The 134,716-nt window shown below is 67.3% G+C and overlaps 6 protein-coding genes across 7 annotated transcripts; 2 read left to right on the forward strand and 4 right to left on the reverse strand.

Annotated features, from left to right (window-relative positions):
• Window positions 1-5,032: 5,032 nt before the first annotated feature.
• Window positions 5,033-29,901, reverse strand: WDR27 (WD repeat domain 27). The gene is made up of 24 exons (XM_054698166.1): window positions 29,731-29,901; window positions 28,083-28,224; window positions 27,595-27,719; window positions 26,301-26,414; window positions 25,536-25,587; window positions 24,915-24,985; window positions 24,665-24,826; window positions 24,173-24,300; window positions 23,331-23,493; window positions 22,428-22,546; window positions 21,601-21,683; window positions 20,564-20,642; window positions 20,190-20,291; window positions 19,835-19,980; window positions 19,581-19,715; window positions 18,364-18,453; window positions 16,845-16,966; window positions 16,289-16,422; window positions 15,919-16,010; window positions 15,281-15,402; window positions 14,882-14,979; window positions 14,070-14,172; window positions 11,059-11,157; window positions 5,033-5,102 (listed from the first exon to the last, which is right to left on the reverse strand). Exons 1-24 carry the CDS (start codon window positions 29,899-29,901, stop codon window positions 5,052-5,054), a joined length of 2,703 nt encoding a protein of 900 aa, XP_054554141.1. The 3' UTR covers window positions 5,033-5,051.
• Window positions 29,902-32,724: 2,823 nt separating this feature from the next.
• On the forward strand, window positions 32,725-33,534 carry CUNH6orf120 (chromosome unknown C6orf120 homolog). The gene is made up of 2 exons (XM_037518808.1): window positions 32,725-32,862; window positions 33,045-33,534. Exons 1-2 carry the CDS (start codon window positions 32,725-32,727, stop codon window positions 33,513-33,515), a joined length of 609 nt encoding a protein of 202 aa, XP_037374705.1. The 3' UTR covers window positions 33,516-33,534.
• A 294-nt stretch (window positions 33,535-33,828) lies between these two features.
• PHF10 (PHD finger protein 10) lies at window positions 33,829-48,257 on the reverse strand. 2 transcript variants are annotated; one of them, XM_037520718.2, is made up of 12 exons: window positions 48,171-48,257; window positions 44,568-44,674; window positions 42,921-43,051; window positions 42,481-42,558; window positions 41,316-41,449; window positions 41,084-41,233; window positions 40,544-40,653; window positions 39,566-39,719; window positions 38,652-38,807; window positions 35,370-35,478; window positions 34,930-35,118; window positions 33,829-34,024 (listed from the first exon to the last, which is right to left on the reverse strand). In XM_037520718.2, exons 1-12 carry the CDS (start codon window positions 48,255-48,257, stop codon window positions 33,939-33,941), a joined length of 1,491 nt encoding a protein of 496 aa, XP_037376615.1. In that variant the 3' UTR covers window positions 33,829-33,938. The 2 variants fall into 2 exon arrangements, with proteins under 2 accessions (XP_037376615.1, XP_037376614.1); XM_037520717.2 differs by having other exon boundaries at window positions 42,481-42,564.
• A 5,637-nt stretch (window positions 48,258-53,894) lies between these two features.
• On the reverse strand, window positions 53,895-64,226 carry DYNLT2 (dynein light chain Tctex-type 2). The gene is made up of 4 exons (XM_037520719.2): window positions 64,104-64,226; window positions 58,728-58,934; window positions 55,869-56,027; window positions 53,895-54,169 (listed from the first exon to the last, which is right to left on the reverse strand). The coding sequence occupies exons 1-4, from the start codon at window positions 64,209-64,211 to the stop codon at window positions 54,059-54,061; spliced, it is 585 nt and encodes a 194-aa protein (XP_037376616.1). The 5' UTR covers window positions 64,212-64,226; the 3' UTR covers window positions 53,895-54,058.
• LOC119253160 (elongation factor Ts, mitochondrial-like) lies at window positions 60,506-63,786 on the reverse strand. The gene is made up of 2 exons (XM_037520800.2): window positions 63,733-63,786; window positions 60,506-63,246 (listed from the first exon to the last, which is right to left on the reverse strand). The coding sequence occupies exons 1-2, from the start codon at window positions 63,784-63,786 to the stop codon at window positions 62,329-62,331; spliced, it is 972 nt and encodes a 323-aa protein (XP_037376697.1). The 3' UTR covers window positions 60,506-62,328.
• Window positions 64,227-64,436: 210 nt separating the features above from the next.
• ERMARD (ER membrane associated RNA degradation) lies at window positions 64,437-81,863 on the forward strand. The gene is made up of 19 exons (XM_037518809.1): window positions 64,437-64,512; window positions 66,864-67,029; window positions 68,150-68,289; window positions 69,029-69,130; window positions 69,357-69,446; window positions 70,846-70,943; window positions 71,154-71,290; window positions 72,000-72,114; window positions 72,645-72,747; window positions 73,386-73,415; window positions 74,796-74,864; window positions 75,649-75,801; window positions 76,004-76,024; window positions 77,287-77,370; window positions 78,203-78,279; window positions 78,587-78,712; window positions 78,842-79,060; window positions 79,475-79,588; window positions 80,568-81,863. Exons 1-19 carry the CDS (start codon window positions 64,507-64,509, stop codon window positions 80,749-80,751), a joined length of 2,034 nt encoding a protein of 677 aa, XP_037374706.1. The 5' UTR covers window positions 64,437-64,506; the 3' UTR covers window positions 80,752-81,863.
• Window positions 81,864-134,716: the final 52,853 nt, after the last annotated feature.

Below are 134,716 nucleotides of genomic sequence, written 5' to 3' on the forward strand. Positions count from 1 at the left end.
CCCAAAGTATCGGCCTTTCCACCTGGACGCCCAACGAGGAGTAACAGGAGACCCAGAGGCACCTCGTCCCCCTCCACTGAGCGCCCGGTGCCCGCAGGGGGGTCTTCCTGGGAGCCGGGACACCAGGCAGGGCAGAGGGGGAGGGGCAGGCCCGAGCACCAGCTGTATGTGCCGGAGCAAATGTCTTTTGGGGGTGCAGGCCAAAAACCCTGTACCCACACACCCGGATTCCCCTGCAGAGTCTTAAACGAGCTTCTGGAAATCCACATCCCAAGGGCGGTGAGCGCCGCGCCCGGCTCTGGAACAGCAGAGGCTGTAAATGCCACACGCGCCGAGTCCCTGGCGCGCGGCCAGCCCCACGCCACGCGGCCACCCCAGCTGCCGTCTCAGCCGCCTGGGCAGCACGGGCCGGGGCCGCGTGGCCGGCACCGCGTGGGCTCCGGGGACGCTGGAAGGCGTCTGGGCCCCGCTGCTCAGAGACCCGGCAAGGCCGGCCGTGCCCTGGGGTCGCGCGCAGCTGGGCAGGTGGCCCTGCCCGGAACCGCCTTCCCCGGCCCCCGAGAGTCAGCCAAGGACGAGCCTGGTCCCTCGCGCGTCCCCCACAGCCCCTGGGAGCCCAGGGCTGCCCGGCGGGGACGCCCACACGACAGCGCCTCTCAGAATGACACCCGGGACGCGCCAAGACTCCGTCCAGCCGACACCCAGCGCCTCTCACAGGCCCAGAGAAGACCCGGTTTTGTGGGTTTTTCCCAGTTTTTCAGAGAAAGATGGACAGATGACGCGAGTACCCCCGGAGCGGGGTAAGGGGTGCCCCGTGTCAGGACAGCAGGCAGGGGCTTGCAGGCGCGGGCTCTGAGCCCCACTGAGGGACGACGGGCACCGGAACGTCCATGCCGGCCCGGCCACCCCCGCGGCCTCCACGGCCCGAGGCCTCCAACGCTGCCAACAGTGACGCCGACGCCAGTGCTGACGCTGCCAAGGCCGACGCGGACGCAGACTCAGGCCCCCCAACAGCCCCCACATCTCCGTGCAGCACGTGGCAGGCAGCGCTGTGGGCGGAATGGGGGGCCACCAGGCGCCTGGGTAGGAGCCCCCCACCCCGGCCTGGGCCACGGGCGCATCCTGGGCCCGCAGCTCACGGCCCCTGGGGGCCACCGACCCCCTCAGCCTGCCCCGCCGGCGCCTCAGGGGCACCCGGTCACATGACTCCAACACCCCCTTCTGCGAGCTCGGACTGCGGCACCAGGGCGCCAAGGCTGCGCCTGCTGGGCCTCCTGGGAGCATCCCAGCCCCTGCCTGGGTCCTGCCCGGTGGGCGCCACCCTGGATGATGGAGCCCGGCAGTGGAGGCACCGTCCGGGGCCGCACAGGAGCCTCTTTCCTGCCCCGGAGTCGGGGACCGAGGGGCGAGTGGGGTGGGAGTGGGCGGCCATAGGGCAGACCCCCTGCTCAGCCTGCAAGACCGCGGGGCCAAATCTCTGGTCTCCTGGCCAGTCCTCAGCACCGTCCACCACCTGCAGGAAAGACCGTCCACCCACTGCTGCCCCCAGGCGGAGGCCACAGGAGGAGGCCCCGCAAGGAGGCCTGAGCTGGACCTCAGGGACTCAGGCCTTGGCGGGGGCCGCGCCGAGAGGTGCCCCCATGCCTGTCCCTCCCGGCAGCAGACAGCGGCACGGAGGGCTGGGGTGGCGGGAGTCCGCCCACACGTCCATGCGCCCGCCTGTCACCCCCACCCAGGCACCTCAGGCACCCACCGAGCCTGGCTGAGCCCGTGGCACCGGAGCGCAGCCCCGGGGCCTGTGGAAAGGGGCGCCCCTCCCTCAGCTCGGCAGCCGGTCCTGACTCCCCTTTTCTTTCAGGGCTGGCGGCGCCCTCGGCCGTCCCTAGCCCGTGCCTGGGGGGCCGTCCTTCCTGCCCTGGGCTGAGCGGGGTGTCCCCCCCGAACCGGACCGTCGGCCTCCAGGCGCAGGGTGGGGGCCGCGTGGGCTTGTAGCATGTGCAGGAAGCAGGTTTCGCTCAAGAAAAAGCCCAAACCTCACGCTGGTTCAGAGTCTTCTCATTCACGCAGATCCCGGGGGGGCTCGAGTGCTCCCCGAGAGCAGTCTCCCCTCTGGATACGGTGCTTGTCGCCTCGTCTGGATCCTGGGACGCGCGCGGTTGGCACAGCGTGTCCCGAGAGTGCGACCGCACACGCCCAGCGCCCTGTTGGGGTGGCTGCGGCACTCGAGTTGTTTTTGGTCAACTCTTCCGCGTTTCGAGGCCATGGGCTGATTTCTAGCGGATCTCAGCACCCGGGGGTTTTCATTCAAGCGTCCGTGTAAGTTCAGGGGGTCTAAAATAGGAGGACAAAGCTGTCAGCTGCCCAGTCGTGGCCAAGAATGGACTTGGACGCCCATTTCGGTGACCCCCGACAGCTGCGTCTGGAGGGCCAGCCTCCCCCGCCCGCCCCGTCGTCAGCCCCGCGGAGGCTCCACCCCCGTCCTGTCTGACGGCTCAAATTCGCGGCTCCAGGATCCTGGTCAGGGAGAATACTCTGGAAATTTGTCTTCCGTGTCCACACGGACCCCCATTTCTTGGCGGGCTGGGCCTGGGCCAACGATGCGGCTGTTCCCGTCGGGTCTGGCGCCCGCGGGGGGGCCGGAGGGGGCGCTGTTCTCCGTCAGCACGTCGCGGGGACACCTGGCACCTCGCGTCCCTCCGCCGCGTGTGCTGCTGCGGGTGGCCTTTCCGTGCCGCCAGGCTCCCTCGCCCCGGCCAGCCCTGCGCGCCACCCACGGGCCCTTCGCCGTCCTCCCCTGCTGCCACGCGCGGCCCCATGCCCAGCCCCGCGGCGTCTGCCCTGGATGTGCCACGCGAAGCTCCGAGGCTGCGGGCGGGTGGAGGGCGCGTGGGGGCAGCATCTCCACCGGGGCCCGCTGGCCGCGCTCGGTCTAGGAAACCAAGCCACAAACCAAAGCAGAGAGCGCCCCGAGACCTGCGCGAAGAGCTGAGGCGGGGGGGGGGCGGCCGCGGGAGGGTGGGCCGAGGGGCACTGAGGGGGGCCTGTACCCCCGAACAGTGTCACAGGCCGGCCTTTCCTCCACAAAGAAGCAGTGAGCCGGGCCTCCCCGGGGGCGCAGCCCGTGGAGCTGCCCGCGGCCTCTGCAGCGCGGGTTCCATCCCGGCCGGCCGCGGAGCTGCCCACAGGCGCAGCAGACCCCGCCTGTCCCCCGCTGCTCCCCTCAGCAGGGGTTTCAGTGGATCCGCCTGTTCTGCTCCCCGCTCTGTCTCTGGGGAGTCCTCTCACCGCCGCATCTCTGGCCTGCACCCCAGCTCGTGTGCATAAATAATTCAAAAAATAAATAAAATTTTTTTAAAAAGCGGGGCGAGCCCAGGCCCGCAGGGACAGTCCCGGCGAGCGGGTGCCGGGGACGCCACGGGTCTGCGCCGAGGCGACGAGGCGCGCACCGCGCGGACACGAAGAGCGATGCAGAAACAGTTGTAAGAAGTGAGACCTCGTGTTTGCGTGCACAGAACCGCACGCGCGTCGCGCACGAGATGAACACTGTGGGGCTCTGCCCCGCGCCCCCGACCCCGGCGCGCCCCACGGGCCCCACGGGCGGCCTCCGCGGAGAAAGCCGCCACCGTCTGTCCGGGAAACGTGGTTCTGTCTGGAGACCGGCCCCGGGGCGCGGCAGGACCCCGCGGGCGGCGGTGTGGGGCGCGGCGCCCCAGCGGGCCTTCTCCACGCGGCCGGCCCCCGCCCCTGGGCAGAGCAAGGTTTGGTGCAGCAGGGCCTGTTTCTGCTGCCTGGACCCCGCGGCGCCGGCGGGGCGAGCTCTGAAGCCGCGCGGGGGGCCGTGCTCTGGGCGCCGCGGCTCCTGCCTGCACCCGCCATTGTGCCCGGAAGGTCCGGGCTTTTATTAGAAGCCGGAGCCAGGAAAGAAGCCACGGCCTCTGCCGTCTGAGCCCAGCTGGGCGCCCCATGCCGCCCTGACCCCGACCCCAACGCCAGGGCCCTGGGCCACCCCCCCGCACCCCCCACACCCCCACACCCCCGTCGAGCCAAACACCGCGGCCCAAGCCCTGCCAGGGTCGGTGTCTCCGCTCTATCGCAACTGGTTCCCAGACACTTGGAGCCGCTGCTCAGGGAAGTCCCGGCCCAGGGCCCCCCGGGCGACACCGACCCGTGACCCCGACTACTGACCCAACCCGTGACCCCAGCGGGGGATCCCGACCGGTGAGGCGACCCCAACTGGCGACCCAGCGGGCGAGCAGCCAACTCTGAGGCGGCACCGGCAGCTGCCACTCGGCGCGTGGGACCAGCAGCGACGCCCCTGACGTCGACCCGCCTCTCGGCCTTTCAAGGAATCACTTTATTTGCCCAGGAGCTGCCCGCGCCGCTGACTGCCTCGGGCCGTGGCCGTTGGCGCCCACGAGGCTGGAGTCAGAGCGGGAGCCCGAGGCGTGGCCCGCGTGGCCTGCTTACGTGGCCGGCGGCGCCCAGGGAGCAGCAGGGACTTGCCAGCCGGGCCCACGACGGCTTTGCAGGAGACGAGCCTCTGGCCAGCGACTTCCGGGGCGCCCCGAGCGGGCCAGGCGAGCGCGGGGACTGGGCCTCTCGGTCCGGCCCGGCGTCCTCCGTGGCACCAGCGGGCTGCCCGGGCCCAGCAGCCGGGGCCGGGGTGGGGAGGGGGACAGCACAGGGCCGGGGCGGGCGGGAGCCGGGCCAGCAGGAGTGGCGGGGCCGCCCTGGCCTGTCCTCCTCTCGTCCCCGAAGGCCAAGGGCGAGGGAGGGGCCGCAGCGGGCGCTCACCTGCCACAGGGGCGTGGCGGGACGGCGCCCTGAAAGAGGGGCGGCACGGCCACCGATGCCCCAAGGGGCTGGCACCCCACGCCGTCTGCATCTCTAGCCCGAGGGCCGAGGAGGAACGTTCCAGAAGCGCCGAGTCCTCGCCATGCTGAGCCGCGGCCGACCGGGCAGGGGTGCGTGTGGAGGGGCTTCCGAGGCGGCGGCCGCCAGAGTGTCCACGGGAAAGCGCTGACGGCCGAGCAGCCCGGGCGGGGCCGTGGTCACTCGGTGGTGAAGAGCTGCAGCATCCCGTCCAGGGTGGCGGTGACCAGCTGCGGGACAGAGAGGCCCCTGCGCCCCGGCCCCGCCAAGGGGAGGGCGCCCGGCCCTGACCCTCCCCCGCGGCCGGGCGCCCTCAGAGCCGTCCTCACGGGCCGGCCCTCCTCCCCGGCCGCGGACCCCGACCCACCGGCCCTGGCACCCCCAGCCCGGCCCGGCCACGTGTCACCCTGGATGCCACTGGGGACCCAGTGACAGCGAGCGACCCGGGTCCCCGGAGGCGAGGACGGGCCGGAACCTCAGACACACGGGGTCAGGCCCAAGCCCGGCAGCGTGGGGGCCCTGGGGAAGCTGCCGGCCCCCCCACCAGTCTCCACAGACACCACACACACCACACACCACACACACCACACACACCACACACACACCACACACACCACACACACCATACACACACCACACACACCCCACACACACACACACACACCACACACACACCACACACCACACACCACACACACACCACACACCCCACACACCCCACACACCCACACCACACACACCACACACACACACACCCCACACACACACACACACCCACACCACACACACACACCACACACCCCACACACACACACACACCACACACACACCACACACCACACACACACACACACCACACACACCCCACACACACCCCACACACACACCACACACCACACACACACCCCACACACACCCCACACACACCCCACACACACACCACACACACCACACACACCCACACACACACCACACACACCCCACACACGCTGCCGGGAGGACACCGGCCGGGGAGAAGCACTTGTTTCCCCAGCGGAAGCTCCGCCTGCTGCTGCCACAGAATCCCAGAATGTCTCCCGCGGAGGAAAGTGGCCGTGCGGGGCCTGACGCGTCCTGGGCACGAGGGGTCAGCGCGGCCTCGGCTGGGGACCGTCCCGGGGGAGGCGGCGTCTCCGCGGGTGTCCTGCCCGAGCGCAGGCGCTGCGGCCTCTGCCGCGCGGGGCCCCCCGGCGGTGCCTTCGTCCCTGGGCCCTGGCCCTGCCCCGCGGCGGCCCGGTCTGCACGGGGAGGCGGTGAGCGCGCGCGTCGCGGGCTGCGAGCCTCTCCCGGCCGGCACAGAAGCACCTCTGGCCGCAGCAGGCGCGTCCAGGCGCCCACGCGCCCGCTGCCCGGCCCCCCGCGGCCACCGCTCCTCACTGGCGAGCTCGCGGGAGAGCGGACGGCGCAGGGAGGAGACGCGGAGGTGCGGGCGCCTCGGTGCCCCAGACGCGCTCCTGCCTCAGCCTCTGCCGCGGTCCCGCAGGCCCGGGCTCCCCCGCGGCCCGGAGCCGCTGTCCCTTCGCTGGGGACCGGCCCCCCCCGCCGCGCCCCGCCGCCGCGCAGAGCCAGGGAACCAGGTCCGCGGGGCTGGACGAGCAGGCCGGGCCACGCGCAGGGGACTCGGCCCCGCGGGGAGCAAGCCTGGCTCCGGGAGCCGGGCTGGGGCAGCAGCAGCAGCAGCAGCAGGCGCGCGCCGGTGGCTGGGGGAAGGCGGGCGGGAGGGCCCGGGACGGCGCGCGGGGCTGGCGAGACAGGACACGGCTGCCCGGACCACCCACCCGCGCCGCCCGGCCCGGCGGCCGCCGCCCGGCCCGCACTCGCACCCGGGACCCCGCGGGGGCTCTGACAGCGCTGACCCCGCGTCCCGCCCGCCCTCCCCGCAGCCACTGCAGCGCGGGCCTGGGCCCGCGGGAGCCACAGGCGCCGGGAGGACGCGGACGGCGCGGGGCCGCGGCGCCACCTGCCGGCGAAGGGAACCATCAGCGGTTCAAGTCCCGGCGGCCGCCGAAGAGAAACCCAGGCCCTCGGGACTCACGGGCGCAGAACGGGGGACCGGCCCACGCGCGCCGAGGGGGGACCTTCGGAGGAGATGAGCCCTCGGGAAGAGAAAGGCTCCAGGACTCGACCTCACAGACCTGGCCGGCGAGCCTCCCGGTCAGACAGAAAATCCAGAAGGCCCGCGTGGAAGACGCCGGGAGGCGGAAGCACACTCCGAGGAGCAAGGCACAGCCACGCACAAAAGCTCATCAAAGGGCGGCGCCAAAGCTCGGGGGGACGAAGAAACGCACTCGGAAACAAGAGGAGCCAGAGGGAGAAACAGAAGCTTTGAATAATCACGAACAAGACCGGCCTCCCGAGGAACACCCAGCGAGCGGCCTCGAGGAAAACCGCCCACCGCGACGACACCCTCGGGCGCCAACTGTGGCCTTTCCACAAGCGGCAAACTCGCAGCCCCCAGGGCCGGCTGGCGTGAGCGTTTCAAAGCCCGAACCCAATGCCCACGGCTCCAAGCGCCGCTCGCGCTGCGAAGACAAACAGGCTGACGGCAAGGGGAGGAAACCGGTGCTCAGAGTCGAGGAAAATTCTGAACGCGGGAAGCAGCAGGTGGATAAACAGACGTCCCTCGGGACGGACAGCGGGAGGCAAAGGCCCGGGAAGGGCTGCGTGCACCTGACACAGCCACAGCGGGCATCGCGGCGTCCACACGTCAGACCCAGGGCCCTGCGGGGAGACGCCGACGGCAACACAATAATGGGGGCACCAGCACCCCGTCGGCAGCGACGGACAGGCCAGCAGACAGACGGGAAGGAGGCGGCGAGCTGCAGCGACGCGGCGTCCGCCGCAGGCAGCAGAACACACGGCCGGCCCGGGAGGTCACAGAACGTTCTCAAGAACAAACGCGTTGGGGACAAAACAAGTCTCAGTAAAGGTATGAAAAATGACATCACGCGAGGCGTCTCTTTGGCGCTAGAAATCAGCCGGGAGAAAAGGGTTTTCCCCGCAAATGTACGGAAAGCACCCGACGCGCACCTGAACCACCGTGAGTCGGGAGGGAGATGAAGGAGGCTGGACAGTGAGCGGAAGCGGAGACGTGGGTTGTCGGACTCGGGCGCAGCGGGAAGAGGAGCTCAGAGGCAGCTGAGAGCAGCACCGGCCACACGCCCGGGAAAGAAGTGACCAGCGAGCACAAGTCCCAGGCGGCCCCAAAGGGAGCCAGAAGGAGGGGAAGCAGCTGAGAGTCAGCCCAAGCGGAGGAGTAATTATTAGAGAAGAAATAAAATTTAAAAATCAATAAGCCAGTATTTTAAAAACATGAACAGAACACACAAGCCTGAAGCAGGCTCTCGACGAGGAGGGAAAACAAAACGAGACGTGAAGGAGAAGCCGCAGCAGCACCGCACGGACGCGCAGGGGGACAGCACTGCGGGCCACGGACTGGACAGTCGGAAGAAATGGGCAGACTCGGACACGGACAACACCCCACAGCAGGCGGAGGACAGAAAACCCGACCAGATGGATTCTGAGAAAGGACCTGAAGCCGCGAGAGCCCCCCGAGGGACGGCGGGGTCCCCGGGGCTGGGAAAGCAGAGCGCACCTGGCGAGGTGCCGCCGAGCGCACCCGGTGAGGCCGACACCACCCTCGTCCCGAGACCACCGGGGGCGTCACGGTGAAAAACATCTCCCGCCGGAGGAAGAAAATCAAATTTGCCCAAAATGGAGTAAAAACCCGAATGTAAGACCTGAAGCCACAAAAGGCAGATGAAACGCGAAGGGGTGGCCAGGACGGCGCTCGGCCACGCGGCCCGGACAACAAGGGGTACGGAGAAGCTAAGGGGACGGCGGCGCCGCCCGAGACCACAGTGCACCCCGCTTCCACGGCCAGACACGGCAGAGAACCCGCGGCTGACGGACGCCCTGATGGCACAGCGGGCGCTCCCCGGGCTCAAGGGGCGGCTCGTGCTGTCTGGACCGCGTGGGCCTGGGGTTCCTGCCGCGGTAACAGACGAGACAGGGCGCCTCGGGCCGCAAGGAGATCAAGCTACTTGCTGTGGGGTGACCTGCGCACTGAGCCCAGGACTGCACGCAGAGGACCGCCAGCTGGCGACCCGCTCGGCCAGGCCGGAGGGCGCGGCAGCTGCCACCTGGCACCAGCAGGTGCTTGCAATCAGGAAGGCCATTCGAGTGACCGGCCCCCCAAAGAGCAAAGCACCCAGGAGTCAGTCCACGAAAGATGCGCGTGGCTCGAGCCATGGAACCCACGGAGCACCCCGGCGGAGGCCGAGCGAGAGCCCAGCGCCGGGCAGAAGTCAGGGAGACGCCCCAGGGGAAGACGTCTGCGGGGAGGCGTCCGTCCTGGTGGGACGGGACGCTGGGCCTGGCCCTGGCGGCAGCAACGCCACACCTAACGCCACGCGCGTGCACGGCCCACGGAGACATTTTAAGTAAAATGCGCATCCCCGGGCGCCGGCGAGGCGAGGGGCAGCATTGGCAAACGTGGATGACGCTGGGGACACTCCTGGGGACTCGCCTACGTCTGTGACAGAAGCGGGTCTCAGGACCACCCTGTAGAAGCCACACGCGGCGGCGGGACCGACACGGGGAGGGGCTGCCGCTGAAGGGAAAGCGAGGAGCCCCAACAAATGCCCGATTCAGGGCGTTAATAGACGATCCACCACCAGCACCCCAGGCACCGAGACCCGGCTCCCTCCGGCTCAGCCCGGCCCGGCGGGAGTCCCAGGACAGGGCCAGCGCGCAGGCCAGGCCCGGCCGCGCCCAACCCCGCGCACGGGCTCCGCTTTTGTCGGAAAAAAGCTGGCATTTACCAAAAACGGGCTGAGTGAGGATTCTGACTCAGCGATCACACTTCTGGAAATAAGCCCGGGACAGTGAGGGCGCAGAGAGCGGCTCACAGGGGTCCCCGGGAGGGCAGGTGGCAGCTGCTGCCCACCGCGGACGGCCCGCCACGCCCGCTCCCTCCCTGGCTCCAAGCCCGCGCCCACTCTGCACCTCCAGGGTGGACTCCGGCCCCGCCCCCCGGTGGGTGCTCCTGCCCCCCTGCTCTGTGGGGCCCGCGGACCTGGATCTGTTCTTGCTCCCCCAATAGACCTAACTTGGAGGGCGGCTCCCCGGCGGCCACCCCACAGCTGCCCTTGGCCCAGCCGGTCGCCTCTGAGAGCTGGAGCTCCAGGGTTTCCTCCGCGGGCGTGTCCACCGATGTGACCCCGTGTCGGGTGGACGGAGGAAACACGTCCTTTTTGCCACTGATTAAGGAAACCAGGAATCCTGAGCAGTGACCTGCCCCTGACCGGCGGAGCTGAGCACAGGGCTAGCCGCTGGGGCCCAGGGCTCGGGCACATTAAGTGGACTCAGCACAACCGGGGGCACTGGACACAGAGGCCAGAGCTGGGGGGACCACACGCCCCGGAGACGGACAGGTGGGTCTCGAAGGACAAGGCCGGCTGGAGGCCAGCAGGGGAATGGCCGCCCCGCCCAGTCAGTCGCCGGCTCTTCCCTCCCGAAGGCCCTCGGACACACCCGGGAGTGCGGCTGCTACGGGGTCCCCACAGCTCCCTGCTCCCGAGGCCTCGCTGAGCAGCTCCATGTCTCAAGGGGACGTCCAGGCTGAAACAGGACCCCGGGAGATCCCCAGTGGCCCTCGGCCTCGGACACAGGAGGAGAGGCTGTAAATTGGATCACGACCCCCAGCCGAGATGCGCGCGCAAGAGTCTGGAAGGGTCTCTAGTCACCACAGGCCTGAAGGACACAGATGGAGAAAGTGGCCGACGTGGGCCCCCGGTGAAGGCAGCGGTCACACTGGGCGCCCCCGGGAGGCCGCCAGGGCTGACCAGGGAGCTCAGGGAAAGGGGCGCCGCCCCTCCAGGCCGCGTCCACCAGGCGGCAGGTGAGCACAGGTGAGGACGGGGAGGGGTGCAGGCTGCGCCCCAACCTGCTGGAGAGGCGTGGGCAGTGCGCCGGGCATCCCTGAAGCCAGAACAGGCCCCCAAACAGTCACGTTTCTACCCCCCAAGGTTCGACCCAGGTGGCCGCACACGGGGCTGGTGGACGAACCCCGGAAAATCTCATCCAGCGAGTCTGATGGGCGTTGCATGGTGGGGGCGGGGCCAGGGCACCCCAGGAGGGCCATACCTGGGGGGCCGAGGGGCTGAAGGCCACGTCCATGACAGTGTCCGTGTGTCCCGCCAGCCTGTGAGCAAAGGTGCTGCACCCCACTTCATACACGTACGCCTGGAAGACAGAGGGGGCGGGTGTGCGTCCCCAGAGCCTGGCCCCGGAGCCCCGGCAGGCGGGCTCGGCCGTTGGTCGGGGGAGGCGGTAGGAGCCGCGGCTGCTCAGGGCTCGCCGGGGCGCGGCGCCGCGGAGGCCGCAGGCAGACGGCAGGGGTGGGCAGCAGGCGCGGCGGCCGGAGGCCTGCGGGGCCAGCGGGGAACAGGAGGGACCCAAGGGGGCTCGGGCCAGGGCCCAGGGGAGAGGGCTCTGCCCGCGCGCCCCAAGGTGCGCGGCGGCCCCGAGGCCGGACCCTTGTCCGGCTGCCCGAAGGGGCTTCCCGGCCGGAAAGGGCCGCGCTGGGCACGCCGACAGCCTCGAGCGGGCCGGGCCGGGGACGCCCCTCCGCTGCCGCGGGGGCTCGCGCTCCGGAGAGCCTGGGGGCACCGCTCGGCCGTCGCCCACGCCGCGAGGCTCTCGCCGCCCGTCGCCAGGGGCCCTGCGGCAGGCCCGCGGGCGGGCGCGTCTTCAGGGATCAGGACCGGGGAACGGGTCAGACACCGAGAACACGCGCGCGTGCGATTCGCCCCGAGCTCCAGGCAAAGCGGGCGTCGTCTCCTCCGGAGGAGGCTGGTCTCCGGGGGGCGGGGGCGGGGGCGGGGCGGGCCCGAGGGTGGACACGGGGGCGGTGCGGGCCGCGAGGAGGAGCCCGAGAGCGGCCAGAGAGCGCCTGGGGGAAGGACGTCCCGAGGCCGGGCCCTGTGGCCCGTGGCCCGAGCTGTGGGGTGACCCCCAGGACGCCGAGGTTCTCTTCAGGCTGCCGAGCCCACGGGAGCCTGCCCGGCGGAGCCCGCCTGCAGGTCGGCCGTCCCCGCGGCAAGACGCAGCAGGAGGACGGGGGGCGCCCGAGGAGGCCCGGGCGGCTGCCGGGACCAGCGCCGGTCCCAGGGCGCCGGGCTGCGCCCCTCGGGCTCCCCAGCCACAGCGGGGGGCAGGCCGCGCACCCCACACTGTTCAAAGGGGACCGCGAAGGACGAAGCCGCGTGAAACTGAGGCGTCAAGACACGGCGGGGACGGCCAGGCCGCGGCCCAGGAAGGCCGAGGCAGCCCCACCCCGCAGCCCCTCGTGGCGGGGGTCCCAGGGCCTGGGGCGCCTCCCCGTGGCCACCTGGGGCGCCAACACCTCCCGGCGCAGGAGGTCACCCGAGGAAGCGGCGGGAGGAGACCCGCGCTGCCCGCCCGACCACGCCAGGGTCTCGCGGCCCCTCCTGCAGGGCAGTAGCAGGGGGGCCCAGCGACCGCCCGGGGGGGGACCCCATCCTCCTCACCCCTCCGCTGCGAGCAGTCACCTCCCGGCCCCCGGGCGGGCGTCTCCTGGACTCACACCCTCGGGAGGGGGGCGCAGGGTCCGGCTGCGGGAGCCCCTGTCTCCTCACCAGGCAGAAAAGCAACAGCAGCGGGTACCCGGGGGCGCGCAGCGGGCGGTGGCACGGCCTGACCCTCTCCATCCCGAAGCCGCTGCGAGGGCTGTCAGCTGCCCGCGTGGAGTCTGTGCGCCCCACTGAGTCTGTGCCCCCGAGTCTGTGCCCCCCGCCGAGTCTGTGCCCCCCGAGTCTGTGCCCCCCACCAAGTCTGTGCCCCCGAGTCTGTGACCCCCGAGTCTGTGCCCCCCGAGTCTATGGCCGCACCTTGCCCTGAGCCGGCACAGAGTCCCTGTCTGCCCAGGCCCCCAGGCGCCCCGTCCCGGGCTGGCATCTGCTTTCCGCAGAGACGCCACGACGCGGCCACAGGCCGGGCTCCAGCTCGAAGCCACCTCAGCAGGCTGGGCTGGGTGGGAGCAAGGGGAGCTGCCCGCCAAGTACGGGGCTCAGCGACGCACGCAGGGGTGTCCTTGAGTCCCCAGAAGTTCCTTCGTGTCTGTTCCAGGGACCCCCGGCCGACAGAGACTGGGCCGCGACCCCTCCGGGGCCAGGCCCCCCCATTCCTTCCCCCGCCCCGTGCCCCCCTCTCTGCCCGGGGTCCCCGGATGCGGGAGGTAAGGACGAGAGGGCGATGCCCCGGGCCTGGGGAAGACGTCGGGGGCCACGCGGCCTCGGGAGGACACGGGGCAGGACACGGGGCGGGACACGCGGGCGGGACACAGGGCGGGACATGGGGCGGGACACGGGGCGGGACACGCGGGCGGGACACAGGGCGGGACATGGGGCGGGACACGGGGCGCGCCCGGCGGCAGGTGCCTGGGGCCGAGGAGGACCCGGCCTGCAGCCGCGTGGCCCAGCCCGGCGAGGCGAGCGCGGGAGGTGGCCCTGCCCCTCGCGGCTTCCTCAGCGACAGCGAGGGCCGGCCCGTCCTCCCGCGGCCCCGAGGCACCGCCGGACAAGCCCTGCCCGAGGCCCTGACCGCCAGGGAGGCTGTGCCTCAGCCTGGACCCGGCTCCAAGAGCGCTCGGCCGCCGCCCGGCTGGAGAGACCTGGCGGGTCCGGCCAGGCCCGCACCTGACCCCGCGCGCCCGTGCGCCCCGTCCCGCGTGTCCACCCCCCCGCGCCCGCGTGTCCCCCCGCACCCACGTGTCCCCCCCGCGCGCGTCCCCCCCCGCGCCCGCGTGTCCCCCCGCGCCCGCATGTTCCCCCGCGCCCGCGTGTCCCCCCCGCGCCTGCGTGTCCCCCCGCACCCGCGTGTCCATCCTCCACGCCCCGCGTGTCCCCCCGCACCCACGTGTCCCCCCCGCGCCCGCGTGTCCCCCCCCCGCGCCCGCGTGTCCCCCCGCACCCGCGTGTCCATCCTCCACGCCCCGCGTGTCCCCCCTACCCCCCGCACCCACGTGTCCCCCCCGCGCCCGCGTGTCCCCCCGCGCCCGCGTGTCCCCCCCGGCACCCGCGTGTCCCCCCCGCACCCGCGTGTCCCCCCGCGCCCGCGTGTCCCCCCGCACCCACGTGTCCGTCCTCCGCGCCGCAGGCCACGTAGCGTCCGCAGGGGCTGAAGGCGAGTCCGCACGGGCGGCCGCGGCTCGGGGGGGCCTCGAAGCGGCGCTCGCACCTGCGCACACGCGGCGGAGGGAGGACGCGGCCCACGCAGGGGCCGGCCCGGCCCGCGGCCCGGTTCCGAGAAAGGGGCAGCGCGTCCAGGACGCCCGCCCGGCTCGGCGCAGGCCCGGGGCGGGGCCAGGGGCGGACCCGGCGGGGTGGGCGGGGCCGGGGCCGGGGTGGGCGGGCCCAGGGGGCGGACCCGGCGGGGCGGGCGGGCGGGGCCAGGGTGGGCGGGCCCAGGGGGCGGACCCGGCGGGGCGGGCGGGGCGGGCGGGCGGGGCCCAGGGGTGGACCCGGCGGGGTGGGCCGGGCGGGGCGGGCGGGGCGGGGCCGGGGCCGGGGCCGGGGTGGGCGGGCCCAGGGGGCGGACCCGGCGGGGCGGGCGGGGCGGGGCCGGGGTGGGTGGGCGGGGCCTGGAGTGGTGGGGCGGGGCCTGGAGGGGCGGGGCCAAGAGGGTGGGGCCTGTGGGGCCGGGGTGCATCTCAGGCCACGCCCGGCCCACCCGGGCCTCCTTGCAGAGCTGCGGGTCCCCACTGGGGCCCCTGGCCAGTCCACCTGGGGTGCCGCGTCCCCTCGCGGGGGGCAGCACCCGTCACCCCCGGGCCGACCCTCACCTGCCCCCCCTGGCCCGGCCCCCAGCCCCAGCCCCCCGGCCCCCTGACCCTGGGACACGTGGTGTCCTCGCTTGGCCCCGCGGGCGCCGGCGGCGGGGGGCCTACCTCAGGGTCCTCAGGTCCCACAGCCGCACCGCGTCCCCCACGGCGGCCGTGGCGAAGAGGTTGTAGGCCTGGGCCTGCTGGCTGGTGAAGGCCGAGCCCTGGGGGCGGCGGAGCGGGCCGTGCTGGCTCTCGGGGAGGCTTCGCCCCGCAGACAGGCCCAGCTCCCGCGGGGCGAGCCCCGGCAGAGGCTGCCGCCCCCCGCCCCGATGCCCCCCAGCCCGCCGACAACAGGCCCAGGAAGTCACCAGAGGCGCAGGCACGACACCAGCCCTCGCGCGACACGGGGCGTCTGCGGTCGCCGTCCAGACTCGGCCTCCCAGGGGGGCCGACGCAAGGTCACCCTGGACTGGGCGGCCGGCGGGCGGGCTCGCTGGCCCGGCCTCCCCGGCGGACACTCACCCGGTTCTGACAGATCTGGTGCACCGGCCGCGAGTGGGCCTCGGCGATGACCGCGGCGCTGCGGCCCGCGGCCAGGTCCACCACCTCCAGGGTCCTGTTCCTGCCGGCGGTCAGCACCACGTCTGGGGCTCGTTAGGGAGAGGACAGCGTTCCCTGTCCACACCGCAGCGGGAGACGCCCCGCCCCGCCCCAGCCCACAGGCGGCGCAGATTTGGGGGAGGCCAGGAGCTCCTCATGCAGGTGAGAAGGCTCGAGGCGGGAATGCCCAGGTCAGGGGCGGGCGGGCAGCGGGGAGAGGACAGCCCACGAGCTGCGGCCTAAGGAGGCTCAGCCTGGGGAGCGCCGGCAGACCCCACCCCAGAACAGGCTGGCACCTCCCAGCTCCTCGCGTCAGCTCTTTGGGCACTTCTACGAGCCCTTCGGTGGTCACGAGAGCTTTGACTAAAGCACAAGTTTACGGAGGCGCCTCCTGGCCCTGAAAGATTCGCTCCCGGGAAGAGGCGCCCAAGGCCTTCCGGCTGGGAGGGAGCGTCGGCGCGAGGCTGGGGTCCGGCCTGCTCCGCCCCCCGCGCAGGGCGCCCGACCGCGGTGACCAGCGGGGCCGCTCTGGGGCCCGAGGGGCGCGCGAGGAAGGATACGGGAGTAGAAGTCGTTGACGGCCGCCAGGCTGGTGATCTCGGCCGACAGCGGGAGCCGGAACACGCGCCGGCAGCGGCTCCTCTGCTTGTGCCTGAGGACACAACAGGCCTGGCGTCTGGCCCGCGGCCAGTGTGGCCAGTGTTGAAGGACCGGACGCCAGAAGTGTCCACACCACGAGGAGACCCCGTCTGATGGCAAGAGTGGCTCACCGGACCCCCTCAGAGATGCCAGCTCCCCCCGCAGAAAGTAGGGCCACATGTCCCCGACGACCCTCGGGTCAGGGGGCGACGCCCACCGGTGGCCACAGCCCCAGCCTCAGCTCGCAGCAGCCCAGAGAGAGGAGCCGCGCTCGGCCTGCCGGCCACGTACCGCCTCAGCTCGCCCTTGCCGGGCTCCACGCGGTGCTGGAGGAGCTGGAGCTCGGGGCCGGAGGACAGCAGGATGAAGGCGTCCATGTAGTAGAACTGGGCAGCCCCCGGGGGCGCGGGGAACAAGCCTTCACCCTGGGGCCGCCAGAGAGACACGGTCGGCCTCGCCCATGCCCAGGGCGTGTGTCCACTCGGGGTGTGGACACGCTGTGCGCCAGCCAGAGAGCGGCCCCCCACGTCCGCCACCCCTCCCGTCTCTCGGACAGTGCGGATCTGACCCGGATGCAAACTCTGAGTCCTGGTTGTTGGAAAACTTAAAAATGAAAGAAAACCAAAGGCTGCGAGGAGCATCCACGGGGGCGCGGGGGTGGATCAAACTCCCAGTGTGGAGGCTCCCCCGGGACGCCCGCTCTGACCTCGCCCCGCACAGCCCCCGGCGGGGGCTCGGCCCTGACCTCCCGGGCCCAGCCCCGGCCCCAACCGCCCCCGGCCCTGACTGCCCCCAAGACCACCTGGCCCTCCGCGGGCACAGCGGGGCCGTGGACACGCGGCCTTACCAGGACCAAGGCGAGCTCCGTCCTGCGCGCCGACCACAGCCGCAGCGTCCTGTCGCGGGAGGTGGACAGCAGCCACCTGCCGTCGTGGCTCCAGCTCAGGCCGCTCACGGCCCCATCGTGACCTGGGGACGGCGGGGGCGTGGGGGGTGTCCCGGGCGGGCTCTGCGCGGGGCCCTGGGCTTCGTCTAGGGAAGGCGCCCCCCCCCCCGCAGGTCGGTGTGGCGTGGAGCCCGGGGTGCGCACGTGGAGACCCGCGTCCCCTCAGCACGAAGGAGAGGCAGGAAAACCCAGCGACGTCCCCGCACAGACTCCGGGGGTTCCTGTGCGCGACGGACAAGCTCTCCGAGTACTGGCAGCTTTAGACACGGCCCCGCGGGGGTGTGCAGGCTGCGCCTCAGTGGGCTGGGACGGGGACACTGGGGGCTCGGGGATGCTGGGGGCCTCTGGCGCAGGGACACGTGGACGCTGGGGGTTGTCACTGACCAGCCCTCCCAGCGACGAGCAGTCGCTCTGGGCCCTGGGGCTCGGGCTGGGCCTGGAACGCAGGCTGACCCCTGGAACTCAGGGGTGAGCCCTGAGGAGGCCCATGAGGGGCCGGGACAGCGGGGCGCGGGGCTGTGCCTGCCGAGGCGGGTGAGGGACTCGCCCACGTGTCTGTCCAGCGGCCAGTGCCTCTGGGGACGGGAGCCCGCTCGGCCCTCACACTGAGCTGGGCCGGGGCTCAGGGCCTGGAGACCCGCACTGAGGCCTGGCGTGGGGGGCAGGGGAGCCAGTGTGGGGCGCTCAGAACACTGGACCCGCAGGAAGCCAGGCAGGGCCCCCTTCTCAGGCCCCACGGGGGAGGCCCCCAGGCGCCTGGGTGGGGCTCTGCCGCCCTCTGGTGTCCACACGGCCAAGGACACGTGCTCAGCGGCACAGGCCGAGCCAGCAAGGAGCCCCACTTCACTGCCGGCTCCCAGGTGGGGTGCCCAGTGCTGGGAGGGTGAGGGTGAGCTGCGTGCCCAGTGGGCGAGGCCGACGGAGCTCCCCACACAGAAGCAGCGCCGGCTTCAGGGCGAGGCCGGGAGCGGGCGCTGCGGGGGGCCGGGCCCGGCTCCGCTAACTAGGCGTCACCCAGGACAGAAACCACGGCCCCTGCAGAAAGCCGGGGTCACCCTCCAGCCGGGTGGACCCCCCTCCCGTGTGCCCCCTCCGGCTCACACAAGCACAAAGCGGGTGAAGGACCCTGGTGTGTCCTGCGTTTGTTGGTAAATACCTACTGAGCCGAAGCCTGAGGCCGGCAGCCCGGGGTCCCCTGCAGTGGGGGGCCTGGGGTCTCGGGACACTGGCCCCGGACACGGCCCCCTCCAGCCCTGGCCTCCATGTGCAGGCGCCGCTCCCCAGAGCCCGGCCCTCAGCGCTGCCCGTGCCCGCTGCCCCCACCCGCCTACCCTGGTCCCACCCGCCGGCCTGGGGAGCCGAACAGCCGGCCACAACCGCCGGGACGCCCTCGCCCATGAGCCCCGGACACGGCTCCTACCGGAACACGCAGCGGGCGTCCCCGTGAGGTCGGCCCTGAAGACCAGGGCCAGGTGGCTCGCCAGGCCGCAGGCCAGCCGCTGGCCGTCTCCTGCGTGGACAGAGCGGCTCTCACAAAACCAGCAGGTGAAACACACAACTCGTACCTAACAGGACACCTGCCTGGGGTGAGAATCTGCTCCCCGCCCGCCGGCCCCCAGGGCCCAGAGCCCCGGCTGCACCCACGGGGCCTGGGGCCAGGAGCTGCCACCGGGGGCCCAGCCCTGGGTGTCCTCCCCGGCAGGCGGCCCACGGGGCATGGAGCCAGGCCCGCCGGCACCGCCGCGCTCGGCACACGAGCCCCCGCAGCTTGGCAGGCTCGCTGGGAAGCCCTCGCTGCCTGCAGGTCGGCGCCCCCTATCCCCATGCCCCTGCGGGCCCCCCCGACCCCCGCCAACCCCCCCACCCCCGCCAGCCCCCCGCACTGGCAGGCCCCCACCCCCTCCCCCGTGCCCTCCCCTGCGCCCCTGCACCCAGCAGGCAGGTGTGGGGGCCAAACAGGTCGCTATGGGGCCGGCCCAGACGGACCACTCTGACCCTGAACAGGACAGCAGAGCCAGGCCTGTGCTGTGTCCAAGGCGGTGCCCACGACCAGCCCTGGTGCTGACCGGCCCAAACCACTGCCTGCCAGGGAGCCTTGAAGACGGGCTCCAGCAGGAGCCCCGACTCCTCCCTGGGCAGCCCCCGGGGTTCTTCTCAGCAGGGGGTTCGGCAGAACCCGGGGCTCTCGGCCCCACCCCGATCTCCCCACAACACGGATTTCCCCAAATTATTCAAGACCTCGTTTGGCTACAGTTACACGAACAGCGGGATTTGGCAGGGATGGCCCCGGGACCCACAGAACACCTGGTGGAGTGGGGGCCGAGGGGCCGGGAAGCCTCCCCAGACGGCGCTCGGGGGCCGCAGAGGGGCCTGCGGATGGGCCGGACACCCTGCCGTGCACGCGGGGACCCAGGAGGACGGCACCAGGCCCAGGACCCGGGTCCCCCCGCTTGCTGCCAGGCCTGCGCTGGAGACGGCCACAGGCCTGGCGGGTGACCCTCCGGACACCCTAGCCACGGCCACAGGGGCCGGCCGCCCCCGGACCAGACCCCCGCGGGGCACATGACCTCAGGTGCCTGTGCCTTCGGGTCCAGCTACGGGACGGCCAAGAAGCGGACCCGGCGGGGCCGGCAGTACCTGAGTACTGGACGCAGCACACGGCTGCGCGGCTGCTTGCGGCGGGGCGCTGCTGGCGGAGCCTGGTGGGCAGGCCGCTGTCCGGAGGCCAGTCTGGGCTTCGAGGAAGACCAGAGAGAGTGAACGCGGAGGCTGCTAAATGAGGCGGGGGGCGAGACGGCAGGCGTAGGGGGGTCTCGCCTCCTGCGCCCATCGGGCACTCCCTGAGCCAAGGACCACCACAGACCGAGGGCCCGGTGCGGCCGGGACGTCACCCAGCGGCAAACGTGCTCGTTCCCGCGACCCGATGGCCGTGCACGCCGCCCGAGGGAGCCGCTGCCCGCCCCGCCCCTCGGGCTGCACACCGTGAGCCTCGATGGGGAGACGACCGCCCTGCAGGCTCCCGGACAGCACCGGGAAGCTGGGCCGGGCGGCGTGTGGGCCCCACCTCCGCGCAGATGCAGGGCGGCTCCCCCAACACCCAGGCTGAGCGAGCCCCACGCAGGCGGCCCCATGGCTGTGCTGAGAGTGTGGGCTGAACCAGAGTGGCTGAGCAACGTGCACCCCTGGGCACGCACCTGTGCACAACCGCCCACACGCCTGCGCGCACCTGGAGGCCCGGCGACCCACCTCACATCCAGACGCGCAGTGCTCCGCGGGCGACTGCCCCTGGGCCTGGGGGGCCCCGCGCCTCCGCTCCTGGGGTTGGTCCTGGGCGTGAACAGCGCTGCCCTGCGGGCCCCAGGAGGAGGCCAGGCCACGCGGGTGGGACACGGGCTCCAGAAGGACCAGCTCTCGGGGCCCCGCCCCCCATTCACCAGCCCCCGTCCTGACCCTCTGCACCACCCAGTACCGCCCTGAAGGGCCCTCGGGGCTGAGCCGCACGGCCGCCCCCACGGCCCTCAACCCAGGGCCCTTCCTGAGGTCGGCAGAGCCAAGGCCGAGCAGAGGGCCCCGCTGCTCCCGCCCCCGCCCCGCTGCTGCCCCCACCAGCCAGTACTCACGGGGGGGCCGCCGCATACCCCGAGGAGCGGACCTGGCTGTGGAAGACCAGCGGCTGGTCCTGCACACCCCTCCAGACGGCTGCGAAAAGCGGTGACAGAAGGTAATGGACGGGGCGGGGCCCCTTGGCCGAAGCACAGAAAAACCCACTGGAGAACGTGGGCCCCATGCCAGGGCCGCCTGCCGCTGGGGCTGCCCCCGGTGCCCGGCCTCGCTGCAGGGACCCAGCCCCTCCCACCAGCGAACCTACAGGACAGTGTGGCTGAGGCTCAGAGGACGGACGCTGCTTCGAGTAAGCCACGGGAGGGAGCCCTGGGGGGCGGCGGGCGGGCCGGGGGGCGGCCTCGCCGGCGCGGGAGCGCACAGGGCAAAGCGCCGGATGCCTGAGCGCGGCTGAGAATCCTTTCTCAAAGGCAGCCAGGCCCCGAGCTCTGCCGGAGGCGGAGGCCGGCCCGGCCCTCAGTGACCTGCGGCCGGCGGCGCCGCGGACATTTGCATGAGGAGCAGCTGCTGAGCGCGCGCCAGGAGCCGCCGGAGCCGCCCGCGTTCTCAGATGCTGGGGAACGACGCGCCACGCGAGCAAAGCCGCGGCCCACCCCAGAGAGGCGTGGGGCCCCGTGAGCGGGCAGGGCCAGTGGGGCTGACCGGGCCTCCGTGGCCGTCCCTGCGGCCTTGAAGGTGTGGACGCCGGGGCGCCGGCCCGACAGCGGACCCCGAGGTGGCGCGGGCACGCCTGGCCTGCAGGCGGCTGGACGGGCAGCGACGGGAGGACGAGCGGGCAGAAGAGGCAGGATATGGGGTCACGCGGGGTCACGCGGGGTAGCGCCCAGGGGAAGAACAAAGACACCCTCGCCTGCCCCCCGCCCCCCGCTCACCCCTGTGCCCGCCCCGAGCGCATCAAGGCCTGGAAAACCCAGCGAGGCTCCGGGACCCCCTTATCCACCTGCCCGAACAGCTAGCGACCCCGCCACGGCCCGCTGCCCACACTGGCCAGAGCCCCCAGCCCCCGGGGCCAGGCGCCCAGCACACTTGGACCCACCTGGGGGCTTCCGGCCGGCCGGCTGGGGCCTCCGCCCCCGGGCTGTTCCGGAATACAGCGGGGAGGTGGCGGGCACAGCCGAGCTGGAACAGACGCAGAGACGGCCGTGAGGGCCGGGGCCGCCGCAGACGCCGTCCCGCGGGTCCCTGCCCCAAGGAGGGGAGCCGGCAGCGGGGGGAGGCGGCGGGAGCGGGAGGCGGCAGGAGCAGCCGCGCGGGCCTCTGGGCCCTGGGCCTGCGCGGGGGACGAGGGGCCCGGAAGGGACGCGCGGCAGAGACGGACGCGGCGAGAGCCCGAGGGGAGGCTGGCAAGGGCGGCCTTGGCCGTGCCTGGGGTTGGATTCCGCGCCGGCCCCCGGGCCCGCCCGCCCTGCCCCGTCGGGGGTCCCCAGCAGGGGCCTCAGGCCGGGCGGCTGTGGGGCCTCGGCGTCCTGCCCGGGGCCGACCCGCCCGGCCGCAGGGGACGGCGACTCTGGGGGTCGCGGACACTCCCCCGACCCCGCTCTCTCTCGCCTCCTCCGGCGTCCCCGCTGCCGACGCAGCCCCAGAGCCGCCTGTCCCCGGCGGGCGCAGGGCCCCGAGGGCGGCAGGTTTGGGGGCCGGGTCCCCTCCCACCCCAACACCTCAGAGTTTATTCCACCGCGGGCAGGGGTGGGGTGCGCAGGCCGCGCCGGCCCACGACGGACCACCCCACACCGACCACGCCCGGCTCGGGGCAGCCGCGCCTTCCTGCGCCGGGGCCGGCGACTCCCTCCCCAAGTCTGACTCTACTTCTTGGCTCAGCAGCACCCCGAGGCCCCAGCCCTGCGCCCGCCCCGGAGGCCGTACCTCGCCAGCACACACAGCGGCCCCGGCGCGCCGGCTCTCGGGTGGGCCCCCGCAGCCGCCAGGCGGACCTCGAGCAGGCGCACGTCGGGCCCGAGCAGACCACTGAGCAGGCAGAGGGCCTGGAGGGGGCGTGGGTGGGCGGGCAGGCAGCGGGGCTGGGGGGGGGGCGTAGGTGGGGGCAAAGCGGGGCGGGTGGGGGGGAGCGGGGGGAGGGCAGCCGCTCGCCCACCACCCTCCACCCCAGCCCCCCGCCGCTCTCCTCCCGCCGCGGCCGCCGCGCAGGGCCGGGCCGGGACTACCTCGCCAGGCCTGCCCTCGCCGGTCACGGCACACGATCCGGCGACTGGGATGCCGAGGCCCCTGGAGTCTGCGTTTTCGGCAGAGGCCAGCGCCAGGGTCAGGGCACTCACGGCGGCGCCCGCCACATGCCCGGGCGCCCACCACACACCCACTGTCGCCCGCCTGGCCCTCATGGGGGAGGCGCAGGCTTCCACCCCGGCCAGCGGGGACCAGCCGGCCAGCAAGGGGCAGGGGAGGGGTGGCGGAGGGCAGCAGCTGAGAAAGGTCCGCCCAGCTTCCCAGGTCAGCGGGGGGGTGGAGGGAGCCCCTCCTTCCTGGCAGGGGTGGCCAGCACCTCCAGCCTTGGGAGGACAGAAGCAGGAGCAGGAAACCAGGCCTGGCGAGGGTGTCCGGGCAGGGCGCGCCCGAGCGCCCCACACGCCGTGGGTAGAGGACACGGCGGGCGCCGGCCGTCCCAGCAGCACAGGGGACCCGAGCGTGCGGGACCAGAGGCAGACAGGCCGGGAGGCCAGCGGCCCTGGGAAGCCCCCCGGGGTCAGGCAGCTGGGACAGTGTCCTGGGGCCCAGCGGCTCCTGGCCAGGGGTGTCCGCCCTCAAACTGACCCCCCCACACACACACAGCGGCCCCCCGGCCGGCAGCGAAGGCGCCGCCCGCAAACCCTCACCCGTGTAAGGGAGGACCGCCTCCAGCTCGAAGTTCGCCAGGTTGAGCAGGAACACGGCCGTGGCGCTGCCGACCCACGCGCAGCTGGCGCTCCAGGAAGGGCTGCGTGGGGGGGAGCCGCTGGCCGCACCCCAAGACAGGCACAGGGGCCCGTGCGCTGGGACTGCGGCCTCCCGCCTGCCCGACGCCCGCGGGGTCCCTCCCTCCCCCCGACGTGGCCGCGTGGCCCCTCTGGCCCTCGGGTCGCCAAGAGCTGCCCAGGCTGGGGGAGCGGGGATTGAGATGATCTTGTTTCCTTGATTAATAGATGTGAGGGCAACTGGCCCCCCTCGCCCTGCGCAGGCTGGCGTCAAACACAGCAGGGACCCAGAGCATCTGAGGCGTCCTGGGAAAAGAACCTGCCGGGAGACTGGGCGCCGCGCGGTGGGCTCACCTGGCCGCAGCACACCTGGGTGGCCCACCTGGAGGGTGGGGGCACTGCACCTGTGGGGGCCACCTGGGGGGAGTAAGGGGGTGCTGCACCTGGTGGGAAGCACACCTGTGGGGGCCCACCTGGGGGTGCACCTGGGGGCCTACCTGGGTGGAGGTGGCATGAAGGGTGCCAGGCTCAGCACCGGATACGTGGCCTCCACGCGCCCCCCCCTTCTCCGGCGGGGCTGCAGAGGGACACCGACCCCCTGCCAGGGAACAGAATCGTCCATAGTCTGAGAAGCAACGTTGAAATGATCCGCCCAGTCCGGTGACAACCATGGAGGGCGGATGCTGGGGGACCCTGCGTCACCAGGAGAACTCCGGGACCGCCCGGGTCAGGCTTCGCTGCGCCCCTGCCAGCGCCTCGGGATGAGGGGGCCCCGGCCAAAGGGTCTCGCTGTCTCCCGGGAGGGTCCACTCCAGCGCCAGGGGCGAGGACTGCCAGGGGCCCGGGGGAAAACCAGGCCCTGGAAGGGCGGCTCCTGACCCGCCTGACGAGCAGGAGCTTGAGCCGCCCTTAGGAAAACAAACCAGCTGAAGGCAAAGCTCCCAGCCGGGGGCGGGCCGGAGCGGGCTGCATGGCCTGCAGGAGGGTCCCGGCAGGGGAGGGCAAGCTGCCAGGGCCCAGTCTGGGAGGGCCTCTGGGGAGGGGCGGCCGGGGGCCGGGGCTGTGATGGGTCGAGGCCTGCCTGCTCAGCACCCCAAGCCCCGCCGCTGATCACCCCAAGGCCAAGCCGCGGGGAGCACGGGTGCGCCCCCACCCCCCCAAGCCCCACCGCGCCGGCCGCCCACCCCACCTCACCTCGGGGGTGGCCCCGGGCAGCCGCGGGGGCGGGGTCGCCGGGCCAGCAGGGCCCGGCCTGGCCAGCGCGCTCCTGGCAAGGAACCGCGTGCGCTCCGTGGGCAGGTCCACGCGCGCCACGCGGCGGTAGCGCCTTCCCTCCGCCAGGCTGAAGACCCAGAGCTGGGCAGAGCGCACCGGCAGGCCTCAGGGGGGGCCGGGAGGAGGCCGCAGGGAGGCCCCCCCCCGCAGGCTGGAGGGACGCGCTCACCTGGCCCTCGGTGCTGCCCACGACCAGCTGCTCGGACCCCGCGTCGGCCAGGGCGCTCAGCAGGGGGTGTGCTGCGGGGGCGCGTCCAGCCTCAGCCCCGCCCTGGGGGTGCCGCCGCAGAGCCGTGGGGGCGCGACTTGGGGGCCCTGACCCCGCTCCCCGCCGGGACCCAGCCGTGCTCGGGGCGACCCGGGCCCAGAGGGGCAGCCGCGGGCCGCCTCCTGCTCGGAACCGCAACTTCACGGGCCGCGCTGCCCAGCTGGGGCGCTGAGCCCAGCCTTGAGGAGCCGACAGCGGAAGATGGGGGGCGTAGGGGGTCTTGGGGGCACAGCATCGGCCACGGCCCATTGTGCGCTTACCCAGGCCGGCGCCCCGTCCCCCAGCGCCCGCGGAGGCCCAGCCGGCCCGGAGCAGCCTCCCCGGACTGCTCCGCCTTGGGCTCGGGCTGGGCGGCCTCACCGGGCGGCCTGGGCCCGGGCACTCCCCTTCCCGTCACCCACACCGCCCGTTGGGGGGACCCTGTGGGGCAGCCCCCCTTAGCGCCGCCCACTCCGCAGGCCTGAGCCGCCCCTGACCCGGCGCGCCGGGGCAGCAAAGCCGAGCTTCGTGACGCCCACTCACCCGTGAGCACCGGGGAGCTGTACAGCAGCGCCCCCGCGCCGAGGTCCCACACCTGCGGGCGACAGCGGCCTCAGAGGAGGGGCCCGGCCCAGCCTGGCAGCGGGAGCCCCTAGGGAGCCCTAGGGGGGCCAGTGGTGCTCGCCGCCGACAGCCACAGGCTGGGGACGCCGGTGCAGGACGAGGGTCGTGTGGAAAGAACCGGCAAGGGGTATTGCAGGCCACCAGGGTGCGACCCCACAGCCGGGGGGCACCCATGATGGGCAAAGCGGGCTCAGCGGGGCGCTAGGCTCTGGGGCGGGGCAGGGCGGGGGGCCGGGGCCACCCGGGGCCACTGGGGGGCCTGGGGCTCGGAGGGGGGGGATGGGCCCAGGGCGGGGACAGGGGCCGACAGCAGCCACCAGCAGTCGGCCGGGGCGTCTGCACCACAAGGGACCTGTTGCCACGTCTGTGGACGTGGGTGAGGCCGCCGCCGTCCTCCCTGCTCCCGCCCACACCCCTCGCCCGCAGGACCCGCCATCGCACTGGCCACTGGGGCCGGGGGCAGAGCGAGTTGCATTTTAATTGATTTTCTCCTTCAGCCCGATGTTGCTCTGACCCAACCCTCTGGTACTGGACACGGTTCTTCTGCTCTGGGCCCCAGGGCAACCGGGACATTAGTCAGTGCCTTCGGGCCTAGATGGACACTTGCTGTGCCCACCGCTGACCCCACAGGCCAGCAGGGGCCTGGGCCGACCCCTGTGCCAGGCTAGGACCCAGCGCCCTCACCTTGAAGGTCCTGTCCTCAGACACTGAGATGACCACACCGGCCTGCCAAGGACAGAACTCAGCTGCGGTCACTGGGCCCAGGTGGCCCTCCAGCTCCAGCGGTGCCGACTGCCCCTAGGGGATCCGGGACGGCGCCAGTGACCATGTGTTCTGGCTGACGCGGCAGACCCAGCACCGCGGCCCGTCAGCATGAGCCCAGGCTGGGCCCCTCGGACGCCTCAAGCTAAGTCCAGAGGTCCGGCGGCCTGGGCAGTCCAGGCACCTGCAGGGCTCAGCAGAGCCCAGAGTCCCTCCCCCCAACTGCTGCCCCGCTTCCTGGCCTCTGCTGCCTGGACCCCGTGTGGTCTGCTGACCCTAACCAGCCTGCCCGACCACCGTTTCTGCCCCCTGTGCTCTGCGTTCCTGCGCAGGCTCAGAACTGCCCGGCCAGTCACAGGCGCCCACCCTGCAGGTGCTTTTCAAAATCGATCAGGAGCCGAAAGCCGGGGCGCCCAGGAAGGTGGGCCTCACCAGGTGTGGCCAGGGGGGGGAGGGGGCATTGCCCAATGGAAGACAAGGGGCCGCAGCAGCTGATCAGGGGACGCCTTGATAAGACTGAACCACGGCCGGGGCTGGGGCTGATTTCCGTCTCGACGCCGAGTCATCCGCGGAGAAGGGCCTGGAGGGGACTCGGGCCCTGAGACCGCAGCTGGCAGAGCAGTTCTGGTGTCCGTCCCCGGCACAGGCCAGGGCCGCGCTGGCTCAGCAGCGTCCTGCACTGTGGGCTGCTGCACGCCCGCGTCCTCACCCGAGGGTGCTGCCGGCGCAACACGGGACAGGGCCCAGGTCCGCGGCCACGGCCACCTCCACCCACCCACGCCCTGCGGCCCCACCCCCCACCCCGCCACCCACTGGGGTGCTGCCCCCGGGGTCCTGCCCAGCTGGTCCCAGGCCCTTGGGGCCCAGGCCCCGGAGGACAGTGCCCGGCCTGAGGCCCGGAGGGCGCCCGTGTCGCCTTCACCCAACAGCCTTCAAGCCCCACGCGAGAAAGGCGCAGGGAGCGTGACCCCGGCCCTCAGTCCTCTGGCAAACTCGACTGGATGCAGCTGTCAGGCGTGAGTCGACACCAGAGGGCCGGTGACACCAGGCCCAGGCCACACCACACGCGCCCGCCTCCGTCCCCAGGAGGCACAGCGCCACTGACCGCTCCCGACAGCCGCCTGGCCCCGGCCCTCGCCTCAGCCGGAAAGCTCCTCCCCCCACAGCGCCCCTCCGTGCAGCGCTCCCCCGGCCCCCGGCCGCAGTGTCCACTCACCCGCAGGTCCAGCACGAGCACCCGGGCCCCTGTGCACACGGCAAGGGCACGGTCGTCAGGGCTGCAGCTCAGGAAGCGCACGTGTCCCACAAGCGAGCCCTGGACTGTCCCCTGCGGAGCCAGCCCTGTGAAGTGGCGGCCGTCAGCGGCCGTCCGCCCGGCCGGGCAGGAGTGGGGTCAGGAGACACTGCCCAGCCACCCCCCGGGTGAGCGCTGCAGGGCTCTCAACCCCCGACGTTTGGCCGTGGGAGGCGGCCTGTGCTGGGGCGGACAGACCGCGGGTGCCACCCTCCTCCGGGCCTGCAAGGGGCCGTGGGCACGTCCGAGCCTCGGCGCGACCCCCAGGACACACACACACACACACACACACACACACACACGCACGGCTCCCGCAGCCCCAGCTCCAGGTTAGCGGGTCAGGACGGGCCCAGAACCCTGCCCCGTGGGCCGAGCGGCCGCTGCCCGCCCGCGGACGTGGCCCACCGCACCTTGCCGCGCCTGCTCCCGGCAGCCGTCCAGGTCCCACGTCAGCACCCGGTCCCGGGAGGCGGAGCAGAGGAGCGGCGGGGTGGCCACGTTCCCGAAGGCCAGGGCGGTGACGGGCTGGTGGTGGCCGCTCAGGATCAGAGGCTGAAAACCAAGCCGGCACGGCAGCTGTCAGGCGGCGCTGAGGGGCAGCAGCTGTGCCCGCGTGGGCCAGTCCATGTGCCTCGCCCTGCTGTGCTGCGAGGCCTCCCCCTGGCGGCCGTCAGTGCCCACAGCCGCGCCGGGCACCCTGGGACACGGGGTCTCCCTGCTGGCGGGGGCCGCTGTGCTGGGCGTCCAGCGACCGGAGAGGGCGAGGTGCTGGCCTGCGGCTGGCCGCCCTGGGGTCCAGGGCCAGCGGGAAAAGGACCAGGGGCCGTGGGCCGCGATGGCATCTCAGCAGCACCGGGGCGCAGGATGGGGTGGGGTGGGGCGACCACAGGGAGGCAGCAGCACCTCAGGCACCCGAGGCCAGCGCAGGTGGGAGGTGGAGGGGCAGGCCGGTGGACCACCCAGGGGACGGGGCAGCAGGAGAGGTGGTGTGGGGGAGGAGCCGCAGGCCTGGCAGGAGCGGGGACGCGGGGCGTGGGCTCCGGCCGGGCGTGTGGCAGGAGAAGGGAGATCGGGGCCGAGGTGGGCAGCGGGCAGCGACATGGGGCATCTTCCAGAGGGGCAGCGAGCCCGGCTGGCCAGGCGCCTGCCCCGAACGGCCCGGGGAGACTGTGGCCAGACACGCGTCGCCAGAGCGTGAGAAAGACAGAAGGCCAAGGAGAGAAGACGCAGGGAAGGCCCCCAGCAGGCCCCGCTGGACGTCAGGGCTGGGCCCAGCTGAGCCACTCGCGCTGCCCAGGCACTCCACGGGGCGGGGCGCCGTCACCCCACGAGGCGCATCTGCTTGTCTTCAAAACAGGACGGTTGGGTTTCTCCAGGCTGGGCTGCGACAGGCGGACACCCGCTGGGCCGCGGGGCTGAGCCGGGAGCGGGCAGGAGGCGAAGCCCTGAGCCCGCGCCACCCGCGAGGAACCCGGGGCACGAGGCCTGCGCTCAGCCCGGGAGAAATGCAGGCCGCGAGCCCCGCGGTGCCCAGGGCCGCGCCGCCCCCGGGACCGGCCGAGCGCCCGCAGGCAGCAGCGCCGGCGAGTGAGGCGCACCCGGCCTGACTGACTGCGGGAGCAGCGGCCGGGGGGTGAGGAGGCCTGGACAGCCCCGTGGGACCGAGAAGCGGAAGGCAGCGCCGACGACGGGCAGCGCCGAGCACCGCGGGCGAGACCCGGGCTCCTGCAGGTGATTTACCGGAGAATCCAGAAAAGTACCAACTTTTCCTGCTCATGTCTTTAGTGGTGAAAAAATTTTATTTTATTTATTTACTTACTTGTTTTGTGGCACAGAGAAACGGGGGTGAGGCCAGAGGGGCGGGGGCGAGAGGACTCGCCGGGGACAGTGGGGAGCAAACAGGCAGAAAAAAAGAAGAAAAAACAGATTCCCGAAACGTCGTTCTCCAGAACCTGAGCTGAAAGGAACACGTGATTCGCTCCCGCCCCCCCCCCACCCCCGAGCTGGGGCTGGCTCCGGCGGGCGCGGGGCGGCGGGGCGGACGGCCGGGCTCCTTACCTGGCAGGCGGGGCCCCCGGTGCTGCGGACACAGAGCTGGTTCCCGGCCAGCGGGAAGGCGCAGAGGCGCGGGCCGCAGGCCAGCTGCACATGGGGCGCGGGCACCCCGGGGGAGGCCGCCCAGCGCTGCCGCACCCGGTCCTCGCAGGCCGCCGGCGGGGCTCCCTCCATCTTTGAAGCAAAAACACAGAGGGGCGGGATGGGGGCTCAGACGAGGCGGCCCCTCCCTGCCGCTCCTGGGGTGACTGGGGCGGGGCTCCTCGCAAGGCCTACGGCGCCCCGCTTCCAACAGAACAGCCCTGGGCCAAGGTCCCCAAGCGGAGCCTCGGCCACGGAGCCGGCCTGGCAGGCCCGGCAGGACGCGGGGCAGACGCACTCCCACGGCAGCGCACCTCCCCGGCTCGGACGCCTGGGCCACCGCCTGACAACAGGAAACCGAGACTGCCACGGACCCCGGCTGGCAGAGAGCGCGGCGGAGGCCGGAGACAATCGCAGGCACGTGCCACGCCCGGCGGCCCTGCGCCCCGCCTTCCTGGCTCCACGGTCTCCGGCCCGGGCGCGGGGCAGCTCCGAATCACCCCCTCAGTGCGCTTCTCTCTCACGGAAGTTATTCAGTTAATGTAATTCACGGCACGACCATTCTCTGAGCTTCCAGGGGCAAAAGTTAAAGTGTCAAGAAACCAAAACAGGCCAAAGGCAGTCGCTCTCGCGCCATCCGAAGGCCGGGGCAGGTGGAACCGGCTCCGGCCTCTCCCAACCACGGTCTTTGTTTTCAAAATGCAAACGCTGACTGTCCCCCACGGCCAGGACACAGGGCCGCGATACCAACGACTGATCAAGAAAGTTCTCGCCATCCGGTATTTTTCTTCTTCTTTCTGGCGGCTTTTATCGGCCCCACAGCTGCACCAAGGCGGGGCGGCCAGGATGAGCTGTCCCCTGGTGACAGCCCCGCGAGGGCCTCGGCTGCTGGGACCCCGCTTCACCCGGCCCTCGCAGCAGCACCGGGACTGTCCCTCAGACGCCCCCAGGCGTCCTGCAGCAGATGAGACCGGACAAGGGCAGGCGCGGCCCTTGCTGTCCCCCGGGGGGGGGACGGACCTCACGTGCGGCAATCGCCCAAAACCAGAAGATCCACATGAGAAGAAACCAGAATTATCCTCCGTGGAAGGAGACCAGTTTGGAGCCTGCGCATCTGCGCGGGCTTTCCCCCGTGGGAGAGTGTGTGTGTGAATGCGCGAGTGTGAGTGTGTACATGTGCATATGAGTGTGTATTTTTAGAAAGAATCTTTTCCTTCTGATGAGAAGTCAGAGCTTTCTCTTGAATATTCTTGAGCTGGGACCGTGACACACTCAGGGAGCGCGCTCCCTTAGGAAAGCGACCAACGGCCATGGTTGCACATCACTGATGGCGAACAGAAGTGGTGGCAGAAGAGCCGCGTGCGCGACGGCGGAACAGGAGAGCTTCCTGGTCCCGTGGTCCTGAGCGCGGGGCCGGCACAGGCCGGGCCGCGGCTGACCCGGGGTGGAGACAGCCCCTGCACTGGGCCTTCTGTGTCTTCAGGTCTCTCCCAGACCACTACATCCTCTAAAAAAGTATTTAGCAGCTTTAATTAAAAACAAAGCCAAAACCAAAATCTATACCCTCTGTCCCTGGCTGAGAAAAGCTGGACTGCACAGACTTTAGTTGTCAAACCACGGACTCCACACTCTGCCCCCGTGACTGCAGGTAAACACAAATCGCTGACGTCTGACAGCCGCCGTGGCGCTGACATCTTGAGGCCACTTGCTTTCCCATGGACTGAAAACAGAAGCGTGAGTGTCCACGTCCCTCCACATAAAGAACACGGGCTCCTATCAGGCTGCTCTGCTTCTGCGGGGAGACAAATGGGCAACGCCAGTCCGAGACGGCCCGGGCGGGGCGTCGCACAGGTAAGCAGACACTTCTTGCAGGAGATGCTGAGGTGGCTTTGCCGGCCCCACCCTGGCCAGGGCCCTGAACAGCAGGATCCAGCCTCTCCAGGCTCAGCTAATCCAACCCAAGAAAACTACGGACCTCAAACGAGCCGGGCGGGAGACGCTGCCTGCAGCCGGGCAGCGCCGCCTTCGGGTTCCGGGCAGCCCGGATTGCAGGCCTGGCAGCGCTCGGGCACAGAGAAAGGGGCACGAGGCCGGGCTCTGGTTTCAGTGTTTCCACCCTACCCATTTCCACGAGGGGGTGTTTCCAGAGTGAAACACGTCCTCGGTGTAAAGACGGCCTGTGCGGGCGCGTCCCCAGCGCTCCTATGCACCGGTGACCATGCCCAGCCCGGGACGGCCGCCCCTCCCTGGGCCTGAGGGACCTGTGGCGGCCGGCGCCCCGCTCAGGCCAGGTGCACCCCGGAGGGTGAGGGCAGGACGGGGCGGGCAGGGCCAGTGAGTTTGGGCCGGGTGCACTCCGGGGGTTGGGGTGAGGACAGGACGGGGCGGGCAGGGCCAGTGAGGTTGGGGCGGGGTGAGGACAGGACGGGGCGGGCAGCGCCGGCACCCCTGGGCCGGGTGCACCCCGGGGGGCGGGTGAGGGCAGGACGGGGCGGGCAGGGCCGGTGAGTTTGGGCCGGGTGCGCCCCAGGGGGCGGTTAGGGCAGGACGGGGCGGGCAGGGCCGGGGCGGGCAGGGCCGGCACCCCAGGCCGGGTGCGCCCCAGGGGGCGGGTGAGGGCAGGACAGGGCGGGCAGGGCCGGTGAGTTTGGGCCGGGTGCGCCCCAGGGGGCAGGTGAGGGCAGGACGGGGCGGGCAGGGCCGGCACCCCTGGGCCGGGTGCGCCCCGGGGGTTGGGGTGAGGGCAGGGAGGGGCGGGCAGGGCCGGGCAGGCGGGAGCGGGGCGGGTGCGACGCGCCGCCCCCTCTCACCTGGGCGCTGGGCCGGCTCGGGACGCAGGACGGCGAGCGGCCGCCTCCCCCCGCCCCCCCGGGCCCGCGTCTCCCGAGCGCCCGGTCGAGCCCCGCCCCGGTCGCCATGGTGACCAACCGCCGCCGCTCAGCCCCGCCCCCTCGACGTCTCGCGAGAGCTGGAGCCCCGCCCCGGGACGCGCCCTGCTTCCGCCACGTCACGCCCGCGCCGCCCGACTTCCGGCTCCCCCGGCGCAGCCGCCCGGCCCGGCCCGGACGCCCCGGCGCGGCGCCGGAGCGAGCGCCTCGAGAGCGGGGGGCGGCCCGCCCGCGCGAGCCCCGCGAGCCGCCGCGCCCGCCGCCATGGCCGCGCCCCGGCCGCTGCTGCTGCTGCTCGCGCTGCTGTGGGCGCGCGGCCCGGGCGCCGCCGCCGGCGCGGACGACGAGGACGAGGCCCCGGCCGAGTGGGCGCTGCTGCACGTGGTGCAGGGCCGCGTGGGCGCGGGCAACTACAGCTACCTGCGCCTGAGCCACGAGGGCCGCGTGGTGCTGCGCATGCGCAGCCTGCGCGGCGACGCCGACCTGTACGTGTCCGACAGCACGCTGCACCCCAGCTTCGACGACTACGCGCTGCAGTCGGCCACCTGCGGCCCCGACGCCGTGGCCATCCCCGGCCACTTCCGCCGGCCCGTGGGCATCGGCGTCTACGGGCACCCGTCGCACCAGGAGAGCGAGTTCGAGATGCGCGTCTACCACGACCGCAGCCCCGAGCCGCACGCGCCCGCCGCGCCCGCGCCGCCCGCCGGCGCCCCCGGCCCGCCCGCCCGCGCGCCCGAGGAGGCGGCGCCCGAGGAGGAGTCGGTGCTCTGGGCCGTGCTCATCGGCCTGCTGAAGCTGGTGCTGGAGATCCTCTTCTGAGGCGGCCCCGGGGCCTCCGGCGGCGCCGTCGAGGCGGGCGCGGGCGGGACTTCGGCCTCCGGCCCCGGCCCACGGCCCCCGCGACAGAGCGTCTGGGGCTGCAGACTCAGCGAGCGGCGCTTCCAGCCCCGGACGCCGGAGCCCCACGCGCAGGAGACCACAGCGCTGCCGAGCCCGCGGCGGCCGCCGAGGGGACAGGCGCCTCTTTCCAATCCAGGGGCCGGACGTTTCCAGGGGCTTCTGCAGCGCCCGGCCTGGGCTCCGGGGAAGGGGAGCTTGTAACAAATAAATCAACTTGCAGCTTTTCGGCACACAGTTAATTTCAAAAATTCTTTATTGCATAAAAATGAGAATGTTGTAAATAAACTGGCACCAAATATTTCATTTAAATGCGTATTACAATATTGGGATCAGAAAACTATTTTATCCCTCTTTGCTGTTTTTCCCCCTTCTGCCCACTTTCCTGGGTGTTGGGGGGGCTCGCTGACAACAGTCACAAATCCAGCGACCTAGGAGAAAAATCGCTAGTTAATACAGAACGACACTTGGTTTTATCAGGACTGAATTCTTAAACCCATTTATCTCCTTGCTCAGTTCTCACAATGCTCCTCTCTGGAGTGACACTGGTGGGCTCCTGGACAAGGAGAAATAAATTCCCGCGAGTCACTGTGGAATCCCTGAAGTGCAGTGCGAGGGGGGCCGGGGCAGAGGTGCCGCGTTAGTTAGACTCGGGCCTTGTGGAAAGCGACTCTAACCCTTTGTGAAACTGAGCCACGTCAGAGCAGCTTTTCCCCCCGCTGCTCGCTGGAGCTGCGTCCAGGGCGCCCGCCAGCGCCACGCAGACCTGCACTCAGGCGAGGCGCTACAGAACTTCTATCACTGAAGCTGCTGCTTAATGATTACCAGAAGCTCTAGGCATTATTTATAGACTATTTCGCAGTGTTAACTATGCAAGAAGTCCTAAAATTACACAATTTTCTGTGTAATGTTATAGTCCTACTACGGTGACTGACTCAGTTACGTTTATTCTGAAGTTATCTAGAATCCTCGTTGGCCTCGAATACTGAAATCCGATTTACTATGTATAAAGGCAGAGCAGTCGTTTTGTTAAGTTTCTACACTGATGTATTGAAATAAAATTCAGGCTTTGAAACAAGTTGATGCTGTTGCTGCTTGAGTAGAAAACACTGGCCTGTCTGGACAGTGAGTTCTGCCTCCACAGCTGACTGGACACTCTGACACCCCATCTGTCCTGTGGTTGGGCTGATGATCTGTGAGCGCAGCTGTGGCCACTTCCGTGACCACGAGGGACCTACTGGCCCTTGGGTCATTACGTTGTTTCTGCAGCCTTAAAAAAAGTGCTGGTACAGTCCCATCACTCAGAGATAATGTCCCTCCTCCTTTTAATCTTTACCTGACGGAAGAGCACCAAGGCCCACACAAAAAGTATGATAACCTCTGTCACACACATCACAGAACATCATCTCCTCTTCGTGGTGGGGCTGTCCACATATAATGCAAGTCTTACACTCCATACACTGCCATGGGTAGGTCTTAATCATGGACACCAGCTCCATGGTCATGTCCAGGCAAGAAGGGTGGCCTAAATCAAAACCAGTGTTAGTACTTCACACAACGTTTGGCTTAACAGGGCATAATAGAGTGCTAGCTCGCTTCAGCGTTCCTCAAGAGTGGCCGCCTGCCTGGGGGCCAGAGAGAAACGAAGGTGCAGCGTAGACGCGCACGCGGCCGCCCGGGCCTCGCGAGCCACGCTGTGGGCGTGCGGCTTGGGTTCAGGTCTGGGTAAAACCCCAGTGCTCGAAGCGACAGAGGGCGGGGAGAAGCCGTACTCACCGCTGTTGTCACACTGGGAGCAGTGTATAAGGGGCTCAGCCTTTCCTTTCTTGTTGGACTCCTTACCCTTCAGACAAATTCCACATATAGCATTTGGAATGGCCTTTGGCTGGAAGGGTAGAAGAGGGCTATAAAATCATGCCAGAAGAACTTACTGTGGGTTCAAAAGGAATTCTGACACTGCACGGCCCAGCAACTTGCGATCGCTTACAGGAGGACCTTTTGGAAAGACAGCCCATGAGGCTGCCTTCGACATGACAGGGGCTACTGACTAGGGCCTGGGGCTTCCCTTCACAATTCCGAGGGCGGCCTCAGGAGAGGGTCAAAGGCAGTGGGCCTCCCCCACAACAGGGCCCTGGGATGGGCCGGAGGGGCCCCTCGGCCTGGAGAGGGAGCGCCAAGGCCGCCGCCTGGAGCCAGGCTTATTATGAAAGACTCGGTTTTAAACACCGTGCCCACTGGTTTTGTTTAAAAACTGGTGTTTCTCCAAAGTGGTAAAACCAAATCTATAAAACCTAAGTAAAAAAAACACCAGGCAACATCTGTAAAGCGGATTCCTGCACGAAGGCAGTGCGGTGCCCGCTGCACGCCGCAGAGCAAGGGAAGCCCGCCCGAGAGCAGCGGCCGCCGGGAGATGCCAGCCGCGGGAGTGGGATCTCAGACAAGGGAGAAGCGCCCGCTTGAAACACGCCGCATCCTACCCGCCAAGCACCGTTCACGGTTCCGATTAAAAACGCACCACCCAGCCAAGGTATCTGGGCCTTAAAAAATACGTAGCGGCACACAGAAAAGGACGAAGGAAGAGAGGGCCACTGCACCCAAGGCCGGCGGGAGGAAGGACGCGCGGGCGTCCGTGCGCACAGCCCCGAGCGTGTGGGGCGGTCGCTCGGGCCCGGCCCCTCGGCCCCACTCAGCGGGTGCCCAGAGGGAGCGCCGGCAGCCAGGGGGCGGCCGGGGTGCACACGCATCGGCACCGGGACCATTTATTTTGAATAGATGGATGACATTTTTCTATTTTATTCCAACCCAGCAAAGGCACCTGCCGCTTCCCTCGCCTGAGCGACTGAACCGGAAACCGACCCAAGTCCGACGCGGCACATCGAGTCCCAGCCCCGAAACGTCTTGCTGCCACCTGCGTGACCGTCAGGCCTAAGCAATTTGTTCTGAATTCCTTAAGGCTTTTATTTTTGAAGTATCTTTCTTTGCAAAAGATGACAGAGGCGTTCAAAAATAATTTTTGGCTTATTTATTTAAAAAAGTCAACCTTATACATAAATATAATAAAAACAGTAACTCTAAACAATCACAAATGTCTCTACAAAATAATAAATATCACGGAGGTTAAACATACAGAAGGAACTCCGCCGGGAGCTAGTCTACGTGCGCTCGCGGGCGCCCCTGCCCCGCCCCTGCCCCCGCGGCCGCTGGGCCCAGCGCGCCTGTGACCCGAGCCCCAGCCGCTGGCGCCGCGGCCCCGCTCAGGCCCTGGCAGGAAGCGCCTCGGCCCGCCCGCGTGTCCCACCGCACAGCAGCGCTGGCGCCCGAGGACCCAGGGCGGCGGACCTGCGGGAGGTCCCCGTGGGCCCTGACAGAAGTCAAGAGGAGCAGAACAAGGTGAAGGGTCACGCTCTGGAGTGTCCACGTCCTACGACGGCCGCAGCGCACGTCGAGCACATGATGGGGGCGCCAAGAGGCCTCAGGGGGCACTAAGCTCAACACCGCACAGTCCTCCGAGACCACTCAGAGGCCTCCTCACCCTCTTCATGAAAAGAGGGACGGACAGGCAGGGGCGGGGCCTGCACGGAGTCCTGGGGCGCACCGCGGGCACCCAGGACCGTGGCCCAGAGCAGCGTGAGGGCCGGTCGCCCCCGACGGCCACCGGGCAGAGCCCACGCTTGACCTACAGCTCGAGGAGCGCAGCGAGGGCAGCCCTGACCCGAAGGCTACCACCTCACCCTCGCGGTCCTCTCAGCGTTCAAACAACGGCTCACCCCGCACTCGCTCTCCTGCTGGGACAGACACGGAGCTCGGGAGACCTGGCGCTGACCAAGCCCTGGCTCACCCCGAGCCGCGCCAGGCAGGGCCCAAGCGCAGGTTAATGTAACCCAAGAGACGGTCCTGCCAGCGGAAGGCAAGTCCGTGGGCCCGCGCCTGTCCCCGCCCACAGCAGGGGCACGGGGGCCGCGCCCCATGCCAGGGACGCCAGGGAAGGCTGACTGCGCAGACATGCCCCCACCGTGCTGGGACGTCCACAAGCCGGCGGCTCCCGACCTGAGCTGCCGAGGCCCCGGGCGCCACCCGCCTCGGCTGAGCACCACGGCCGCCTGTCCACTCACTCCCTGTGGTCTCCTGGCGCTGAGCCAGCGATCGCGGCACGAGCTCCTTGTCCTCAGACTCCCCAAAACCCTGCCCCGGCGCCCTGGCCAGCGTTCCAAACCCTGGCCTGGGGCCGCTGCTGTCAGCTCAACCGCGCGAATGTCAACCTCCAGCCTAAAAGCGCCCGCTCGGCCACTCACGGGCCTAGCATAGGGGCCGGCACCGCAGCAGACTGGGCTGGCGGCATCTCTGGCTCCCCAGGGGCTGCCCCTGGTGCCACATGGCCTCCTGCCGTCGTCGGGGGAAGATGGTGGAGCCCCAGCCAGGCGTGTGGACGGCCGGGCACTCGCAGACCCCCCGTCTCCTGACCCAGATGTTCCTCCCAACACCTGCACAAGCACAACGAAAAGTAGGTTCTGCAACACTCAGCCCTACGAAGGAGCCTTCTCACCACGTCTAGACCCACTGCCAGCGACTGCTCCTCCCTCCCGGTGCAGGAGCCGGCCCCAGAGGCGGCCATGGGGCTGTCCAGCCACAGGCCCGACGCCGGGAGTAACAGGCCAACGTGCTGACCAAAGGGCTCCAGGCCAGCGCCTCACCGCGCTTGGGGCCCCAGGCTCTGAGCCCCGGGGTCGGCTGCCAACAGCCCCCAGACTAACCCCCGATGAAAGGCACTGCACGCACAGCCCTGCAGGCCAGCTCAACCCCAGCACTTCACTGTCAGCCAAGTCTGGCCTCTCCTGAGCCTGAGAGATCATTCTAGAAACCCATACTTGCCTGCAACCACTTGAAAGCAGAAAAGATTCTCTTAAAAATTGTGCAAATACAGAAAACAAAAGCCAGCCCAGAGCCAGAGAGACAGAAAGCCGCCCAGGAGAGGGAGCGGGCGGCGGCCGCGGAGACGGGAGCAGGCGCTCGGGGAGGCTGGGTGGGAGGGAAGCCGAGTCAGGGGCTTTTTTCTTCTACCTTGTACCCGGGCACTGACTTGGACAGTACAGAACGCTTGGCAGCGTCTTTCCTTGGCGTTGCGGCCTTATCCTTGGGCCTCTGTCGTCCCTGGAAGGGCTCCTCCTGGCCGTCCGGAAGGCCGTCCCCCTCGGACACGCTGCCAGCGGAGCTGCCCTGCGGGGGGGGAGCACGGAGGGCCTTGGGGTCACGTGGGCTAGGGGTGGGTTTTGAGCACCTCAAGGAATGTTCAAAATGTCCCAAAGTCCTACCAACTTCTAATTAAAGACAATCTAACAAAGTGTCTTCCAAGGGCAGCGAAAGCTGCCAGAAGGGAGCCGGCCCCACAGGGGGGCGCGCTGGCCACACAGGGAACCTCTAAGCATGACCCCCCCCATCCCCTGGTCAGGGCCCCCGCTGGGCCCGACATGCTTTCCTGCCCGCGTCAGCCCACTGACACTCAGCACGTCATTGCACTTAAAACCTGATCAGAGTAAAACCCCGTGTTCGCGTAAATGCTGACAACCACAGGAGCCGGCCGGCCCTCCTGGTGAGCGGCCCGGGCCACCCAGACTCGCGCCCTTGTCCCGAGACAGCGTCCTGGAGCAGCTGTGAGGTCGCCCCGGTGCTGCGCCTCCCTGGACTCGAGGGCGCCTGGCGAGCGCGGCCTGGCCATCGTCCGGGGATCCGGGCATCCAGGCATCCGGGCTGCCCAGCCCTGGCTGGGGCCTCACTCCACACAACACGTCCCGACAGCAGCCGCCCAGCCTCAGGGCCCGGACGGCACAGACGAGGCCACGACTGGCCAGCAGCTGGGACGCGGCGGCACCAAGCCCATCGCCAGCGCGGCCCGCTCCTCCCCGCTCCTCCCGCGGAGCCCGACGGAGCCCCCACCGCAGGCCGGGGCGACACTCCCAGGGGCGAGCCCGTCTCACCGAAGCGCCCTTGCTCTTCCGCTTCTCGTCGCCGCGCCCATCCTCAGCATCGTCCGAGTCGCCGTCGCTGTCCAGAGCGGGGAGCTCAGGGTCCAGGGGGGGCTCGTAGAGCGCCGTGTTCAGCGGCAAGTAGCGCAGCTCGTCCGGCGAATACCTGGGGTGGGGCCGGGGTCACCCGCTGCCTGGCCGCAGCCCGCCGTCTCCGCCTCTGACACTCCCCAAGGGGAGAGGCGAGAAAGCATGCGCGCCTCGGCCCAGGCGGCGAGTGGAAAGGGAAAGCCTCGACTTTTCTCACAGCACCAGTCACAGGAAACGCACGCTCGATGCCCATCAAGGGGGCGTTTCTGCCGCTGACCGACAACCCAGAGGGAGGACTAGACACCAGGGGACGAGGGCTGTGGCCACCAGAGAAGGGGCACGGCGTCTGGCCCCGGCGCAGCCAAGCAGCAAAGCGCCCATCTCACTTTGAGGGTTGTGGCCCTGCCGGGCACCCGGCGGGCAGCGCTGGGGCCTCCTTGCACAGAGCCTGGCCCGCCTGGCACATGGCTAGCACCAGGCACCCTCCCTAAAGGAGCAGCTGCCGCCAGCCCCTCCTTCACCGAGACACCCGCGTCCACTTCCAGTCCTCTCTGGCCCGAAAATAAGAGACGAGAATTTCTGATCCCTGATGGGAGCCGCGCATCAGAGCCGCCCAAGCCCGGTCTGCTCTCAGCAGAACCAGCAGAGGCCCCGCCAACCGCAGCGCGTCCTGCCCAGGCTCGGCCTGGGGACCGGCCGAGACTGTGGCACAGGGAGCTGCACCCCGCACAGGCCAGCAGGGTGCCCCCACCCTCCGACTGCAGGTGCCCAGCACCATCCACTGCAAGGGGCAGCAGGCAGGGCCTAGCCCCGGCATGGTGACCCTGAAGGGGCCCAGAGGTGGTGGCTGGGACAGCAGACGCCCCCTCCCCTGCCCAAGCCCACGTGAGCCCCGCGCACCTTTTGTAGTACTCCTGGAACTGGCCGGGGATGAGCGCCACGGGGTACGAGCTGACCTTGGTGCGCCCTGTGGGCAGAACCCTGAACCGGCCCCGCGGCACCTGGATGACCTGGTGGGACAAGGACAAGCGGCCGGTTCCAGACGGTTCCAGGGACAGGCCCCACCCACGGCCTGGAGCCACAGCAGGGAGACCCTGGACCAGCAGGTGCCCTCCAGGCTGGGCCCCGCCCCCGCTGCCCCCCACACACACACCAGCTGCGCATCTACTCAGAGCACCCAGCCAGGGCCACCATGGCACCCCCCGGACGCAGCACGGGGAGGCCAGGCCCTGCCTCCCGGGTGGACCGCAGAGCGTGCAGGCTTACACGATGCTTCCAGCAAGCCAGGGTCAGCGGGTGCCGGGGCTCATGGAAGCTGCCGAGAACGTGCGCGTCAGCCAGGGCCCCCACCCCCCCACCCCCAGCATGATCAGTCGTGTCATCCCAGGTTCCAGGGCAGAAGGGACACGTGGCGGGACAGAGGGACGGGCGTGGGCCTACGTGTGTCTGCAGGTCGAAATAGGCCCGGCGCTCCTCCATGCGCTCCCGGTTCAGGTTGCTGTTGAATTCCGCTGCCTTCTTGGCCGCTTTCTTGATGTACTCGGGCACTTTGCTGGCCTCGACTTTCTGGGTGTTCTGCTGCTGCATTTGCTGAAATAGAAACGCCACAGGCGCAGCCACGTCAAGCAGGACGTGGCACCTTCCCCCAGGGGTAGGCTGGGCCTCCGCGCACCGAGTACTCCTTGTAGTGGTCGGTGATGCGCTGGCGCTCCCGCTCTTGCAGGATGGCTGAGTACTCGGCGTGCTTGGCGGGGTACTCCTTGATCATCAGGTCAATCACCTCATCGCTGCGCAGCGCCGTCAGGCCTGTCAGAGCACGGGGGAAGCGCAGAGGCCCTCTGAAGGCCAAATGAACAAAACTGCTTCTCAACATTGTTTTTTCCTTCCAACTACCCTTCACTTAAAATGTTTTCCAACAGTCAACAAATGATCAAAAAATAATATTTCCAGCATAAATTCAAGCAATTGAAAACAGGTCACCAAAGTTGCAAAGAAATCAATTTTTCAGCAAAATGTCTTCCAAGACTCTGGGCAGCACACACAGGCCGCCCTGCGCACGCTGCCTGAGGACAACCACCAGGGGGTGCAGGCAAGAAAGGAGGGCCCTCCCCCCCATCTTGTTCATCACCGATTTATAAAACCACCAGGCTTGGGTGCCACAGGCTGGGCAGGTCACGAAGCCAGTTCAAGCCTGACAGAGCGCCTGCGCCCAGACCGCGCACCCACGAAGCATCGCAAGCCAAGCGTGAGGCTAACTACAGCCAGAAACTGAGCAAAACCTGACTTTTCAGAGACAAGGACCAACACATTTCAAAAAGCATAAATTCCCGGCCTCCCTGGGGCTCAAGAGTCCGTCTCAGTCTGTCACTGCCGCGGCCTGAGTCCATTCCCGGCCAGGGAATGACCCACAGGGCACAGCAGACCTCTCCTGTCTCCCCGCTGCTCCCCTCAGCGGTGGATCTCAGTGGATTCTCCTGTTCTGTTCCCCACTCTGTCTCTGGGGAGTCCTCTCACCCCCACACCTCTGGCCTGCACCCCAGCCCTTGTAGCATAAATAAATAAAAAGTATGTAAATTCCGACAAACACACACAACATTTCTGTGGACGATGCAAGATGATAGTGGCATAAAATATCACGTTCCCTTCTATCTCAACCACACACAAGAATTAAATAAACAATTTACACTTAAAGAATTAACCTATCTGCATTAATTTCATAAGCTATCTTAGGAAAGAAAACACTCCGCCAACGTCACCTCATAAACGTCCATTTATGGATATTTATGGACATCCCCCCGGCCCCTCCCACCGCCCAGTGCCCCCCGCCACCAGCCCACCTAGGGTGCACTGAGTCTCGGTGATGACGTTCAGCTCTCTCAGGTAGAGTTTCTCCTTATGAGACAAATCGCGTCGCTCTAAATCTCCAAACAAAAGGACAGAAAAACTATTACAAAGAGTAAACCGCTACATACTTGTAAGACTTTGAAACGCTTACAAAAACGGCCTCAAAGTTTTAAAAAGTCAAAATCTTCACGACTGCGATGTCTTTCACGGTGTTAGGGAAATGACGCTCGAGTCTCACAAAGGAGACTTGAAAGAATCAAAGTCAGAAACAAAACTGGAAACGGCCGGCGAGCCAAGGCGGGCCCCGGCCCCCGCCCACCGGCCCCCGCCCGACGCCGCCCGGCCCCGACCCGCCGGCGTTGACAATGTTCCCCGGGAAGCTCCTCGGCCCGCCTGGCTTCTACACAGCCCCGGGCCGCCCCGTGGCGGATACCTGGGTACTTGCGCTTGAAGGAGGTCACGCCCAGGTACTCGCTGACCTGCTCCTGCAGCATGTAGTACTCGCCGGACTCGTCGGGCGGCCACTTGTACTCAATGAGGTTCTCCGCCGGGTAGTAGCTGAAGCTGCGGAGACGCGCGCCGTCGGCGGGGCAGGACTTTAGTCGTCTTAGTTTTTAAGGCTATTTAAAGATTCACTTTCGAGTCTATTTCTTCCTAAGGACTTGGGAAGCTATTTTATTCCCACCCTGTCTGTCTTTAACTCGGCGACACAGAGAAGCGCCCATCTTTCAACTGCATCAAATAAAATTACAAAGTAGAGGGAAAAGAAACACCTTCCAGAAAATCCAACAAAAAAGTGAAATGGACACAACTCGCCCTCCGACAGGCCGCAGCACGCCGGCCCTCCCACCGCGGGTGAGAAGCTGCCCCGGCCACGGAGGCCCTCAGAGGCTCCTGGCACAGCTCCCGAGCCCGGTCCAGCCCAAGCCAGTCACCGACTGGTTCCCAGTCCACGGTGAGCCACCAGCGGCCAAGGAAGCCCCGAGTGCCTGTTTCTCGGTGTCACAAAGGACGCGCCGGGACTGCTCTCCGCCCGCAGAGTGGGAGCCGCGCCCTCCGGTCAGCCCCAGTACTGGGCCTGGCCTGGCCCAGCCTCTCACATCCCCAGCGGCAGGGACGCGGCACGGCTCCCCACGCATCCGAGCACGCACAGAACACAAGGGCGCGCTTGCCCCAAAGGCAGCTCTGGACCCCACACGAGCGCCAGGGGCTGGCGCTACCTCCCGCCATGCGCACAATTAAAATCTGGGTGAGGGACCTGAGCGTGCGGAATAAAACTCCAAAACCCCGAGGAGGAAACAGGAGCATTTCCTCGGGACCCGGCGCCTACTGATGGGTCCCCGCGGACACCAGAGACCCTCACAACTAAGGCCTGGACTGGGCAAAATGAGCGGCCTTGGGCCCTGGGGAGGCTCGGCGTAGGGGGCGCCTCAAGAGACAGCGCGACGCCACCTCACGCCGCTCAGGGCCTGTGCTTTAAACACAGAAAAGAGCAATCCCGTGAGGATGTGAAGAAACTGGGGCCGTGACTGCTGGCGGGAGGCAAGCGAGCCACGGCCAGTCCAGCTGCTTCTTGGAAACCAACCGTGGAGCTGCCCCATGGCCTGGACTCCCGGGCCTGGACACACGAGGGCCCTGGACGTGGGAACAGCAGTCCCGGACAGAGCCCAAGCGCCGAGGTGCGGCGTGCCAGCGTCCACCGCAGACCACAGCCGGGCAAGGGTGGCACGGTGGGGCGTGGGGCCCAGCTCCGAAGAGCTGAGGCCCGCCCGCCAGCTGCCGCTGCTGTGCAGGGATGAGACGGCCCTGAGACAGGCGCCGTGTGCTGCCCTCACGGGGGCCCGGGAGCAGGGAGACCGCCCGCAGCGGCGCCCCACTGCTCCGTGGCCGTGATGCCTCTGTGGAGGCAGCAAAGCTCGGGCAATGCTGGTGGCCACGGTGGCAAGACACGTGGAGTCCGCCCGAGGCAGCGAAGGGAGCTTGGTGAGCGACACAGCAAACCCAGCCCGAGCCACGTCCACAGGGAATCAATGACCGCCTTGGCTGGTGGGGGGGTGGGGGGGGGGAACAGAGGCCATACCCCAGGTCCTGGCTGGCCGCCTCACAGCTCCGGGAGCTGTCGCCCGAGCCCATCCGCCGCCTCTTGGGGGGCTGCGCGCCGTCGCTGGAGTGGTCTTCATTGTCGTCCTGCGCCGGGGCCAGACAACAGCCAGTCAGAGAACAAAGACCCGCCATCGCCTTCCCAACTCGCCACGAGGACCAACTGGCCCCAAACGTTACCCTGTTGTAATTAAAAGCAGCCAAGAGTTTGGCAAGACCTGGACAAAACCAAAACCCGCCTTCAGTGCTTCGCTCCCCTGCGGCCAACAGGCTGCGAGAGGCCGGGCGCTGACCCAGGTCGCCCGGCCTGACCCGCTCCCAGGGCTGGCCGGGCCGTGGTGGCTCCGTGGACCCCGCCAGGGCAGTGAGTGCGAGGACTGGCCAGTTATCAGCCCTGTGAATTTTTTTATTGCCGACATTCAGCAGAAATAAACCCTCGGGTCATCTGGCAACCCGCGGCCCAGGAGAGGCTGCAGAGCCTGAGCCTCCTTGTCCAGGCGGCAGCGCGGGGCGGCCGGGGGCCCCAGGGGATGGCAGCAGGTGCGGCCAGGGCCTCTCACACCACCGCGGCGCTTCCACTCCAGGTCCTGCGCTGTCCGGTCAGCGAGGCTGAGGCTGGGTGCTGCGGCCACGCCGGGCCCTCTGGGACGGGGAAAGGGAGGCGCCCTGCGGCCACACGGCGGAGATGGGCCGGGCCGGGCCTGCACCAACAGTCCAGGACTTACCAGACTCATTCCCAGCGTGGACGCTCCTGCCCAGGGGAGCGCAGGCCGGGGGCGGGGGCTACATGTGTCCCCCAAACCCGCGCTTCACAGCCACCCTCCAATCACAACATTTTACACTTCAGGTTTAACTCCCTGTAAGAATGCAAGAAACCTGCCGCTGTTCGCCTGCTTCTGAGCATGTGGCGGATTTTTAAGTCCGTTTGTTTAAGGGCCTAAAGAAGGTCAAGGCCCTTGGTCAGAAACTGAGGCTCCCCAACAGGGATACGCCAGCAGCGCAGTCTGCCAGCAGGCGTGGACGGCTGTTTGTGGCGGCGGCACCCGCTCAGGGGCGCCCCAGGGCCCTGCCCCACGGACACCATGAGCCCCCTCACGGCGTGCAGGTCCCCTCCGTCAGAGGCGCCCCCCACGCGAATGCTGACTCCCCGGGGCGCCCCCTGCACAGCTGGGCAGTGGGGGGTGGGCGTCCAGCCCCGCAGCAGAGGGCCCAGGTGGGCTGGGCTCACTCCCGGCTGTCTGCGGCCAGGGTGGTGCTGACCGGAGGGAGTCCTCCTTCCACAGCCCTCACCCCACCTTCTGCCACCAGCTGTCAGCCCCTGCCCCAGTCGCAGGCAGACAGCTGGGTTCAGCCTGACTGTGCGCCCCACACCAGGCACCGAACCTCTTGGCCTAGAAGAGCAGGGGCAGGGCCTCCAGCGGAGCAAACCGAGGAGTGGGGCCCGGGGCGCCAAGCCGGGGCCCACGGTGGGGGACACCAGGGTAAAGGGGGCCCAGTGCCCAGGGGACCACTGTCCAGGGAGTATGGGGGCCTACGGGCAGATGCTGTGCCTGGGGACTATGGGGCTTGCTGGGGGGAGGGCGGTGGGGTTGGGGGCTTGCTATCCTGTGGTCCCAGCTGGGGACTCACTGTCCCAGGGGGCTCGATTTGGAGTGGGACCATGCCTGGGGGGCTCAAGGGGGGCTCACTGTGGGGGGTTCACTGTGAGGGGGCTCACTATGGGGGCGCTCAGCTCACTGTGAGGGGGGTTCACTGTGAGGGGGCTCACGGTGGGGGAGCTGAGGAGCACTCACTGTGGAGGGACTCTGTGAGGGGGACTGTGAGAGGGGCCCACTGTGGGGGGTTCACTGTGGTAGGGGTGCTCACTGTGAGGGGGCTCACTGAGGGGGACTCACTGTGGGGGACATTGTGGGGGAGCTGAGAGGGATTCACTGTGGGGGGCTCACTGTGGAGGGACTCTGTGAGGGGGACTGTGAGGGGAGCTCACTGTGGGGGCACTCACTGTGAGGGGGCTCACTGTGGAAGGCTCACTGTGAGGGGCTCACTAGGTGGGATCACTGAGGGGGACTCACTGTAGGGGCTCACTGTGGAGGAACTGTGAGGGGAGCTCACTGTGGGGGCACTCACTGTGAGGGGGCTCACTGTGGAGGGACTCTGTGAGGGGGCTCACTGAGGGGGGATCACTGAGGGGGACTCACTGTGGGGGGCTCACTGTGGAGTAACTCTGTGAGGGGGACTCACTGTGAGAGGCTCACTGAGGGGGATCACTGAGGGGGGGACTCACTGTGGGGGGCTCACTGAGGGGGGCTCACTGGGGGGGCTCACTGGGGGGGGACTCTAAGGGGAGCTCCTGTGAGAGGAGCTCACTGTGAGGGGTTCACTGAGGGGGGATCACTGAGGGGGACTCACTGTGGGGGGCTCACTGTGGAGGGACTCTGTGAGGGGCTCACTGAGGGGGATCACTGAGGGGGGCTCACTGTGGAGGGACCCTGTGAGGGGGACTCACTGTGGGGTGCTCACTGTGGAGGGACTCTGTGAGGAGCTCACTGTGAGGGGGGCTCACTGAGGGGGGATCACTGAGGGGGGCTCACTGTGGAGGGACTCTGTGAGGGGGCTCACTGTGAGGGGCTCACTGAGGGGGATCTCTGAGGGGGGCTCACTGTGGAGGAGCCCTGTGAGGGGGACTCACTGTGGGGTGCTCACTGTGGACTGGGACTCTCACTGAGGGGGAGCTCACTGAGGGGGATGAGGGGGGCTCACTGTGGAGGAGCCCTGTGAGGGGGACTCACTGTGGGGTGCTCACTGTGGAGGGACTCTGAGAGGAGCTCACTGTGAGGGGGGCTCACTGAGGGGGATCACTGGAGGGACTCTGTGAGGGGCTCACTGAGGGGGATCACTGAGGGGGGCTCACTGTGGAGGGACCCTGTGAGGGGGACTCACTGTGGGGTGCTCACTGTGGAGGGACTCTGTGAGGAGCTCACTGTGAGGGGGCTCACTGTGGAGGGACTCCTGTGAGGGGGACTCTGACTCACTGTGGAGGGACTCTGCTCACTGTGGAGGGACTCTGTGAGGAGCTCACTGTGAGGGGGGCTCACTGAGGGGGGATCACTGAGGGGGGCTCACTGTGGAGGGACTCTGTGAGGGGGCTCACTGTGAGGGGCTCACTGAGGGGGATCTCTGAGGGGGGCTCACTGTGGAGGGGCCCTGTGAGGGGGACTCACTGCGAGGGCCTCACTGAGGGGGGCCGTGTCCAGGGAAGTCACTCTCCGGGGACTTGGCTGTCGGGGGGCCCTCGCGGTCCGGGGGGCGCGTCCGGAGGCTCGCTGTCCCGCGAGTGGGGTCCGGGCCCGCGGCCGCGTGGGGCTGGGGCGCGGGCCCAAGTGGCCCGGAAGTTCCGGCCCGGCCTCTGGGCGCGCCCGCTCGCGGGGGCGCCTCACAGTTGGGCTCCCCGGCCGGGCCCCGCAGCTTCCGGGCCTCGGGCGGCCCGGGCCGGCTCCCGCGCGCGCCCCGCGCGGGCCTAGGGGGAGCCCGCCCGCCCCGCCCCGCCCCGGGGCGCCGTCGGCCGGGCCCGGAAGCCGCTCACCTGGGGGGACGGCGCTCCGGGGGTGGCCGGGTCGCTGTCGCCGGGGCGCGGGGACAGGGAGGCCCCGGGCCCGGCCGCCGCCGCCATCAGCCCGAGCGCCCCGCGCCGCCGCCGCCGCCGCCGCCGCCGCCTCGTCCCGGCCGCCGCCGCCGCCGCCGCCGCCGCCGTCGCCGCGCGGGCCGCCCGCCGCCCCGGCCCCGCCCCCTCCGCCCGCCCGCCGCCCGGGGGCCGGCCCCGGCCTCCCCCGCGCGCCCCGCGGCCCGCCAGCGCCAGCGCCACCGCCATGGCCGCCAGCGCGGGACGCCGGCCGCCGGCCGCGGGGGGAAGGGCGGGCGGGCGCGCGGCGGGCGCGGCGCCGCCGGGAGGCCGCGGACGGGAGCGGCGGGAAGCCGCGGAGGAGACGAGCGCGCCGCGCCCCGAGCCCCGAGCCCGCACCGCCGCCCGCGACGCCGCCCGCGCCCCGGCCCCGGCCCGCCCGCGCGCAGCCTCCGCGCCCGCCCGCCCCGCGGGGGTCCCGCCCCGCCCCCACCGCCCCGCCCGCCCGCCCGCCCGCCGCGCCGCCCTCGCCCCGCCCCGGGCCCCGCGCCCCCGCCCGCCCCCCGCCCGCCCCCCGCCTTTGTCCCGGCGCGCGCCCGGCCCCCCGCCTCCCCGCGCGCGCCTCAGGCTCCCGAAGGCGCCGGGAACGCGGGGCCGCCTCGCCCGGCGGGAGGCGTCGTCGGCCGCGGGGCTTCCCGGGCGCCCCCGAAGGAGCCGCCGGGCTCGCGCCCGCGGGCGCCCCTGGAGGGCCGGGGTCCGCGGCGGAACGGGGCGCGCGGCCGAGGGGGGGCCGCGCCCGACCCCCGCCTTCCAAGCCGCCCCCTGCGCCTCCCCGCGGGCCCCGCCCCCCCCGCCTGCCCGGCGCCCGCGAGGCGCCGCGTCTCCCCCGCAGCCTGTCCCGGGCGGCGGGCGCGCGGCGCGGCGCGGTCAGGGCCAGCGAGGGGCGTCGCGGAGCTGGACGCCGAGACACGCGTGTCCGCGCCCGCCCCCGCGCCGGCCGCCGCGGGCGAGGCGGGAAGCCGGGGCTCCGCCTGCGGGGCGAAACCGCTGCCCACCTGAGCCCCCGCGGGGTGCGCGCCTGGGGCAGAGCATCCCTAAGTTGGGGCGGGAACGAAGCGGGCTGCCCGGGCCGCCCTAGGGCTCCCCAAACCTGAGCCCAGGCCGTGCGGGCCTCGCGGCCCCTCCTGTGCGGCCGCAGCCGAGGAGGCCAGGCCCGCAGGACGCTCGCAGGAAAATTTATTTTGCTCAATGATGTAAAAAAGAAAAACAAAGACGGGCCACCCCAAGTACGGGCACCAACCGACCAGACCCAGCGGCTGCAGAGGGCTGGGCGGGGAGCGCGGGCGCAGAGAAGAAAGGCCCCCACCGGGCTAGGCCCTCAGGGCTGAAATCCAACTGGTCACCCCTGGACAAACTGCCCCCCAGCAGACTGCCCTGCAGAAAACCGAGTTTGCTGGCAGTGGCCTGAGCGCCGCACCTTTTGCTACAGGAGTCGCTCCCCAGAGTCCCCAGTTCTGAGCCCAAACCTTCACTGCAACAAACTGCGCCTCAAGCCTGCACAGGCCGCTGCTGCCGGGAACCCCGCAGAGCTCAGGGTCGGGAGCCACACCCCAAGTCTCCCAGGTTCCGGCCTTTCTCCCCCGACACCCAACCTGGCACCCACCACAAATGCACACACAGCGTGGTGCCGCCTCCTGGGCTGCAGGAGCCGAGCCGAGCCCTCTTCACGTGTCAAGTGTCCTAAACCAAAGAGAATTCCAGAAGGGTGAAGTGTGTCCCTTGGGAAGTCCACACTAAGCAGCAACCTGGGGTGGCCGGAGCCTGGACACCAGCCTGGCTCGTGAGGCAGCAGCTTCAGACCAAACCAGGCAATCCAGGAGGGGGAAGTCGGATTGTGCAGCAGCACCTGGACTTTGTTGTCAAGAGTAATGGGGGTTCCCTGTGGCCGGGGTCAGTCCCAGGGGGTCACCGCTGGGCCTGAGTCCATCCCCAGCCCAGGTGCTGACCCACAGGGCGCAGCAGACCCTCTGTTTCCCCGCTGCCCCCTAGCCTGCTCTGCTCCCCACTCTGTCTCTTGGGAGTCCTCTCACCCCCTCACCTGGGGCCTGCACACCAGCTCTTCTCCGCAAAAACCAAGATTAAAAAAAGAGTGACGTGGCAGAGACAGAGGCAAGGCTTTCCAGCGCAGCACCAGGAGGCGGCGATGGCGCGGCTGCCAGAGGGGCGGCTGGGGGGCGCAGAGCTCCAGGGCTGCTCCCGGCCCCTCACTTCCGTGGCAACGCGCAACCCTGTCAGCCCAGGGGATCACAGGCCAGGGCTCGGCTGGAGGGAGGGTGCAGGGGGCTCGGGGCCAGGGAAACCGGCGCGTCCTCGGCGCAGTCCACGGAGTGTGGCCACTTGAACTCAGCCCCGATGAGTGGGCGCGAGGTCTGGTCAGCAAGGTGGGCGAGGAGGCGAGTGTGTGTAGGAAGTGGCCGCGGCCACGCAGCTGGACGAGGCAAGGGCTCCGCAATGGCGACAGCCAGAGCCCAAGACTGCAGGGCATGGGTAGCGCTGCCCTGCCTGGGGGTGGCGACCAGGCCGGGGGCAGGGACCGCTTTAGAATAAGCTGCTGGAAGCAGGGGTGTCAGCCACGTTGACGCGCAGGCTCGGCTTGGTGCCGCTGCCCGGGAGCTGGCGGACGCGGCCCCAGCTCTGCCCAGACCACCTCAGACGGGCACCGGGGAGAGGAGCAACCACAGCTGCCCCAGGACTGAAACACTGGCACTCGCTGCCGGTACATGCATGGGAATTTTTTATTGTAATGCTAATATTTATTTGATTTACTGTGAGTTAAAGCTTAATGTTGAGAATCGGTGTTTTCTCGGTAATCACCCTGCCAAGACTCGCCGAGCCTCTGTCTTCCTCTCCCCCTGCAGCTTCTTAGCTGTCTTGATAAACTGCCACAGCCTGAAGTTGGTATTGACTTCCAACACTTCATCTTTTGCATTTTAAGTATTCTTAAATATGGCCAAGAGCTTCTTTGATGCAAAGCTTATGCTGAGTTCACCTCCTGGGGCCCTTCCTGCCTCACCTGCCCGCTAAGGCGGGGAACCGGCTGTGTGTTTCACATTAACACCCTGATCTGGGCCAGCAGCTGCCACCGAGGCGCAACACTGACCAGCCGGTCAGTTTCTGGAAGGGTGGACCAGACCGTGAGCCCTGTAAAGTAGGGCCAGAGAAACCACAATAGAAAAACCACTTGTTTTCCTTGCTTGAATTGGACCAAAACGCTTGGAAGTGGGTCAGAAAGAGATTGTTTCAGGAGCTGTTATTCGAGGATTCGGCAGAGAATGGATCATCGGGTCGCAGGGACAGGGGATTGACTGACGTTTTCCAACAGAAAAAAAATTCAGCAGCCAATTATGTAGAACCGAGGGCAGCTTGAGCTTTTCGCCACTAACTTTTCCTTTGACCACTTACTTTATCTTCCTTTTTTCTTCCCAGAAAAAATCCCCCAACTTTTATCCCTCCTTGGAGCATATTTTAGGCTCCATCTAAATCTTTATACCCTGAACTGCAATTCTTTCATCCCAAATATTTAAAAGTTTTTTTGAAAATAACACAATGACCAGAAATTTAGCCAATTTTGAAACTGATATTCAGAGCCTGGTGAAAAAAATGTGTCATACAAATCATTATGAGTCCAGAAATGCAGCTCTAAAGCAGCTGACTTAGCTAAAAGGCCATGTCGTCAAAGATAACATGGGATAGAATCCAGACACGTGAACTTACGCCACCTGGGAGTGTTCACCAAATACATTCACACTATCTCTGTCACAAAACTCATCAGTGAGAAAATCACTTTTATAGATGTAAGATTTAAACAGGTATAAATGGATAAAAGTTTTTAGTGAACTTTCCAGCAGCAATTCTGTATAAGGTGATGTCTCTGATTATTTATACTCAGAGTTTCATTAAGTTAAATGATGGAAATCACTTATTTTTGTATTCTTTTTTAAAAAAGATTTATTTATGTGTGCATACCAGGACTGGGGTACAGGCCAGAGGTGTGGGGGGTGAGAGGATTCACCAGAGACTGAGTGGGGAGCAGAACAGACAGACTGGCTGAAATCCACCGCTGAGGGTGAGCAGCGGGGAGACAGGAGAGGTCTGCTGTGCCCTGTGATTTGCTCCCTGGCTGGAGATTGAACTCGTGTTGCAGAGGCTGCGGACAGCTTCATAGTGCTGAGATTTAACCCCTTGTGCCACAAGGGAGGCCCCTATTTTTGTATTCTTTAGCTATTTGAGGTCTTTTTTGGCCCCAGGTGGATTTTGGTAATGTTCATTCTATTTCTATAAAAAATGCTATTGAGATTTTAATAGGGGCTGCACAAAACCTGTGCAACCTGTAATCCCTACATTGGTGGGAATGTCGAGTGGCCCAGCCCCGTGGAAAACAGTATGGAAGTTTCTCCAAATGTTAAAATAGATCCACCATATGACCCAGCAATTCTACTCCTAGGTATCTAGCAAAACACACAAATACATTAATCTGAAGGGAAACTTGCAGTCCCGTGTTCATTGCAGGACTGTTTACATTAGTCTAACTGTGGAAACAAACTTAAGAGCCCCAAAACAGATGAGCAGATCAAGAAAATGTGTTTTATGTACACAGTGGAATACTACTCGGTTATCAAAAATGACAAATTCATGCCGTTTGTGGTAACATGGATGGAGCTGGAAGGCATGATGCTCAGTGAAACAAATCAGAAGTACAAAGACAAGCACCAGATGGTGTCACTTGTATGTGGAATAGGGAGAAGCCAAACACAGGGTCAGGTGAAGCCAAACTCGCTCGCCCTTAAAAACAGATTATAGAGGGCCTCCCCGGTGGCACAGTGGGTGAGCGCTGGGTTGCGAAGCTGCCTGCAGCCTCTGCAGCACCGGTTCGATCCCCGGCCGCCGGGTGAGGGTCCCACATGGTGCGCAGACCTCTCCTGTCACCCGCTGTTCCCCCAGCAGTGTACCTCGGTCCTTCTGCCTGCTCTGCTCTCCCCTCTGACTCTGGTGAGTTCTCTCACCCTCCCGCGCTTCTGACTGTACCCAGTGCTTAAATAAACAAATAAATAAATCTTTAAAAAAAATTAATGGTATACTTGTAACAACAATTTATGACAGAAGATTTTGCTTTGCGATTTAAATAACTTGTGTAATAGTAAATATATTTGTGTGAGATGTAAATTAAAAATATGGGTCATTATTTTTAACTGATAACTCACTGGATAATATCAGAATTACCCAATAGCTCCTACAGGATGCCATATTGTTTTTGAATAATAAAAGCTCTGATCAGTTATTTATACTAATGTTTCTGATTTTGCTGTTAAAAGCTGCAGATCACACATTTTTAAAGACATAATTTTAACCCACCTAATTCGCTTGTTGATAGGACAGGAAGGATATTAGGGAAGTGTTAATATAGTAATCCTTTCAAAAAACCACAAAGTTGTACATCCAAACCATGTCTGTGTTTAGAGCTTTTCAAAATTCTGTCTTAACATTTACTTAATTTAAAATTTTACAAGGTACATCACAATTTCCTGTAGCAAATTCTAATTTTCTTAAATCTAGTAAGAATAAGAAATAATTTCCCCATATTCTCATCCCCTATAAGTAGCCCAATGAGCCGAGGTAACAGGATGTTAATAAACACGACTAGAAAGCGTGAAGGTAAAAACCTGGCTTTTACTTGTTTAAAGAAAACAATTTAGAGACTTCAGCTGGAGATAAAACTATCACTCATTGAAAGTGCCATGCAGATCACGGACTCAAACTTCAAGAGTCTCTCACCAGAGGCTGCCAGACGCTCCCTATTCACAGTAAAGCGCGAACACCAGGACCAAGGCCACGTAGCTCTCGGTCTCGTGTTTGGCTTGTACCCAGCTGTCCCACGCCACGTCCCAGATCCACCTGCTGGCCACCTGGGGAGAAAGTTTTGAAAAACCAACTTCAGAGCAAACATGTCAAGATGCAGCTTTAAAATCTCTAGTTTGTGTGTGTTTTAACAAAGATGCACGTGTGTCTTAAAAAGTTATACTTATGACAGAGGCTGTGTCCCTCTTGTGCCACCTGCCCTTCCCCAGACAGTGTCCCCAGCAGGGGGCCCAGCACTACTTCCAAGGTTGAACCCCCCCCACCCCCGCCGGGCCCAGCAGGCAGGTTGGGGTGACTGAAAAGCCACTCGTGAGGCTGCCGTGTGGAAACCAGAAAAGCCAGGCCAGCGGGGGGATGTAGAGCGGGGCCAGGGCACGCTATCACAGGCCACACTGGCGCCCCCAGTTCTCAGGTCTCATGACCTGAGAACAGGTCTCCCCCTGAGAACGGTCATGAAAGGGAGTCTCACGCCAGGGTGCAGATCCCCGGCCGCCCTGCTCCCTGCCAGGGTATTCCGTGAGCCCCCTTCTGTCCCCAGTGGTCTCTGGCGCCTCTGGTCTTGGCCAGCACAGGGCCACGGGTCGGGATCGGAGGCCCAGAGCATAGGCCCTGGCACCAGTGATCTTCCCTAACGGGGCTCTTTCTCCCCCAGCAAGGTCATCAAGGGCAACGGAGTGAGGATCTCGTCTTGGGTGGAAGAGGCCGCGCTGGTCACGCAGCTGGCTGTGGGGGAACGCCGGGCCTTGCCTGGCTTCTGTGGCCCCTGCGGCTGGACACAACCAGCCTTTCTGTGGCGACTGACAGAGTCGCGGACCCTCTGTGGCTCCTCCCCCAGGAGCGGGGGCAGGCTCCCCACCCCTGGGATGCGTGCGGAGCACCAGCTAGTCCACGCTGGGCCTTGAGCGGCCCCCTCTGGGGGAGGCTTGTATGTCCAGCGTGGCTGACAGGCCACAGGCCCCCTGTGCTCCAACAGGGCCTCGCCAGCACATCGCTCCCCGTGACCTTCTGAGGGGCTATCACCATCCTCAAGGTCCTGTTCCGCAGCTCCCTGGGTGCATACAGAGTGGGGTCCCCTCCTGGGCGAGAGGACCTGCCACGACAGCGTGGCCGACCCTGCCTGCTCCGTCCCCGACCGAGCCCCGGGTGGTGCCCACAGCTGCCTCTCAAGTTGGGAGCCCAGGAGGCCAGAGGGAGCTTTCCACAGGACTGTCCTGGCTACTGGAGTAAGTACATTACACAGCACAGGCCCTCTTAGCACCTCACCGCAGCTCCAGCAAGCGGCTGCGTCTCCCCGCATGAGGGACCAAGCCCGCCAGGCCGCAGGAGGCGACGCTGCTACAGGACCAGCTGGGCCTCCGGACTCGCCAGCCTTCACACGTCAGCCACACTTTAACTCTGGACTGTGTCCCTTGACCTCCTGGACTTAAAGACGCCTCAAGAACCAGGCCGTGTGCCCGGATTCTCGTTGTTTCCCAGTACCTGACCCTTCCGTGCACTGGGGGGGTGGACAATGAATGACATTAAAACAGGTGTGACCGAGGATCAATGAACGGAACAGCCACAGAGACTGATAAAGTATGACTCCAATGGCCTTTCCAGGTCAGTACTTTGCAAATACTTTACAGTGAAAGATGTCTGACAGAACCAGCCCTTCACTCAAGGGGCACGTCAGGCCCCCAATGCCCCGAAGGCGTCACAACAAACATGGACTCACGGAGCTGAGGGGCACGCCCCCTGGGCACTTACGTTTATGGCCTGACCAGTCTTTTGAATAAATAAGACTTTTATGATGAACTTATAACGGTGGAACCCGAATTCCTTGACGGCTGACAGGATGCGGTCGGCCAGCTCGAGCGACAGATGGGAGAAGACTTTATCGTCGTATTTGACGTCTTTAAGACTTTCCTTTAAATAAGGAAGAAAAACAGTTTCAGCTCTAATATTTTCTTAATAAAAATCCACGTAGAAAACATGTTTAAGTTGTTGCATCGGGCACCACCACACTGACAAAGACCCGGGGGTCTGGAGCAGGCTGCACAGGCAGGATGCTGTTGAGAACAAGATCCTGGCCGTGTTTGCTGGTAGACTAATCATCCAGCACCAGCTATGTGGGTCAGGAGGACAAGGTGACCCTCAGGAATGTCATCTAGGGCTTGGGGGACGTGAGGCTGCTGACCATGTTCTCAGGCTGCTGACCAAGTGTTGTCATGGAAACCAGACCCCAGACCCCCGGCCATGGTCCTAATCTTATCAACAAGCATTCACTGGTCAGCTTCCGGGGTCCCTTGTCATACATCGGTCCTTGGCCCTCAGACGTTCCCGGCCATACCTAGTGACGCACGCCCTTCCCGGAGTGATCAAGTTTTGTGCTCTTGATTGCTATGAAAGGCTCCTTGTAAGGTTTGGCTCCTATGGCTGACTGACCGGTTCTGAAGGGCAGTTCTGACCGTGTATAGGAACGCAGAACTGCAGGTGACTATCACGGCAGCGAACAGGCCCCTTAAGTTTAGCAGACCCACATCAAGTAACACATAGAACTTTTTTTTTACAAAAGACATATTCATAACTGAACACTATTAAATAAGTTACCGACTTACCTAAATAACAATTTTAAGGGAGATTTATTTGGGGTCTGGGCCAGCACCTCGGTCAGGCCGCAAGTTCCCTGCACAGGCTCCTCTGTTACTGGGGAGACACAGGGGAGTTTCAAAGTGTGGGAATTCTTTGTGCAAGGGAGAAATCTTTTAACGTTTTTTACACATTTGCTGAAGTTCAGGTTTGGGTTTTCATGAGGGTCATGTGGATGCCAAGCGAGGCCGAGTTACCCCAGTTTCCTCAGCGTCCAGGAGCAGAAGCGCTGTCGTTTTCCATCATACCGCAGAGGATGCCGGGCAGCCAGGGAGACGCGGCGGTGAGGCCCTGGCTTCCCTCAGCCGCAGGCCGACTGGCGCGTGGTGGCTGACAGCACGCACCTCGGGCGAGCCCCTTGCACAGAGATGAGACCGAGGCCTGGGCCCAGCTCCCTGGACTCCCGGCCCAGGGAGGGAAACAGCACAATCGAGTCCAGGCAGGAGGAAAAAGCCCCGGAGGCCAACACGGCAGGCAGCAGGACTGTGACACCTTGAGGCGGCCCCGCCCGGTGCACCCTGATTCTGAACCCCCAGCAGACAGACGGCCCCTCAGGTCTGGCTGGACCCCGAGCCCACTAGGGGTGCCTTCAGGAATGTGCCCTCGTTCTCGTGCCTCTCGCCCAGATGACATCTGACCCGGCGATGCACCCCACGGGGAGACGCTCCGCCTTGCACCCGCACCTGCACCTCCCTGGAGGGCGCAGGAACCTCCACCTGCCCACTCCCCAGGCAGAGCCCAACAGCGAACCCGCGGCAGTTTGGCGAGCAAAGCCCCTGCTGCCCCTCGGGAGCTCCCCGCCACCGGGTGGTCCCCACTTTGAGTCTAAAGATAAAGTTGTTCTATTGACCTTTGCTCATCGCGGCGATGACTGTTTCCAGCCGACACCGCTGGCTCGTGGGTGTGTGAAACCAAAGAAACGGCCCTTTGCTTTGGGCCTGGGTCTGGCCCAGAACCTTCCAGATCTAAGCCTGAGCCTGGAGGCTTTACTCCCCCCAGGCCTGGACGGCAGCCTTCTCTTCCGCACACGAGGCTTTCTCCACTCGCTCTTCAGTTTGCCTGGCAGGTCCCAGGCTTGAGGCCCGGGCGAGCCCCATGGGCACATGTCCGCCGCTTCCCAGCTCTGCACGGGCCTCTGAGGTGCTCCTCATGCGGCGCCTCCCGGCGCGTCCAGCGCAGCCCCAGGAACCTGTGGATGAGCCCTCGCCAGAGCGCCTTGGACAGTTGCAGGATGGAGAAGCCCCACCCCGTGGCCCCAGTGCCTCCTGCTCGCATGGACCACGACCTGCACCGCGAGCCCTCTGTTCCCTGAAGTCCGAGGCGCCCTCTCGGACGGGCTCTGCCACCGCACTTGGCTGCGGGACGCCCGCGCGCAGCGGGGGCTGCAGGGCCGCGGGGACGGTCTCTGCAGTAGAGGCTCTCATTCGAGAGCATGGTCTCGCTGCGGCTGGAGAGGCTCGGCCGGCCACCCGCAAGACACTAAAGCTCCCGCCAGTCTCGCAGGGGCGGTCCTGTGAGTGGGAGGAGGAGGGGGTGCCGTGGAAGCCAGGCCGGGGTGGGCCTCGGGCTGCCCGGCCTCCTGTCGTCAAACGTCGGGCACCTGGGCCCAGCGCGGAGGCCAGAGGCAGAGAGGGGTTCAGAAAAGCTGCCCCGCGAACACACTGTCTACGGTCCACTTCTAAAATCGGGTCCTTTCCTGGGAAAGGGAAGCTGGCATCTGCACGGCGGCGCCTGCAGTCAGCGGAGCAGCACGAACACCTCCGCGCGGACACTAGCACCGCCTCGCTCTGCGAAGTCCGAGCAGCTTTCCCAGACTAGGCTGGTGTTTAAAAAAAGGTCACCCATTAAAAGGTGTCCCCCCACCCCCCTTGACTCAGAGGCCGAGGCGGGAGGGTAGAGCGGGCCTGTCCGGTGGAGAGGCCGAGGTCGGAGGGCTCCCCACCAGCCCTCCAGCCGGCGCAGCGCGGCCCCTCGCACCTTCAGCATCTGCTGGACTTTGGTTTCCACCGAGTACGCCTGGAATTTCTTCAGCGGCTCCATCCTGTAGGAGTTGGCGAACTTCAGCTTGGCCAGGGCGCTCTTCCACTCCTTGCCGATGTCCGCGATGGAGTCATCGAACGGAGGCTCCACGTACTGGACGTCGTGGACTGACTCTCTCAGTCTCTCCCTCAAAATCTGCGCATACTGAGGGGGAGAGAGGCCGCATGACTGCTGTGATCCACCCACTGCTGGTGCGGTGGGACAGGCTGACACCAGGCCGGGCAGCCCAGCGAGGGCCTTGACGAGGGTGTGCCTGCGCCCTGGCGTCCCCGGCAGGTGGCGAGAGCCTCGAAGGGCCTGCATGTCTTTGTGTGCGAGTGTGTGTGCCCACATGTATGCCCACATCTGCCACCCGTTCTCTACCTAAACACAAATCTGCATCGTATTTCGGAAAATCCCTGAGAGCTGCCAAAGAGCTGGAAGCAGCAGCGGCCTCCAGGAGCCGCTTGGGCTGGGCATGTGGGGTCTTCACTGCCTCCTCTGAGCTTATGGAAGTTCTTTCATACAGCACCCCCAATTTTTTCTTCTTACAATGTCAACTATTTTACTGTTACTTATTTTTGAGTAAGGAAAGCGATTATTGAGGCTACACACACCAAGTCTGGAGCCTTAACTACCGTGTTGCTCTGGTACATTAACAGCTCAGCACAAGGAGACACCTCATGTCTAGATCCAATGGACGCTCCAGCCCCGGGCCCTCAGCAGCAGCAGTGCGCTCGCCCGCAACCAGCATCGGTGCCCAGTCGCTGCCCTGGACGGGGAGCCACAGACACAGGAGGTGCACAGGTGAGTGGGATCGTCTATGTGGTGGCGACTGCTAGAAACATGAAATCATGGGGTGACGACTTAGACTAAGTCATCAGGGAAGGCCCCTCTGCAATGAGTTGAAGCCCAGAAGGGGCTGGGAAGACACAGGCCTCAGGGGCAACACTAACTGCTCCGAGAACACAGGTGTAATCACCACTTCCAAGGTCCTGTGGCAGAGGGCAGCAGGGTAAGGTCAGAAAGGCAGCCAGTGAGGAGATGGGGTGGACAAGGGGAGCGTGGTGAGGGGTCTGGACTTTGATCCAGCAGCTGCCACCCGGAGGATTAAGCAGGACGGTGTGTTTTGGAGGCCTTGAAGAGCGCTCCTGTACCTGCTGCTGAAGGAAGCAACTAAACTTTTCCATGCCTCTCACATGTGATGGCCGCTGTGAATGACGTCCTGTGTTTTCACCGACGTGTTACAATGATGACATGGCAACTGATGCCTGTGTTTTGTGAGCACACCCCACCGCCAGCCAACCTCCATCACCCTTGATGGTTACTCTTCTCAGGATGAGACTTCCAAGATTCAGTTCTCAGCAGCTTTCAGATATACAGTATTACTACACTGCGTCATGTCACCCGCTCTTTACAGTGGGGCGGTTGGACTTTAACCCCCTTCCAACGCTCCTCCACCCCGCGTCCTGTGGCAACAACGTCGCCATGTCGTAATAGTCCTTCTCATCAGGAACTGGTTCGCTTGTGCACTTATACAAGAATTTTTATCTCCAAGTAATTTTTTGTTACACAAATCTTAGTTTTATTCTGACACGTTGATTTTTCAACGTTCCTTTTCAGGTAACAAATAATGAATTTCAAGAGTTTAGGTGTTGTTTTAACATCGAACTGCTGTGCCCAGCGACTGTTTTCTCCCCCCACCGCCATCCCTTACCACTCCCTCCCCCATTCCTCTCAGCCTCAGATCCCTCAGTGTATATTTACATTCTCTAGTTTTTAATAAGCATTTTATCCTATGTAAATATCCAGTATTTTTATTATCCTGACTTGCTTTACTGCACATAATTCTGACTCCCCCCAAGTGGCTGAATTCCATCTTTGCTCAAGGCTGAACAGCATCCTACTGAGGGCTGCATCAGTCCCTACTCCCACCGCCAGCATCACAGGCTTTGCTTTCCCTGCATCTTCTCCAGCACTTGCTGTGGAGGTGTTTTTAATTTGTGCCCTTCTCACAGGTGTTATATGGTGTCACTGGTTTTAACCTGCATTTCTCTAACTGGAAGAGATGAACTTTTTTCATGTCTACCTGCCTTCTGGAAATCCTCTTTGGTGAACTGTCCATACCAACTGCCCATTTTTTGAGTAGTGTGGTCACTTAGTGTTGAGTTGTGTTTAGATATCTTGGATACTGATGCTTATCAGTTATATACTGTGTGACTATTTCACCCCACTTAATAGGGTTTTAAAACTTGTATTTTCTTTCACTGTGTAAAAGAATTTTTTAAAAAGATTTTATTTATACAAGAACTGGGATACAGGCCAGAGGTGCAGGAGGGTGAGAGGATTCACCAGAGACAGAGTGGGGAACAGAACAGACAGACTGACTGAAATACACTGCTGAGGGGAGCAGTGGGCGAGACAGCAGAGGTCTGCTCGCCATGTGGGTATCTCCATGGCCGGCTGGGATCGAACTGGCACTGCAGAGGCTGTGGACAGCTTCACAGCGCTGCGCTCAACCACCAGCGCCACCAGGGAGGCCCTGTAAAAGCTTTTTTTAACGTGAGGTAATCCCAGCCATTTTTATTTCCTTGCTTTAGGGCTCAAATCTCCAAAATGATCTTTATCACTGACATCATGGAACACGTTACCAGCCATTTATTTTATTGCTGTAGGTCTTATATCTAAGCCTTCAATTCATTTGGAGTTTGTGTACGGAGTTACAGGGGTTCAAATTCCTTCTTTTGGGTGTGGCTTTCCAATTTTCCCAGCACCATTTATTAAAGTAACTGTCCTCACCCCAGGGTGTGATCAGAGCTGCTTCATCATAGATTAGGTGCTATGTCTATGGATTTATTTCTGGGTTTTGATTCTATTCCACTGATCCTTGTATGTGTTTGGGCCAACACTGCCTTGTTTTCAGTCTGCGTCTTTAGAGTAGTTTCAAGTTAAACAACACTACTTCTAGCCTTTTGTTTCAGGATTACCTTTGCAATAATTTGAGGCCCTTTGTGCCATTTTTTTTTTCAGTACTTTGAAAAACACTGCTGGTATTTTGATGTGGATTGTGTACCATTTTACGCAGGAGTTATTTTGATGACATTGATTCTTCCCATCCACAAGCACAGGATGTGCTTTCTATGTCACTATCTAGTGCCCTAATCACTGTTTAGTTCATTACCACTTTCGTTTGCTTCTCAGGTATTTCTTTTTGAAGCTGGAGTTTTGGTTGATGGTTCTCAGGGATACTGGTCTACATCTTTCTTGTGCTTTGCCTGGTTTTGGCACTAGGGCAACGTTAGCATTGTAAGCTGTATTATTAGGAAACAGTCCCTCTTCTATTTTCAGATACTACTTGAGCAAGATGGGCATTGTTTCTTCTTTAAGGGTTTGATTCTTCTTGTCCTGGGCTTTCACTTTTTTTTTTAACCACAGAGAACGTAATTTTATTATGAGCACCAAGTGAAATATCCTGGGTCTGAAGAGGCCCAGGAAACTCTTTGTGGAATGACATCCAGAGTGAAGAGACGTCTCCTCCCAGGCCGGGCGTCTCCGGAAGCTACTCGGCCTCGGCCGTGTCCTCGCCTTCCCCACACTCAAAGCACACGAAGTCCACGACGGAGAGGCCCTGGGGCCGCACGAACTGCCCCAGCTTGATGGAGGGGTCCAGCAAGTAGGGCTGGGCGAGCATCTTGGTCTCCGCCTCTCCCCCGGGCGTGTCGTCCAGGGAGCCCACGGAGAGCGGGGCCATGCCCACCACGTGCTGCCCCAGGCGGCGGCCCACGGCCTCGAGGTCTGCTGTCCGCCCGGACATCTCGCAGACGACGAGAGCCCCATACTTGCCCAGCACCAGGTTGTGCAGCGAGGGGCTCTGCGTCGCTCCGTGGATGTAAGACCCGACATAGAATCCGGCGGGCGCCTTCACCCATGCGGCGCGTTTAAGAGTCATGTTTTCTCCCAATTTCCCAATTGCTAAAGCCAGCTGATCCTTGAGAGATCCTTCTCTCTCAGGCCCAGTAGGAAGATCAGAGAGCTCAGAGGAATTCAAGAAGCCCTTCCTGTATGTGCAGAGTTGATCCTTGAGGTTCTGACAGTACAACATAGTTCCAAGGGCTACTTGCTGGACTAACTGTTGGAATTTTAAATTCTTGGAAACAAAATCTGTCTCACAGTTTACCTCTACTAACACAGCTGTGTTTCCTTCCTGCAGCAGCCCAATCAGCCCCTCCTTAGTCTTCCTCCCATGGAGCTTGGCCACCTTACTCCAGCCCTCCTTCTGGGCCTGCTTGTGCAGCCAATTCTCTGCCTGCTGCAGATCCTCGCCGCAAGTTTCCAGCGCTTTCTTGCAGTTCACGAAGGAGTACCCCGTTTTCCGCCGCAGCTTCATGAGGAGCTCCTTGCTGGAGGCCGCGGACGCGAGCCGGGACCCCACGCGGAGGGCGCGCCCCTGGGGGGGCTGCGGCCACAGGGGCCCCGCCTGGAGGGAGAGGGCGAGAGGCGCGTGAGGCGGCGTGAGGCCTGAGGAGGGGGCGGCCCGCAGGGGCTCCCTGGGCTTTCACTTTTGGAAAGATTTGTTGTTTCCGTTTTCATGCTTGTGACCAGACTGCTCGACTCGCCTGTTTCTGTGTTAGTCTTGGTAGACGATACTGATCCAGAAACTTCCCCATTTCTTCAGTTACTTAATTTATTGGCATATAACTGTTCATTGCAACTTAGGACCCTGTGCATTTCTGTTCTATCTCTAGTAATTTCTCTTCTTTCATCTGTGATTCTGTTTACTAATGTTGTTTCTCCTCTTCTTTTAGCCTAGCTAGAGATTTGTCTATTTTACATGGTTCTTAAATCACACGTGGGTCCCGCAGGTCACACGGCCCCATGGTGGTCAGGCCAGGCCACTACCCAGGAAACCACCGCCAGCGCCTTGGAAGGCGCGAGGATGGGCCTGACAGTTCGCGCGTGTCACGAAAGGCCTTCGGGTGTGGCTCTTGGTGCCTGCCTCGACCTGAGTCAGCACCATCGTGGGTGTTTCCCGACGTCCTCAGGGAAGCGCACGCGACAGCGCCGCCCCCTCACCCCAGGGCGGGCTGCGCTTGCCCCAACGCAAGCTCGAAGCCTCGGGGCCCCGGACAGAGCAGTGGGGTGGGGGTGGGGGGGTGGGGGTGGGGGGCCCAGCGGGTCAGGCCCTGGCGGCCGGAGGGCACCAGCCGGGCGGGAGCCCGGCCCGCGGGACGAAGGCGGGGCGGAGCCCGTTCTCCACAGCGAGCCCGCCGCTCCCCCGCTGGGGGGACGCCCCGGGGCGTCGAGGCCCCGCCGGACGGGGCGCCCCGCACTCACGGACTCCTTCTCGAACATGCTGAGCTTCCGCTCTCGCTTCGGCGTCGCAGGCGGCAGCTGCGGCGTCTGGCTCGGGCCCGGCTTCCCGCCGCGGCCGCGCTTCTCCATCGCGCTCAGCAAAGCCAGACGCCGTCCCGCGCCCGCGCCAAAAACGGCGCCGTTTCCCGCGAGAGCGCAAGTCTCGCGCCGGCGCCGCGCGAATCCGGAAGTGCGTGCGTGCCGGCGGGCGGGGCGGGGCTGGCGCGTCATTTTCCGACGCCGGCGGCCTTGAGCGGACGTCAGGGACCTCGGCCCGGCGGGTTGGCGTGTCATCTTCCGGCGCCGGCGGCCCGAACGGACGTCAGGGACCTCGGCCGGGCGGGCGGAGTGTCATCTTCCGGCGCCGGCGGCCTGATCGGACGTCATGGAGGTAGCCGGGCCGGGCCAGGCGTGGAGGGCGGGCGGGTTCCGGGGGCGGCCGCAGAGGCGGGTGGGCCGCCTGCCTCGCGCTGGCCGACCGACAGGCCCGCCCGCCTCCGACCCGCCGACTTCCCCAGGGGCCGCGTCCCTCCGTCCTCTCGTTCAGTGTAGACGTGACGCTCGCGAGCGGGTCCGGCCCCCTCGGTACTGGAGCCGCGGCCGCGCCGGCTGACGAGCCCTCCCTGCAAGGGGTCTGGCGGCGTGGGCGCCAACGCCTGCCGTTCCAGCTCACCCCATACCCTAGCCGCCCCGGGCCATGCGTAGAGTGTGAAACGAAGCCATCATGGTCTTCACCACCGTCGCGCGATTCCACCAGGTTGCCTCGCAATAAAGATTTTATTTCCCTCCCGCGGCAATTATCAAACATTACAGCCGGTGATTAGCTTCTTGAGCACTGCGAGCTGGATGCTTCTCAAGTACCATCTTGTTACTGCAGCCCTGGGCGCGGGTATTGTTTTGCACCATCTATTAAGACAGAGGCTCAGAATTTACCTTTTCAGGGCAAGAGGTAGAAGGAGTCCGAGGACTGATTCACGCTTAACCCTTTAGCTCCAAGCACAGGTCATTTGCCCCAGCGCGGGGACTGGCGGCTCGGAGAAGAGCGGCGTGGGTGGGCGCGCAGGTGAGGGGTGTCTGGCTGCTGGTGGGAGGGCAGGGACTACAGTACAGCTGGAGGGTGTGTTTATCCACCACGAGTGGCAAAGCATCGCAGCTAGCACCTGATGTTCCTTAATTTCAGGTTGGATTTCATTTTGAAATTACCAGTGGGGTCTTTGCTTGCCTGAGAGCGTGCTTCAGGTTACCCTTGAAGCCTACTTCTAGAACTGGAGTCTTTCCCCAAAGGGAGCTGTGGGCACTGGGGTTGCGCAATCTCAGGCAGCAGCCAGTGACTCGGCCAACTTCATTCATTTTGTGTACGGGTCGTAGCGGGAGCACACATGTAAGACCCAGTTTCTTCACTCCGGATCCTATCCGATCCGATCTCGGCTGGCACTGGTGACTGTGTTGATAAAGAATCCATCATACGAAGAGCCCCTTCTTAGGGCTTCAGTCGCCATATCCACAGCCAGCTTCGGTGCAGGAGCAGGTGTGATATCATCAGTCTCTCTGCCCTTTCACCCCCACCCAAGAAGGGCAGCTCTTGCCCTGCTGGAACTGCTTATTCGGGCCCTCTGGGGGCTGCTTTATGCAAACCGAGCACCTCCGGAGCCCTTCTGATTGGAGGGGTGCTTCTCAAGCGGTGATTGGGCCACTTTCAACCCTGGGCTTGGCTAGGAGCAGGCCCGGCGGAGGGCCCCTGCCTGCTCTGGCCTGCTCTGGCCTGCTCAGGCCTGCGGGGCCGCGCGGGGGACGGCGGGAGCGCCTTTAATGTGAAAGCGGTCGTGTATTTCAGTATCTGTCGGGAGAGAGACCATTTGTTTTTGAGCTAAGAGAAGTGAATATAAAGAGTGAACTAGTCAAAAACCCCGAAGCAGGCATCTGAAAACGGGTCTTACAGGGACCGCAGCTGTGTCAGCTGCGGGGCACAGGGGAGCCCGGGGCAGGAGTACCTGGTGCAGGGGAGCCCTGCGCAGGGGCTGCCCGCTGTTTGGCAGGCCCGGGGAGTGACTCTGCAGGCAGCAGGTGTGATCCCCAGACCTTAGCTGCTAGGCTCCACAGGGGACTGCTTGACTACCAGGACCTAGGGCAGAGGGGAAGCTTCTGGGAGAGCAGACAGGGTCACCACACTACTGAGCCTTGAGGAGCTCGGGTCATGCACTGTGCAAACCCAGATGCCACGTACTTTGATGCAGCAAATCAAGAGCCCCGTGTTTTCCCCAGGGCCGAGTGCCCCGGCCTTAGGGGCCTGGCGCTTCCAGAAGGAACTGGACCATGAAGCTGGCTTCACGGGGAGTCGGGGTTTGCTCTCTACTTCTGTTTTAGTTGGTTATGCTTGATTTTCTGCTCTCCCACTCCCTGCTGAAAGCAGCTTACTTGTTACTGGGGAGAGTGAGGGTCTCTGGGAGGAACGCTGTGCTCACAGAGTGTGCTGAGCTTCTGTGAACTTGCATCTTTAGTGTGGTGATCAGTAAAATCACTTTACATCTTTAAACATTGAATTGAAAATATTTACATTGCTAATCTTTCATTCATACTTCATCCGCTATTATAATCAGGCAGCCTCCTGATGTCAGAAAATGTGTTAACAGCAGCGCTGCCTTGTGTCCTGTACTTGGATGCAGTAGACCTTTCTCCTGACTTAAGTTCATCAAAACAGTCCCGTTTGCCGCTGAGCAGCGTCTCTGATCTTTCCTGCTGCAGGGCTCAGGCGACCCCGTCACCACGTGTCTCTCCCCCTCCGTGCATGAGCTGATCTGCAGAGTCGGCTTTGAAGCCCGCGAACGTTGCGACACCAGCACTGTCGTGAGCCCGCACGGGGAGGTGTGCTGGGCAGCCTTCACGGCCTGCATCATCCATGCGGGCTCAGGTCCGTGCTGCTCAGGTCCGCGTGTGTCGGCTCGGCCCACTGACGCCCGGTTCTCGCTCTGACCTTGCTGCTTTTGCATTGAGGCTGTTCTAACACAGGTTGAGTGAGAAGGAGGAGGGCTCTGTGAAGAGAGGGCATGAGGACCGAGAGCCAGGGGAGTTCCGGGAACCTGGCTGGGGGGCCTGTGCCGGGCATGGGGTGCGGGCCAGGGGCCGCTGGGGCTTGGAGCGCAGCGGGTGGGGCTGGACACAGATGCCACACGAGCTGAGGCGCAACAGCGGCGACCTGTCCCACGAGCGGCCCCAGGCGGCCCTGCGCACCTCGCGCCGGATGGCTGAGACCTGTGAGCGGCCACCAGGGCGCGTGCTCTGCGCTCCCCGCCCCAGCCCGGAGCAGGCCGGAAGAGTGGGTACAAGGGACTCTGCAGCAATTTTTAATAGCAAACAGGTAAAAAAAAAAAAAAAACACTAGAACAAGTCAAGTGTCAAGCCCCAGGGAATTGGTTAAGTAAATCATGGAGGCGTGGATGTCATGGACTACTATTAAGCAGTAAAAAAAGCATGCGGAGACTTGTCTTTTTAATGGGGAAATACCTGAGGGTGATTTTACAAAGTGAAAACGTGAGGGGAACGTACATTTGTACCTGCCTACGTTTGTGCAAATTTTTAAAAATAGACCCAAGGAATTAAGAACCGTTGCTGCGGAGGAAGGAGCTGGGCGGCCGAGGACGCTTCACTCTTTGTCTTGCTTGAGGAGGAACCCCATGAATGTTCAGTCCCAAACTTATCCAGAGCGTTTTAAAAATTCACGTTGTGAATTCGACACCACTGAGAACTCAAGTCTCAGGCTCAGTCAGACACGCAGACCAGGAGATTTATCCTGTGAGCCGGGTCTTGCATAAGCATGTACAGGTGACGGGTGAAGAAATCCAGTGAAGGATTTTTCTCCTGTTTGGGCCTTTCTGTGTTTCCAGACTCCTGACAGGCGGGTGGTGTGGGCGCCAGCCCCGAGCGTCCTGTCAGCGCAGTCCTGGACGGGGCGGCTCTGTGCAACGAGCCCCTCCCGGCGGCCTTGGTGCCTGGCCTCGCCCTGCCACTGACGCGCGTTTCCTTGTCCCTAGGCGAGGATCTGGATTACCCGGGCAGCGTGAGGCTCCTGGGCCCCGTGTGCGAGGCTGTCCACTCACACGTGTTATCTCTGACCTGGGAGCAGTTTGAGGCCCGATTTGCACCGTGGCTCGAGTGGACAAGCTTCCCAGAGGTGTGGCCTTGGGACAGACTTTACAAGTGAAAGGCTTGGCCAGTGCCACTTGGAGGCTCGTACTGCTTTGCTAGTCCCTCCGTCCTCTGGGTCCTCCAAGCGAAGAAGGCTGAGGGGCCGAGGGGAGCGGGGTCTCTGGACACAGGCCATGTCGGGCACCCCGCGGGCTCGGCGCTGGGAGGCCAGTACACGGGTGTGGCTCTGGGACAGCGGGAGACGGTGGCCGCAGGATAGAAGAGGAGACGGACTGTTGGGCGGGAAGGGATCCGTGGCCAGCGGGGCCCGGGGTGCAGGGGGGGGGGTGCTGGATGGGGCACACCGGCTCTTGCTGTGGTTGGCTCGTGCCTTCGCTCCAGCCGGGTGCTGCTCCTGGGCGCTGGGTGGCGCTGCCGGCCAGGCCTGCGCGGAGCCTGATGCCGCAGCCCTCGGAGCCCCGGCCAGTAGAAGCGCGCCGCTCCCCGGGCACACCCTCCCGGGCGGGGAGCCGCCTGGGCCGCGTCTGTAGGCCGAGTCCACGCGGGATCGGGGCGGGTGTCCCCCAGTTTGCAGTTACCCCGGGTCCCGGCCTCAGTACAGGCAGACGCCGCGGGCGATGCTGCGTTCCCGTGGGGATGTTGCCGAAGCCGGCAGCCGCCCGCGTGCCCGCCGTGTCTCCGGCGGGCATTTTGACCCTGGTGGTGCGCATTGAGAAGCGCTTCCCGCTGAGGGCACCTGTGAACCCGAGTCTCTCTCTGAACAGCTGTTCCCTGAAGTGCTGGGTGCCCTGCGCTGCGCGCGGCCGGCCGCCATCTCCCTGGGCCTGATGAAGCTGACGGCGCTCCTGGAGCGGGCCCTGGGCGACGTGAGTGGCCCTCCCTCTGGCCCACCGAGCTCAGACCGGGCCAGCGCCCTCGGGGTTTGGAGTTCGGGTCCTGTTTCCCACAAAAGGCCGTGGCCTGGCGCCGGCGCTGGCCGTGTGTCTCCTTTGATCCCTCCTGAAGGGAGAGGCCGGAGCCTCGGGACGCGTCCCCGCCGGTGCTTGGCTGGGCCCACAACGCGCAGCGACCCAGACCTTGTCTCCACCCCAGGTCTTCCTGCTCGTCGGGCGCGAGTGCCCCTTCCTGCTGCGGGACCTGCTTGCGTCGGCGGAGCTCGCGCAAGTCTTCGGGCGGCCTGTGGTGAGCTGCTTGCCTGAAACCCACCTCGGCACAGTGCCGACCTCCTGCTCCCGCGCTTTGCTCCTCGAGACTTTCTGCTGCATTAGAAGAAAATTAGTCACATTAGTGACTCAAGCATGTTCCCTGTCCCCACTCCACCGTCAAGCATGTTCTCTGTCCCCACTGCACCGTCAGAGTTAGCGTTTTCCAGCCAAAATACACGTCTCTCCCCCCTGAGCTGGAGTGTGGTATAATGACCTCTGGTGCAGTGACCTCTGGTGTGATAGGCTCTGGTGAGGTGGCCTCTGGTGAGGTGGCCTCTGGTGGGGTGGCCTCTGGTGAGGTGGCCTCAGGTGAGGTGGCCTCTGGTGGGGTGGCCTCTGGTGAGGTGGCCTCAGGTGAGGTGGCCTCTGGTGGGGTGGCCTCAGGTGAGGTGGCCTCAGGTGAGGTGACCTCTGGTGAGATGATCTCTGGTGAGGTGACTTCTGGTGGGGAGGCCTCTGGTGTGATAGGCTCTGTGAGGTGACCTCTGGTGAGGTGGCTGGCCTCTGGTGTGACAGCGCTTGCTGGTGTCATCTCTGGGTGGAGTAATTTACCACTTGAAGTCAGCTGCTCTCCTCAGGTGCTGATAATTACATCACAGCATCACAGCGCTGATTCTAGAATGTCACTAGCTCTTTAAACAGCGATGGTTCATTCAAAAATGTAGATATTTTTAATGTTTGGGAATTATGCTCTTTGCAGCTGTTCAGACTTAGGGTGAAAAGATGTCCATGGAAGCATGCAGCCCTGCAGGGGGTGCAGTGGAGCCTGGAGGTGACCTTGGCGCCACGCGAGGTTGCGGAAGGGGCCGCCCTGGCGGGTGCGGTGCTGGCACCAGGCTGCCGGCGAGCCTCAGGCCATGAGTGCATGGCACGAGCGTGTGGGTGCGTCAGCGTGTCTCCGCTGGCGCGTCCTGGTGGGCTGAAAGCCCGTCTCCCCCTTGGGGTGCGCTGACCGCCGGCACAAGCTCCGGGTGCGTTGCGGTGGCCCCCCTCCCGGTAGTGGCACGGGCTCCCGCCGCCGCCGCTGGTCCCCCAGGAGCTTATGCAGATGGCACGCGCAGCGCACCGAAGAGTAGTATCAGATTAGTGACACCGCGTGTCACCAGCCGTAGGCCAGTGTCGAGTCCCGCGGTGGGGGGCCTGCGGCGCAGCCCCCGCAGCCCACAGCCCCTCCCCCCACCCGTGCTCTCCAGCACCCGGCCCACCCCGGCCCATCCCGCCTGGGTCCCCGTGCCGGCTCGCGCCGCTCGGCCCCATGATGTGTCGTCTGGACCCAGCACGTCCATGGCCCCCGCCCGGCCGCCGCAGCTCCTGGCGCCACGTCCACCCCCGGTGAGCAGCTGCTGGCGGCCGGTAGTCACGCGTGTCCCCCGCAGATGAATGTGCTGCGCGTCCTCCTGGGCTCGCCCCGCGGCCTCAACCTGCGCAACGTCCTGTGGCATGGCTTCGCGGCCCCGGGAGAGGTCCCTGCCAAGTAAGGCCCTGCCCCCCACGCGGGGTGGGATGCTCTGGGGAGACGGGGTTCTCTGGATGTTGACCGCGGGGTGACTGGGAGGCGGCCACTCCCCAGGGGCGGCTGGGTGAAATGGCACAGGGACCCCGGCCGGCTTCCCTCCCGCGCAGGGGCTGGGCAAGCGAGGGCAGGAGTGAGCCGCGAGCCGTCCCCCGCCCACCCACCCCCCAGGTACTGCTCCACGGTGCTGCTGCTGATGGCGGGGCTGGGCCAGCTGCTGCGGCGCTTCCTCCAGCAGAGCCGCCGGACCCTGGCGCCCCGGCCACCCAGGACGCTGACCCTTGCGGAGGACCTGAGTGCCGTCCCCGGCAAGTACAGCTCATCAGGGCTCGCACGGCCTGGCCTGCCACGGGGGCGATGAGGCCTCGGCCGGCACTCTGCAAGTGTGACCCCCCCAGGGCCACAGTACCCCCAGGACCACCCTGCCCCGCAGGTCCCCCAGGGCCTGTGCCGGAGCGTGGCTGCCACGCCACAGCCCCCGTGGAAAGTGGCGACGGCCGGTGATACACACACAGGGCTGGGGCTTTGCCTCTTCAGAGCAGCCTCAAGCGCACAGCAAAATGGAGGCATTTCCGCACGCTGCCCCGCTGGCCACACCACCGGGCAGAGTGGCCCATTTTCACGTGACGGCCACCTCCAGTCCGTGCCTGCCGAGGGCGCACCCTGACTTCTGAGTGTGCTTGACTCTTCGCGGCCAGTGTACTGGGTGCTCGGCGCTGCGCCCCCTCCTCATGGGCTGGCGGGCGCGTCCCAGGAGGACGGGGCTTCGACCTCATCTCTTCCCCGTCCTGCCTGCACCCCCGGGGCCCGGCCTGGCTTTCTCCTCACCCCCCGGGGCCCGGCCCAGTGTCCTCCTCACCCCCAAGGCCTGGCCTGTGTCCTGCTCTCTGTCCTGTGTCCTGCTCGCCCCCCGGGGCTGGCCCAGCTGTCACGCGCCTGCAGGCCGAGGCCGCCGGGTGCTCGCGCCGCCTCCCCGCTGGCTGCTGAGATCCGCTCTCAGGCGCGTGCGTCTCGCAGGTGTCACAGCCGAGGCGCTGTCCGCTCTGGAGGCCGCAGCCAGGAGGTCGGCCTTCGTGCCGGAGACCATGCTGCCGTACTGGGAGGAGGCGCTCGCCAAGTTCACGTCGCACAGGTGCGTGAGGCGCTGGCGGCCGAGGCAGCCCTGCCCGGGCCCCCTCCCGTGCTGCTGTGGGGGTGCATGGGCGCGGAGGCGAGGGGCTGGGCGTCAGGCGTCCGGTATAGCTGGAGGACAGATGCTGGGCTGCGGCTCAGGGGCTCGTCCTGCTGCTGGCATGTTGGCAGCTGACTTTAGACTTGACCTCTGGCTGTTCCTCCAGTTCCCAGTGGGGGTGCGGCGTGTCCTCTGTGGCGGGCCGGAGCCCAGCAGAGAGTGTGGCTTTGCTCCCGAGGAGCGGGCGCAGGTGCCCCAGTCCCTCCAGTCACGGCCCCCCGCAGCCCCTGGTGCTGAGCACCTGCTAGACGTGAGGAAAGGGCCCCAGGAAATGGTTGCAGCCCGCTCCTGGGAGACTTGACCGGGGACACGACAGAGACCCCAGCTGGGCGTCTCTGTCGCATCCCCAGCGCTCCCCCCCTCGCCCCGGCACCCTTTGCCTGGCCTCGCGGCGAGCGTGCCGGGCTCCCCCTGAAGACGGCGTCCGGCAGGTTCGCGGACTGTGCCATCCTGCTGCTGACCCAGCTGGAGACCACGCTTCGGAGCATCTTTGCCGCAGTTAATGGCTGTCCCCAGAGGCTCCTGACCGCCGAGGTACCAGGCCCTGCTGGGGGCTCGTCGTGCCGGGGCATGGCCCATGGGGCTCCGTGCCTGGGCTCAGAGCTCCCCTAGGAGCGCCTGAGGCTGTGGCGCGGACGGTCGCAGCGTCAGCTGGTCTCTCAGCAGCCCCCAGCCCTCAGCTGAGCGCTTGGCGCCCCAGGCTGCAGGGTGGTGCGGAGCGGGGCAGCGGCTGCCGGGTCTAGGGAGCGGGTGGACGAAGGGCGGATGGCGCCGCCAGGGCGGTCCTGTGAGCCGCGGTGGAGCCGGCATGCATGTCTTGCTGGGCTGGGCAGGTGTCAGGCCCAGTGGCACGCGGGGTCCTGGGCAGCAGTGTGGACCTGGCCGGCGAGCGAGGCCCGGCACAGAGCTTGGGACAACCGCAGGGCGGGGGGCTGGTGACACAGGCCGGGGGCGCGGGCGGCAGGCCCTTCGGCCATGCCCTGGAGGCTTGGCCTGCGTCACGTGACCATGTCGTCGTCAGCTGCTTTCCAGAGTGTTCCAGGTGAGGATTTGTCTCCAAAGAAAGGTCCAGACGTGCGGCCGTGGGCCGGAGCTCTTCCTGCTTTACATGACGTCACCCACGGGTAGTCGGCTCTGATTTTTTTTTCTTTCTTTCCTTCCCGCTCCTGAAGTCAACAGCTCTTTACACCACCTTTGACGAGGTAAGGAAGCTCGGAGCAACCTTGAAACAGGAAACGAGTCTTCTAAAGTGCAAACCAAAGCAGGAAAGCGGCGATCAGCCGCACGCCTCGGCTTCCAGGCCGACAAGGCCACGGTGGGTGGGACGCAGGTCCCGGGCTCCATGCGAGGCCCCTAGCCCTGGCCCAGCCCCTCAGCCGAGGGAGAGCCAAGCCGAAGTAGGAGCCTGGGGAGTAAGTGTGGTCGACGCGGACACCGTGTGAGCCCAGGGCACCCCCAGGCCTGGAGACAGGAGTCGGCCAGGGCCGCCTTGCAGGGGGGTCCCCAAGCTCTCGTGAGTGAAGATGTGACTTACGAAGCAATTCTGATGTGTAATTACACACATGTGCACACACGCTGGCACACAGGCCCATGCACACAGGCACACACAGGCACGTGTTCAGACGCAGTCAGGAGGCCTCAGGCTGGGTCCTGGTCAGGTGCAGGTTGAGGCTGCCTCATGTGTCCGGTGTGTGGGCCCCACAGTGCGGCCCCGGCACTGCAGGCAGCACCTCAGCCACTGGCCCTCGGAAGCTGGTGCCAAGCAGGATGACCCCGGAGCCAGTTTGTGCCCCGACAGCTGTCCACTCCCGCCCCTCTCCAGCCACTGCTTGGGCTCGGGGTCGCTGGCGTCTGGAGCCAGCCCTGCGGCTCAGGGTCAAGGCAGGGCCCTCCTGACAGGACGTGCTTCCATCCCCCATACCCACATGCTCACCCTCTCACTTCCACCGGGGTGGGGCAGACCTGACCTCCGAACAGACCCGCCAGACGGCGGGGAGGTGCCAGCTGCACCCCAGGTGCTCCCAGTTCACCCTCAGGACGTCATGATGAAACCATGTTGAAGGGAATCCCACTCTGAGGGCCTCTGTGTCCCCCACTAATGTAAACTCCATGTGCACGTGGTGTGGGGGGGATGTGGGGGTGGGGTGTGGTGTGTGTGGGGTGGAGGGGTATGGTGTGGTGTGGGGTGTGTGTAGTATGTGGTGTGTGTTCAGGGGGGTTGTGTGGGGGGTGTGGGGTGTATGTGTGTGGTATGGTATGCGTGTGGTGTGGGGGTGTGGGGTATTGGGGTGCGTGGTATGTGTTCGGGGGGTGGTATGGGGGTGTGTGTGAGGTGTGTGTGTGGTATGGTGTGTGTGTGTGTGTTGGGGTGTGTATTCGGGGGTGTGGGTGTGGGGCGTGTGGGTGTGTGGGGTGGTGTGCGTATAGTGTGGGGTGGGGGGTGTAGTGTATGTGTGTATGATGTTGGGGGAGGTGGGCTGTGGGGTGGGTGTGGGGGGGTGTGCGGGGTGGGGTGTGTGGGGAGGTATGGGGGGGTGTGTGTGGGGGGTGTGCCTGTCACAGCCTCTGTCCCGGTGTTGCAGATGCTGGCAGAGCGCCTGGGCGATGGCCAGGTCAACCGGCTGCCCGCCGTGCTGGGGGAGGCCGCCATGGTACGTCCCTGCTCCCTGGACGGTGTGTGCCTGGGGTGCAGCCGGGCTCCTCCACAGTGAGCCCCTTTCCCTGTGTGGAGGCCCCCCATAGCTGTCAGCGCTGCCCTTGTGCGGCCGAGGCCTGGGGCTTGGCGGGCCCTGCGGGGGCAGTCTCGGGGTGCGGGGGCGCAGCTGCGGGGAGCAAGGGATGACGCATCCCAGCGCGTGCCTCGGCGTTGCCTGGGCGTCCGTGAGGATCTTCTGGTGGCTGCAGACGGGGCTCCCCTCACCCGCTCGCTGGGCATCTGCATTGGGAGCCCCGCCCTGGGGTCCCCAATCACCCTGTTCACCCTGGCTCTCTGGGTGTCTCTTGCCCTCGGGTGCCTGACTCTTTGCGCTCGGAACCCCAGGTCCGCATCCGTGCACCTGCGGGCCGGCTGGCTGGGGCTTCTGTGCCCAGAGCCTCTCTGGGGTGGGGGTGGGGGTGGGAGGGATGGGCAGGGGCTTGGAGGGCTGCCCCAGGACGGCCTATGGGGGGTGGAGGGGGTGTGCAGGAAGGGCACCCCAGGATGGCCTGTGGAGGGGCAGGGGGTGCAGGGGACGGGAGGGACGCCCCAGGATAGCTGGGGGGGGCAAGGGGTGGGAAGGACGCCCCACGATGGCCCGCGGGGGACAGGGCACAGGAGGGACGCCCCATGATGGCCTGTGGTGGGTCGGGGGGCGAGGGACGGGAGGGACACCCCAGGACGGCCTGCGGGGAGGTGAGGGGCGTGGCTGCTGGCCCCGCAGACCCCCTCCTCCGCAGGAGTTCCTGTGGGACTTCCTGAGCCACCGTGAGGGCCCGCGCCTCCGGGACCGCCTGAGCCACGGGGAGGTCTGCGTCCGCGAGTTCCCGGTCGCTGCCGCCGAGCTGCTGCTGGCCTTTGCCCTGGCGCTGCTGCTGCGCCTCGCGGGCGGGGCCGAGGCTGCTGCTGCCCAGGTGAGGCCGGGAGCACGGGTGCGGACGGGTCCCGCCTGGAGTGGACGCCCGAGCCGGCCTCTGGCGCTGCGGGTGTGAGCTGGGCCTGCGGCCTGGCCGGGCCGGGCCCCTGGGTGGGCGCCGGTGGCCGCACGACACCCCCCCTTCCCCCGGGTGAGCGGGGCTGGCCGGGTCGGGCAAGTGCCTCCTGGCGGTGGTGGACGTTTGCTAAAGCTGCTGACTCGGTCTTCTGCGCCGTCCAGGCTGGAGGAGTCGTGCTGACCCTCGGCCAGAGCGCCTGGGCGGCTGAGGTGAGATTGGGGGAAGAGCCCACATGGGAGGGGCGTTCTCAGGCGCCCCGGCAGCCCCCTGCCCCACGCCGAGAGGGGTGAGGGCCTCTTCAGGACCGGCCTCCCTCGGGCTCTGGTTTTCTCGGATGTGGCCATTTCCCGAGGGCCGTGGCCTTGCGCTCGGGCGCCGGTGTCGGGGGGCGTCGGCGTGTCCCCAGGCGGCACCGAGCAAGGGCTCGTCCTGCCCGTCCCTGGCCTTGGAGCACGGGCTCTGGGGACGGTGTGGACGGGCCTGCCCGCTGGGTCCCGGGTCCCGCCCGCGCCCAGCCTTCCTCTCCAGCCTCTCGAGCCCGTCCCCGTGGCCGCGCCTCGGCCGTCCTCACCACGCGCTTTGCCCTCCCACGAGCAGCTCTTGGTCTGGCCGGGCTCTATGCCCCAGGGCCGAGCCGGGCCCAGCTCGCCCTACAGACCTCCCGGAGGGCCCGTCTCTAGGGCAGGACGCGCGCTCCCCGCCTGGCTCCTCTCGTGCGAGGCCCGCGCCCCCCGCCGGCTCCCCAGCGCTGTCGCCGCAGGCGGCCGAGGGGTGGGGAGGAACAAGGCGCAGATCCCAGACAAGCACCAAACCCCAGGACCCCAGGGGTGCCTGTCCCCGCCCAGCATCCCCCTCCTCTGCCTCCCCGGCCTCTCACGCCCCCGGCCCTCCGTCCCGTCTGTCCCGCTCCCGCAGCTGCTCGGCCCGTCCCCCCGCCCCCCACCCTGCAGCCAGCCGCGGCCTCCACGCCGGCCTGGGGGGGGCGCCGCGGCTCCGCTGTCTTGGGTTTTGTTCTGTGCCGTTGAGAATCCCGGGTCGTTCGGCCGTGTGTGTGTCTCCCTGGGCGCGTGTCCGGGCGGCGGCCCTCGGCTCCACGGGCTTCCCTGCGGCCTCTGCGCGGCCGCCGCTCCTCGCCGGGGTGCGGGCCACAGGCGCAGTCGGCTCCGTGGCGGGGACGGTCGTGTCTGAGCCCTGGCGCTCACCCCGCGGGGACGCGTCCTCTTCCTCCCTGGTGCGGCCACCCGTGGCCGTGGGGCTGACCCCCGTGGTCAGTCCTCGCGTGTCGCCTTCGTGTGAGGCCATCCTGCCACTGCGCGGCCATCGCGGGGCGCCGGGCTGCCTGGGGAGCCACGGGCGGTGACCGGCGCCTGTTCTCTGACCCAGGAGAGCGCGGCAGTGCGGGCGCTGGTCGGTCTCGCCGAGGGCTACCGAGCTCGCTTCCACCCCGTCCCCCAGCTCAAAAAACAGGTACACTTGGGGGCGGCACCGGGGCGGACGCCCCGCTTCCTCTGCAGGGACGCGGGGGGCGCAGATCTGGCCTCTGGGAGCGCGGCCCGGCTGTCTGGAGCTGGCCGGGACAGCAGCGGGCGGGACGGGGTGGGGCTCCCGAGGGGTCCTGGCGTGTCCGGCCCTCCCATCGCCCCCGCCGCAGGTCCCCGGCCGTTGGGCGTCTCCTGCCCCCGCGGGTGTTGGGCAGAGGGTTTCACGCAAGGACCTGCCTTTGTTCCGCACCGTCTTCTCGCGTCCGGCCTTCCGGCCCGGCGGGCGGAGGGTGAGGGCTGCCGGGCGCCGGGCGCTGCTGGCCCGTGGGGAGAGTGGCCACAGCGGGGAGCTGTCCCGCCGGCCCTCCCGCTGGCGCGGACGTGGCGGGGGCCGCGGTGGCAGGACCTGCAGGTGTTGGGGGGACACGGCTGTTTCTGGGGTGTGGCGGTCCTGGCAGCGGCCGAGGCAGAGCTCCGTCCGGGAGCCTGCCCTGCAGGAGCCATGGAGTCGCGGAAGCCGCGGGAGGAAGCTGGGCACGGGAGACCGAATCGGGCGGATCTTCCTCGAAAACAGCCAAGGAAGAAGCGGGCAGGGAGAGCGTCAGCGCATGGGCCTCCTGCGTCCCCCCACCCCAGGGAGCCCTCGGCCCCCCAACACGGCCCTGCCTGCCGAGGGGCCACCGCGGTGGCCCGGGTCTCGTCCTCTCGCGCTGGCCGCCGAGGGGTCTGTGACGACCGCAGAGGTGTGTCTTGCAGAGGTGGCTGCGGCCGCCGCAGCGCTTAGCTCGTCCAGGGCTGATGGCGCAGCGTCTCCGCAGGTGCTGAGCTGCGAGCGGAGCCTGGGGGCCTGGCGCCTGCTGTCGCTGCCCCCAGACCTGGCGCGGGAAGCAGCCAGGTGAGCCCTGCCTGCCCGGCGGCAGGCCGGCCTGGTGCTGGCCAAGCCGGTCGTGGGCCTGCGGGGGCTGCCTCGGGTGGGGCGTGGGGGGCCTGCCCTGGACATGGGGGACGGCCATGGGGCATGGGGGGGTCTGTGGGGGAGGCTTGTGTCCTGGCCACTTGGGTGGCTGAGCAGCAGGGACAAGGGGGGAGGGAAGTGCCTCTTGGAGACACTGAGTGGCTGCGAGAACCGGGGTGCAGCCGGGGAGGGGCGGGGCCCTGGCGTCTGCTGGCCGCCCGCCACGAGCCCTGCTTGCTCTCCCTAGGCTGGAAGGCAGCCCCGAGGCCGACGCCTGCTGCTCCTTGATCCTGAAAGTCCGGGCTGCGCTCCCACCCTGGCCCGGGGTGCGCTGGGTGTTCAGCCCGGACGTAGGCGCTGTCCCCGCCGGGGGGTGAGTTCTGGGCGCCCCGGCTGGGCACACGCGGTCTCACCCGGGCAGCAGAGCCCCTTCCCGGGGCCCCCCACGCAGCCGGGCCGCTGTCCAGGCCGCATGGAGGCACTCAGGCCGCGTCTCTCCCAGGTGGGCTCCGGTGCTCGAGGCGCTCTGCGGCACGCCCGTGCCCACCCTCTTCTGCCCCCGGCCGGTGCTGGAGGTGCTGGCCCTGCTCCGCCGCGTCCTGGCCCACCTGGCGCACCTGGCCCAGCAGGTGGCGGCCTCCGCGGAGCAGCGGCTGCAGCAGTGGGCGCAACGGGCCCTGCGCTCCCGGCAGAGGCTCAACTGCCTGCGCATGACTCGGAGGTGGGTGCAGGGGTAGGGGGTGCCTGTTGGGCGCAGGGGGAGGGCGGGGGGACTTAGGGTGTCCCAGTGGACACAGGGGGAGGGTGGGTTGGGGGTTTGGAGGGGCAGGCTTGGGGTGCCCAGCACGCCAGAGCCCCGAGAGGTTGGACAGGCCGGGCTCCACCTCTGCCAGAGCCTTTGCCCTTTGGGGTGACAGCGGCTGACTCGGCGTGTCCCGAAGTGAGCAGGGACTCGTCCCGGCTTTGGGGTGCAGCTCCCACTTCCTCTGCCGCAGAGCTCTGAGGGGCTCCTGGGGTCTCCAAGACGGGGCCGGCGCCCTCTCTGGGCACAGCCTCCCAGGAGAGGCTTGGGGGTAGGATGGCAGGAGGCTGTGGGGCGCCAGCCCGAGTGCCGAGCGCCCCCCCGCCCCCACAGCCTGCAGCTCCTGAGTCCTGCGCTCTCCCTGCTGCTGGTGCTGGTGGCCCTGGAGGCAGTGAGTGTCCACTCGGTCTCGGGGAAGAGCCGCGGCGAGTACCAGCAGTACCTGAGGTGAGTGTCGGGCCATGCGGCCCCCGCTGGTGTTTCGTGAGGGTCTTGCCCCCGGGAGCGGCTTCACTCGGTGACAAGCCCAGCGAGTCGCTCCTTCCCTGAGCACGGCGCAGCCCTCGCGGGGCCAGCACTGGGCATGTGGCCCCGTCGGGCCGCAGCTGGGCTCAGAACCCGGCCTGTGTGCTGGGCCTGTGCTCCGGCTGGGGCGCGCACGGCCCACGTGAGGGAGAGGGCGGGGCGGGCGCGGGGCCAAGTCGCGCCAGGGGCCCTCAGCGGGACGGCCGGTGCAGGCTGCAGGGTCCCTGTCGCGAGCCCGAGCGCTGGAGACACAGCCCGGCGAGGGCGTGCGACCAGGCAGGCTCCAGCCCAGCGCGTGGGGGCGGCCTGCGGGGCGGCTGGGGCTGGGGCTGGGGCCTGCAGCTGTGACAGGAATGGTGCCCTCTGGGGGCCACGCCCCAGACCAAGAGCCGCCCCTGGAAGATCTGGGCCCCTCAGGGGTCGTTCTTTTAACTTGTAAGTTGGTAAGTTTTCAAAATTACAGGTGGAGAAGAGACCCCTCAGGAGGCTTGGGGAGAGGTGCCAAGGTGCCGTGGCCGCTCCCCTCGTTCTGGGGCCCGGCCCGGCCTGGCGCTGTCCCACAGAACGACGGCCGTGGCAGCGGGCCCCGTCGGAGCCGGGCTGCCGAGGGCAGAGGCGAGAGCAGACGGGGTGCCCCCCAGGACCAGGCGCGACGCCTTCCTCTGAAATCTGGCCCCTCCGTCAGAACGTCGCAGCCGCGAGTGACAGGGCGCCGGGCCGGGGAGCCCCACGGTCCTGGGCCGTGACCCTGGGCCAGCGACTCCCGCGGCCTGTGCGCCGTCCTGCCTCGGGTGTCGCGGTCCTGGTCGCCTGAGGCGGAGCTGGCGCGCTGCTGAGCGCACATTCAGCGTGTGGCTGCGTTTCTAATGAAGCCAATAAATTCCCTTTTCTCTTCCGACAGGCTCTGGAGGTCGGTCCTGCAGTGCACCGAGAACCTGCTGACCTACACCAGCCCCGAGAAGAACAAGTGGGACGAAACTGTCCCCCTCACCCGCGCGGCCCTGTCGAAGATCTGGGCTTTCAGTGAGAAGCAGCAGATGCTGATGCATTTAGCCCGTAGGCCCACGAGTGACGTGGCCTCATGAAAACACCTCGGGGCCCTTTGGTTCTGTCAGGAGCCCAGCGGGGGACCTGGTGGCAGGCAGCTGGGTGCCACAGGCCGGGGGGGCGCCGCTCTGCTTGACCAGGGTGCGAGCCGGACCCGACCTGCCGGGGCTGGGTTGTCCCGGGAACCAGGTGACTTGGCCGTTTGGGTCTCCTTTCCCCAGAGCGTGTTGTCCGTGTTGTCCATGGCAGGGAACACTCTCTTGCCCCGGTGTGACCCAGAAATGACCGCTGCGCTCCAGCAGCAGCCTGCTGCGAGAATGAGGCCCGTGCTCCCCGGCGGGCCTCCGCAGACGTCCGCTCCCGGCAGGCTCGGGTGGCCTGGCTTCTGTTCTGGCGGCGGCGTGTGAGGGGAGCGGGTGTGAGGACCGCGTGTGGCCAGGCCGGGCCCAACGGTGCACATCCCTGCCCACACCAGGGCCGCGGGCTTGGTTTGGGGACTGTGCGTTCCGTGAGGGCAGCTCTGTGTGGCGACAGACATTCCGTCCACCTCTTTGCCAACTCGGCACCTTCTGCTGACCAGCCTGGCTGGCTGGGAAGACTCGGAACTGGTGCTTCTGCCCCGGGGCGCCTTCGTCTTTGCCACGTGACCCCCGTCCACAGTCAGGGTCCGCTGGGGGGTCTGCACAGGGGCCCCTGCCTCCCCGGATACTTGGGCGTGCCTCCTGCTGTGGGTGCCCGCGGTCACACCTCCGTGCTGCCTCGCCCACCTCTGGGCCACGGTCCCCCACCCGCCCGACCCGCTTCTGCAGCCTTGCGGGCGGGTGACCCGCTTGCTGTGGCCTTCCCCGGGAGATGGGAGACCTCAGCACGAGGTCCCGGATGCCCCCTGGTCCACAGCCCACCTGCCCCCTGCGGGCGGCAGCCCCACCCCAAGGGCAGCAGGGACAGTCCCCTTTGGCCTCCTGTGAGGCGCCGGCGCCAGTGGCTCAGCCTGCAGTCAGCGGACTGGGCTGTCGGGAAGCACCGCCTTCACGGCGGAGGTGCCTGGGACACAGGTCCACAAGGTCCACGCCAGGGCAGCGCCCCTCCTGGCCGCCCGATCAGAGGCCACTTTGCCCCGCCCCGTCAGTTCCTCCCGGGCCCGCGGCGGCCTGACCCTGGGCCGGACATGGGCTCCCTGGCCTGCAGTGGGCGCCTGCAGGGGTGCGCCTGAGCTGTGGGGGCCAGGCAGGGTGTTGGGGGCCCTCGTGGGGTCAGGCCAGCCGGGTGCAGGCTGCAGTCTGCACCCAGGAGGCAGCCGCGCCCTCCCACTCTCGCGCCCTGGAGCCCCCACCATGGGACCTCATGCAAGGGTGGGCGCCGCCTGCAGGACGTCCCTGCGGGGCCAGTGGGGGGATGTTCCCTCCTGCCGGGCGGGCACCTGGGCACCCAGCACATCTGTGGCCATGAGCCTGCCCAGGGCCGGGGGCTTCGGGTGCCAACGGGTATCGGCGTGGAGGGTCGAGCTCAGCATGAGTCCAGCCTCCGCAGTGGACGCCACCTGCGGCCACCCCAGCTTCCCGCGGGACCCCTGCCCCTCGGACCATCCATCTTGGCAAGGCCCCCGGGGTCTCATGTCCTGTAGCCGCGTGGTCAGCTGGGGTGTTGGGAGCGGCGCCCCAGGGAGGCCTCTGGTAGGAGCGACACCCGGAGCCACAGTCAGGGGCACACAGGTGTGACAGCCCCTCAGTGCCCCAGGAAGCCGTATGGCCTGAGGCTTCGGGGCAGAAGGGACCGTTCAGGTGGGGCCAGCTCCGCGTCCCCCTCCAGCAAGAAGCAGCTACAGAAAACGGACCTCCCCCTTCAACTCCCCAAAAGATTTTGGGCCAGATATGGTCAGGCGGGCAATGATGGAGACAGGAATAGAAAAAACTGGAAAGGAGGTGCCACAAGACCAGAAACCCGGCTCACGAGGAGGTGGGGTTGGAGGGGTCACCGCGGCCACTGACAGCTGTGGACACCGATCCTCAGGCGCAGATGCCGGGATCACGAAGCTCAACACCCAAGCGGGTACCCGGGGGCGCACCCAAGGGAAGGACCCGGAGATGGAGCCCGCGGTGGGCTCTCGGGCCCTTTCAGGGTCTGCCGCGTTGTCCAAAGTCAGCAGCTAACCCAGGCTCACCGGGGTGACCCCGCAAACAGAGGGCTCTCAGGACAGTCTCCGCCCTGGCCGGGGCAGCCGTCCCTCTGCCCGCCTGTGCCCGTGCAGGTGCCGCTCGTCACCCGCCCGCTCCTGCAGGGCAGCCGCCTCCTGCCTGCCCGCGACCTGCACCTGCCGGGCTTCTCCCCCTGACCCCCGCAGCGGAGGCCGCTCCCCTCAAGGCCTCCCGGCAACCTGTCCCTCCGGGGCAGCTCGTCCCGCCCGCTGGCGTCGGTGCAGGTGTCCTTTACTCTCCCGTCCCTCTTCCGAGTAAACCTGCGCTGAAGTGTCACCAACGTCTCCGCCTCGTGGAGAGACTCGCCGAAGCCGCTGAAACGGGAGCTCTGGGGAGGCCTTTCCCAGCGGGAACCCAAGGGCCCCGCGCCCCAAGCCCACTGACTCCTCAGGCCGACCTCACCCTCTCCATCGCCCTCCACCCCGAGGGCCAGCCCAGCCTCCTCCGTGAAGGAGCTTCTGGTCTGGAGGTGGCCGGGGCCCCAGTGCGGGACGCGGATTGGGGCTCCCCGAAGGTCGCTGTGCTGCAGCCGCTCTTGATGGGCCTGGCCTACCGCCCCCCACCCCAGGCCCAGCTGCGCTTGGCGGGTGCCCAGCCTTGGTCTCGTGGGCACAGGAAGCTGGTTGCCGTGACCGCCCCGAGCAGAGCCATCCTCCTTGGCTGGCGCCACCCTCCCCAGTCTCCCGCTGGGTCAGCCAGGGTGGGGAGCCAGCTGCTCCCCACAGCCCCCCAGGGACCCCGAGGGCCGCCTGGACGCTAGTGCTGGGCCTGGGCTGCCACCCGTGGCCATGGCCTCCAGCCCAGGGCAGGCTTCCTGCCGTCCGCGCCGTCCCCGGGACCCTGCCTCCTCACCCCGGGGTCCCGGCTGTCACTGTCATGGTGACTGTGCTGCTGCCCCCAAGTCAGAGGAGAGCCCCGGGGTGCAAGGACGGGCTTCGGAAGTGTCTGCCCACCGCTCGTCCCTGCTGGTGTTTTGCCACAATTCCCTCTCCCTGTCGTGTGCGCGTGTACACACGCGTGTGCACACAGGTGCAGGCACGCAGCACGCGCACACGCACACCCCCTCGGACGGGCCGTCCTGCCGCGGTCCTGGGGCTCGGCCCTCGGGGCGTGTCCGGGAACAGGCCCGGCCTGCACGTCCCGCGGGAGCCTCGGCCGGGTCCGGGCGCCCCTGACACCCCACTGCGCCCCAGCGAGGGCGCGTTTGCTCGTCGTGGGTCGGTGTGAGGTAAAGATGCCGGGAGCGGCCGGGGTGTCGTGCTCGCCCCTGCCGCTGCCCTCCGGGGCGAGCTGACCCCGCGGGGCTGCAGGGGCGCCGGCCGGGCGGGGTGACCTGGGGGGCGGCGGGGAGACCCCGCCCTGGCCGCGGGCTGCGGAGGCCGCCGAGCCCAGCCGAGAGGTGAGCCCCTCCGGCCCGGCGCCCGCCGACGCCCCCGCTGGCCGGGAGCCGGGGTGCGGGGGGGGGGTGCGGCCGGGGAGCCGCCACGCGGGCCTGGCCGCGCAGAAGCCCGAGGGCCGCGCCCACGTGCCCGGGGTCCTCCCGGCGGGTCCCGCGGTCTGGGGGGGCAGAAGCACAGACGGAGGCGCAGCTCTGAGGGGGCCGAGCCCGCGCTCGGGGGCCCCCGCCCCCGGGTCTGCACCGGCCGCCCCGGCTGGGGGCGCAGCGGGCGGGGAGCGGCCCCCCTCGGGCTGGCGGCGGCCGCGCGGGGGCGCTCTTGGGCCGCGCGGGGGCGTCCCGCCCGCACTCGGGGCGCAGAGGCCGCCCCGGCCCCGCCCCCGCCGCGGCGCCCCGCGCAGCCCCCGGCCTGGGCCTGCTCCCCGGGCCCCGCCGTCGGGTCCAGGCGCCCCGGGCCTCCTCCTCTCCCCGGGGCCTGGGCCGTGGGGGCCGCCGCGCCCGCGGGGGGTGGGGGTGGGGGGCGCCCGGCAGCGCAGCCGCGGAACCAGCCGGGGCCCCCCGCGGGCGCGCAGGCGGCTCAAGCCCGGGTCCAGCCGGGACGGGTCGCCCCGCAGAGGGACGCCCCGGCGGGCAGCGCAGAGGCCGGGCTGGCGGGAGGCGGGCGCTGCCCACACGGAGGCCTGGCCGGCCGCGTTGGGGGAGGCGCCCGGGGCGGCCTGGGGGCGTCTGGCCGAGGTCACAGCACAGGACCCCGGGCCGCAGGCTCGCCCGACAACAGCCCGACCGCGGGGGCCACCCCGGGGGGAGGACGGCCCGTCCGGGATGAGGCTGGACGCCCGGCCGGGGGTCTGGCTGAGCCGGCGGGGCGGGGCGGGGCTGGGAGGGGGGCCGGGCCCCAGGACCAGGCCGCCCCCCGCACCCCAGGGCCCTGCCCCTGGAGAGGGCGGCCGGGTGCAGACTGGGGCTCGGCCGCCCAGACCGGGTCCTGGAGCCGGCCGGGCTGAGGTGCTCCCGGTGGGGCGGGTGTGGGGGTGCTCCCGGGGGGGGGGCGGCGGTGGGGGAGCTGCCTGAGGTGCTCCCGGAGCACAGCGCGGGTTGCCGTGGCGAAGGGGCAGGAATCTGAGGGGCTGCGGACAAGTGCAGGCCCCGGGGTGGCTCCAGGTGGAGGCGGAGGACGGGCGGCTCCCAGGGCTGACCCGAGGCTGCTCCTCATGCAGGGCTGGGGGCCCCCCAACCCCACTCTCGGTCCTTTCCCAAGAGGGTCAGCTTCGCCCCTGTGATGGGGAGCTCCTGCCTCTGCCCCGCCCCCGCCCCAGCCCAGGCTGGAGGTGACGAGACCCGGAGGCCCATTTGCTGCTTCGGGTGTGAAGTGACACCTGGACAGTCAGGAGGTGTGAAGGGCTGGGGCGCCCACGGCAGAGACAAATGGTGGGGCGCCTGTGACCCCTGCTGTGTCCAGATGGCCGCTGGGCACCTGGCCTCGGCTTCAGGCTCCAGCTGTGCCTGCCCGCCCCGGGGTGCAGCCCCATCCCCGTCCCTGCCCCCAGGCCCCATTGGGGTCACCCCAAGACCAGGGCTTCAGCCCTCAGCGGCGTGGGCGGCCAGTGACCAGCGCTGGATCCTGGCTGAGCCTCTGGCGCCCTGGGGGCGGCACCTGGGGCTCCTCCAGCTCCACGGGGCCCCTCGGCGGGACCAGAGCTGGTCTCCGCTGCCCGTGGAAGGACCCAGCAGGGGCTCTGGTTTCCTCAGGGGGCCTAGGGCCGGGGTGGGGGCTGTTTCCATGTCAATCTCGCCCCATGTGGGGGTGTCCCCTCTGGCCTGGACCACTCTCCTGCCAGCAGTGACTTTCCCATGGAACTCGGGGTCACCAGGCTTTCTGGGCAGCCCCAAGGGCATTCAGGGGGTGAGTTTCCCATCTGTGCCTGGTGGGGGACGGTGGGTCCTCACGGTCCAGCAGAGGGGGTGCTGGGGTCCTGGGCCAGCATGGCGGCCATTGGCCTGAGGCCGTCCTCCAGAGCCAGATGGGATCCAGCCAGAGTGAACTGGGCTCCGGCACAGCACAGGGCCTGGTGCAGGCCGGGGGAGGGCAGGCCCGGGGGGTGGCAGGCTGGAGGGGGCAGGCCAAGGTGGGGCAGGCCAGAGTGGGCAGGTGGGGGGAGAAGGTAGGGCGCAGGCGGTGGGGGCAGGCTGGGGAGGGCAGGCCGAGTGGGGTGCAGGCAGTCGGGGGGGAGGCCTGGCCAAGGGCTGGGGCTGCACTCACCAGGCAACCCTGTGGCCTGAGGTGGCTCCTCTGGGGTCCTCAGAGCCGGCGCCTGAGCTCCCTGCAGCTGGGTCCTCACCCCCTGCGTGGCAGGGCCCCGGACTGCGTGGGGTCCGCTGTGAGCGTCAGGCAGGTGTTCCAGTCCACCGGGGGCCCAGTGGCAGCGATCAGACTCCAGCCGGTGTGATTGTGGGGCGCTCTTGGGGGACCACCAGCTCATGGCAGGGGATGGGATGAGGGGGGCCACCAGCATCTGGAGCAACAAAAGCCTGGGGGCCCCCAGGTCTCAGCGGACAGCACGGCCCTGCCCGGGGGTCCCCACGGCCTCAGCAGACAGCACGGGAGGGCTGGGCCGCAGCCTTGGCATGTGCAGGGCCGGGCCTGCAGGGACTTCCCTGAGGCCACCCTGTCACCAGGCTCACGTCTCCTGGACGTGGCCACCAGGCGGCCAGCGGACTCGCCTCCCTTCCCAGGGCCGGCCCTCTGGGCCACTGTATCCGCAGCTGGAAACGACCCACCCACGCCCGGGACGCGCAGAGCAGCCCCCGGCCCAGCAACGGGTGGGGGCGGGGCGGGCGGGGCGCACCGAGGTCCTGCATCCCTGGCCATGCGGTCAGTGCCGTCGCCGGCAGTTTGTGCCCCGGAAGACAGGCATGCTCATTCCTTGAGGCACAAACATAAAAGAACGTGCTCTTTAAATTAAAAAGATCGTTTTATCCCCAACATTCAATTTTTAATTTAAAGCGTTGCGTGGATCATGATTCACATGGTTTAAAAATCCAAGTCCACGACGCGTGTCCAGCGGCAGTCCCTGCCCGGGGCCCACGTCCCCCCGTGTGCGGCGAGGAACTGAGCTGCCCGAGGCACCCGCGCCCCTGCCTCCACCCAGGCACCCTCGCCACGCCCCGCCGTGCCCTGTGTGGGCTTCTCCGCCCCGGTGGCACCGGGCCTCCCCGAGCGCTCGCCATGTCTCTGGATACTACATGGTTTTTAGCACCTCTTTGGCCGGTGTTGTGTAAACGGTTCTGAGTGTGTCCTGACCCGGAGCTGTGTTGGGCTCAGCAGGTGGCTTTCAACGCCCCATTTGCAGGGACAGACTTTCCTTACCCTGGAGCCCAACAGCACCTGGAACCCCTTTACCACGACATCGACATCGCAGCAGGAGACTTGAGCGGCCTGGTCATCCCGCCCCTGAAGGCTCAGCCCCTCTCTCTGAGCCGAGGGGACGCGGGCACACGCGTGTCCAAGGCTCCAGCCCCGCCAGCGGCAGCCCCGCCGTGCACGGAGCCCGTGTGCACCAGGGGCAGAGACGCCCGCGGGGAGGCAGGTCGATAAAACTGAGTCGGTGAGTTTAAACTCGCGTGCGCACCCCTGAACTGTTTCAGATAAAATAAGGAAGCGAGGAGGTGGGAGACCTGAGGGCACAGACGCGTCCTGTCCAGACGGCCTGCCCAGCGCGGGCCTCTGCGAGACGGGGTGGAGGCACCCATGCGGCCCTTTATCCCCAACACGCCTCTCGACAGAGCCACTGTGGTGCCCTGTGGTGACGGGAGCCAGGAAGCAAGACTCCCCCGGCCTGCAGCAGGCTCGGCCAGGGCGGGGGGCTGGGCCGGGGGGCACCTCTCCCTGCGCCGGGCACGGGCACAGCAGGCCCTGGGCCTGGACACAGCGCTCTGACCCCAGTGCGGGTCTTGGACCCGGGTCCTGGGTCTCTGAAGGGCCCGCGGCGCTGATGCCCGTCCCTGCCTGTGTCTACAGGGTCACCAGATCAGAGCGAGTCTGTGGGAGGAGGCGACCGGGACCCATAGCCGTGTGCACTGTGCGGCTGCAAGGAGACGCTCCGGGTGGGCCGGGCCAGGGTGGGCGGCCGGTGCCCCACAGCCTGTGCTCAGGGTCCTGGGTGGCTCCCCGCTGTGACACAGCCTGGTGATGGCGACTATTTCATCCTCTTCACCGTGTGGCCACCACGGACAAGGGCTGAGAGGGGCACACAGAGGGCAGCCAGACAGGCGGCCGCAGCCCGGGGCCCAGCAAGAGGCCAAGCCGGGAAGCACTTCAGCAGGCCGGGGGCCCTGCCTGGTGGCGCAGCCCAGGGCCCGGCCGGCGGGAGCTGTGTGAGCTGCAGGCACCAGGTAGGGGCCTGGGCCCAGGACACAGGCCTGAGGTGCTCTGGCAGCCGCTGTCGCTTGCCGTCTCTGTCGCTTGGAGACCACGAAGGAGGCAATGGACTCGGGAAGACCAGTCGCTGTCCCGAGGCTCGTGGCCCAGTGGCCGCCACACTCACGAGGCCCCATGGTCGGTGCGGGCTGAGCATGTGTCCGGCCCGCTGACTCAGCTGCCCGGAGGGGCCAAAGGCTGCCCCCCACGCCGCCTGCTCCGTGTTTCCACAAGCCGTCCCTTTCACAGTAGCTGGTGGGGCCTTCTCCACCCTGACTGCAGCTGCCGCGGCTCCAGGCTGGGTTTATGCGCCTGAGAATGACCAAGTGTCACAAGTCCCTCAGCCACATCGGCTTTGATGTCTCTCCATGAGGAGCTGGGAAGCCTGACCTTGTGTGAGGCCCTGGCCCTGCGCTGCAGTGGCCGCTCCTCCCCCTGCGCTGGTTGAGGGCTCTGCAGATGTCACTCAAGCTGGGAGAAGGAGGAGGGCTGCCCACCGTGAGCAGTGGCGTCCACAGCGCAGAGAAGGCCCCTCAAGGCCGTGTCCCGCCCGTTCTGCAGTGAGACCTTGAGCTTTGTGCCCTGGGCCAGCCCCGTTCTAGAAGGGTCAGCAATGGCCGACGTGCTAGTCAGAGTCTGGCCTCCTCTTGGTTTTGGGGGCTGAAGCTGAGGCAACCCAGAGACCTGAGCTTGGACATGGCTCACTCTCCAGGTCAGCCTCTGCGGGGTCTTGTGCCACAAGGGCAGAAGAGTCACTGACCATAGTGACGGCTCTTCCCCAGGCTGCTGCTCCCTCTGGCCAGCGCCCTGTGCTCTCCCCAGGTGCCAGAGCCTTGGATACCTCCAACTGTGCCATAAGAGGCAGTAGACACAGAACCATCCCACCCTAAGGACTAAGGACACCGCACTGCAGACAAGCCCTCACCAGAGGCATCACCGGCCCTGACCACAGACAACACCTCACCACAGACAACACCTCACCTCACCACAGAGAACAACACCTCACCTCACCTCACCACAGACAATACCACACTCACCACAGATATCACCTCACTCACCACAGACAACACCACACTCAGCACAGACAACACATCACCTTACCACAGAAAACACCTCACCTCACCATAGACAACGCCACACTCACCACAGGCCATTCCTCACCTCACCACAGACAACACCTCACCTCACACAGGTGTGGTGGTATCTGTACTGAGATATTGACTATGATAAAGTATTGTCTGTCATGAGGTGTTATCTGTGGTGAGGTACTGTCTGTGGTAAAATGTTGTCTGTGGTGAGATATTGTCTGTGGTGAGGTGTTGTCTGTGGTGAGGCATTTTGTGCAGCGAGGTGAGTTAGTGTCTTTGCTGAGATGTGTCCTGAGGTTGATGTTGTCTGACATTTGGATGTCGGAAATTTTACTACAGACAATACTTCACAAGACAACTTCACCACAGACAATACCTTACTAGAGCCAACACCACACCTCACCACAGACAGTGACAGCCCCAGACAATACCACACCTCACAGAACATCTCCCTGCAGGCAACACCTTACCTTATCACAGAAACACCTCCCCACAAACAAAACATCACATCACTATAGACAACATCTTGCCTCACCACAGGCAATACCTCACCTCAGACAATACATATCACAGACGGTAGCACACTCCACCGCAAATAGCACCACCCTGCACAGCATCACACCTCACAGAAATCAAAACACTGCCCCACACAATAGGCGACACCATACTGCAGACAACACGGCACATCAACATCACATCACTACATCACTACATCACTACACATCAACGCAGCACACTGCCCACACACACCACGCCTCCCATCCTCCGCTCCAACCCTAGCCAGCACGGCTACCTGTGCACAGCAGCCGCACCACCAGCCTCCCAGGAGAGAGCGGCAGCAACCTTCCCAGCTGGAGGAAGAAACACATGTTTGTTTGGATAATTCGCATCCGCTCCTTCATGCTGCTTCTTCAAACCGGATAAAAGAGAACTCTGTGTAATGTACACAGAAACCCGGGCTGCTGGCGCAATCTTAAAATATTTATACCACATACAAACAATGCCAAGGAATTCCCCACAGCCGTCCCGTGGCTTCGTAAACATGGGGCCATTACACAGCATCTGCCTTGGTATCTGTGACACGTTATTGATGACAGCGAAGTGAAACCCGCAGGCCCAGGTTGCAGGAGCAGGACTTTTATATACAAAGCACTGCTGGATTTTGCCCCCATGACACTGGAGACTCACCCACCATGCTGTGGTCTCCTGGCCACAGAAGCTCGGGCGCCCTGGGCCTGCAACCCCTGTTTGTTGACCTAGCAGCAGGCTCGCTGACAGGCCAGGGTGAGGGCTGAAGCACGCCATGGTGAGGGCTGAAGCACGCCAGGGTTGACACCTCCTCCCCTGGGTGCCCCCCCCAACCATGAGTGACCCTCATGCCCTCCCAGAAGAGTGTCCGCACCCTTCTCTGCCCTGCCACCCGGTGCTGGCATAGCCGTCAGCGCTGCTCCCCTGCACATCCTGTGGTCTCAAGGAGGGAGCGAGGAGGAAACAGCTCAGTTCTCCCCCTAGAAAGCCTGGACACTTCTGAAGCACACCCAGGGCCACAGACCGCACACTCTGGCCTCCGGCCCTGGCTCTCCACGCTGACCGGCCAAGCTGCGCCTCACTCCCAGTGCCAGCCTGGAGCCTCGAACCTGCCCAGAAGAGGATCGTTTTCGCCACGGAAGCTGGTGAAGGCCACGAATCCGGCTTTCTTCAGAGAGTGGTCGAATGTCCGCGAGCTCATCCCCGAGGCCGCCCATTGGTTTTTTCGGGCAGCCAGCTCCAGACAGACCCCTCGTCGGGGGAGCAGGAGGTGGTCAGGAGAAGCTGCAGGAACAGGCCGAGGGCTCGAGCCGTGTCCTGCCTCAGCCTTGGGTCTGTCTTTCTCCTTTGCTTGATGGGGTCTCGTCCGCCCAAACCGGCCGAGCCGTGTGAACTTTCTCCTTGGGCTTTCCAGAGCCTCTGCTTGGGCCCCGTGGACTCGGGGCCTCACACCCTCCTAAGAACGAGGCTCCCTGGCTGCATCGTGCTGGGCGAGGCCCGGTCCCACGGAACAGAGGGTGAACAACACGGTGGGGGCTGGGGGTGCGGCTGGCGGTGGGGCCAGGCCCGGCCGCGAGCGCTCTAGGGGCGCTTTCTGAGCTTGGGGAGCCACATGCCGTTGTTTGTTGCGCCTCTGTCCACAAAGTTCCCAACTCTACCTGGCTGGGGCCTGGGGGCGGTGGGCGGCCCGGCTGTGTCCTGCAGACTGGCTCCCGCCGGGCCTGGCCCCAGGGCGCCGCGTCCGAGGGCTGAAGCTGGCCGAGGCCGGGAGAGACAGTCAGGTTGGAGTGGCCTGTCCCGGCCGCGAGGGCAGCCTGCCCTGGGCACGCGGGGAGCCGGGTGGACAGGATGCTGCGCTGCCCTGCCTGGCGAGGGCCCTCGGGGAGGGAGGGGCGGGAGAAATCCTGGCTTCGGCGGGTGAGGACTGGCCGATGGCAGAGAACGGAGCCGGCGACTGGCACGTCCCGAAACGCAGCGTCCAAATCCGAAGGGATACGAAGCTCGAAATTCTCTTGTGCTTTGAAAAATCTTATAAAAAAATCATGATTTTCGTGTAATTTATACTCCAGTCACAGTAATGACTTTAAGTAGATGGAAAAAATAATTATAGTTAGAATTTTCAAATCTGAATACATAAATATCATCAAAAATTAAAACTTTCATTTTGCTTTTAAAAAGTGTTCTAACTTCATTGAAATCGTGCAGTAAGAATGTAAAAATCAGGGCCTCCCCTGGAGGCGCAGCGGTTGAGCGCTGGCTGCGAGGCTGCCTCCACCCCGGCCGCCGCCGAGGGTCCCGCAAAAAAAAAAAAAAAAAGTCAAAGTCAAAGCTGCAATTCACTTTTATCCAAGTAAAGCTACATTTTGGTCAAGTTTTTTAAAAAGCCAGTGAGGGCCTCCTGATCTATTGAAATGAGCCCCAGGGTCGCCCGTCGGGGCTGCGGGCAGTGGCCAGGGGCTGCGCCCTGCGGGCATCCCAGGGGCCCCTGCTGCCCATGGCCCGAGGCGGCGGCAGAGCCCGACACCTGCCTCCCGCCCGCGGCCCAGGCGGCCGTGAGGAGAGACCTGGCTGGCCTGGGGTCCCCCACGTTTCGGTCAGCGCTTCTCCAGCTGCGGTGTTGACCGGCTGCCGGGCCGGCTTTCGATTTGCAGTTTGCTTTGGAAAGAGCCGGGGAGCGAGTGCTAGAGCAGACGGCGGCCAGAGACCGGGAGGCTCCGTGTCCCCTCGCAGTCTGGCCGCTCTCGCCTTGGCCAGGCCTGGGCAGCGGCCACGCAGCACCCCGAGGGCCTGGGCCTGGCGTCCAGCGCGGGGCAGGGTGAGGGGGCCCGGCGGGTGGTCAGCACGTGCTTTCTTCCCACATTTCAGCCCCAGCCCTGTCCGTGCCCCCAGGCCCGCGGGTGCCCAGCCCTGGCCACCTCCTCGGTCCCGAGATTCGCTTTCTGCTTCAGTGACCAAGCGCATCTGAGGGGCTTCGTCCCTGAGGAGCCTGACAGACGGCCGCCCCACTGGCCCTCCCAGGTCTGGCCCCCCGGCTGCCCCTGCAGGAGACCTGGGAGACCTCGGCCGACCACGGGCCCCGCCGACCAGCAAGGGCCTGAGCTCTCCCCACCAGGGTGACTCCCCTGGACGCGGCCTCGGCCCCTCCCGCATGGCAGCCCTATCCGGGCACTGAGCGGGGCGTGGGGATGGGCCGCCCAGCTCCTGAGGGGACGGGAAGTGCCCACACTTGGGAAACCCGCCCTCTCTTCCCAGCTTGGGCAGCACCGGCGGCTGACGGAGAGAAAGGCCACGCTTCGAGCAGCATCTGCATGCGGCGCTGGCCAATGCGCCAGCCCCTGCTTGCTTCCTCCCAATCTGCGGGCCCCTGCTCGGGCTGCGGGGGCAGGTGATGCATTTGCCCACAGTGGATGCTGAGGCCCAGCCGCAAGTGGCCGGCGGCCAGGCCCTGCCTGGGACAGGCTGCCGCCCCCGCAGGCTGGGAGGGGCCTACCCTCCGCCCCACGGTGGGCACAGGCGGGCAGAGCCAGAGCAGCCATGGGGGCGGCCAGAGCTGCCCCTGGCCAGGCGCAAGGGGCTGAGACGAGAGTGGGTGGGAAGCTCCACGCTCCCCAGATGATTTTTAGTGTCCAAAAAGGGTGTTCAGGAGGCAGGCCGTGCCCTGCTTTGAATGGGCGCGCTCAGCGCCGGCAGCAGGGAGACACCCCCGCTCTAAACAGAAGCAGATGTTTGGACAGCGGCCGTATGGCGCTCAGCCCTCAACCGCCGGCTGAAACATCTGTCAGGAGAACTGGGGGTGCAGGGCAGCTGGGCTACCAGTCACCCTGTGGGTGTCAGGCACCCAGACTCCTCGCTCTCAGGCTCTCCCTGCACCCCTCCCCAAGGCTCGGAAATGAGCCCTGGGGCAGAGCAAGCTTCGCCCTGGAGGCCACATCAGCAAGTGCATGGGCTCTGGAGAAAGGAGGTGACCGCCGTCCTCCGGCTCGGGCAGCTCCTGGAGAAGCCCAGCGGCGGTGAGGCAGGTGGAGGACGCTGTTTGGTGCTGTTTGTCCTGATCGTTACAGACCCTCCCCCGGCGGTGCAGGGGACACCACCCTTCCAGCAAGACGCCCCCAGAGCCCCGACTCGGCCACCTCTAGGAGCCGGCGATGTCAGCAGGTCCGAGATAGTCCGTGGGGACCTGCTGAGCGGCCACAGGAGCACGCTGAGGGCTGGGAGGGGCTCCTTCCCCCCGCCCCGCAGCAGGAAGCCCGTGGGCCTGGGAGGACCCCCTTCCCGCAGGGGCCTGGGGCCTGGACGCTGCGTCCCCGGCTGCTGTGCGTGGGAATCTCATCTCGAAATACCTCCACGGACACTTCTGGACAGACCTGACCAGCCCTGGGCGGCGGCCTGCCCCTGCCGGCAGGGGCGTGGGGTGGGCCAGGACGGCGGGAGCCAGGCTGCCCCGTGTTCCCGCGAGGAGAGCTGGGAGCAGCGCGGAGCCGCCACCCCGCCTGGGAGGGGTCCCGGGCCGAGGCCTGGGGGGCCGTGGGCTCGGCCACAGTCCAGGAGACCCTGCTGTGTGGCCAGGCGGGAGGCCACTTCCGCCCTCAGGGGCTTCCCGGCGCTGGCCGGAGGGTGGGGCCAGGCCTCACTTCCTGTTTTCATAAGACGCTCTGGAGGCCTCGGGAGCTGCACCCTCGCCTCCAGGGGGGCCCCGTGGCAGGGCAGCCGTGCCACCTGCTCTGCCCGGGCAGCAGCTTGGGGCAATGGGCAGGACATGGGGCCCCCCAGTGCTGGGGGTTTCCAGGGGCTTCTCCAGGAGACCCCCCTGGATGGCCCCGGCGGAGAGCCTGGTGGGTGGGCTGCCCCCCTCCCCGGCTGCACCCCTGCCTGGGGGTCCAGGTGCGGGCGGGCTTCCAAGGCCCCGGCCAGGCCCAGCCCACCTGGTGAGTGGCCTGGGGAGGACGGGCGTCCTGGCCCCCGTTCACCCACTTCAGCTCGGTGGCCGCCCTGTGGGCCGGTCCACGGGTCCAGGGTCCCGGAGTGGGGCTGAGCCTGGCGTCCCCCACGGCACCCAAGAGGCAAGGCGCCCGCGAGGACGGTCCGAGCTGAGTTTGGAGAACCTCAGACAAGGTGACCGCCAGCCCTGGAGAGCGGATGTGTGAGCGGGCAGAATGGGGGCCCCGCACCCCAAACCTGCACGCTCTGAGGAGCTTCAGCCACCTGCCGCAGAGACAGTGCACTCGGGGTGTACACAGCTGGAGGGGCCAGACTCCCCGATAAACTCCCGGTCACCCACCCCGAGGGTCCCAGTCGTGCTCTGGACCCAACATCCTCCTCCCAAGGCTGTGGTCCTGGTGCAGGGGGCTGTGTCCTGAGGGGCTGTGTCCTGAGGGGCTGTGTCCTGGAGGGCTGTGTCCTGGGGGGCTGTGTCCTGGGGGCTGTGTCCAGGGGGGCTCTATCCTAGGGACTGTCCTGGGGGCTGTGTCCCGGGGGGGTGTGTCCTGGGGGCTGTGATCCCTGAGGGGCCTGTGTCCTGGGGGGCTGGACGGGAGGCTGAACCTGGCCATCTGCTCTTTCCTCCCACAGATATGCATCCCCAGCCCCAAGCGCCCCAAGACGGGGACTCGGGGGGACTCGGGGAGAGGGGAGGAGCCTACAGCCCAAGGCCCAGGCAGGTCGCGTGTGGGGCCTCAGCCGGATGGCCAGTGTGGGGGCGGTCCTGGTGCGCCGGGTCCCCGGTGGGAGCGGGGCCATCCCGGGCGGGTGCGGGACCCGCATGGGCCGGGCCTCCAGGCGCTGTTGTGGGGGGGCCGTGAGGAGAGCGTGAGAGCAGGGCGCTGGCCGGGCGCTGGTCACTTGGCTGCCGCTGCGGTGAGGAGAGCAGCGCTGCGCAGGAGGGACGGGGCTGGACCTCAGGCCGCGCCCCTGAGCTGGGGTGGGTGGGCAGGCGAGAGCCGGTCCTCTCCGAGGGGGACGAAGGCCAGAGCAGCAGGCGTCCGCAGAGGGACAGACGCAGGGACAGACACGGGTCCAGTGCGGTGGGCAGCTGATGGGGCACATGAGAGCCGGGCCGGGGCAGGGTGCATAGCCTCAGGCCTGGGCGGAGGGCGTGAGTGGGAGTGAAGGCGCGCCTGGCACGGCCGCCGGACACGCCGCCCCAGTGGGACACGCCAGGCCCGGCCACTCGCCTTCTCCGTCAGTAGCTGCTGAGCAAGGACAGGACGGGGTGTGTGCTCAGCCGAACACCCTGCGCCCTCAGCAGAAATGACTCCAATGTGTGTTTATTAACAGCTTTAGCCAATTTGCAATTTATCTTGGTTTTAACCCAAACAGGCTGCAACCCAAGACAAACACTCTGACGTGATCAGCGTGTGACTCAGGCCTTCTGCTGACGGTTCCTGTGCTGAAAGAGGAAAAGGCCTTGGAGGGTGGCCAGCGGAAAAGCAGGGGAGGCCATGGCCCCAGCCCACCCGTGCCCACAGAGCAGACCCCACACGGGTCTCTCCGGATGTCCACACCTGTTACGAGGTGAACAGAAAGTCCCCGGAAGCTCAGACATTCGAGGTGACCCTCAGAGGCAGCTCTGAAACACCACGTGAGACCTGCCGGCCACTTCGTCCTAATGCTGACCCTGGCCCTGACCCTCGCCTGCCCTCACCCTCGCCTGCCCTCATCTGTCCTCACCTGCCCTCACTACGGCTCCCGGGACATTTCTAGAGACTGACTCTGACACCACTGCCCTCCCCCACACCAGTCCCAGAATGTGCTGGTAGACTTCAGCTATAGCAAGGTGTGCAGAGGCCTGGAATCTGGGGAGTGGAGGCCCAGGCTGGGCTGTGTCCCCCTGGTGGTGGGGGCTCCCCTGCTCTGGGGTGAGCAGGAGCCGTGTGTCTGGAGGACACTCCGTGGGAAGCGGGTCCCCGCTCAGGACCAGTGGCCAGCTGTGTGGAGCGGGGTCACCAGGGCCGTAAGCACCCAGCTGCACCCAGAAGCCCCTGCGTCTGGCCTCAGAGGTCGCTCCTGCAGGAGATCCAGGGCCCAGACTGGGGTGCAGGGGCGGGAACTGGTTCCCAGGACTTAACAGAGACAAACAAGAGAGGAGGCTGTGATGCCGGCGAGGGATCCTGGGGCAGAGCCCCGAGGACGGGCTGGGGCGGCCGCTCACCCCTCAGCGAGGAAGAGCCTCGGGCCGGCTGTTCACCTGCGCAGGTGGAGAAGTCGCGGGCTCTGAGAGGTCGGTTCAGTCAGGAGGGGCCGGCTGCAGGCTCCGCACACCCTGCTGGTGCTAGTCCAGTGCACAAAGCCTGATGCCCGGCCAGCGGCCCTGACCCCCGGGGCGCCCCGCCTGCTGGTACGCCCCGGGGCCAGCGAGTCTGGGTAGCCCCTGAGTGGGGTGGGCTCTTTGAGTTTGGAGCCACAAGGGGCGGGCGTCAGCGGGGGCGGGAGCAGCGCTTCAGGACAGGCGGACAGACAGATAGACAGGGCGCGGGCAGATGCCGGGGCAGACGCGAGGTGGGGCAGCTGGCACAGGGGGCGCAGCTTCGCCTGCGGGGAGAACACGGCTGCTGGGCACAACACTGTGCGGCCAGAGCCCAAACGCCGCCCCGTGAGAAGCCAGGGGCGCCGCAGCGACGGCAGGGCCTGGGCGCGGCCCTGGCCAGAGCGTGCCCACCTGAACCCCCTGTATCACTCTGGACCCCGAATTGCCCTAAATCACCCTGAATCACCCGAATGGCCCGATTTGCCCCGAATCCCCCAACTGCCCCACCTCCCACCGCGCACCGCCAGGAGCAGCTCGTGGTTTTCAGCGGTTCCGAGAAAGGCCATTTTGTGGCAAAGCAAAGGCCACGCGTGCACATTTCCGCCTGCACAACGCGGCCTCCGGCGCCCGCCACGGAGCCCCCCGCCCTGTGGGGCAGACGCCAACGGGTTCCCCCCCAGGCCGCTCCCAGCGTGGGGGCACTCGCTGTCCTTCAGGCCAGAGCAGGGCCCGGGCCCGTCCTGCGTTTGGGGGCGGCTCCACACCAAGCACGAGAAGTCCAAGCAGCGACGCCTGTTCTGTGGAAAAATCGCTCCCCAGTACTCTGGGCCGGCCAGTCAGCACACGCGCCCCCAGTGCCCGGAACTGGGCGCCAGCGCCCCCACCCGCAGTCTCTCGTGCTGGCCCCTGCGCCCTGGACCCACGGTCAGCCTCGCGGGCACAGGCGCGAGTAGTCTTTGTCCCGTCGATGAGCGCTTACGGCTGCCACGGACAAGGGCCGTAGACAGTGATGGCCGCGGACACTGAGGAAGGCCCTGGTGCAGCCCTCGGGCCAGAAGGTGCTCCGGGGCCTTCAAACCCCGGCTTTGGGGCAGCTGAGTCCGCTGGGGGGCGGGGTCTGTGGCCCTGAGCGGGGCCTCCTCTTTGGCCTCCCTGGCCTCAAAGCCGGGGCCCTCACGCCATGGGGTCGGCCACGCAGCAAGGCCCTGACGGGGTGGGCTCCGCGACAGGCTGGTGGATGCTGACCCGCGCGGCCAGGAGGGACTCAGCCACGGCGCCCCTGCGGGCAGCCGGCGGGACCACCCAGGGGCCTGGCCCGGCTCGCCGGAGGGGCTGCCCGCCAGCGGCGGCTCGTGGGCGTCTCAGGTGTGTGTTATTTGTGGGCTGGGTCGCTGGGCCCGGATGGCCTGTGGCTCAGGGGCCTCTGCCCACAAGCTTGCCCGCTCCTCCTGCCCCCTCTGCCCCCAGATCCTGCGCCCTAGCCCAGCCGCTGACCCTCCCCGCCCCCCACCCTTCACCCTGGAAGGCCAGGCCGTCCAACAGCAGGCAGGCTTGGTCCTCCTGGCTCTCCGCAGCGCACCTGGGGGCCGAGGCCTGCACTGTGGGGCCCCAGGCGCCTGCGGAGGGTCGCAGGCAGAGGACACTTGTCCAGTGCCTGCCCGGGAGCCCTGCCCCGAGGGAGGAGCCCTGGAGCCGGGGCGGACCCCCTTGCTGGGGCGGGGGTGGCCTTGCGCAAGGCCCCGTTGACAGCGCCAGCTTGGCCGCGGCCGCGGTGGGGTCGGCACGGATGCAGGCGCTGGTGGCGGGCAGCGCACGGGAAGCAGGGAGTGGCAGCCACCCGGGAGGGAGGGCCAGGAGACACGTCTTTCCCCAGGGGAGTCATTTGTTTTTTTTCAGCTGAGTCCTGAGGAACCAGAGTTAGTCATCTAAAGAAGGAAGTTAAGAGCAACCCGGACAAATAAAAACATCCCCACTGGGCCTCGCTGGGGGCGCAGGGGTTAAGTCCCAGCACATGAAGCTTCCACAGCCCCTGCGGCCCGAGTCCATCCCCGGCCAGGGAGCTACCCACAGGGCGCAGCAGACTCTCCTGGCTCCCGCTGCTCCCTCAGCAGTGTACTTCAGTGGATCCGCCTGTTCTGCTCCCCGCTCTGTCTCTGGGGAGTCCTCTCACCCCCTGCACCTCTATTTTATTTTTTTAAATTTATTTATGCTTTCAAGAGCTGGGGCACAGGCCAGAGATGCAGGGGGTGAGAGGATCCACCAGAGACAGAGTGGGGAACAGAACAGGCAGAGGACTGAAGACACTGCTGAGGGGAGCAGCGGGGAGACGGGAGAAGTCTGCCGCGCCATGTGGGTCTCTCCCTGGCCGGCCGGGGATTGAACTCGTGCTGCGGAGGCTGCAGACAGCTTCACGGTGCTGTGCTTAACCCCTTGCACCACCAGCGAGGCCCCTCCCACGCCTCTTTAAAAAAAACAAAATCGTTCCCACCAAGCTCAGCGCAGGTGCGTCCGGGACGAGCAAAGCAGCTGACTTTTTCGGTGAAATTGGGTTGATCACACATTCATTGGCGGCGCCCGAGCTCAGTGTTTCCCTTTGGGTTGTCAGTCTCTTGGGAACGTGTTAATTTTACACAAATCTCGTGACAGTGCAAGGTCTGTGGAAGGCGGCTCCGGGGTCCCTGCCCCAAGGAGGGGAGCCGGCAGCGGGGGGAGGCGGCGGGAGCGGGAGGCGGCAGGAGCAGCCGCGCGGGCCTCTGGGCCCTGGGCCTGCGCGGGGGACGAGGGGCCCGGAAGGGACACGCGGCAGAGACGGACGCGGCGAGAGCCCGAGGGGAGGCTGGCAAGGGCGGCCTTGGCCGTGCCTGGGGTTGGATTCCGCGCCGGCCCCCGGGCCCGCCCTGCCCTGCCCCGTCGGGGGTCCCCAGCAGGGGCCTCTGGCCGGGCGGCTGTGGGGCCCCGGCGTCCTGCCCGGGGCCGACCCGCCCGGCCGCAGGGGACGGGCGACTCTGGGGGTCGCGGACACTCCCCCGACCCCGCTCTCTCTCGCCTCCTCCGGCGTCCCCGCTGCCGACGCAGCCCCAGAGCCGCCTGTCCCCGGCGGGCGCAGGGCCCCGAGGGCGGCAGGTTTGGGGGCCGGGTCCCTCCCTGTCTTCAGACTCCAGCGTGAGATCGCCCTGCTGGACGAGTGCTTTTTTAAGTGGAATGAGATGAAGGGGTTGGGGAGGAGCGAGGACACTCGCTGGGGCAGGAAACGGGCCGGAGCATGGCCGGAGCAGGCGGCTCCGCACAGGGACGTTCCCGTGGGAAAGCAGGCCTCGGGCTGGAAGGCTTCGCCGTGGCAGGAGAACCTGGAAACACCCGAGCAAGGAGGCGAGTCACGCGGGGGCCTGCGGGGGGCCAGGGCCGGGGGAGGGGCCTGGGGCCCCGCAGGCTCCCATGGCAGGGGGTGGCCAGGAGGAGCCACTGGCCCGGAGCCCAAGCAGGCCGCGCCCACACCCACTCGGTGCCGCACACGCACACACACACGCTCACTCGACTTACACACACGCATGCATGCACCCACACATACACCTCACACCCGCACACGCTCGCACACGTGCTCTCACACCCCACACAGCCGTGCTCACCCACTCACACATGCGCACACTCCCACTGTAGCACACGCACTGACACGCGCGCTCACGAGACATGCTTGCTCATGCTCACACAGGTGTGCACCAGGCGTGCACACGCCACACGTGCCTCAGCAGGGCCCTTCTGGGCCGCCCTGCTGGTGATGCCGGCACCTGGCTGATGGCTGCGGCGCTGACCGCCGTCCATGTCGGGCAGGCTGGACACGACCCCTCCAGAGACCGAGCGCTGTGAGGCCGCAGCTGGACCTGGCCAGCTGGCCTGGCCTACAGCCGCTCCGGTCAGCGGGGCTGCTGGGATGTGTCGGCCCCACGGAGCCGCGCGGGGTCAGTCCTGCCCAGCCAGCGCAGAACAAACTCCCAGCGGACTGAGGCCTCCGATACAAGAATCGCAACGGCCAGCTCCTCGGGCGGGGGGGGACATCGTGACGCCCCCAAGAGGCCCACAGCAAGTGTTTTGGTGACATGGACCCTATGGGGCAGGAACTACAGAAAACCGGGGGTTGGATGGACTCAGAACACTCCGGGCAGCGGAGAACGTGCAAGCTGAGCGGGGCGGGCACGCGGCCTCGCCGGGGAGAAGCCAGGGCTGGGCCCAGCCGTGCAGGACGTGGTCGGCGCCCACAGCTGGAGGCAGAGCTGACCCAGCAAGGAGGAGGCCCGGGCCCAGGGAACCTTGTCCCTCCTGCCAGGGGCAGCGGAACCCTGGCCAGACGCCGGGCGTGAGGAGGACACACATGAAACACCCGCGGCTGGGCGGGAGGACGCGGGAGGATGTGGACTGGGCGGCCACTGGGGAGCACGGCCTGGGCCTGCCCAAGGAACGGGGCCTGGAGCGGCCAGAGGCCAAGGCCCGCTCAGCACGTGGCCCAGCAGGGAAGAGGCAGCCTGTCCCGGCCACACTGACCACAAGGAAAGAGGAAACGCCATCCTTTTCCAAACGGAGGGAATCGGGGAGCATTTCACGCCCAGAGTAAGTCAGAACAATAGACGCGGACGCTGGCGTCCACACAGCAGCTGCCCAGACGTCAGGCGCTCGGACCCCCGAGGCCGCCCCGAGGGGCGGGCACGGGGCGAGGGCGGGTCAGGCTGCGCAGAGCACGGAAGAGGGAGGCAGGCGGCAGCGTCGTCCAGCGCAGGAGGCGGCGGTGACCCCGGAGCAGGCCCAGCGGCCCCACGCTGGGGACCCCTCCCGCGTCGGCCGGCCCTGCTGCCCGCGGGCTCGCTTGGGGCGGGTCTCTGAGGGCCGCCTGGACACTCGCGCAGGCCGCCCTGGGCCAGCATGTCCACCCGGGGGCCCAGCGCGGGGGTCTGCGCTCGATGGGACTCTGGCGGTTCAGACGTGGTCATGACCCGTGGGGGCTCCCGCCCAGACGTGCACCCTGGAAACAGCTCTGGGGGACGCGGTCTCGGGCCAAGGTGTTCCCAGGGGGACCCTGCGGCCTCGACCGCTCCCGGCCCTGGCACCGGCACCAGGGGCCCCGCCCGCCTCGGCTGGCCCCCACGCCGCACAGCGCCCACGGGTCGTCCTCCCAGCTCCCTGCAGCCCCACTGCCCGGTGCCCCCGGAATGACCCCTCGGTGAAATTCTCAGGAGCCCTGGGCTCGGCCTGGCGGGGCCCCGAGGGCGGCGCCGACTTCCACCCAGGGCCGCAGGCCTGCAGGGCCAGCCCTCCAGGGCCCCCCGCCCTGGGCCAGGAGCTGCCAAGCTACACGGAGCAGATGAGTTTGTGGGGCAGGAAGGCAGGACAGGATGTGAGACTTCCCAGCCACACGGCCCCCAGCGCTGTCCAGGCCGCCCCTCCCTGCCTGCGCTGCCCCTGCCTGCCCGCCCTGCCCCCCGGGTCCCCCTCCCGGGCCCCCCAGTTCCTGTAGCCCTCCCCCAACCCCTTTCCCCCCACCCCCCAGCCCAGCCAGGTTGCCCTGTGGAGAGCTGGGCTGGGCCTGGAGCCCGGGGGCCCACCATCTGTGTGGACACTGCTGACCCCCCATCGGGTCCGCCTGTCCGTGCTGTGGGTGAGACTGACTGAGGGCGGGGGCCAGACTGACCTCGCACAAGCCGCTGCACCCGCCTGCTCCGGGCAGCTGGCTGCACCCCGGGCTGGCACTGCCCGCGTCCCGCCAGGTGGGGTCCCCATCCACCCCGGGGCCCAATGCAGGGGTCTGCGCCTCGGGGCCCCAGCCCCTCGGTCAGCCCCCCAGCCCCTCGGTCAGCCCCCCAGCAGCCCCTCAGGCTCCGGGGTCCGGGAGCTTCGCCGGGAGCAGCCACGGCGGGCAACGGTGACCCGAGCCCCGCGCCGGAGAGGCCGAGCGGGGCGGGCGCTGCGGCCAGGACACCCCTGGAGGAAGGCCCAAGAGGGGTTGCCCGCACCCCGCCCACGCCCCTGGGCGCTGCCCCCACCCCAGCTCCTCCCAGAGCCCCTGCTGCCCTCACAGCAGGCTTGGAGAAGGCGGGGTGCAGGCTCCTGGCTTCGGGGTGCACCTCCCCTACACCCAGGCCTGGGCCACTTCCTGCTGCTCTGATCTCTGGAAGCCACGGCCTCATCCCGGAAGCTGCCTGCAGCCGCTGCCCACCGTGACCAAGACGGGGCCTGGGGCCGGGGCTTGCCCTCCCGCTGCCCACCCTGAGGCCCCAGCGTCTCTGCACAAGGCCTCCCACCCAGGCGCACACTCGTTCCCTCCTGAGACCCGCCCGCAGCCGCCCTCCCTCCAGGTCCCCGGCGCCAGACACGACCAGGCCACTGCCCTCCAGGAGGCGGCAGCGCTCCCAGGACCCGGACCCCGAAGGGCGCCTGGACCTGGCCTGCCCGGCGAGCTCCGTCCACCCCAGATGAGGACTGTGGTGTGGCCCGGCACGCCCCCGCGCCCCCCGCTTGCCTGGGACATGCATCCCTTGTGTCCCGCTGAGCATGGAGCCGCTATGGAGCCCGGCAGCTGGTCAGACTGCCCAGGACAGGCTGCACGCATTCACGGGGCTTGATGGGGGTGTTGGCAGCAGGAGCTGCACCCCCCCGGCCCCAGGGGAGGAGACCGGGGACACCAGCCCCGGCCCCTCCCGCCCCAGGACACTGGCCTGACCCTTCCTGCCCCAGGACATTGGCCTGACCCCTCCGGCCCCGGGCCTCTCACCAAGCCGCTGGGCCTCAATCTTCAGGGCTGACTCCCAAGCGGCCCAGGCCCCATCGGCCAAGTGGCCCTTTGTGCTCCAAGGGGGTGGCCACCCAGCTCGGTGAGGACAGTCAGTCCCCACCCCAGCCTCCCTGAGCGCCGTGTCCAGGATGGGCTGGGCTAAGGCCACTGCAGGGCTCACCTCCAAACTGCCCAAGGCCCATTTGCTGCTCCCTCAGGTTTTCTCTAACTCTGGGTTTCCCTCCTAAGTCACCATCACAGAGAATACAGACCCGGGAGTGGCTCAGAGACACCAATCCCCAGAGCATCTGTGTCAGCACACGCCCTCCAGGTGTACCCCTCAGGTACACCCTCCTCCAGGTGCACCCCTCTAGGTGCACCCCCCTCCAGATACACCCCTCCAGGTACACCCCCCTTCAGGTACACCTCCAGGTACACACCCCTCCAGGTATATACCCCTTCCAGGTGCACCCCCCTCCAGGTGCACCCCCTCCAGGTGCACCCCCTCCAGGTACACACCCCTTTCAGGTATACACCCCTGCCAGGTATACACCCTCCAGGTATACACCCCCTCCAGGTATACACCCCTTCCAGGTATATATACCCTTCCAGGTACACCCCCCTTCAGATGAACCCCCCTCCAGGTGCACACCTCTTTCAGGTACACACCCCTGCCAGGTATACACCCCTCCAGGTGCACACCTCTTCCAGGTATACACCCCCTCCAGGTATACACCCCTTCCAGGTATATATACCCCTTCCAGGTACACCCCCCTCCAGATGCACCCCCCTCCAGGTGCACCCCCCTCCAGGTGCACACCCCTTCCAGGTATATACCCCTTCAGGTGCACTCCCCTCCAGGTATACACCTCCAGGTGCACAACCCTCCAGGTATACACCCCCCTGCCAGGTGCAGCCCCCTCCAGGTGACCCATCTCAGTCATTCCGTCTCCAGCGCTCTATTTCCAAGTCAGATCTGGTGAGCAGTCGAGTCCCCAGACACCCACAGTGTCCATGGAGCCACATTCCCTGGCTGCGCCTTGCTGTGGTCAGAGCCTGGGCTGGACTGGCCACTCCCCACTGGGGACTCCCCCCCATGCCACCTGGGGACAGTGTTTGAAGGGTCCCCGTAGCTGCCCTCGACCCTCAGGCTCCCGGGAGTTTGGGCCAAGACGCCCAGCAAGAGATGACTTTTCCAGGCCTTCCTACCTGATTTGTTTTTCCAAAGGAAAACCAAAAAAAATGAGGGTTTGGGGTGGTGGAGAAAGAGGAAGTGGGTGGAGGCCGCCCCGTGACCTGGGGCCAGGCGGCCGCGGCATCAGAGCTAAGAGGAAGGCCTGGCCGCGTGGGGGCTCGAGAGCAGGCTGTGTCTAGGGAGGCGGCGGCCAGGGCAGGGCCCGTGCTCGGGGCGGGGGGTGGGGGCCCGGGGGAGCCTGGGAGGGCTGGGGCTGGGCTGCGGGGGCAGGCGGGCGAGGCAGGTGAGTCTGGCTCTGTCCCCCGTCCCCATCCCGCTGCGGCTGCCTGGACGCGGCGGGACCTTTCTCCCACGCCCGGCTGGCCCCTCTGCTATGGCCTCGCGAGAGAACAGAACAGGCAGAGGGAGGACGCGCTGGGCTCTGAGAAACGACTCCCAATGTCCCAATGACGGATCTGGGACAGACCCCAACCTTGGGCGAGTCGCCTTGAGCCGGTGGGGACCAGCACGTGAACGGTCCGGACCCCAGCGACCGGAGACAATGTCTCAACTATGGGGCTCCCGGGCGGCCTGTGGAGTGCCACGCGGCCTCCGTCTGTGATCTCGGGAAACGTCCCGAGCCCGGTTCCGTGGACCCTGGAGTCGCTGGAGGCGTCAGCAGCAGCCGTGGACGTGGCAGAAAGAACAGATGCATGTGGGAGGTGCAGCTGCAAGGCCCAGGGCGCCCGCCGAGGCTGGGCCCATGCTGCTTCTGCACGGCACCCCCAAGTGCAGTTCCCAGCCTCACGCAGGCCCAGCTCCGAGGGCTGCTCTGAGAGGTGGGACGAAACCCAGCTCCGAAGTCTGACCAGTCCCCTGGACAGGGTGTCTCAGCTTCCCAGACCCCACAGCTCCTGAGGGAGGAGCTGGTCCCAGGGCTGGGGCGGGGGGAGGCAGCTGGGGGAGGGACCCCCATGCAGGCCATCAGGGCCAGCTCGAGCCCAGGGACCCAGGCCGCAGTCAGGTCCCAGGGTGGCCTTGGCCTTGCCTGCCTGCAGTGGTCTAGGAGGCCCCACAGAGACAGAGTCTGCATGTCCCTGCCAGCCCGGGCCCCAGAGGCCTGCAGCCCTCACCCCAGTGCGTCCACCCCAGCCCCCCAGCGGCCCCGCAACTGGCGAGCGCGCGAGTGAAGAGGCGCCCAGATGAGCACAGCCTGCTCACGCCCCGCTTGGCCGCCTGCTGCGCACTGCTCGTGGGAGCTGTGGGAACTGTTGCTCACAAAGCTTGGGGTGCTGGCCTGTGGGCAGAGGGCGCCCTGCGGGGCACCGGCCCCCCTCCTGCCTCTGCTCACCTCCTGCCACGCCTCCCCCCCCACGTGCACCCCTCCCCTCCAAAGCCATTGTCTTCTTGATTAAAGAATTAAAGAATTAAAGAGAAGCCAAACACAACAAAGGAAGCCTCAGCTCTCCAGGGAAGCCTGTGGGCAGGTCCTCCTCCGGCTGCTGGGTCTGCTGGCTGTCCCCTGGCCCAGCACCCTGAGGCCGGAGGCTCCTTGGTGTCCAGCATCTGTGGCCCTGGGGCCGCCTGTGCTCAGCTGTCCTCGCCCTTGGCCCGGCCACAGTTCTGGACTGAGGTGGTATGTGGAGCTCAGCGAGGTCAGCTCGGCTGGTGCGAGGCCAGGGGGAGGGAGGCAGTGGCACCTCAGCAGCCCGGCAGGAGGGGGCCCTGGCTGGGAGCTGGGGTGCCCAGCTCCCCAGGGTCCCGTGGGGGGCACCCCCCAGAGTCTGGGGCGCTCAGCCAGTGCCCTGCCCCTGGCCCCGCCGCAGGAGCACGCGGGGCCTCACGTCCAGACAGCGCCCGCAGCAGAGGGCCAGGGGTGGCCAGAGCCGAGGCCGGGGAGGGGCTGTCTCCCGCCGAGGTCCCAGCTTTTGATCTGCTAAGAAAAGGCTATTTTAAGAAGAAAAAGAGATGAATCTGGGTGTCTTTTGTCTTCTGGAAAGAAATAGATGTTTTTAATTAAGAGACAATGAGAGAAGACACTTTGGGGAAGAAACAGACACAATGGACCGTGCCTTCTGAGGGAAATTAGGGTTTGGGGATCCACCCGGCCCTTGGCACATGGGCCTGCCCTGGGGTTCTGTCCAGGGCCTGCCCAGCCCCAGAGGGGGCACAGCTAGGTCCTGCCCTGTCCTGCACCCCCACCCCTCTGCCCGTCTCGTGCCTGACCCTCCCGGACTGCCTCCGTGGGCCACTGTCCCGAGGCCCCAGGGCCGGGACGGTCCCCCCCCACCTCCCTGAACCCTCCTGGGAGCGGCTGAGCCCAGTGGGAATGTACGGGGACTGAAGCCATGGTCTGTTCCAGGGGGTGCTCCGGGGAAATGCTGAAAGGTGCTGCATTTTGGGGCGGAGCGGGATGAGAAATACGGGGGCTGCAGGAGCGGCGGTGGCTTGTTCAGTCTCCGGGCTTTAGTGCTCCGCATTCAGCTTCGGAGGATTCGGTGCTTTGGATGCAGAAGGCCGGCGCGGCCTCTGGCCGTGGAGAGGCCTCCGGGAGGGCCGCGGAGAGGAGGGTCGGGAGGCTCTGCGCGGAGCGGAGCCGCTGAAACTGTTCCCGGCGTCGCGGCTGAGGCCGCCGGGCGGGGAAGGCGCAGGCCCGGGCGGGGCCTCGCTGAGCCGCGGGCTTTGCCACCGCAGCTGCCGCTCCGAGTGTCCTTGTCCGGCGCCGCGTGTGCTGGGCGCCCCGGCCGCCCGGGAGGCCTCCTGCCGCGCCTTCTGCCGTCCGCGCCTCGGAACCCGGCCTGGAGTCCGGCGGCCGCGTGTGCGCGGCGGCGGGAAGACGCCATCCTCGGTCTGGGACTTGGAAACGCCGGACACGGCCTCAGGTGAGGGAAGGGCCGTTCTTGACCTCGGTGACTGTTTGTTATCCCTGTTTAGTGAAATAAATCCCTTCGTTGTTGTTCCCCGAGCCTGCGTGTCCTGCCGTGGTGTGCGCAGGTGAAGAACAGACGGGTGAACTATTGGGACAGTGACCTTGGCCAGGGTCCGTGCCCCCTGCTGCTCTGGACCAGGAGTGGCCCCAGGACGGCCCCCAGGCCCGTGGCTCTTTCCCACTTCCCATGGCCACGGCTGCAGCCCCACCCCCAGCTCCAGCCTCAGCCCCACCATCTTCCCAAGGACGCAGAGCCCTCAAGTCACGGAGACTATTCATTTTCCTTCCCGGGAAGTGCTGGGCCCCAGGGCCTACAAGGCAGGGGTCAGTGCCGGGGACAGAGGCTTTATCTGAGGACCCAGCACCGGCCAGTTTCCCCTCTGGGCACAAAGCCCAGGTCGGGAAGAGACATGAGGGCTGGGATCCAGCACAGTCCCACCCCACCCACCCACATAGGCTCCTTGGCACCCCAAGGCACGGGAAGTCACCCTGAATTGCCCCAAGTCCTGGGAGCCGGGGATGGCAGCTCCCTCTGCCCCAGCCATACCGGCCCCTGGAGATCGCAGGCTCCAGTTCAGAATTGGAAATGACTTGAAATCCTAAGTATCGACCTCTCTCTTTGGGCAGAAAAAGGCAGTGGACTCTGAGAAGCGAAAGGCTGGGCAGTGGTCAGGCCAGGCCAGCAGTGGACGGGTGCAGGCTCCCTGTCGCCATAAGGTTAGGGTTAGGTGAGCGCCTCCCAGAACTCCCGCCTGACCTGGGAGTGGCCATCTGCCCAGGGCCTCCTGTGACAGAGGCAGGAGGCGGCCTCACGGCACAGACAGGCATTTCAGTGGACAGAGAGGCCCTCAGACGCACCCCAGACAGGCGGGCACAGGGCTGTCCACGCTGCACCCTATCTGGCCCGCTGTCCAGCTGCCCCCTCCGCCATGCAGGGGCCACAGGGCCCCTGTTCCGCGGGGCTGAGGGGAATGGCCCTGGTGAGCTTCAGCTCGACTGTCTCCCCACAGAGGCTCCTGCCTTTCCCTCCAGCTCACGGGCGGCGAGGCGGCGCCAGGGCCCTGTCAGAACACAGGCCAGTGTGGTGGCCACCACAGCTGCTCCCCACGAGGGCCAGGGTGCCCTGCTGCGCCTGGGGCCTCTGGGAGCTGGACTGTGAGTGTGAGTGGTGCTCAGGGTGGGCAGCGGCCTGGGAAGCAAGGGCCCAGGGCTGGGAAAGCAGCCGGACAGGCCCTCTGTTCTGTCCCTTCCTCTGCGGGCCCGGGGGGGCCCTGACTGGAGTCCTTAAGGTGGCCCTGGCGCCTGGGTGCTCACAGCTGCTGACCAACCCGGGCCTCACACTTCCCCAAGCGCCAAATTCCGACAGGCTGGTCACACCCCCCCATCGCGGGGCAGGAGGCCTGAGTGAGCACCCACTGCTGTGTCCACCCCACCCCCCTCCCCCCTGCACCAGGGAACATTCTAGAAGCTCCTTCTGGGTCGTAAAGGTGCTGATCCAGGGCCAGGGCAGGTGGCTCAAGGGCCACTCTCGGAGGCCTGGGCTGGGCTTGGTCTCTGTCCCCTGAGCCCCTGTGGAGGCCATGGCAGGGAGCCTGGGGTGGGGTGGCCATTCAGGCCCCTGTGACCCCAGCCCAGGCTCCTGGGACGACGCCCTGGCTTCCTGGGTGGACCCTCCCAGGAGCTTCGACCTGCTGGACACTGGCCTCTCCCGAGAGCTGAGAGGAGGTCCTGGCCAGGCGCCCACCTGAGCTGAGCCCCAGTGCTCAGACAGTGGGGCAAGGTCGCCGTGGCCAGTGGGGAGGGAGGCCGGCCTGGAGGAGCGGGCCCCGGCTGAGCTCCAGCTCTGGTGCCCCCAGGGGCTTGAGGGCCGCCAAGGCCTCGTGTCAGCTCCGCAAAGCATGAGCTGGGCAAGACCCAGGGAGCGTTGGCACAGCAGCAGCAGCAGTGGGGCCTTGAGGCAAACTGTCGGGAGAAGACAATCCCACCCCTTTCCTTCCAGAAGGTGCCGGCAGCCGGGCAGCAGGGCCCAGGGGGCAGCAGGGCCCAGGGGGCAGCAGGGCCCGGCGTCTAGAAGCCCCAGCTCTGAGCAGTTCCCGGGAGGCATGTTGGATGCTTGGAGCAGGAGCCAACCTGGTGGCCGTCCACCGGGGACTGTCCAGCATCTGCTGCCCAGCCCCCACCCAGGCAGTGTGCAGGGCTTCCCCGGAGGGAGGACGGCGCCTGTGGGCAGTGGCCTGCGGGCGCCACACATCCCTCTTCAGGAGAGGCTGCCCGGGGTGGGGCAGGCCCCTGGCCACTCACACTCACGGCTGAGCCAGGGGGCCGGGCGCTAACCCTGCCCGGAGAGATGCCGGGGCCAGCCCGGCCCAGAGGCCAGAAGGCGCCAGCTCTGGGCCTGTGGAGGACCAAGGCACAGGCCGCGACAGGAGCCGACCGAGCAGGAGCCACAGCGATCAGCACCCACTGGACACGCTGGACCGCAGCAGGACACTCGCCGGGCCGAGGGCGCTAGCGCTGTTCTAAGCAGGCAGCAGCTGCCCAGCACCCTCGGCGGGCAAGAGTGTGAGGCTGCGAGCCGAGACGGGCCTGGGGGCAGCACCTCCCCCAAAGGGTCTGGAGAAAACAGACAGCAGCGGGCAGCGCCCTGGGGGGCAGCCTGCCCCCCCCCACAGCGGGAACGCCCCACCCTCGTCCTCTGGTGGGTGGGGCCTCTGGGGGTCGGGGAGCCGCTTCTCGGTGGGTGAGGATCCCTCCGAGGGCCAGGGGTGTCCTGCTGACGTCCTGGCCAGAACCTGCCCATGGTCCCACCTGGACCAGGAAGCTGGCCGCGGGCAGCGTACACGTCCTTCAGCACGGATGCCACATAGCCGGGCGGGTGGGCATGTTCGCGAGGGGGCTTCGAGGCCGGTGGCCCCGGCACAGCCCAGGCCCCATGGCCAGCATTTTTCTGAGGCATCCCTGGGGCCCAGGGGGTCTCCATGCCTCTGCTGCCCGCCCAGGAGACTCCTCCAAGCCCCTTCCCAGGGACAGTGTAGCTGGGGAGGGCCTGCCCCTGAGCCTGGGGACGCGCGGCCCCCTCACCGTCCTGGGGGGTCCTGGGCCAGCCCCTCCCGTGCCACCCTCCATGTCGTGTGTGAGGAGGACATGGAAGCACCCCAAAGTGCTTCACCCCCCCGGACTGCGCAATGCCTGGACAGCCGGCTGCCTCTGGGGCTCAGCGCCGGACCCTTCGGCTCCCAGCCAGCCCAGTGCGGCCACTCCCTGGAGGCCCCCCGGGGCTCCCCCATCTCCTCCTGAGTCACAACCAGTCTCCAGGCGTGGAGGAGCTGAGAGACCTGGCTGCGCAGGCTCCCAGGGCTGCCTGAGGGCAGGCCTGGCTGGAAGGCCCCTCCCTGCAGACAGGCCCACCCCGGCCCCCACCTGACAGCCCGCCCTGCTGCCCACAGACGACCGGGGCCTCCTGGGCCAGGCGGGAGATTCGCCGAAGGGGTCAAAGGCGCCCAGGGCCCGCAGGGCAGGGCCGTGTGTCCTCAAGGCCCGGCAGGGGCGCCCCAAGACTGCCCACACCCACAGCCACCCCTGTCCTCTGGTCTGGGTGCCCTTCCAGGACAGCAGGGGTCCCTCCTGCCTGCCCACTGCCTGCGCTCGGCTCCCTGTCCCTCCCCCGCCGGCCGGCCTGGTCTGCCCAGGAGCCGGGGACACTCAGGATCCCCAGGTGAGCGGCCGCGGGGGCGACAACTGGAGAGTGGCCACCTCTCGAGGCCGCCGCCCCGGGGAGGTAAGTCCGGCCGGGGTCAGGCCGGGGCGTTCCCGGGATTCTGCGCCACGGCCAGCAAGTGCCCACGTGTGGTCGTCACTCATGGCCGGCGCCCTGGCAGGAGAGGCGCGAGCCGCGGGAACTCGAGACCACAGGAGGCCTCCCGGGGCGGGAGGGGGGGGGGCTGTGCCCAGAGTTCAGATCAAAGGCTGCAGCTGTGAGCAGCGGGGGGGCGGGCTTGGCGCCGGGGCAGCTGAGGGGGCCTCCGCGGGGCGCCGCCTCCCCGCGGCCTGGGGGGGGCGGGGTTCCAGGGCCTCAGAAGGCAGAGGCTGGGCCAGGGCTCGACCCGGGCAGGGCTCAACCCATCCAGGGCCCCGGGTGGGCCGGCAGGTGGGAGGGACATAAGTCACTTGGTTGGGGCCGGACTCCTGCTCAGGGAAACCGGCTAACGGTATCGAGTGACCCCATGTCCACCCATGCAGGCCGTCCAGGCCCGTCCCTGGGCCGTAATAAGAGCCCCGCTGGGCCCCTGACCCCTCTGGCCCTGAGTCCTCAAGGGCTGTGTGGCTGTGCTGAGTCTTGTCCCCGGGGACGGTGCAGCCGCGGCTTCTGTCCTGCAGCGCGACCCTTGCAGGGGGCTGGCAGAGAGGGACAGAGGTCTGCGGTGGAGACCAAGGGGAGGCCCAGGCTGGCCCCTGAGTCTGCCCTCAGGAAGCCTCCTGGGCTGGCCCCGAGGCTGGGCTGCGCGGCAGTGGCCCATGGGCTCCTGTGAGGCCAGCAGAGCCTGGTGCTCCCGGGCAGCCGGCAGGGGCAGTGGCCTGGGGCTGGCACGGCCAGCCCCACTCCAGTCCCAGACCCGCCACAGACCCGGGGGGCCATGTACTGCCCGTCTCGCTGAGCCGGTTCCCAGCCCTCATCCGGCTTAGCAGCCCCAGATGACTGGCACAGCCAGAAGAGGACAGAGTCCACCTGGCTTGGCGGCCACGTGAACAGAGATGGCGTGGCCTCGGGTTGGCTAGAGGCTAAAGTTACAAAACAAAGAGGTTTTCCAGGCTGCTCACGTAGCCGTCACACCCACCGCCGGGTGTCCGGCAACATCAGGACGTGTGCCCGGGGCCTCCGTCCTCAGCCAGGGCCCCTGCAATGAGAGGTAAAGCAGTGGAGCTGACAGCCTCGGGGACACGCACGCAGGCCCGCGCCGGACGGGAGCCAGCACCTTGTGGACGCTTGCCAGGGTACATGGCCTCAGGCAGGGTGTCCAGTGACCCCAGCAGCCCGTCCTCGGCCCTCTCTGCCGCCTGGGAGAGCCTGGAGGAGCTCGATTTGCACCCTTACAGCACAGACAGTGGCCCCACTGCAGTGTGGCCCTGGCCCTGTTGGGGGCGCCTGCGTCTCGCCTTTTCTGCAGTCCCGGGGCCTGTGGTCAGCAACCATAGCCTCTGAGGAGGGACAAACCCCCAGACAGCACAGGGTTCCCACATTTGCTCCAGGACTGGACACACACCAGCACGGAGGCAGCAGACACAGGCCCAGCCCTGCCTGGGCACCCTCGTCCACCGCCCAGGCTGCAGTGGCTGCTGCCTGAAGCAGGGATCACGGGCGGGACCACGGGCCTGGTCCATGTGGACGCTGCCCCACGTGGCCAGCAGGACCTGCCCAGTCTCCATGGCATGGCGGAGCATGACCTGCAGAACTTGAGGGACTCGGAGGCCGTGGGGAGGGGACGCCATCTGGGAAACCACTGCTGTCTGTGGCCGCGGCCTCCTGACAAGGGCTCGGCCCAGCTCTAGGCTCTGGGGCCTCCGAGGGCTCCTGTGCCAAGGCTCCCGGGCCTGTCCGTGGGGCTCTGCACTCATCCCAACAATAAGCCTCTCGTGGCATCAACTGCCGACCGGCTGGCAGGGCCACGGCGCCAGAGCCGGCGAGCTGGGAGGGGAGGAGCACGGACGGGCGTCCTTGGGCCCCCAGTGCAGGCCCCATGCCCGCCCCCAGGGTATCCAGGCACCACTCGCTACCCTCCCCGGCCCCCGCCGCCCACTCAGAGAACTCCCCAGGGAGACCCTGGGGCTCCTGCACTCCTCATGGGTGCACACAGCCCGGGGCTCTGCCTGCAGGGCGGTGAGGGGAGACTTGGGGCTGAGCTCCCAGGCGGACCAGGTCCTCCCACAGAGCTCAGGACACCCCTGGGGTGCCACCCCTGAGGGAACCACATGGGAGGAGCTGAAATGCCCGCTCGGGGCTGCTGCAAAGGCCAACGGCCAGGGGCAGCCCTTCCACCTCCCTGACAGCACGCCGGCTCCCTGCGGGGTGGCCGTGGCTGGTGGCCCGCAGGCTGGTGGCCTGGCCTTCAGCCGGGGCTGCTTGTGGACTCAGCGTCAATTCTCCCTGCTGCCCACGGGCCCAGGCCTCCTTGGGGGACGTTGCCCGCCCTAGAGCTGGTCACCATCAGTCACGCTCCGGGCAGTGGTGGCCTGGATTGGGGGGGGGGGGCGTTTGGATGTCCTGAGTGGGGGAAGCCCCCCCAGGCTGGGCAGACCCATCCTGCCCCTCCTGAGGGCCGCACCCACCCTCCCCCTTCCTCGGAGCCTGTGGTCGGGGCACAGCCCAGGGCCTAGCACCTGGGGAGGACCTTGGCCCTTAGCCACCCTCCCCGCGTCTGCGACCGTCCTGGTCTACAGCAGGCTGGGCCTTGGCTGTGGCCTCCAGGGCCCCGCCCCGGGCGTGGTCTTCTCCGGCCGCAGAGTGACCCAGCTGCGGAGAGAGGCCTCTTGCTGCAGCCACCTGTGGGGTGTCCAGAGAGCTGGCCCTGCCCACTGTCCCAGGAACAGATGAAGCCTCGGCCGGTCCGCTGGGCCCCCAGGGGCTACAGACAGAGTCCTCCAAAGGCCTTTTTAACATTTTTAATTAAAGCTCCAGATGGTGGTTAAAAGCATGCTGAGGGAGTTCTGTATAAATCAAAAGGAAAAACAACAACAAAACAACAGTGACAGCAAAAGAGAACCATGAATAAATATGATTTGTTTGTTCAGCACATTTTTTTAAAAAAGATTTATTTATTTATTCTTACAAGAACTGGGGTGCAGGCCAGATGTGCGGGAGGGTGAGCGGACTCACCAGAGAGAGAGCGGGGAGCAGCACCGGCAGACTGATGGAAAACACTGCTGAGGGGCGCCGCGGGGAGACGGGAGAGGGCTGCCGCACCGCTGAGTGTCTCCCCGGCCAGCCGCACCGCAGAGGGGGCAGTGACGCGGACAGCTGTTATGCAGGGCCTCCCCCTGGCAGCGCAGGGGGTTGAGCGCGGCTGTGAGGCTGTCCGCGGCCTTTGCAGCGCGAGTTCCATCCCTGGCTGGCTGGGGAGCTCCCCACAAGGCGCGGCTGACCTTTCCTGACTCCCTGCTGCTCCCCTCCGCAGTGGATTTCAGTGGATCTGCCTGTTCTGCTCCCCGCTCTGTCTCTGGTGAATCTTCTCACCCCCCACAACTGTGGCCTGCACCCCAGCTCTTAAATAAAAACATTCTAACACAAAGAACACGCTGTGCAGGCAGAAGACCCGTGAGAACTGGCTCTGGTACCTGGCTCCTCCCAGCGGTCACCGCCCCCACCCGCCACCTCCTCCCTCAACCTTGCCAGCACCTCCCTGTGAAGCGGAAAAGACGATCTCTTTTTCAGGGCTACTGAGGCATTCAAAGAGAAAGTTTATCTAAAAAGAGAGAAGTCACACGTAGCATCAGCCTAGACATGACGTCCGGGTGCTGGGCACGTGGTCCGTATTCAGTCAGCGTCATCTCCGTTACCTGCAATAGGACGCCTGTAAGTACCACGTTTATTTAAAACGACTGAAGCCCTGTTCCCCCCACACAGAAGCCCTGGAATTGGTTCATACGTTCAGCCAAGTTACAAGACAGAAAACGGATACGGTGAAAATCAGTTTAGTTTCGTCCATCAACAACCCAAAGAGGAAATGAGAGAAACGCCCCCTCCCAGTACCGCCAGCGCGGAACAAAAAGCCTAGGAGAACCTCGCCAGAGTCGGGGGACACACGGCTGGACACGGAACCACGTGCCGCAGGGCGGGAGACGCCCGCCCCAGACGTGGCGGGGCCCCAGGCGTCCGAGCCGCCAGCCGGGCACGCAGCCTGTGCCTCCGCCAAAATCTCAACGACGTTTTTAATAGAAGTAGAAAAAGCCATTCTAAGTCACATGGAGTCTCGCGGAACCCCAAAGAGCAATGCGGGGGGCCTCACGCTTCCTGGCTTCCAAGTTTATGCAAAGCTACATCATCGAAACAGTGTTGTGCGGGCGTAGACAGACACGGGGACGTGGACAGACACACGGGCGGACGGCAGGGAATGGAGGCCCCAGAGGCGAACTCTTGGGTCCACGATCAAACCAGCTTCACAAGGACCCCAAAACCACAAAAAAGAGGGGCAGCCTCTTCAACAGATGGGGCACCCGTGCCCAAAAGATGCAGGTGGACCGTAGTCACCCCAGGTGCAAAATTAACTCCAGTGGCTCAAGACCCCACGACTCAAAACCACAAAACTCCTGGAAGAAAACGGCGACGAAGGGACGAGAGGTTTGGCCAGAGTTTCCTGGATGGGGCCCCGCGGGCAGAGACCGCAGCGGCCGAGGGCAAGTGAGCCGGACTTCACCACGACCGAGCGTCTCTGTTCGTCGGCAGAGTGACGGGCAACGTCGGGGATGGAAGGAACCGCGGGGCCTCCGGGTGCACCAAGGGTGACGAGCCCCCACGGCCCCACGACGGCATCAGCCCCGTGATTCAAAATGTCCCTGAGGGGACGTTTCTGCAGGGGTGACGCGCGGACGACCCACAGGCCCGGGAGACGACGCCCGGGGCGCACCCGCCTGGGTGACATTCCCGGCCAACCAGGAGGCGCTGGCCCTCCGCGCGCGGGCGTCCCTGCGGAACGCCCAGGAAAGAGCCCGTCCGCGAGGAGGCGGCGTCGGGGGCGAGTTGAGGAAACAGGTTCTCAGACGGTCAGACGCAGAGTCACCCCCGGGCCAGCATCTCTCTCCTGGGCAGCCGTGAGGCAGGAGAGCCGGGCCGAGGCGGCTCTGTTCCCAGCGAAGGTGTCGGCAGCAGCATCTGTAAAGCTGGAACATGGGCCGAGGGCGCGGCGCGGGGCCTGGCGGACCAAGCGCGGCTGCAGCTGCCACGGCTCAGAGCCGGTCCCGAGAGGGGCTCAGCGCCGCCACAGCGGGCGTCGCGCGCAGTGAGATGACCCGGTTACAAGTAGACAAACACCCCACGGGGCCGCCCCGGGGCGCGGCGGCTGAGCGCTGGGTGGCGAGGCTGCCCGCGGCCTCTGCAGCGCCGGTTCGATCCCCGGCTGCCCCCGGCCACCGGAGGAGGGTCCCGCATGGCGCGCAGACCTCTCCTGCCGCCCGCTGCTCCCCTCAGCAGTGTCCTTCGGTCCTTCTGCCTGCTCTGCTCCCCGCTCTGGCGCTGGCGGGTCCTCTTGCCCTCCCGCGCTCTGGCTGCGCCCGGGGCTCGCGTGAGTAAACCAGTCCCGGGAGAGCCCCCCGCGAGCCCCACAGCAGCCCGGGACTGCCCGGCCCGGCCGCGGCCCTGAGGGAGCCGGTTTCTCTCGGCGTCTCCGGCCCGACCCGCGTCTCCAGGGCGGCCCCGCACGAGGTCGCGGCCCGGCCCGGGGCGGGGGGCGCGGGGGGCGCCATGGGCGGCCGGGGAGGGGGCGGGGGGGCAGACGCGGGCCGCCCGAACCCCTCCCGGGGCCCCTCCAGCCGCGGGGCCCCGGCCGGCCGGGCTGGCGGGCGGACGAGCGGGGACCCCGAACCCCAGGGCCACGCGCCCCGCCACCCCGGGGGCGAGAACGGGCGACGGCGCGGCCAGGCGGGCCCGGGGCGGCCACGGCGCTCAGACAGGAGCCCCGTATGCAAAGGAGGCGTCCCGCGCGCGCAGCCCGCTCGGTGGGCGCTGGTCAGCCGCGGACTGGCCGCTCCACCGCGGGGGAGGCCCCCGCACCCCGCCCTGCGGCGACGCCCCCGCCCCGCCCCGCCCACCGCGCACACGCACCCCACCCCGCACACGCACCCCACCGCACACACGCACCCCCACCTGCACACACGCACCCCACCGCACACACACACCCCCACCGCACACACGCACCCCACCTGCACACACGCACCCCACCTGCACACACGCACCCCCACCTGCACACACACACCCCACCCGCACACACACACCCCACCGCACACACGCACCCCACCTGCACACACGCACCCCACCTGCACACGCACCACACCCCGCACACGCACCCCACCTGCACACACGCACCCCACCACACACACGCACCCCCACCGCACACGCACCCCACCTGCACACACGCACCCCCATCGCACACACGCACCCCCACCTGCGCACACACACCCCCACCACGCACACACGCACCCCCACCTGCACACGCACCCCACCGCACACACGCACCCCCACCTGCACACACACACCCCCACCGCTCACACACACACCCACCTGCACACACGCACCCCACCCCCACCTGCACACACGCACCCCCACCATGCACACACACGCACAAGGCACGTGTGGAGCCACCCCTGCCTGGGGACCTTAGGGCTCAGGCCTTGGCTGACTCCCGTTTCTGAAGCAGCTCAGAGGCCCCTGCATTTGCCGCCAGGACCAGGCACCTGCACCCTCCCGCCGGCGCCCTCCCGGGCCGCCAGCCCTTCCTGCAGCAGAGCCAAGGCCAGGCCTCCCTTCCAGGGCCCTCAGGAGGCGCCCCACAGCCATGGCGGGACACAAGTGCTTCCGGGCCTGTGCTGGGGTGCGGGGACAGGCCGATAGGCCCAGTAAATATTTACACAGCCCTTAAGGCACCAGCAGCGCAGCTGGCCCTGGGGGCACCACCCGCAGCCACAGGCGCCAGGGCCCAGGGTGTGCCCCGCTCCCAGGGCCGGCAGCCCCCAAGGCCCTGCTGGGCACAGGTGGACCAGCCTGGCGTGTCCCTCACCAGCATGCCCATTGGGCACAGTCAGCCCTGGCCCCCAGCCCATCCCCCCAGAGGCCACACTGGCCCCCGCCCCCGCCCCCGCCTGTCACATGTCCATCTGAACGTGGCTATCTCGGGGTCAATACCCAGGTCGCCCCTGTCTACCTTCAGCTCTCACTGAGGCTCCCTGGCCCTCGCCCACCCTTCACACTGGTGACCAGCTGCCGGAGCGCCAGGCCCAGGCCGACCAAGCCCCTCAGCTGGCCCCATGTCCTGGAGCTCCCAGCCCCCTCAAGGGCCTCAAGGGGGTCTGGGGCCCTGTGCAGAGACTGTGGGTGGTCAGCAGGGCTGGCCCCCATGCTGCCCAGGCGCCAGGAGCCAGGAGCAGGGCGGCCCCCTCAGGCCCTGCACTGTGGCCAGGAGCCCAGCGTGACCACTGGCGGGTCTGAGTGTGTCCCCCGACCAGCAACTCTGTCACCCACCTTCGCCTAAACCTGACCGGGACTCCCAACCCTCACTCCCCCAGACCCCGATCCTGCCTGGCACCACGGCCGGGCAGCCAGGGCTGTGTGCTCTCTGCAGTCTCTGAAATGGCCCTAAACTCACCCCTTCTCCCTCATCCTGCCCAAGTCCCAAGGGAGCCCCGCCCAGCCCCAGGCGTCCCCTGTGGGAGCCCCGCGGCCCTGCCGGCCTGCCCGCCCAGTGGCCAGGAGCTCCCATGTGTGGCCAGGGCCTGACCCCATCCAGAACTTTCCACCACAGGCCCTGGTGCCCAGCCCCGGGGTCCCCTCCGCACAGCTGTGCCAGCGCCCCCAGCACCTGCTGCAGGCTGAGCGGAGACCAGTGTGAGGCCAGAGCCCGCCACATGCCGGCCACGCCAGCCCCGCATCTCCCGGCAGCGTGATAGTTATCTGCTCCCAGCTAAGGGTGGAAAGATGTCATAGCTGACCGGTAGCTGTGAGGCTTGTGCTGCGCTGGCCTTAGGGCCCGTCACTTCCACGCAGTGTCCTCAAGTCCCGGTCAGGCCTGAGTCCACAGCTTTCCTGGAGTTTATCCATCTCTGCTGGGCCCCAAGCCCGGCTTTGGAGCTCACGGAAGCCCTAGGCATGCGGGAGCAGGAGCGACGGCCCCTCCTGGCCAGGGCAGGGCACTGGGAGGGTGGCCGTAGCCAGCGCTGAGCTGCTTTCCAAGGCCTGGGCAAGGTGGCCAGCGGCCCAAGGGCCACACAGGTCTAGGGGAGGCCACACAGCCCCGCAGCCCCTCCGGCCAAGGCTGGACTCCAAGGCTGAGTCCAGGGACCGGGATGGCCGCTGGGGAGGCCGCCCACTGCCTGGGCCTCACTTCCGGGGGGCCCCACCCCGCAGCCCCACTGGCTCCACCTCACCTTTTGGCGAGGTGGAGGTGAAGGTCAAACGCCTTGACCTTGGCGGCTGCCGGCCTTGGGAGGACAGCCCGGGTTCCTGCTCTCTCCATCCCCGCCCCTCCCGGCTTCCAGCTCCTGATCTTCCAGCAAATGAGCCATTAGGGAAAGTCTTGTTTATCTCAGCTAAATATCACAATTACAACATTCCACCCCAGCATGACCCGGGCTTGGCACCTTTAGGGTTTCATGAAACAGCTGTGGACAGTCAGGTCCTCCACGGCCACCAAGAGGCAGCTTCCTGCGCTTTGTCACTGTCACCAGGGGGGTGGCCATGTGCCAGCCGGTGCCCAGAAGGGCGCCCGAGCCAGGGGAGCTGACCATGGCCCTGCTGTCCCCGCCAGCTGGTGGGCTTTGGCTGGGGGCAGTGGAGGCCAGGACACCCCCGGGCTCAGGAGTGGAGGAAGGGGGGGCACCCTCCTGCCGCAGTGCAGGGTGTCTGGCCACAGGCGGGTGCCACGGAGTCGGACACAGCAGGGGCTGCGGAGTGGGAGGCTGGGTGCAGGGAAGGTGAGGCGGGTCCCGGGGGCTGTGCACTCATCGGGCGCAGATGGGTACGTGCCCCGCCAGGCGCCGGGGAGCCAGGTCGCTGCCTCCTTGCTCCCGGCCCCTAGTGCTAGAGCCTCTGCACTGGGGCGGCCACTACAGAGGGCCGGGAAGGGCTCCAGGGGGTTCCCGGTGGCGGGGGAGGCCTGGCGATGCCACAGGCCAGAGAGAGATCTGGGGTGCTACCCTCAGCCACCTGCAGCCCGGGGCCACCAGCACTCTCCCCGGGTGGGCCCCTGGCGGGCACCGAGAAGAATACTGGCCATGACCCAAGGCACCCACATTCCACGAGCTGGTGTCGGATCCAGGGAGCCCCCATTCTGAGGACCCCGCATCTCGGGGATCTCTGTGCTGAGGAGCCTGAGCTTTCTGTCTCTGTCCTGGGCTCTGCAGAGCTCCCCTCAGACCTGGGGGGCTCCCCTGCGGGGGCTCCCCCATGGGCCTCTCCCTGTGGTTTATGGGAAGGGCCTGGGCCCAGCTGGGAGGCTGGGCTGAGCGGGAACCCACGTGACCCCGCTGCGCTGAGCAGCTCTGGCCGCCTGACCGCAGCACACGCCCCGCTGTCCTCGCTGCAGTGCCCGGGTCTGGCCTCTGGCTGGTGGCGCAAGGCTCTGCCTGCAGAGGACTCTAGCACAGCGGCCACGGTGCGGCCTCCCCCCGCAGGCCCCTGGGGGCCCCTCCCCCTGCAGACCCGTCAGGGCCCACCTCGGAGCAAAGGGTGCCCTTGGCCAGCTCCTTGGGGGCGCGGAGGGGGTCCCGCCTGGTAAGCAGGCACCGCTGCCAAGGGGAGCACAGAGAAGGAGCTGAGGGCCCCATTTCACAGAAGATGCCAAATGCCAGCAGGCACTGACAGCCCGCGGCCCGGCGTCCAGTCTGGAACTTTGTGAAGGTCACGGTCACCGCCACGGGCTCGCTGGCCCTGGTCTCCAGGGCACCTAAAACTGGGCGCATCAGCAAGTCCCAGCGTGAAGAGCAAGCACAGTGTAGCCCCCAGGGGGACCCCAAGAGGACCCCAGGGCAGGCCCCAGGAGGACCCCACTGGACCCGGGAGTTTGGGAAGGGTGTCCTCGCAGAGCCCAGGCCAGCCTGTGAATGGCAGATCAGGACCTGGAGAACCGAAACCCCTGCAGCACCCCCGGAGGGAGCAGCGTCTCTGGGGGCCTCGCCCCTCCGCCTGTCACTGCCCGCCTGCCTGCCCCGCTCTGTCTGCTGGCGCCTGCCACTGTCCACGCCCCGACTCGCAGTGCGTGAGCTCCAGAAGCACAAAGTGCATGGGGGGCTCACGACCCCCTTTTCACCCACCCACATGCGTGGGCCCGTCCTGTGGACTCGGCACACTGACCCTGGGCCCCCAGCCCCATGACCCCTGAACCCGCGCCCCAACCCTATGACCCCTGACCCCGGGCTCCCCGACCCTGTGACCCCGACCCCAGGCCCCTGACCCCATGCTCAGGGACGTGGCTTGTGTGCCCTGTGCTGGGGGCTGTGGCTTGGAGGCTCTGGGCACACGGGCCGAGCCCGTCCTCGGCCCCCACGTTGCTGTCACGGCTCCGACTACTCGATGCACCTGTCTTGGCTTCCCCTGCGTGGAGCTCACCACCGCGGGCCCTGCGGCCGCCGTTCGGTCCACAGACGTGACTGTCCCCGCAGGTCCAGGGCACACGCTGCGGCTCGGGGCACGTCGTGACGAGGGCGCCTGCCAGAAAGGCCCGGCCCTGCGCGCCCACGTCTGCCAACCCAGGCGTCCCTCCCGAAGGCCGGGCGGTTAGGGCCGCAGACCCCTGCCTCGCGGCTTCAAACGGCCCTAAGCTCCTGCTCAGGCCCGCGAGCGGGACAGGACCTGGGGCTGCCCGTGGCTGGGGCTCGGCCCATGGGCCCGTCCAGCACAGGCTCTGGGGTCAGGCCCGTGCAGACTCCAGGGGCTGAGACGGGCCAGGCCTCCCTCCCAGGTGCAGGCGAGCAAGGGCCTGGCTGCAGTGCCGTCACAGCTGGCACGCGGCTGCCCGCAGAGGCCCTCACACTGGGCGCTTGGGCAGAGCCGCCCAGTGTCCGCGAGGCCAGACAGCCAGAGTGAGCGTCAGCGGGTCCCTCCTTGGCGACAGGAGGCCTCAGCCCAGTCAGTGCAGTGGGCCAGGCTGCCCACAGGGCAATGGCCAGCCCAGCCCAGGCCTCTGGGAGGTGGGCCCAGCCAGGACAGACACCGGGGGAGGCGCACCCCAGGCCCCGGGCCCCACAGTCCTGCACTTTCCTGCTCAGGGCTCGGGGCAGTGGGGACGAGGGACCAGGGGCCCCCGAGGGGGACACAATGACCGGAGGCCATCTCTACTCTGAGCCTGGGGACTGTAAGCCTGTGCCTCAGTTTCCCTCTGCGCAGAGACCAGCACCCGCTGTGACGGGCGGGGGTGAGGCTGACGCGTCCTGGCCTGTGCGGTGCTTGGCGGTGACACCAGTGCAGTGAATTTACCCGACGCAGCTTGTGACAAGTCGCAGAGCGGCCGGGGCCTCACGAGTCAGGATGCAGCCCCCCCGCCCCCAAAACGCTCCTTGGGCAAAGCCCTCCAGGCCGATCCTGCTGCTCCTGGACCCACGAGGGGGAAGGGGCCTCCTCGCCCCAGTCGTCCCAAAGGCGAGCATCTGCGGTCTGGGCCGGCGCCCAGAATTCCCAGTGGGTTCCCTTTTTTGCGTCCACTTGTCCCTGCAAATTTGGCAGTTAGTGGGGGGAGAGTGGACAGAGTCCCCGGGCGCCGGAAGCAGCAATCGCGTGGGAGTTCCTGGAATCAGAGAGCAGAACGTCCCTGGCGCCGGCCCAGCGTCCCGCCCGCCCTGCAGGGTCTCTGGGTCTTGTGAGGCAGGGTGAGCGGCACCGCCGACGCCAGGGACGGGCTTCTGGACTGGACGGCAGGGGTTTCTCTGCATCTGGAAAGTCTTCGGGCCGCAGCCTGCCTGGCTGGGCAGGGTCGGTCTGTGCCTTCCCCAGCCCGCGGTCAGCGAGGCAGGGCCTGCGCGGAGGACAGAGGGCGCCCCTGGGCTGGCTTCATCGAGTCAGGGCCCAGGACATGGCCCCTCCTGACTGGCCAGGCTGCAGACGCTTGGGGGGTGGGGAAGAGCCGGTGCCTGGCCAGCGCTTCTCGGCGGGGGACTCCCCCATCTCTGAGCTGCTGCTCTCAACACAAAATACCACAAGCCGCGAGGGGCCACTTGAGGCCTAGCAGCAGCTGCCACGCTCCAGCCACAGCCGCCGCCAGCCCCTCACCCAACCCAGGGCCTTCCGGACATCCAACGCCCCCCACGCTCGCCCCATCCGCCCCGGCCGACCTTTTCGCCAAGCCCACCCAGGCAGCCGCCCGGGGTCCCAGCCATCCACAGGGCCCAGGCTGCCACTGACCCCACGGCGTGGGGCGCAGGCGGGTTCTAGAGGCCCAGACACTGCTCTCCTGAGATGGACCAGCACGTGGGGAAGGCCAGAACCCGACACCCAGCCCGTCCACTGCGTGCAGCCCCGGTCAGCTCATACTGGGGCCTGCTGTGCTGCAGGGGACACGGCCTGGCTGGGACAGGCCAAGCCTGCGTGGGGTGCCCAGGAGACGGCGGAGCGAGGGCTAACCTCTAGGGTGACCATGCGCAGCCCTGGAGACCCGGGACGGCAGGGCCTCCGGGAGAGGTGGACACGCAGGCCCGCACCGGCCTCAGAAATGGGTGAGCCAACTAAGCCCCCTGCAGGGCGCAAGCCATGCCCACGAGGGGCGCCCCAGGCGGGCTGTGTAGCCGACATCCCCGGGAGAGGCCCCCAGAAGGGGACCGTGACCCACGCTTCAGCCCGGTGGGGCACGCGAGGGGTGAGAAGGCCCTGCTGGCCGTTCGGAGCCAAGCAGCGTGGCTACCGCCTGGTCCTTGAGGGGCCTCGGTTCACCCGCCCCGCCCGCCGGGCGGCCTCGCCCCATGGGGAACCCCTGCACTCTGGTTCCCCATGGGGCTCCTCCCGGCTCGGGGCGGTGGGGACACCCCACCTGCGAGTCACTACCAAGGACGGTCTCCCAGGCTTGGCGATGATTTTTAATCAAAAATACAGCTAACGGCGTCGGTCCCTGAATTAGGAAAACAACGAACTGTAACCAAAAAAAGGTCCTTGGAAATTCATCGGCCTAAATAACTGCCCCGGGAAGTTCGGTCTCTGGGGCTTGGAACAAAAGCAGCACCGGGGCGCCCCGTCCGCACCCCTGCGCCCGCCGCGCGCCCTGCCCCAGGCCCTCCGCGGCGCCTCCGCCTCTCCGCCGCCCTCTGTCCGTCTCCCGGCTCTGCCGCGGTCTCACGAGGTCTGTCTGTCTCCCCACGAGGTCTGTCTGTCTCCGCGGCCCCGGCAGCCCTCCGGGAGGGGGGAAAGCTGGGGAGCCAGGCAGCCTCCAGGGCCGCGGGTCAGGCGGCCGACAAGAGGGGAGCGCGGGGGCGGGCAGGCTGACCACAGGGGACCCCAAGGTGTGGGGTGAGGGCTGGGGGCGGCGCTGCCGTGGCTGGGCCGGTCCTGCGCCGGGGCCTGGCGACCCGCCCCTGGGGGCCCCGGTGGCAGGGCGCCCACAGCCCCCCAGCCCCCGCTTCGCCCAGAGCCTCCACCCACACCCCTGGCAGGACCCAGCACAGCCCCTGCCTGTGGCAAGTCAGTCCCACACAGCCCACGCCGAGCCCACGGCGCCACGTCGGAGGACGTCCGCACGCAGAGCCACTGTCCCCAGAGGCCCGCCCGAGCGCCTGCCCTGTGGACTGGCGCATCGGCCAGGGCAGCATGCGGGTACCCACGGTGGGCGGGCCCAGCCCCAGGCCCACCCCACGCGGCCCACTGCCGCAGAGCTCCTCTGCGTCCCTGCGCGCCACGGCCACAGACGCTTTTCCCGCGACTCAGGCCACCGCCCGCTCATGGGAGGCCCTGCAGGGGGGACAGCAAGGCCGAGGATGGCGAGTCTGCCCTGCCCTGGCCCGGGGTGCCGGCTCTGCTTCAGCCACAGCGCACGCCCTGCCAGGCCGCCACCCGCGCCGCCCTCAGCACCCCTGCCAGGTGGCATCTCACCTCATCTCATTGTGGAAGCTTCTGGCGCGGGTGGGGCCAGGCCTGCCGGTGCCAAGCCAGAGGTATGACCACGCCACGGAGCCCACGTCAGACCCAGGCCTTCAGCCTGGCGGCCCCAGGGAACAGGGCCACACGGTCTCTTGAGCCTCCCCCTCCCAGCCTCGTGCACGAGGGAGCAGGTGGGGTCTCCTCTTCTCAGAACACACTGTCACCCAGAGAGCGACAAAGTGTAAGCGAAGATGGGGAGGACACGTCCATGTGCCCAGACTCGGTCAAGATGTGTGGCCTGTGCTGCAGGTGCTGCAGGTACCCCAGGTGCTGCAGGTGCTGCAGGTGACCCAGGTGCTCCAGCTGCCGCAGGTGCCTCAGGTGCTGCAGGTGCCTCGGGTGCCACAGGCGTGGTGCAGCCTCCAGGAAGCTGTGTGATGGTGGGACTGCATGAGAGGCTTAGCCAGGAGGACAGGGAAGCCTGTCCAGGCTCTACCCACCTGCCGCTTCCCCAGGCCAAAGACCCAGAGAGGTAGGCTCGGTGGGCTCCTGGCTGGTCCTCTTCCCCGGACACGAGGGCATCTCTGTCCCCTCCTGCAGGGCGCTCTCCTGGGCCGAGGCCTCCCCTCCTGCACAGCCCTTCGAGCTGGTCACAGCCATAAATCTGCCAGGCCGATGACAGCCGGCTGAGGGCTGGGGCCCGAGGGATCCGGTGACCTTCCTTCCTCGAGCTCCCCAGACGGGCCGAAGAGCAGAGTGCTGGACGGACAGCTTGTCCTGCCTCCACAGCCAGCCCCAGAGACCGGCTGGGAGGCCCAGAGGCCCCCCCAGGAAGGGCCTGTGGGCTGGGGGTGGGACCTGTCATGTTTTATTGTCTGTCTTCGGCCCACGGGGGGCCCTGGCTTCACATGCTCCCGCGGGGTAATGGCTACTGCAGCTGGACCAACAACGCGAGGCCGCTCTGGCCAGGGGTGCAGAAGTGCACGCCAGCCCACACTAGCACCAAAGCCTTCGGTCCTGCCCTTGGTCCCTTGGGGCCGTGGCCATGGCCCCTGGGAGTCCCACCGGCTGGGGAGTGCCCGTGGTGCTGTGTGCGGTGGGGTGGGGTGCACCGGCGTGTGCACCTGGCCGCAGCCCTCCTGGCAAACGCCCTGTGGCCCCGGCAGCCTCCCTCCCAGTGCAGCCTCAGGAAGTCCTGTCCTGGACCCCAACCCGTGCCCGCACCCCGCCCCTGCAGTTGAGAGCCAGAGTGGGGGCCCTGCCTGGCCCCTGGAGCCTCCCCCTCCTCCCTGTGCTCGCACCACCTGTGCCCAAGGGTGCGCCCAGTGGGCCTTGAAGGTCTGCAGCGGGGCCATGGCCTGCCCTGGGCAGGGCCCCACAGCTGAACACAGAAGCCTGCAGAGCAGGGGGCCCACTGAGTGGCGCCTAGACAGAGCATGGCACAGTGTGTGTGGCCCCGAGGCCCTGTGGAGCGCGTGGCGGAGAGGCAGCCCCGCCCCCGCCCCTGCCCCCGCCCAGCAGCGCCTGGCTGCTCTGCTCTCCAGCTTTGGGGCTGCACAGGACAGGCCCTGGGCCAGGCCTGGCATCCGGACCCCACCCGGCACCCAGCGGCATGGAGTCTGGGGCAGGCAGGGGCCCCAAATGCCACGGGGGCCCAGCTGGCCCTCTGGGGCTCACGTCTCTGCAGCTCCCGAGGCCCAGTGGGTGTGTCTGCCTGACACCACCTAGCTCTGGTGCAGGCCTCAGGGACGCCGGGCCCAGGTTTTTGCCCTGACCGTCGCAGCTGAAGGGGGACCGCCAGGACCAGCCACAGGGTTGGGGCCTCTGGGCTTACATCGGGCCGCAGCAGGTGGGAAGGGTGCTCTGGGCTGAGGGAAGTGGCCCCCCGCCCCGGGCGGGGCTCCCGGTGGACGTGTGTCGCAGGCTCCGGGCAGAGGCGCCGGCACCGAGATGCTGTCCCCGCTGCTGCCGGGCGCCGTCCCTCTGCCGACGGGAAGAGCCTCTGCCACAGATGCTAAAGTGCTTCGGCCCGGCTGCCCGCGTCGCCTGTTTGTCCAGGCCACAGCGCTGACCCCGCGCTGCCGCCCCAGGCACCCTCGGGAAGTGGGGGGGCAGGCCTGGTGCTGCTCAGTGCCGCCGTGCCCCACCCCGTCGGCATGTTGGCGGGCGGGGAGGGGACCCGGCCCCCAAACCTGCCGCCCTCGGGGCCCTGCGCCCGCCGGGGACAGGCGGCTCTGGGGCTGCGTCGGCAGCGGGGACGCCGGAGGAGGCGAGAGAGAGCGGGGTCGGGGGAGTGTCCGCGACCCCCAGAGTCACCCGTGCCCTGCAGCCGGGCGGGTCGGCCCCGGGCAGGACGCCGGGGCCCCACAGCCGCCCGGCCTGAGGCCCCTGCTGGGGACCCCCGACGGGGCAGGGCGGGCGGGCCCGGGGGACGGCGCGGAATCCAACCCCAGGCACGGCCAAGGCCGCCCTTGCCAGCCTCCCCTCGGGCTCTCGCCGCGTCCGTCTCTGCCGCGCGTCCCTTCCGGGCCCCTCGTCCCCCGCGCAGGCCCAGGGCCCAGAGGCCCGCGCGGCTGCTCCTGCCGCCTCCCGCTCCCGCCGCCTCCCCCCGCTGCCGGCTCCCCTCCTTGGGGCAGGGACCCCGGAGCTGCCCCTCATGGACCTTGTGCTGTCCGTGAGTGGACGGGGCAGGTGCTGGCAGACAGTGGGTGGAACTGGGTCCTGAGTGTTTGGCCGGGCCTGCCAGGCAGTTCTTCTAGAACTTCACGTACCAACCGTGTCAAGGGTGAGCAACGGCAAAAGGGGACACGGGTCCTGTTGCTGCCCGAGGGGTACGGCCCAGAGCCCTGAGGCTGAGCCCTTGGCCAGCACCGCCCAGCAGGGGTCCGGAAAGACGCGCACCCAAAGGTGCAGGGTGGAAAGCACCTTGCCCCATGCCGCACCCAGGGCCCCGGCTCTGCATCCCTGCTGTGGGGGGCCCCCCAGCCTACCACTGCCAGCTGCCCCATCCGGGCTGACCAGGAGGCCAGTGAGGAGGCACTCCCCCCTGCCGGTGAGTCTCTCTCGAAGGGCACGTTCCTAGACCAGGGCGCAGAAGCCCCTCCCTGCCGGGCCCGGAGCCCACTGGCAGGGGAGACCCCCCACCCTCCCGGCAGCGCTCACCCCACACCAGCCGCCAGCAGCGGCGTCTCCAGGGCTGGGCCAGACCAGGCCCTCCCGAAGGCCCGCCTGCGGGACACACCCAGAGGCTGGAGAACCCCCGCTCGGCGCAGCACCACGGAGTCACCGGGAGGACACGGGAGCAGCCGGGAGCCCGTCAGGGAGTGACAATAAAGTGGGGTGCAGACACGGCTGCCTCGCCCACGAAAAGCAGCAGCTGGATGGCTGGGTGGATGGGCCGGACCTGGCGGGCACGGATGGGCAGGAACCCCACGGGAGCACGACGCGCACTCAGAGGGCACGAGGGCTCGCCCGGGCTGGGGCCAGAGAGGGCCGGCGACAGGCACGGGGCTCTCGGTGGCACGATGGGAAGGTTCTAGAATTAGACGGTGGCGGCATTTCACGACTCAGTGGAAGACCAAACGCGCCGCCGTGCGCGGGGCGGCAGGATGGGGCGTGAGCTGCTCCTCCCGGAGAGGCCGGCACCTGCATGGAGGGTCCCGCCCGTGCGTGTCTCCCCAGAGGCCCCGGCCCTCCCCGCGCCCCTCCCCGTGTCAAGGTGCAGGCGGCAACTCGCTCCTCCGCCCTGGTGCCCGCGCACCTGCAGGGTCCGGCTCCCTCACGGCGCCCTGTGGAGAGGTCTCCCCACGGCACCCCAGCAAGGCCCACCCCCAGCGAGGCCGGCCCCTCCCCTCCCAGTGGGCTCTCAGCGCCCCCGCCCCTGGCTGCAGCGCCCCTGCTCTTGACCCGAAGGAGCGGGCATGGGGCGCCGCGGAGCACGGCCAGCGGGGCTGCTCCAGGGGAGGCCAGGCGCTCCCACCTTCACCGCTGGGTCCTGGCAGGAGGCCACCTCCACGGCAGCCTGCAGCGTGGGGGGCGGCCGCGGCGCGGGGTGCACTCCCCGGCGGCCCCAGCGTGGGAAGGCCCCGGAGGCTGCTGAGTGAGGACAGCGGCCGAAAGCAGCTTCAGCCCGTCCCCCGCGCGAGATTCGCGCCTTCTGCAGACGACCCCGGGCAGCTCGTGTGGACACAGCAGGGCGAGCCGCGCTGACGCCCGGCTGGCCGTGTGTGCGCAGGAGCCTGGACGGCAGGGGCGCCCCGGCCACCCGGGCAGGCCCCCGACCCCCTCCCTCAACCACCAGCCGGACCTGGTGGGGGGACACAGGGGTGAGGCCGAGGGGCTCTGCGGTCCTTCCCATCAGGTCTCCAGCCAAGGGTGCCTCCGGGGGACAGTGGCCCCTTCCCGCCCCACAGCCCGAGCAGGGCGGCTTCTCCGGTCAGGGAAGGCCCTGGGTGGCCACTTGCTGGTCTGGAAGGCGGTGTGACCCGCAGGCCAGCTCGTCAGGGCGGCGGACAGGCCTGTGGACAGGCCGCTCGGGCCGGACGCGCTGCCTGAGCCTGTGCCCAGCGGGACCCCCGGAGCTGGCGGTGGGAGCCCTGGCCTCCGCCCCCGCCTTGGTCTGCGCCCAGGACAGGGACAGGCCCAGGACACGGACATGCCCAGGAGCACGGCCTCGGCTCCGGCGGGGCAGGGGCGGGGCGGGAGGCGGGAGGAGGCCCCGGCTCAGAGGCAGCCTTGCGGGCAGCCCCCTCCCAGGACGCCCCTGTCGCTCGCCCTGGGGGGGGCCTCCGCCGCTGCCCCGGGCCTGGGCGGCCAGCGCGGGCTCCCTCCAGGCCGAGGGGCCGCAGGCCAGGGCCCTCCAGCCGGGAGAGGGCCGGGCGGCTCACAGATGGCCCGTCCCCGCTGACACCCGCCATCTGCTTGTTTGTCTGAACGGTGCTGGGGGGCAGGGCCCAAGCTGCTGCCCGGCCCCTCCCGCCCGTGACCTCCCGACCCCGGGGCCAGACAGGTCCCAGAGTTTGTTCTTCTGGGGGGGCGCTCCCCCATCCCTCCTCCGGAGCAGGGGGAGGGGGCCACGCGGGGAGGGGGGCAGGGGCCGAGGGGGGAGGGGCGAGGGGCGAGGCCCAGGCAGCTGCTGCCTCCCCCGCGGCCCAGCCCCACCTGTTGAGGAGGAACGTCCAGCAGCCTCCGGCGGATCTGCGAGGGGTCACTGCGGAGCCCTGGGCCCTCCGGGGACCCTTGGGCAGCGCTGGTGCCAGGGCCCTGTGGGCAGCCTCCCGCGGGGGCTCCAGGAGCCCGGGACGGTCCTGTGGGCCCCAACCCCACAGCCAGCAGCTGGGGCAGCTTTGCCAGGGCACCCGCTCCACGAGGTCATCCCGTTCCATAGGGACACCCCGCTCCCAGGGGGACACCCCATTCTTGGGGGACACTCTGCTCCCAGGGGACACCCCACTCCTAGGGGGACGCCCCACTCCTGAGGGACACTCTGCTCCAGGGGACACTCCACTCCCAAGGGATACCCTGCTCTCAGGGGGACACCCCGCTCCTGAGGGACACTGCTCCCAGGGGACACTCCACTCCCTAGGAACACCCCACTCCCAGGGGTACACCCCGCTCGGGAGGCACACCCCGCTCTGGCGGGACCACTCTGCTCTCGGGGGACAACCTACTCTCAAGGGACACTCTGCTCCTGAGGGACACCCCCCTTCTGAGGGACACCCTGCTCCACAGGGACACCCTGCTCCTGAGGGACACCCCATTCCCTAGGGACACCTCACTCACTCCCTAGGGACACCCCTCTCCCTAGGGACACTCTGCTTCCAAGGGACACCCCGCTCCTAAGGAACACCCGCTCCTAGGGGGACACCCTGCTCAGGAGGCACACCCCACTCTGGGGGGACACCTCACTCTCAGGGGTACACCCCACTCCCGAGGAACACCCCTCTCCCGAGGAACACCTGCTCCCAGGGGACACCCTGCTCGGGGGCCACACCCGCTCTGGGGGGACACTCTACTCCAGGGGGAGCTGTAAGGTGACAGCAGCTCAAGCCGGGCGAGGCTCAGAGGACACCCTGCGTGGCCCGTCCCTGTGTCCCCACCAGAGCAGGCCCCTGGAGCGGCAGGAACCGGGGACGCCGAGCTCGACTGGCTCCCAAGCATGCAGAACTGCCCCCCAGGTCTGCACCTCCAAGGAGCAAGGACCCCCAGCGGCCAGAGCAGCGGGCCAGCTGGCCGCAGATGGACCTCAGTCCCGCCTCCCCAGGGGCAGGCCGAGCAGGAGCTGATGGCCACAGCCAGCCTTGCAGGTGGACGCCGGCAGATGCGGGAGGGGGACCAGCAAAGGGGGGGGCAACGGATCCCCCACTGGGCCGTAGCCGGCCGCAGCGCGGCGCTGACACGCGGCCCCCGCCTGGGCTGTGTCCACAGCAGCGGCCTGTTCACGCCTGTCACCTTTAAACGCCATCTTTCCCAGCGATGTGGCAGAGGCCGGCCAGGCGCTGGGCCATTCGCAGACGGGACGCTGAGTGAGGCCCGCAGCCCCCCAGCCCTGCCCCCCAGCCGGTCCTGGGCTCCAGCATCCACAGCCCAGACCCGGAGGCAGGGGTGGAGGTCGCACCGTGAGCTCCTGGGGAACCCCTGAGAGCCTGGCCAGAGGCCAGGAAGCCCTGGGGCGACCAGGAGACCCTTTGCAGGGGGTGGGGGGGTGCGGGTGTGAGGTTACGGTAAAGGGGAGTCTCTGAGATTTGAGGGGTCACAACAGGAAAAGAGCATTTGCGACTGGAGGTTTGACGGAGCCAGGAGAAGACGCACTGTCCCTGCAGGCTGGGCGCCGCTGCCAGCTCCCCAGCCCCAGGCGTCTGGCCCAGGCAGGGTCCACTGCTTCCAACTGACCACCATGGGCTGGACGGCTCGCGCAGGAAGCGAGGCCTAGCTCTGCTTTGTGGCCCGAGAGGCAGGGCTGCCCCTCCCTGGGGTGCACTGGAGAGGGCAGGCGCTGGGGGTGGGCAGCCTGGGGGCGTGGGCCCAGTGCCCGCCTCCCACAGGATGCAGCGGGTGCAGGCAGCGGGTGCAGGCAGCGGGCCAGCGTACAAGTGACAGCCGGGGGCCGCATGCAACCCCGTGGGAAAAAACGAGAAGGGGTGAGGCCAGAGGTAGCCCAGGCCAGGGGGTGGTGAGGTCAGGTGGGGGCCGGAGCGAGCACCCCACTTTCAAGGGGGCCAAGACCACCGGAAGCTTCCAGACTCGGGGCAGGAGGGTGCCCTTTCAAGATGCCAGTCCCAGACTCACACCGAAGTGGGCCAGGGCTCACCTGTCTACCCACACTTCCTCAGAGCGTGACCCAGAAATCCTGCACAGGGAACCCCGCCGGCTCCCCACTGGGTCCTCTACCCCCCCTGCGCCCCCCATGGCCCTGCCCCCGACCCTGTGCATCCCCACAGGCCCTCCTGCCCCCCTGTCCCGTGCACCCCTTGTGCCGTGCCTGCCAGTGTCTCTACACCCAGCAGAAGGCCTGATTTGCCAAAACCACTGTGGCTGCCCAGGAACTTCCAGAAGTGTCCTGACCGCCCTCCCTGGGCACTTAAAGCAGGGTCTGGGGCCTCCCTGTTGGCACAAGGGGTTAAAACACAACCTGGGACGCTATGGCAGCCTCAGGGAGCCACCCACACGGCGCAGCAGACCCCTCCCGTCTCCCCGCTGCTCCCCTCAGCAGTGTGGTTCAGTCCATCCACCTGTTCTGCTCCCCACTATCTCTGGGGAGTCCTCTCAGCCCCCCACCTCTGGCTTGTACCCCAGTTCTTGTGTACGTAAATAAATAAATCTCAAAAAAAAAAAAAACCCAGCAGGGTCTTCCAGGAGCCGGGAGCCCAGTGGCTCCGGCGGAGGCGGCCAGGTCCAGGGGGCCGCGGGGGGCGCCCTCTCCAGCACCCGCCCAGCCGCGCTCACAGTGTGCTGGGGCGAGGGGAGGCGCGTCTGGGGTCACCTGGCTGCTGACCTCGTGGGGAGGAGGCCCCCCACTCCCGCCTGGAGCAGCCCTCCCGGCCCGCCCGCCCCGCAGGGCCTCGCCTCCCCTCCACGCCCACCTTATCCCCGTGTCTTCCGCTCGGTAGCTGCCTGCCCCGCCTGGTCTCCCGGGAGCCGCCCTGGCCGCGGGGCGTGGGTGGGCACGTGGGGTGCTGGGCGAGCCTCTGGGGCCACTCGCAGCGCCGGCCCTTGTCACGAGCCGCTCCTTTAAGCCCAGGAATACAGACATCTGAATGAAGACACTTCTGGATCTTTCCGTGCCTGGCCTGGCCCCAGCTCCCGGGGTAGGTGGGTGACCTACTTTCCTGCTCAGCCTGAGGCTCCCAGAGAGGCCATTGTCCTCGCTGGCGAATTAATCTTCCCATTTGCTAAATATAGAACAAGACAAATAAAATGTCTAAATCATGTCTGGAGACTGGGATCATTCCATTCACCTCATTTGCATTTTTCAATTAAGCGTTTCCACGGAGTTTACACAAACCGCCCACATCTGCAGGCC

This window comes from Talpa occidentalis, unplaced genomic scaffold (genome assembly GCF_014898055.3).
Source record: "Talpa occidentalis isolate TD23 unplaced genomic scaffold, MPIMG_talOcc4v2.1 talOcc4.2, whole genome shotgun sequence".
Lineage (NCBI taxonomy): Eukaryota > Metazoa > Chordata > Mammalia > Eulipotyphla > Talpidae > Talpa > Talpa occidentalis.

Excerpts from the sequence above, each read along its gene's own strand:
- WDR27 (XM_054698166.1), bottom strand. The coding sequence starts at position 29,901 with ATGGAGGGAGCCCCGCCGGCGGCCTGCGAGGACCGGGTGCGGCAGCGC. Across the intron at positions 20,643-21,600 it reads GGCCGGCCGGAAGCCCCCAG|CCGTCTGGAGGGGTGTGCAG; the intron begins GTGGGTCCAAGT and ends CGCTTTTCGCAG. Across the intron at positions 14,980-15,280 it reads ACCAGATCTGTCAGAACCGG|GGCTCGGCCTTCACCAGCCA; the intron begins GTGAGTGTCCGC and ends CGCCGCCCCCAG.
- CUNH6orf120 (XM_037518808.1), top strand. The coding sequence starts at position 32,725 with ATGGTGACCAACCGCCGCCGCTCAGCCCCGCCCCCTCGACGTCTCGCG. Across the intron at positions 32,863-33,044 it reads TCCCCCGGCGCAGCCGCCCG|GACGAGGCCCCGGCCGAGTG; the intron begins GCCCGGCCCGGA and ends GCGGACGACGAG.
- DYNLT2 (XM_037520719.2), bottom strand. The coding sequence starts at position 64,211 with ATGGAGAAGCGCGGCCGCGGCGGGAAGCCGGGCCCGAGCCAGACGCCG. Across the intron at positions 56,028-58,727 it reads AAGTCCAGCAGATGCTGAAG|GAAAGTCTTAAAGACGTCAA; the intron begins GTGCGAGGGGCC and ends CCTTATTTAAAG. Across the intron at positions 54,170-55,868 it reads AGACTGGTCAGGCCATAAAC|GTGGCCAGCAGGTGGATCTG; the intron begins GTAAGTGCCCAG and ends CTTTCTCCCCAG.
- ERMARD (XM_037518809.1), top strand. Across the intron at positions 72,748-73,385 it reads AGAGGCTCCTGACCGCCGAG|TCAACAGCTCTTTACACCAC; the intron begins GTACCAGGCCCT and ends CCGCTCCTGAAG. Across the intron at positions 78,280-78,586 it reads CTGGCGCGGGAAGCAGCCAG|GCTGGAAGGCAGCCCCGAGG; the intron begins GTGAGCCCTGCC and ends TGCTCTCCCTAG.
- LOC119253160 (XM_037520800.2), bottom strand. The coding sequence starts at position 63,786 with ATGGTGCTGACTCAGGTCGAGGCAGGCACCAAGAGCCACACCCGAAGG. Across the intron at positions 63,247-63,732 it reads GCCACACCCGAAGGCCTTTC|GCGGGGCCCCTGTGGCCGCA; the intron begins GTGACACGCGCG and ends CTCTCCCTCCAG.
- PHF10 (XM_037520717.2), bottom strand. The coding sequence starts at position 48,257 with ATGGCGGCGGCGGCCGGGCCCGGGGCCTCCCTGTCCCCGCGCCCCGGC. Across the intron at positions 43,052-44,567 it reads GCGGCCAGCCAGGACCTGGG|CTTCAGCTACTACCCGGCGG; the intron begins GTATGGCCTCTG and ends GCGTCTCCGCAG. Across the intron at positions 41,234-41,315 it reads ACCACTACAAGGAGTACTCG|CAAATGCAGCAGCAGAACAC; the intron begins GTGCGCGGAGGC and ends TTTCTATTTCAG.